General features: G+C 42.5%; 7 protein-coding genes, 1 long non-coding RNA gene and 2 pseudogenes across 11 annotated transcripts; 6 read left to right on the top strand and 4 right to left on the bottom strand.

Annotated features, from left to right (window-relative positions):
• The first annotated feature begins 4,047 nt into the window (after positions 1-4,047).
• On the top strand, positions 4,048-5,684 carry LOC139412655 (ammonium transporter Rh type B-like; annotated as a pseudogene).
• A 25,828-nt stretch (positions 5,685-31,512) lies between these two features.
• LOC139413634 (translocon-associated protein subunit alpha) lies at positions 31,513-35,675 on the top strand. Its single transcript, XM_071161244.1, has 9 exons — positions 31,513-31,690; positions 32,776-32,900; positions 33,013-33,106; positions 33,259-33,386; positions 33,721-33,855; positions 34,026-34,102; positions 34,241-34,319; positions 34,450-34,543; positions 34,762-35,675. The coding sequence occupies exons 1-9, from the start codon at positions 31,621-31,623 to the stop codon at positions 34,830-34,832; spliced, it is 873 nt and encodes a 290-aa protein (XP_071017345.1). The 5' UTR covers positions 31,513-31,620; the 3' UTR covers positions 34,833-35,675.
• A 659-nt stretch (positions 35,676-36,334) lies between these two features.
• Positions 36,335-41,244, top strand: LOC139413635 (neuritin-like). 2 transcript variants are annotated; one of them, XM_071161247.1, is made up of 4 exons: positions 36,335-36,402; positions 36,482-36,570; positions 39,941-40,091; positions 41,019-41,244. In XM_071161247.1, the coding sequence occupies exons 2-4, from the start codon at positions 36,513-36,515 to the stop codon at positions 41,242-41,244; spliced, it is 435 nt and encodes a 144-aa protein (XP_071017348.1). In that variant the 5' UTR covers positions 36,335-36,402; positions 36,482-36,512. The 2 variants fall into 2 exon arrangements, with proteins under 2 accessions (XP_071017348.1, XP_071017347.1); XM_071161246.1 differs by having other exon boundaries at positions 36,358-36,570.
• Positions 41,245-49,116: 7,872 nt separating this feature from the next.
• On the bottom strand, positions 49,117-51,106 carry LOC139413636 (protein SYS1 homolog). 2 transcript variants are annotated; one of them, XM_071161249.1, is made up of 4 exons: positions 50,772-51,106; positions 50,308-50,508; positions 50,148-50,215; positions 49,117-49,868 (listed from the first exon to the last, which is right to left on the bottom strand). In XM_071161249.1, exons 2-4 carry the CDS (start codon positions 50,467-50,469, stop codon positions 49,628-49,630), a joined length of 471 nt encoding a protein of 156 aa, XP_071017350.1. In that variant the 5' UTR covers positions 50,470-50,508; positions 50,772-51,106; the 3' UTR covers positions 49,117-49,627. The 2 variants fall into 2 exon arrangements, with proteins under 2 accessions (XP_071017350.1, XP_071017349.1); XM_071161248.1 differs by having other exon boundaries at positions 50,946-51,106.
• On the top strand, positions 50,433-51,923 carry LOC139413637 (uncharacterized). The gene is made up of 3 exons (XR_011634818.1): positions 50,433-50,515; positions 51,328-51,417; positions 51,831-51,923. It is a non-coding gene; the product is annotated as an uncharacterized lncRNA (long non-coding RNA).
• Positions 51,924-57,480: 5,557 nt separating this feature from the next.
• Positions 57,481-64,918, top strand: LOC139413632 (inositol polyphosphate 1-phosphatase-like; annotated as a pseudogene).
• Positions 64,919-65,941: 1,023 nt separating this feature from the next.
• LOC139413631 (dnaJ homolog subfamily C member 14-like) lies at positions 65,942-80,274 on the bottom strand. Its single transcript, XM_071161243.1, has 7 exons — positions 79,988-80,274; positions 77,824-79,378; positions 74,504-74,610; positions 74,004-74,123; positions 73,605-73,765; positions 73,056-73,161; positions 65,942-69,655 (listed from the first exon to the last, which is right to left on the bottom strand). The coding sequence occupies exons 2-7, from the start codon at positions 79,108-79,110 to the stop codon at positions 69,334-69,336; spliced, it is 2,103 nt and encodes a 700-aa protein (XP_071017344.1). The 5' UTR covers positions 79,111-79,378; positions 79,988-80,274; the 3' UTR covers positions 65,942-69,333.
• A 4,421-nt stretch (positions 80,275-84,695) lies between these two features.
• LOC139413629 (NGFI-A-binding protein 2-like) lies at positions 84,696-92,262 on the top strand. Its single transcript, XM_071161240.1, has 8 exons — positions 84,696-84,824; positions 84,989-85,122; positions 85,900-86,817; positions 86,959-87,092; positions 87,801-87,852; positions 88,518-88,632; positions 89,452-89,637; positions 91,239-92,262. The coding sequence occupies exons 1-8, from the start codon at positions 84,755-84,757 to the stop codon at positions 91,334-91,336; spliced, it is 1,707 nt and encodes a 568-aa protein (XP_071017341.1). The 5' UTR covers positions 84,696-84,754; the 3' UTR covers positions 91,337-92,262.
• Positions 92,263-92,358: 96 nt separating this feature from the next.
• LOC139413630 (uncharacterized) lies at positions 92,359-95,756 on the bottom strand. 2 transcript variants are annotated; one of them, XM_071161241.1, is made up of 4 exons: positions 95,187-95,756; positions 94,207-94,335; positions 93,627-94,009; positions 92,359-93,537 (listed from the first exon to the last, which is right to left on the bottom strand). In XM_071161241.1, the coding sequence occupies exons 2-4, from the start codon at positions 94,316-94,318 to the stop codon at positions 93,358-93,360; spliced, it is 675 nt and encodes a 224-aa protein (XP_071017342.1). In that variant the 5' UTR covers positions 94,319-94,335; positions 95,187-95,756; the 3' UTR covers positions 92,359-93,357. The 2 variants fall into 2 exon arrangements, with proteins under 2 accessions (XP_071017342.1, XP_071017343.1); XM_071161242.1 differs by having other exon boundaries at positions 94,207-94,361; positions 95,187-95,535.
• A 6,556-nt stretch (positions 95,757-102,312) lies between these two features.
• On the bottom strand, positions 102,313-112,736 carry LOC139413628 (LETM1 domain-containing protein 1-like). Its single transcript, XM_071161239.1, has 9 exons — positions 112,527-112,736; positions 111,116-111,249; positions 110,650-110,765; positions 110,288-110,370; positions 109,899-110,085; positions 109,337-109,438; positions 108,794-108,946; positions 108,267-108,363; positions 102,313-103,068 (listed from the first exon to the last, which is right to left on the bottom strand). Exons 1-9 carry the CDS (start codon positions 112,646-112,648, stop codon positions 103,004-103,006), a joined length of 1,059 nt encoding a protein of 352 aa, XP_071017340.1. The 5' UTR covers positions 112,649-112,736; the 3' UTR covers positions 102,313-103,003.
• Positions 112,737-127,581: the final 14,845 nt, after the last annotated feature.

The following is a 127,581-nucleotide window of genomic DNA, read 5'->3' as shown; positions in this document are numbered from 1 at the left end:
TTGCAGGGCACTCCAGGTACTCGGGGTCATGATCCCCACCACAATTGCAACACCGTTGTCCTACCTACACACCTTTCTTCATTATACTCTGTCCATCTGCACACACTTGAAACATGATCAAATCCTTTACAATTCTTACACTGCAGTGGTTTGGGGACAAAAGCTCTTACAGTGTATCTTACAGTGTATCTTATAACCAAGCTTCATATGCGTAGGTATTTGCTCTTTATCAAAAAACAACAGGACCGACAGACTTTCTTCTTTTTCTCCATTCACCCAGTGGGTCAGACGCAGGGCACCAACCACACCAGGAATTGTCTTCAGGTATTCAATATGAACATCCATCATCACCCATGAGATGACTCCTTTGACGGGTGCTCTACTCCGAAGTTCAAATCACAAACTTCTGTTGTTCTGATTATTTTGAGGCCCACTGCAATCTCCTGCTGCTCTTCAGAAATACAATTAATCAAAATAAGACCACTCCTGGTCACTCTGACAGGCTCCACTTTTCCCAGCGCATACTTCCCCATTTTCAACACCTCAAACGGGTTTCCAAAATATGCATCCTGACTCAACAAACGCATCCCAACAAGAAGCGATTCATTATCATTCATACATGTATCCAAATTTAGACATTTTGTTCCAGTTTTCACTACTACTGTTGTCCATTCAGAACATTTGTTTTCACCAACTTTGCTCGACGCGCTGCTTGATTCGAATTCAGCATCCAATTCCTCCATCTTTTTCCTGAACCGGAACCGTGGTCCTCAAACATCACAATTTGTTGATGATCAGTGCTATCAAGCATCCTTTGGAAGTGCCTTCCCTACACCCGTAGCCTAACCTTTAAAAACACATTTTATTTTATCAGGGAGTCATACTGAGACGAAGGTCTGTTTTACAGATGAGCCCTGAATTACAGAAGTTACAGAAAATACACACATCAAAATAAAATACAAAATGCAAGCAGAAAGAAGAAAAAGGTAATAAAAAACAAACACATTCATCAGAAATAAGGTCCTCAATCATCTTTCTGAATTGCTCTAGAGGCACCAAAACACCAGATTAAAGAACATTTTGAAGTTTGTTCCACATATAAGGTGCAACAAAACTAAAAGCTGATATACATACAGTGAGGGAAAAAAGTATTTGATCCCTTGCAGATTTTGTATATTTGTCCACTGACAAAGAAATGATCCGTCTATAATTTTAATGGTAGGTTTATTTGAACAGTGAGAGACAGAATAACAACAAAAAAATCCAGAAAAACGCATGTTAAAAATGTTATGAATTGATTTGCATTTTAATGAGGGAAATAAGTATTTGACCCCTCTGCAAAACATGACTTAGTACTTGGTGGCAAAACCCTTGTTGGCAATCACAGAGGTCAGACGTTTCTTGTAGTTGGCCATCAGGTTTGCACACATCTCAGGAGGGATTTTGTCCCACTCCTCTTTGCAGATATTCTCCAAGTCATTAAGGTTTCGAGGCTGACGTTTGGCAACTCAAACCTTCAGCTCCCTCCACAGATTTTCTATGGGATTAAGGTCTGGAGACTGGCTAGGCCACTCCATATTCATTTCATTACAGTAGTCTATATTTCATCCCAGATGAAATAGCTAAACCTAATAATTTTTTGAAGTCTAGATCAGGGAATTTGACTATTTTCCTGTCCTACTAAGCATTCAAAATGTAACATGTACTTTTGTGTGTCAAGGAAAATGTATGGAGTAAAAAGTACAATAATTACTTAAGGAATGTAATGAAGTAAAAGTAGTCAAAAAATATAAATAGTAAAGTACAGATACCCCAAAAACTATTAAAGTAGTACTTGAAAATAATTTTTACTTAGGTACTTTAAACCACTGGGTTAGGGGTTAGGATTAAGGTTAAGGTTAAGTTTAGGAGTTAGGTTAAAGGCTTAAGGTTAGGGTTAGGTTAAAGGGGAAGGGTTAGCTACAAGGGTTAAAGTTAGGAGAAGGGTTAGCTAAAAGGGTTAAGGTTAGGGGAAGGGTTAGCTAAAATGGTTAAGGTTAAGGTTATGGTAAGGTTTAGCTAACATGATAAGTAGTTCCAAAGTAGCTAAAAAGTAGTAAGTAGTTGAAAAGTTGATAATTAGCTCAAATTGTCCATGATGGGATTCAAACTCGCAACCTTTGTGTTGCTAGACGTTCACATTGAACACTCACCCATCCACACCGACCAAACACCATAATTTGTTTCTTGCTTTATGGATCCATCTGTCTTAAGTAACCATTCCAAACGTAACATATCATACTAATTTGAGTATTACAGATTTACATTTACTATATTACGTCTAGTCTAGTCTACCAGTGTGATTCTCCCCCTCTCCTCCCAGCCAGCATAGATAGATTGAGGGAGTGAGGGACACAATGGAGAACGGCAATTGGTGAGCTTAGAGCAGGTTCCTGCCGATAAATATGTTTAAAGTTATAGGCTGCTACCTATATGCCTAATATATGTGAAACTAAAACGTAGGCTAGGGTAGGCTAGTCTAGAAAGCGGTTGGTGATAAATTGAGATAGGCTAGATAATGTGATCCTAGGCTACATGTTAAATATCCTATAGAAAGCATTACAAATGCAAAAATATGCCAAATCTACAAATCTTATTGTATGACATGCACAATTCAAGAAAACAGTTTTGGGGTTTTCTAAAACCCCACTCAGAGATGTCATAGATGAGAATGAGTAGGCCTACTCATAAACTGAGTGGGAAATTGGCACAGCAAAATAGTGCATGTCATCCCTGAAAATAAATCATAGCTTACAAATTGTGAGAATACAAAAAAGAATTACTATCAGGTGGGGTCGATGTTGGAGGACCACTGTTGTAGAGAGTTCCTGTAATGTCTATGTATTCCCACTAGATGTCAACATATTCTCACAATGAAACACAATTTGAAACAGAGCTTGCCTGCAGTGCGTCAACGTTTACAAAATCACTTACCAACCCAACACCTGTTCACTGATAGAGGCTAAAGCAAAGGTATTTACTCCAATGCAGAGGTGTAGTCAGAAATTCGTTGGTGGGTGGGACTGCAGAAATATGTTGTGGAATATATTGTGCTGTATTCTAATGAAGTAGAATTACTAGTAATTGCAATGAATACATAAAATCCAAGTAAATTGTTTGGGCATTTTTTTGTTTAGTAAAAGTGTTGAATACTATAATACCTTGAAGGCATTAGCTCATTAGCTCAGTGCTTTTTACAGTATTAAGACTGTATCACAACCGGCTGTGATTGGGAGTCCCATAGGGCGGCACACAATTGGCCCAGCGTCATCCGGGTTTGGCCGACGTAGGCCGTCATTGTAAATAAGAATTTGTTCTTAACTGACTTGCCTAGTAAAATAAAGGTTAAATAAAAAAAATGGAAAATAAAAAATGAATCCCTCTCACAATAGAAATTCTAATTTGAGGCTTACAGTAACAAATAGTTGGGAAGTAAAAAAAAAAAAACACCAAGCCAGCTGTGCCACCAGAGACTCTGAGTTAGCGCCCAGGCTCTGTCGTAACCGACCGCGACCGGGAGGTCCGTGGGGCTACGCACAATTGGCATAGCGTCGTCGGGGTTAGGGAGGGTTTGGCCTGTAGGGATGTCCTTGTCTCATCGCGCACCAGCGACTCCTGTGGCGGGTCGGGAGCAGTGCACGCTAACCAAGGTTGCCAGGTGCACAGTGTTTCCTCCGACACATTGGTGCGGCTGGGTCCGGGTTGGATGCGCGCTGTGTTAAGAAGCAGTGCGGCTTGGTTGGGTTGTGTATCGGAGGACGCATGACTTTCAACCTTCGTCTCTCCCGAGCCCATACGGGAGTTGTAGCGATGAGACAAGATAGTAGCTACTAACAATTGGATACCACAAAATTGGGGAGAAAAAAAATGTTAACACAAAAAACCCACCAAAAAAACATTTACTTTCTTAATCAAAATAGACCCTGCATGGCTACAACCCTACCAATTTATTTTATCTGAATCTATAACAATTCCATCAGTACACATTGTGTTGTGAAACTGTAGGACATGCGGGTTAATTTGAGGGACCAAAGTACAACTCTGTCCTGAGTGGGAGAGATGTGGAGTCCTTGTGTAACTGTGTGGTGTGTGTGCGAAGGAGAGAGTGCTGCTGCTAGAGTAATTGGTCTCTTTGAGCTGTCCATTGCACCATTAATAAGTCCACTAGCCTGAGGGTGCCCTTGCCAGTGCTGGAACTGGTGATGGAAGTGGTATTCCTTGGTCTCTGTGCCAGCTTTGTCACCTATGACGACAATGCCAACGGCAAGTTTCAGGAACAATGTGCCCACCCTATGGACAACTCCCTGTATCGAGACTGTCCCTTCTTCCCTGACATGCAGATGATGATCTTTGGCTGCCTGCTGGCCTTCCTGCGGCTGCCTGCTGGCCTTCATGTGGCTGCCTGCTGGCCTTCATGTGGCTGCCTGCTGGCCTTCATGTGGCTGCCTGCTGGCCTTCATGTGGCTTTACGGCTTTAGCGGGATGGTCTTCAACTTCCTGACAGCCAACTTCGCCATCTAGTGGGAAGGGCTACTTGGTCCAGGGCTACTAAAGAACAGCCCGCTAGAGGACCTGCTAGAGGTCCATATCTTTGCTGTGACAGAGTGGGCTGTGCTGAAATACCTAAAGAACAATGACGCAGGTGGCTCCATCCTCATCTGTTTGTCTGTTACTCTGGGTTGGGGGTCACGTTTGTGCTGTACCAGCCAAGCCTGAACGATGGCCACGTCAAAGGGATGACTAGTTACCAGTCAGACATCCTGTCAGTGATGGGCACCCTGGTTCTCTGGGTGTTCTGACCCTCTTTCAACTTTGACCAGTACAGGCTTGTCCTGCAGACCTTCATAGGCCTCAGCTCCTTGTCGATGACAGCCTTTGCCTTATCTGCCCTATTCAACAAGAGAGGCTAGATCACCATGGCCGACATTCAGAATGTGACTCTGGTGGGTGGTGTGACTGTTGGTGCCTCCATGGACATGATGATCTCCCCTGCAGCCGCCTACGCCCTGGGGGTCATGGTCTGCACAGCCTGCTTCACGGGATACAGGTACCTCACCCCTTTCCTGACCTACTGCTTCTGTCACGTCTACTCCCGCTCCCCCTCTACGGCGCTCAACTTTGCCAGTTTATTCATTATTACGCACACCTGCCATCATCATTACGCGCACCTTCGCCTCATGAGACTCACCTGGACTCCATCTCCTTCTTGATTACCTCCTCTATATCCGTCACTACTTTGGTTCTGTCCCCAGGCGTTATTGACTGTTTCTGTGTTTCACGTCTGTACGCTACTCGTGTTTCTTGTTTTGTTCTGTTCCGTTTTTTATTAAACTCACTCCCTATACTTGCTTCCCAATTCTTAGCATACACGTTACAGCTTCAGGATCCAAGACCAGTCTGGCATCCATAATCTCCAAGGCCTCACCGGTCTCATATCCTGCATGACCGGCATTTATGCCATCCTCATGTCCAACAAAGAAACCTATGGCCCCAGTATATACCAGATATTCGTGCACCCATGGGAGGAGACCCAAAGCTGCTGGAGCTGCAGCAGCTGATCCCCAGGGCTGAAGTCCGGCCTGGGCCGCACCGCCAATGAGCAGGCCCTCTACCAGGTGGCAGCTACACTACATGACCAAAAGTAGGTGAGCACCTGCTCATCGAACATCTCATTCCTTAAATCATGGGCATTAATATGGAGTTGGTTCCCCCTTTGCTGCTATAACAGCCTCCACTCTTCCAGGATGTCTTTTTACTAGATTTTGGAACATTGCTGCGGGGACATGCTTCCGTTCAGCCACAAGCACATTAGTGAGGTCTGGCACTAATGTTGGGCAATTAGGCCTGGTTCGCAGTCTGCATTCCAATTCATCCCAAAGGTGTTAGATGAGGTTTGCAAGTTTGATTGCACACAACACAGAGGGGATATCATTGGGAGTACATATTAGGCATCAACGAGGTCACAAGATGTATTGATACAGTGCCTTCAGAAAGTATTCACACCCCTTGACTTTTTCCCCCCAAAATTCACAGCCTGTGTTTAACATTGATTAAATTAAGATTGTTTTTGTCATTGGCCTACACACAATACCCCATAATGTCAAAGTGGCATTACTTTTTTCAAATTAATAAAACGTTTAAAGATGAAATGTTAAGACAATAAGTTTAACCCCTTTGTTATGGAAAGCCTAAATAAGTTCACATAACAAGTCACATAATAAGTTGTATGGACTCACTGTGTGCAATAACAGTGTTTAACATGATTTTTGACTCTCTCAACTCTGTACCCCACACATACAGATAATTGTAAGGTCCCTCAGTTAAGCAGTGAATTTCAAACGCAGATTCAACCACAAAGACCAGGGAGGTTTTCCAATGCTTATTTGTAGATGGGTAAAATAAAAAAGCAGACATTGAATATCCCTTTGAGCATAGTGAAGTTAATACATACACCATATAAAGTGTATCAATACAGTCAGTCACTGCAAATATACAGGTGTCCTTACTAACTCAGTTGCCGGAGAGGAAGGAAACCACTCAGGGATTTCACTATGAGGCCAATGGAGACTTTACAGTTACAGACAGTGGTGGAAAAAGTACCCAATTGTCCTACTTGAGTAAAAGTAAAGATCCCTTAATAGATAATGACTCAAGTAAAAGTTACCCAGTACAATACTACTAAGTCTGAAAGTATTTGGTTTTGACATATCCTTAAGTATCAAAAGTAAATGCACATAAGTAAAATAAAAAAGTATAAATCATTTAAAATTCTTCATATTAAGCAAACCAGACTGCACCATTTTCTTGTTTTTATTTATTTACAGATAACCAGGGGCACCCTCCAACACTCAGACACAATTTACAAACTAATAATATGTGTTTAGTGAGTCCACCAGTTCAGAGGTAGTAGATGACCAGGGATGTTCTCTTCATAAGTGTGATAAGGTGCATCTAGGTGATAGGTGTAGGAGTCAGGCGTAGGAGAGCAGGGATGTCTGAGAAGAGTGTTTAAGTAAGACAGTCCACCAACACAGGAATGGCACAGTCGAAAAGAACTATGCCCTTGTAACAGAGAACCCGTGCAAACAAACGGAGGAACAAACACAGTTCCGACACTATATACACTTGCGTAACCGTGAAAACAAACAACGGTAAATACAACCGAGCACATCAAGACTAATCACGCACAAACTTAGGCAGGCAACAGGTTACCCTTATACATAGAAATTAACGCAAATAAAACCAGGTGTGAAAAAGGAACCAAAGACAAAACAAACAGAAAAGGAAAACGGGATCGGTGGTGGCTAGTAGACCGGCAACTCCGCTGCCCGAATAGGGAGAGGAGTTACCTTCGGTAGAAGTAGAGACAGTACCCCCCCTAACGCGCGGCTCCCGCAGCGCGCCGACACCGGCCTCGAGGACGACCCGGATGACGAGGCGCAGGGCGATCCAGATGGAGGCGGTGAAACTCCCTCAGCATAGGTGGGTCCAATAAGTCCTCCACCGGCACCCAGCATCTCTCCTCCGGACCTTACCCCTCCCAATCCACAAGGTACTGAAGTTCCCCCACCCGACGCCTCGAGACCAGTATGGACCGAACTGCATACGCCGGCACCCCCTCGATGTCCAGGGACTTCCCACACCTCAGCTTCTTGAAGCGGACCAGCCACCACCGGCCTGAGGAGAGACACATGAAACGAGGGGTTAATACGGTAATAAGGGGTAGCTGTAACCTATAACCCACTTCGTTTATTCTCCTCAGGACTTTAAACGGCCCCACAAACCGCAAACCCAGCTTCCGACAGGGCAGGCGGAGGGGCAGGTTTCGGGTCGAGAGCCAGACCCGGTCCTCCGGTGCGAACACCGGGGCCTCGCTGCGGTGGCGGTCAGCACATGCCTTCCGCCGCCGTTTGGCCCGTTTAAGGTACCCGTTGGCGGCCTCCCAGGTCTCTCTTGAGCGTCTCACCCAATCGTCCACCACAGGAGCCTGGGTCTGGCTCTGATGCCATGGTACCAGAATCGGCTGATTGTCCAACACACATTGGCAGGGCGACAGGTTCGTAGAGGAGTGGCGGAGTGAGTTCTGGGCCATCTCTGCCCAGGGGATATACTTCGCCCACTCCCCTGGCCGGTCCTGGCAATACGACCGCAGAAACCTACCCACATCCTGGTTCACTCTCTCCACCTGCCCATTACTCTCAGAGTGAAAACCCGAGAATGACCGAGACCCCCAAACGTTCCATGAACGCCTTCCACACCCTGGACGTGAACTGGGGACCCCGATCAGAAACAATGTCCTCAGGCACCCCGTAGTGCTGGAAGACGTGAGTAAACAGGGCCTCCACAGTCTGTAGGGCCGTAGGGAGACTGGGCAAAGGGAGGAGACGACAGGACTTCAAAAACCGATCCACAACGACCAGGATCGTGGTGTTGCCCTGTGACGGTGGAAGATCGGTCAAGAAGTCAACCGACAGGTGTGACCAAGGCCGCTGTGGAACGGGAAGGGGTTGTAACTTCCCTCTGGGCAGGTGCCTAGGAGCCTTGTACTGAGCGCACACCGAGCAGGAGGACACATAAACCCTCACGTCCTTGGCTAAAGTGGACCACCAGTACTTCCAACTAAGACATCGCACCGTTCTACCGATCCCCGGATGACCAGAGGGGGACGTGTGAGCCCACCAAATCAGCCTGTCTCTAACCTCCAGCGGAACGTACACCTGTCCAGCTGGACACTGTGGTGGAGTAGGCTCAACACGCAATGCTTGCTCGGTCTGCGTCCACCTCCCACCTCAACTGTGCCACCAGACAAGAGGCCGGGAGGATGGGTGTAGGCCCGCTCCTCCGTATCATATAGTCGGGACAGTGCGTCTGGCTTAGTGTTCTAGGAGCCTGGCTTATAGGAGATGGTGAACCTAAATCTGGTGAAAAACATGGCCCACCTTGCCTGACGAGGGTTCAGTCTCCTCGCTGCCCGAATGTACTCTAGATTACGATGGTCAGTCCAGATGATAAAAGGGTGTTGAGCCCCCTCAAGCCAATGTCTCCACACCCTGACGACAGCCAGCATCTCCCGATCCCCCACGTCATAGTTTTGCTCCACCGGGCTGAGCTTCTGCGAAAAGAAAGCACAGGGGCGGAGCTTCGGTGGCGTATTTGAGCGCTGTGAGAGCACGGCTCCAATCCCAGCCTCGGACACGTCCACCTCCTCTATGAATGCCAAAGAGGGATTTGGATGCGCCAGCACGGGAGCCGAGGTGAAAAGAGTCTTCAGGCGACCAAAAGCCCTGTCCGCCTCAGCCGACCACCCCAGACGCACCGGCCCCCCTTCAGAAGTGACGTAATGGGAGCAGCCACCTGACCAAAACCCAGGATAAACCTCCGGTAATAACTGGCGAACCCTAAGAACCGCTGCACCTCCTTTACCGTGGTTGGAGTCTGCCAATTACGCACGGCTGCAATGCGGTCACACTCCATCACCAACCCTGATGGAAATGCGATACCCAAGGAAGGAGACGGCCTGTTTGAAGAACATGCATTTCTCAGCCTTGACGTACAGGTCATGCTCCAACAGTCGCCCAAGTACCTTGCGCACCAGAGACACATGTGCGGATTATGTAGCGGAATAGACCAGAATATCATCGATATAAACCACCACATCCTGCACGTGCAGGGCCCTGAGAATCTCGTCTACAAAAGATTGGAAGACTGCTGGAGCATTCTTCAACCCGTACGGCATGACGAGGTACTCATAATGGCGGGATGTGGTACTAAACGCTGTCTTCCACTCATCTCCCTCCCGGATACGCACCAAGTTATATGCGCTCCTGAGATCCAGTTTTGTGAAAAAGCGTGCTCCGTGAGTGGCAATGAGAGGTAGCGGGTAACTGTACCCCACCAAAGAAACTCGAGGAGGCAGGTGATATGGAGGGCCGAATGTACCCTTGCCCCAGGGATTCAGATATGTATGTGTTACTGTAATTTCAAAATTCCAATATGTTTTCATTAATTGAATTCACTTAGTCTATTTTATGAGAATTTGTAAGATTCTTATTTGCATAAAATAGACAGAGACCAGTCTTATCAAAATTAGATAATAGTATTTATTCTCGGAGCGCGCTGCCATGAAACCACAAACAACAGTTTATATACAAAATATGTTATGGTGAGTGAATGAGGACCCCAAAAGCGAACTAACTTAAACAGAGCTTCTTTAATAACCAAACATAGGTAGGCTCAGATCATCCGACAGGACAGGACAAGGTTACAGCAAACATGACGATAGTCTGGCTCAGGCATGAAACACAACAAACAAGAATCCGACAAGGACAGGAACAGAAACAGAGAGAGATATAGGGACCTAATCAGAGGGAAAAAGGGAACAGGTGGGAAACGGGGTGAATGGGTAGTTAGAGGAGACGAACAGCAGGTTGAAGGGAAAGGACAGAGACAAGACACAACATGACAGTACATGACAGTACCCCCCCACTCACCGAGCGCCTCCTGCGCACATGAAATCCTCGATCAGCGCACGGTCCAGCACACCCACACCGTACCCCTCCCAATCTAAACTGGTGACCACGGCCCCGAGGACGCATGTATTCTAACCCTGTAGATGGGTGCGCCCTCGACAAGATGGGGGGGGGGGGGAAGACGAGCGGGGGCGCGAAGGACGGGCTTGATGCAGGAGACATGGAAGACCGGGTCGAAGGTATCGCGGAAGAAGAAGTCGAACTGCGACAGGATTAATGACCCGAGAAATACAGACACCGCGGGGTCAACCAGAATAAGGGGAAGGTTCTGAGTGGAGAGAAACCGCGACACTCTTAGTTCTACGCTTATTAGCAGCCCTCACAGTCTGCGTCCTATAACGGCAAAGTGCCTGAAAAGGAGATAGCCCGGTTGCCCAGGGGAGCTGTTCTGACCAAGACGCAGGGTTACGAAAAGAAAGACTGCGTAAGATGCGACCAATAGTCTGACTGACGGAAGCCCCAATCAAACGGCAAAACTCCCTCCAAAATTGAGACGTGAATTGCGGACCTCTGTCCGAAACGACGTCTGACGGAAGGCCATGAATTCTGAAAACATTCTCGATGATGATTTGTGCCGTCTCTTTAGCAGAAGGAAGCTTAGCAAGGGGAATGAAATGAGCCGCCTTAGAGAACCTATCGACAACCGTAAGAATAACAGTCTTCCCCGCTGACGAAGGCAGTCCGGTGACAAAATCTAAGGCGATGTGAGACCACGGTAGGAAGCGGCCTGAGACGGCCGGCAGGAGGAGAGTTACCGGACTTAGTCTGCGCGCAGACCGAACAAGCAGCCACGAAACGACGCGTGTCATGCTCCCGGGTGGGCCACCAAAAACGCTGGCGAATGGAAGCAAGCGTACCCCGAACGCCAGGGTGGCCGGCTAACTTGGCAGAGTGAGCCCACTGAAGAACGGCCAGACGAGTAGGAACGGGAACGAAAAGAAGGTTCCTAGCCTCTCAATTCCCCAGACAGTCAACCCGACAACACGCCCCTCAGGGAGAATCCCCTCGGGGTCAGTGGAGGCTACTGAAGAACTGAAGAGACGAGACAAAGCATCAGGCTTGGTGTTCTTAGAGCCCGGACGATAAGAAATCACGAACTCGAAACGAGCGAAAAACAGCGCCCAACGCGCCTGACGCGCATTAAGTCGTTTGGCAGAACGGATGTACTCAAGGTTCCTATGGTCAGTCCAAACGACAAAAGGAACGGTCGCCCCCTCCAACCACTGTCGCCATTCGCCTAGGGCTAACCGGATGGCGAGCAGTTCGCGGTTACCCACATCATAGTTACGTTCCGACGGCGACAGGCGATGAGAAAAATACGCGCATGGGTGGACCTTGTCGTCAGAGAGGGACTGAGAAAGGATGGCTCCCACGCCCACCTCTGACGCGTCAACCTCGACAACGAACTGTCTAGAGACGTCAGGTGTAACAAGGATAGGAGCGGATGTAAAACGATTCTTGAGGAGATCAAAAGCTTGGGCGGAAACGGACCACTTAAAGCACGTCCAGAAGTAAGGGCTGTGAGAGGAGCTGCCACCTGACCGAAATTACGGATGAAACGACGATAGAAGTTCGCGAAGCCGAGAAAGCGCTGCAGCTCGACGCGTGACTTAGGGACGGGCCAATCAATGACAGCTTGGACCTTAGCGGGATCCATCTTAATGCCTTCAGCGGAAATAACAGAACCGAGAAATGTGACGGAGGAGGCATGAAAAGTGCACTTCTCAGCCTTCACAAAAAGACAATTCTCTAAAAGGCGCTGGAGGACACGTCGAACGTGCTGAACATGAATCTGGAGTGACGGTGAAAAAATCAGGATATCGTCAAGGTAAACGAAAACAAAGATGTTCAGCATGTCTCTCAGGACATCATTGACTAATGCCTGAAAGACAGCTGGAGCGTTAGCGAGGCCGAAAGGAAGAACCCGGTATTCAAAGTGCCCTAACGGAGTGTTAAACGCCGTCTTCCACTCGTCCCCCTCCCTGATGCGCACGAGATGGTAAGCGTTACGAAGGTTAAGAGGAAGCGGATAACGATTCTTCACTGTTATGTCATTCAGCCCTCGATAATCTATGCAGGGGCGCAGAGACCCGTCCTTCTTCTTGACAAAAAAAAACCCCGCTCCGGCGGGAGAGGAGGAGGGGACTATGGTACCGGCGTCAAGAGCTACAGACAAATAATCTTCGAGAGCCTTACGTTCGGGAGCCGACAGAGAGTATAGTCTACCCCGGGGGGGGGTGGTTCCCGGAAGGAGATCAATACTACAATCATACGACCGGTGTGGAGGAAGAGAGGTGGCCCTGGACCGACTGAACACCGTGCGCAGATCGTGATATTCCTCCGGCACCCCTGTCAAATCACCATAGGTAGCGTCTCACGCTGAATCCTGGGGAGAGGACTACCATCCAGGGCGAACAAGGCCGTGGGCTCCTTTATTACTGACGAGCTCTGGCCTTTTACTGGACATGAAGTGACAAAATGACCAGCGGAACCGCAATAGAGACAGAGGCGGTTGGTGATTCTCCGTTCCCTCTCCTTAGTCGAGATGCGGATACCTCCCAGCTGCATGGGCTCAGCACCCGAGCCGGCAGAGGAAGATGGTAGTGATGCGGAGAGGGACAAAATATGACGTCATAGGTTATCAAGGAATCCATGGAAGGAACCTCCTTCATCCTTTACCTCTATCGAAGACGAGCGAGCAACGACAGACAGCAAGAGTTCAAAAGTTTATTCCCACCCCCTGGCATGCTCACTCCAGACACACAGTTAAATCAAGATTAAACTTCTGGAGAGAAAACACAATATCACACTGGGTCTTCATCTATCACTATTCAGCAGACAGCTCCAGATAATGGAGGTTGGAAACACTCACTGCCTTATCTAAACATCGAACCTTAAACAGAGCTTCTTTAATAACCAAACATAAGTTCAGTCGGTTCAACCATAGGTTAACGATCCTTTCTGCTGGGGGAAAGCGGGGGAGAAAAGGTAACCTTGAAGGGAAAGGACAGAGACAAGACACAACATGACAGTACACAAAATATCCAGCCCTCTCCAACCTGGCTCCAGACACACAGGAATGGTATTTCACTATTTATTGGAAAACACTCACTGCCTTATTACCCGCTGTTCAACCATAGGTTAACGATGCTTACTTAAAACCCACAATTCCAGCCCTCTCAACCTGGCTGGAATGGTATTTATTTTATTTAATTAATTAATATTATTAATCAGATATAATAAAACAGAGTATAAGTTTCATTAGTTATAGTTCTATTTAAAATGTAGATATTGTTTAGTCATTATTCATAAAATTCCTAACAGCATGTCTCCATTAGAGGTCGACCGATTATGATTTTTCAACGCCGATACCGTTACCGATTATTGGCGGACCAAAAAAGTTGATACCGATTAATCAGCCGATTTTTTAAAAACATTTTTTTATTTGTAATAATGACAATTACAACAATACTGAATGAACACTTATTTTAACTTAATATAAAACAACAATAAAATCAATTTAGCCTCAAGTAAATAATGAAACATGTTCAATTTGATTTAAATAATGCAAAAACAAAGTGTTGGAGAAGAAAGTAAATAAAGGTATTACAAATAAAAACATTTTTAAATAAATTGTAAAAATGTTTTAAAAAATAATAAAAAAACAATAAATGTAAAAAAAATATTAACTGTGACTCTTGGGAAGTGCAGCGCCTACCAGGAGATTTATCACACAATCCCCTCGTCGATGAGGTGGTAATTGGGTCGCCCTCCTTTTACAGAAGGCGATAGCCAAATCGGCATATTCTGAGGGAATGCACACGGTGGAGACTTGGTCTGGACTCTCCACCGTCGTAGCACCGATGGAAACTCCTACACACCTGCCTGAGCACTCTACTGACCACCCCTTTAGATCCCTCTGTTGCCACGAAATCCTGGGGTTGTGACGGGCCAACCAGGGTATCCACAGCACCACCGGAAATGCAGGAGAATCAATGAGGATGAGACTAATTCTCTCCTCATGACCCTCCTGCGTAACCATGCCCAGTGGAGCCGTGGCCTCCCTGACTAGCCCTGACCCTAATGGTTGACTATCTAAGGCGTGCACTGGGAAGGGTTTGTTAAGCTGAACAAGGGGGATCCCTAACCTATGCACTAAACCGCGGTCAATAAAATTCCCCGCTGCGCCTGAATCTACTAGTGCCTTATGCCGGAAAAGAGGGGCATATTCAGGAAAAACAATCAATACATACATGTGACCGACAGGGGGCTCTGGGTGAGCCTGGTGCCGACTCACTTGAGGTGTACGAGCAGTGCTCGGCCTGGCGTCTCGACTCCCTGGAGGACCCCACCAGCACCGGTCAACAGTGTGCCCTCTGCGACCACAACTAGTACAGGAAAGGTCCCCTCCTCCGGTCGCCCTCGCTGCAGCACCTCCTAGCTCCATGGGCGTTGGAGTGGAGGAGCTGGGGGATGAAACTGACAGAACCCGATCTGGATGTCCGCGGGTCGCCAGCAAGTTGTCCCATCGAATGGACATGTCAATCAGCTGGTCCAAGGAGAGGGTGGTGTCTACAGGCTAGCTCCCTACGGACGTCCTCGCGCAAACTGCACCTATAGTAATCGATCAGGGCCCTGTCGTTCCATCCCGAGCCAGCGGCCAAGGTCCGGAACTCTAGGGCAAAGTCCTGAGCACTCCTCTTCTCCTGCCTCAGATGGAACAGCCGTTCGCCCGCCACCCGGCCCTCAGATGGGTGATCGAACACAGCCCGAAAGCGGCGGGTGAACTCTGGGTAGTGGTCCCTCGACGAGTCAGGATCGTTTCATACTGCGTTGGCCCACTCCAGGGCTTTACCTGAGAGGCAGGAGACAAGGGCATTCATGCTCTAACCTCCCGTAGGAGCCGGTTGCCAGGTATAAGTCCATCTGGAGTAAGAACCCCTGGCACCCGGCCGCCGTCCCATTGTACTCCCTCTGGAGTGCGAGTCGAATCCCACTGTACCCAGGCAATGAAGGAGAGGGTGGAGGTACTGGTTGGGGTGTGGCTGATGGAGGTGTGGGAAGGCCCCCTCTCTCCCATCTTTCCATCTTCGCCATCACCTGATCCATTGTGGTCCCCAGCCGGTGTAACATGTGGTGTTGAACGCGCTCCTCCATAGACACGGGAAGCGTGTCCGCTCCTGCTGACTCCATTGATGCTGGTGCGGGATTCTGTGATAAGGTGCGGTTAGGTGATAGGTGTAGGAGTCAGGCGCAGGAGAGCAGGGATGTCTGAGAAGAGTGTTTTAATAAGACAGTCCACCAACACAGGGATGGCACAGTCGAAAAGAACTACGCCCTCGTAATAGAGAACCAGGCAACAGGTTACCCTAATACTCTCAGAAATTAACGCAAATGAAACCAGGTGTGAAATAGGAACCAAAGACAAAACAAACAGAAAAGGAAAAAGGGATCGGTGGTGGCTAGTAGACCCCCGAGTGCTGCCAGAACAGGGAGAGGAGTTACCTTCCGGTAATAAGTGGGTGAATTAGACCCCTTTCTTGTCCTGCTAAGCAATCGAAATGTAACAAGTACTTTGGGTGTCAGGGAAAATGTATGGAGTAAAATATACATTATTTTCTTTAGGAATGTAGTGGACGAAAAGTAAATAGCAAATTAAAGAACAGATATCCCCCCCCCCCCCCCCCCCCCCCCAAAATGACTTAAGTAGTACTTCAAAGTATTTTTACTTAGTTAATTTACACCTCTGGTTACAGAGTTTAATGGCTGTGATAAGACACAACTGAGGATGGATCAACAACATTGTAGTTACTCCACAATACTAACCTAAATGAGTGAAAAGAAGGAAGCTTATACAAAATATGCATCCTGTTTGTAATAAGGCACTAGGCGGTTTATTAGGATAAAAATAAATGGAATAGAGCTAAGCACAGGCAAAATCCTAGAGGAAAACCTTGTTCAGTCTGCATTCCAACAGACACTGGGAGACAAATTCACTTTTCAGCATATCCAGGTGTTAGAATGGCCAAGTCAAAGTCCAGACCTGAATCCAATCGAGAATCTGTGGAAAGAACTGAAAACTGCTGTTCACAAATGCTCTCCATCCAACCTCACTGAGCTCGAGCTGTTTTGCAAGGAGGAATGGGAAAAATGTTCAGTCTCTCGATGTGCAAAACTGATAGAGACATACCCCAAGCGACTTACAGCTGTAATCACAGCAAAAGGTGGCGCTACAAAGTATTAACTTAAGGGGGCTGAATAATTTTGCACGCCCAATTTTTCAGTTTTTGATTTGTTAAAAAAGTTTGAAATATCCAATAAATGTCGTTCCACTTCATGATTGTGTCCTACTTGTTGATGATTCTTCACAAAAAAATACAGTTTTATATCTTTATGTTTGAAGCCTGAAATGTGGCAAAAGGTCGCAAAGTTCAAGGGGGCCGAATAATTTCGCAAGGCACTGTACAAGTAAGCAGTGTTGTGAAAATTCTTACACAAGGATACTCGAGTCAATCTTAATATGAATCATTGTTTATTGTCAGCGTGCTGGAGAGATTCCAACCAACTCAATGCACCATAATACACATGTCAATCAGGAGCTCTGCTTGGGCAGTCCCAGCAGTTATGGTTATACACAGACAAGTTATATTTGCATGATTTAGCATAATTAATTCATCATTACCGTTTTGTTTCATTCATGTGGCTGACCAATACTGGTGCTTCTACACCTGCATTGCTTGCTGTTTGGGGTTTTAGGCTGGGTTTCTGTACAGCACTTTGAGATATCAGCTGATGTACGAAGGGCTATATAAATAAATTTGATTTGATTTAGATTTGATGTGATAGACCAATACCTCACAAGGCTTCTTCTCTCTAAGCTGAGACCTTGAAACTGAGATATCTTTCGTTCTCAAAACAAGGTCTGGGCGTACTGCCAAATTGCAGCTACTGATAGTGATGATTCGTTCAGTCAGCCACTTGCATGATCACAAAAATTGGTTTATAGAACAGCATATGAATAGAACACAGAAATTAGTTATAAGAAAAGCACATGTATAAGCAGATAACAGCAGATAAAAGGTCTAGGGTTGATTTCAAGTGTGGCATTTGCATTTTGAATCTGTTGCTGTTAACACTCAATATGAAGTCCAAAGAGCTGTCACTGACAGTGAAGCAAGCCATGATTAAACTGATCAATCTAAACAAACCCATCAGAGAGATAGCAACAACATTAGGTGTGGCCAAATCAACTATTTGGTACATTCTTAAAAAGAACGAACTCGCTGGTGAGCTCAGGAACACCAAAAGGATTGGAAGATCACGGAAAACAACTATGGTGGATGACAGAATAATTTCCCTGGAGAAGAAAGACCCCTTCACAACAGTTGGCCAGATCAAGAACACCCTCCAGGAGGCAGGCGTATCTGTGTCAAAGTCAACAATCAAGAGAAGACTTCACCAGAGAAAAAAACAGGGTTTACCACAAGATGTAAATCATTGGTAAGCCTCAAAAATAGGAAGACCAGATTAGAGTTAGCCAAAAAACATCTAAAAAAAAGCCTGTACAGTTTTGGAACAACATCCTATGAACCGATGAGACAAAGATCAACTTGTACCAGAATGATAGGAAGAGAAGAGTATGGAGAAGGGAAGGAACTGCTCGTGATCTGAAGCATACCACCTCATCTGTGAAGCATGGTGGAGGTAGTGTTATGGGTACTGTATGTATGGCTGCCAATGGAACTTGTTCCCTTGTATTTATTGTTGATGTGACTGCTGAGAAAAGCAGCAGGATGAAATCTGAAGTGTTTAGGGCTATATTATCTGCTCATATTCAGCCAAATGCTTCAAAACTCATTGGATGGTGCTTCACGGTGCAGATGGACAATGACCCGAAGCATACTGCGAAAGATATCCAATAATTTTCAAGGCAAAGAAGTGGAATGTTCTGCAATGGCCAAGTTAATCACCTGACCTGAATCCATTTGAGCATGCATTTCACTTGCTGAAGACAAAACTGAAGGCAAAACGACCCAAGAACAAGCAGGAACTGAAGCCAGCTGCAGTAAAGGCCAGGCAGAGCATCACCAGGGAAGAAACCCAGCATCTGGTGATGTCTATGGGTTCCAGACTTCAGGCAGCCATTGACTGCAAAGGATTTGCAACCAAGTATTGAAATTTAATTTATGATTATGTTAGTTTGTCCAATTACTTTTGAGCCCCTAAAATTGGGGGGCTATGCATAAAAATAGTTGTAATTCCTACACGGTTCATACAATAATTTTGACAAAACCCTTAAATTGAAGATGAAAAGCTACACTTAAAGCACATCTTGATTGTTTAATCCATTGTGGTGGCGTACAGAGCCAAAATGATGCAAAGTGTGTCACTGTCCAAATACGTATAGGCCTGACTGTAATACTCAACTTATTTTACAGTCTTAATCTCCTGTTTGCAGTTTTTATCTATAGTTTACTATCTTATCGGCACCTCAATAATCATACCACTCTATATCAGCACCAGCGGCTAATGTTAAAAATGCAACAGTGCCAGGAGTATTGGTTGAAGGACCAAGGAAAGTCTACCCTGATTATAACATTGATGATTAACAGCTATTTATGAGAGATATTCATCTCTTTGGGTACAGTGTCTCTTTTCATTGTGATACCCACATATGTAGGATCTTAATTTGAGCCAGTTTGCTACAGCAGGAAAATAATCCTGCAGCAACAGGAAATGTGAATTATTATCAAAGATTTTTATAATTTAACCAAGATAGACCACAGCCCGTCATTTCAAATGGGAACAAATTAGTCATAGAGGGCAGAACAAGAAAGTAGGTGGGCAGAGTTCGAGCACGATCTAGCAAGATCCTATTGGCGCATTCTAGCCACATTTGTATATTTCCGTTAGGCAACTTTGTTGAAGGGGTGTTCCACTCAAAATACAACTTAACACGATTTGTCCACGCACTGTATCTGGACTGCATTAGAACGTGTCTGCATTGAAATGTTTGTCCTATATTGTTTAGAATGAATGCATCTTCGAATTGTGCTGTTTTTATGATAAATTCTAAAGTGGATTTAGCTACAATAACCACAGGTGTCTGCTTAAGGAATGTGTCAAGTCCATCTGAATTCAATAGGTGAATTGAATTGAACCAAATAATATTAAATTGTTGATTTGGAAATCCAATTAAACTCCTGAACTGATTTAATTTAAATTAACCCTTAGCCTACAATGGTCGCGCTCCTGTAGAAATCAAATTAACATTAAAAAAATCCACATCAAAATATATCTGTGTAACTGTGTTTTTTTGCATGCGCTACATCTCAATCCACCGCATCTGCTGATATCGCCCCTCCGCATCTGCTGATATCGCCCCTCCGCATCTGCTGATATCGCCCCTCCGCATCTGCTGATATCGCCCCTCCGCATCTGCTGATATCGCCCCTCCGCATCTGCTGATATCGCCCCTCCGCATCTGCTGATATCGCCCCTCCGCATCTGCTGATATCGCCCTCCGCATCTGCTGATATCGCCCCACCGCATCTGCTGATATCGCCCTCCGCATCTGCTGATATCGCCCCTCCGCATCTGCTGATATCACCCCTCCGCATCTGCTGATATCGCCCCTCCGCATCTGCTGATATCACCCCTCCGCATCTGCTGATATCGCCCATCCGCATCTGCTGTGAAAGGTGGCAGAGCTAGAGAGATGTTTGTTAGACCATGAGACATCCCGAAAATCGGTATTGTCACAAAATCATATGTAGCGTCTGAACGGTTTTGCTCTATGACACCCACAAGCCTCATCTGAGGTCAATACAGCCTCTTCTGACATGTTCTGTCTGTATCATCCAAATGGTTTGGGCTACACACTCATTATTTTACTCACAACCTTTATTTATCTAGGCAAGTCAGTTAAGAACAAATTCTTATTTAAAAGTATAGCCTAGGAACAGTGGGTTAACTGCCTTGTTCAGGGGCAGAACAACAGATCTTTATCGTGTCAGCTCGGGGATTCCATCTAGCAACTTTCCAGTTACTAGTCCAACACCCTAACCACTAGGCTACCTGCCGCATTTCTACTGATACTCTGCGCTTTGCTCTAGGACGCCCACAAGCCTCACTAGACTTGTCTGAAGATCCCGGTAGCAGTTTCAAAAATGAATGGAAGTATATATGGAGATAGTTAAGGCCTAAAATAAGGGGATAAAAACATTGAGTCTTTTTTTTTTTTTTTTTAAGTTTCCTGATCTTTCATATTTCATAGCTATAGGACAGACACTTCATAAGAAACTTCCTTTAGATATGTTGGTGGGACTATCTGTTGTTCCATGTAGTGGATCTGTTATTCAATGTGTTTCTATTGGCTAATAGAAATAATGCCAAATTCAATGTTTCCTCCAATCATTTTTGAAAGATATTTTTTTGATACCTTAAGGGGTCTTACAACCCCTCCCCTGGCTTCGACGGGGCTTAGACTCTAGTCTAGAAGGTTAATAACAAAGTATACTATATGTTCACAAAATATTCACCCAATATATATTAGATATTGTGTATTATTTGTATGGACAACTGTTCATAGATATAAATGTACTATAATGTTCTGTTATCTTGTAGACTTTGTGTTGTCCGGCATCTTATCTCAATCAAGATGACAGAGGAGTAATAATCCACAAGCGATAATTGTTAATGAGAAAATACTTTATGGTCAAAATAGTAAATTAACGATGATCGATAAATAACGATAATCCCATAATAAAGATTTACTACCTTAGTAAAACTATTTTTGCAGATTATGTGTAGCACAGTCCACAGAAATGAAAGTGGACAGAAAGTGATGCTGCTCTATACTCTCTACCAGAGATAATGTGTAACGTGGATGGTGCTGTTTTATAAGCCTTACTAAACTCTGGGTGAAATCAATAATGTGGACATAATACAATGTTTTGATCACTTTGAACCTGTGTATCCGGAAACCCAGTATCCTTCATGGCTCTGTTCCCAGAGCTTCCGTGAGAGGAGACGAGTGGCAAAGGGCATAACACACAAGACTGCTTTATCAAGTGCAAAAGCAACAACACTGACCTGCTAATAAAAATAGTTGTATTCCTAATGTCTGGGGCCAGGGTTTTGTCCTGACCATGTGACCTGACCAGGAACAACTCTGGGCCTTGACCTTGAAGTGGCAATTAAAAGATCCAACAAAGATATGAAGTACACGTGCTCCCACCACTCAGCAACAGTAATGAGTATCAGTGGTGGCTGGTGCCACTTTAAATCGAAGGATGGGCTTATTGTAATGGTTGGAATGGAACCGTATCAAACACATGGTTTCATGGTACTTGTTGCCTATTCCAATAGAACACCTTGAGCCGGTCAACAATAAAGATGCAGGATCTTAATGTGATCACCCTGTTACAGGATAAATGTAAAACTTGTACTGTATTTGAGGTGTAAACAGGCTTTTGAAGTTTGTAATTTCCACTTTTAAATTTCAGACTTGATATTCACTTACGAAAAATGTATCAACCCCTACAAAAATGTCCATAATCCACATAATAACGCAGATAGAACAATGAGACAGATATTTCACCTGATATATAGTTGTGAAGCATCGGCTTGTGTTTCCACTCACTACCAAATATGGTAGTGTGAGGAAGCACAATGGGAGAAGATGGAACAAGATGGAATTTGGCCAACATTCTGAAAATGTTCTCATCAATGAAACATCTCAATACAGTTTTCTGTCCCCAAAACTATAATCTATTACGAACAGAGTGGACTAGGTTTTGCAGACTTTACCCATTGCCAAAGTTTTTTTTAAATTGTGTTGTTTAGAAGGAACTCAACAGCAAATTGAACTATTGCACACACACACTTAAACAAGGATCTCACCTTTAAGGCAAAGAAATTAAAAGCTTGAGAGTGGTATATGTAGTACAGTAATGAATGCTAGATTTCAAATGAATTTCAGACAAACTGCTCAAGTTTTAATATAGTGATTATAACTTGCAAAGCCTCATGCCTGTATCTCAACGTGGCAGCTAGCCTAGTAGTTAGAGTGTTGGACTAGTAACTGAAAGGTTGCAAGATCAAATCCTTGAGCTGACAAGGTAAAAATCTGTCATTTTGCCCCTGAACAAGGCAGTTAACCCACTGTTCCTAGGCTGTCCTTAAAAATAAGAATTTGTTCTTAACTGACTTGCCTAGTTAAATAAAGGTAAACTTAAGTTTTAAAAAGGCCTAGTCACTCACAATCACTAATGGAGCATTCTATGGGTTTAAACATTAACATATCAAAAGGTCTATGATGCATTATTACCCTTACAGTAGAATCTGACTGTCAAATGAACTGACAAAATAAATATACACCGAACTTAAATAAATTACCAGTTTTTTGTTTATTTTGAAAGGAGGTATTAGCAATTTAGACATAAACAATATGGGTGATAATCTCAACAATATAGAAATGGATTGCTTTTCACAATTTTCTCTTCATACATTTCATGTTCAGTTCAACCTTACTGTTAGGCAGGATCTGGAGATTATAAAACGGTAGACACTCTACCCTAACAGGCATCTGAAAATGTGTCATTGAAAAAAAAATTGGAAATAATCAACCCCCAAATATTTTGCATCACATAAGGCTGCTGAGGGGAGAACGGCTCATAAAAATGTCCGGAATGCAACAAATGGAATGGCATCAAATACCTGGAAACTATGTGTTTGATGTATTTGATACCATTCCACAAATGCCGTTCCAGTCATTCCCACGAGCCCGTTTTCTCCAATTAAGGTGCCACCATCCTCCTGTGCTTTGCATGTAGCCTCTTACCTCCTACTGGCTTCTTGTTTGAGCCAAAAGTTCAGACAAAGGGTCAGGGGAATTAGATAAGTAAGAACGGGCCTCAACAAGTTGTAATAAAGTCTGGCTGCATGTACTGATTACTGAAGTTAAACCACACAGTTGTCACACACACACCGCTCTGCAGACTTTGATATTAAGAAGAGCAAGGGGATATATTTTTCAATAACTCACAAATAGCGACACTCAGTGGTTAAGAAGTGAAACTGCGGCTAGACAACCAACATCGTCTCCAAATCTTGCCAAATAAAAACAAAAATTCAATAACAGATTGGAAAGCATATCACCAACGTTTTGTCTCTCAGACATGGTTGGCATAGCCATCATTGCCATCCTCTGTGTCCAGAGTTTTGGTGCGGTCCGTTTGCACTGAGGCATAGAGGTCAGAAAGCACAGAGACCGTGTCAGCGTTGTTGTTGGTCACAGTCACCTTCTCCACTTCCTGTGGCCCCTGTAGTGTCACCACGTCAGAGTACTCAATCTGGGGCTGTGGGGAGCTGCGGCCAGACACCATCTTTGGGGCCTTCAGAGTCAGGTTGGCATAACAGTCCTGCCTTTTAGAGGGCGCCTGACAGAAAGAAGAAACATGGTAAATATATGTTTAATAAAGGTCCAATGCAGCCCTTTTTATCTGAATATCAAATTATTTCTGAGTAACAGCTACCTTACTACAGCTACAGTACCTTACTGTGATTGTTTAAATTAAAATAGTAAAAAATAAACAAAAATAGCTTCTTAGCAAAGAGCAATTTCTCAAGAAAGAATTTAGCTAGGACTGTCTGGGATTGGTCTGAATGGGTAGGAGAAAACGGAAAATTAGCTGTTATTGGCAGAGAGGTTTGGAACTATTTTTCCTATTGGTCTGCTAACTAATTTACCGCTTGGTGATTTCACCAGGCAGGCCAAAACGTCATCCTTCCAATACAGGCTGAAATTTCAGGTAGTCTTTTCAAACAGTTCTCACACAAAAAGGGTATTATCAGAATGTTCTCAATTTCGCAGTATAATTCCAACCACAAAGGGAAATCCCATTTTTGACTGCACTGGACCGTTTATATATAATCTTGTCGACCAGCCAGCACTCTCTAGCAATTGAGCCTGGGGACAAGGTTAGGTTTAATATACTGTAGGACCTTTTGGTATGGGCCTATACATGACACAAAGAGATAGGTAAGACAAATAATGAACAATAACAGGAGACATCTGTGCTTCACAAGGAGAAGGTGTAGAAAAAGTAGCACCTGAGAACCACTTTTGATCGGACGATCTCTGATGGATGAGGAACTGAGTGGAAGTTCTACTCCTGTCAACAAAGAGAAACCAGTTGTGAAAAATAGAATAATTCAACCCGGTGTCACTCATCACATCGCAGTGCACATATTCCATGCAGTAAGATGGAACTGTATTTTCTTGGTGTTATTACATGTAAGTACATAGTAACTATACTACAAAACAAATTTGAAAAACTAAATGACCTGTTTCATTACATTACGATTCACAATGCTTTGCTTTCGGGTGCTTGCATTGTGAATCGTAATGTAATGAAACAGGTCATTTAGTTTTTCAAATTTGTTTTGTAGTATAGTTACTATGTACTTACATGTAATAACACCAAGAAAATACAGTTCCATCTTACTGCATGGAATATGTGCACTACTCTGACAACAGTGAAACATTGACATTCAAAATGAAATTCAACTGAAATTCTGCAAGCAAGCATCTTCTGGGAACTTCTTCTCACTTGTCTGGGTGTAGCTGATGTTCCCATAGATAGGGTTGTCCTCCATGTCCCTCAGTCTCAGACTAAGACTGGTTGATTCACATCAAGGATGAGGAGAGAGCAAACAGTGAGGTCATTAGCGAAACAGATGTTAGCATGTAATAATAGTCCAAAGCCATCATGATCAAATCAGATAAACAAATCTAAAGATGAATAAAGACAAAAATCTGTGATCCAGAGCCATGTAGATACTGTAACTATATCTGTCTATATACTGTATATATGGCTCTGCATCATTCATTGCAGCCCCATCAGACAGACAATTAATCTGTCATTAAACCTTTTTGTCCCTTTGTCCCTCTGTCTAATCATTACAGTTTTTCTCAATTGCCTACAAGCATTTTTTTTGGAACAAAACAGTAAATACATTTTCCAGATGTAGTTGCCTTCTCAAAACATAAATACATAAATCAAAACTATATTATACAGTCAGAATTGCAAATTCATGAATCAAAAGAACACGAATGCCTGCAAAAAGAATAACACAACCATATTTACCTTGAGTCCATGCAGACAAAACAAAGTTAGTCTGTCTTTTAAATATCCCAGTAGATAAATACATTGTTTTTGCAGTCACTAAATCATGAAGATCAAATTTGGAAGAGCAACTATCCAAAGGTGCAGAACTATGGGCAATTACTCTCCGTTTTTGCATATTTCAGCAAACAATTTCATACACAATTTCATACACCAAATTATTCAAATAAAAATAATGTAAAAAATGCATTGTTTGCAGGATTCAGATTCAGAGTGTTTAATAGTCACATGTACAGGGTTGCAGGTGTTATTGCAGGGTACAGGGAAAATCTTAGGCTCCAAGCTCCAGCATGCAGGACTTAAAATGATGCAGTGAAATAAAATAATGAAAATGGTAATAAAAACCAAAAACAATAGAAATAGCCCTATATACACATCCTAACTGTAGTAGTGATGAATAAATACATGTCCATTGGTGTGGAGGCAGAGTAAATAATGTTTAGGGGGTGTCGGGGTGTGGGGGGAATGACCATAGGGTGAGAAGCATGACCATTGAGGGAGTGTGAAATAAAAACAATCAAAATTATATATAATATACAGTGGGGCAAAAAAGTATTTAGTCAGCCACCAATTGCGCAAGTTCTCCCACTTAAAAAGATGAGAGAGGCCTGTAATTTTCATCATAGGTACACTTCAACTATGACAGACAAAATGAGAAAAAAAATCCAGAAAATCACATTGTAGGATTTGTAATGAATTTATTTGCAAATTATGGTGGAAAATAAGTATTTGGTCAATAACAAAAGTTTATCTCAATACTTTGTTATATACCCTTTGTTGGCAATGACAGAGGTCAAACGTTTTCTGTAAGTCTTCACAAGGTTTTCACACACTGTTGCTGTATTTTGGCCCATTCCTCCATGCAGATCTCCTCTAGAGCAGTGATGTTTTGGGGCTGTTGCTGGGCAACACGCAATTTCAACTCCCTCCAAAGATGATCTATGGGGTTGAGATCTGGAGACTGGCTAGGCCACTCCAGGACCTTGAAATGCTTCTTACGAAGCCACTCCTTCGTTGCCCGGGCGGTGTGTTTGGGATCATTGTCATGCTGAAAGACCCAGCCACGTTTCATCTTCAACGCCCTTGCTGATGGAAGGAGGTTTTCACTCAAAATCTCACGATACATGGCCCCATTCATTCTTTCCTTTACACGGATCAGTCGTCCTGGTCCCTTTGCAGAAAAACAGCCCCAAAGCATGATGTTTCCACCCCCATGCTTCACAGTAGGTATGGCGTTCTTTGGATGCAACTCAGCATTCTTTGTCCTCCAAACACAATGAGTTGAGTTTTTACCAAAAATTTATATTTTGGTTTCATCTGACCATATGACATTCTCCCAATCTTCTTCTGGATCATCCAAATGCTCTCTAGCAAACTTCAGACGGGCCTGGACATGTACTGGCTTAAGCAGGGGGACACATCTGGCACTGCAGGATTTGAGTCCCTGGCGGCGTAGTGTGTTACTGATGGTAGGCTTTGTTACTTTGGTCCCAGCTCTCTGCAGGTCATTCACTAGGTCCCCCGGTGTGGTTCTGGGATTTTTGCTCACCGTTCTTGTGATCATTTTGACCCCACGGGGTGAGATCTTGCGTGGAGCCCCAGATCGAGGGAGATTATCAGTGGTCTTGCATGTCTTCCATTTCCTAATATTTGCTCCCACAGTTGATTTATTCAAACCAAGCTGCTTACCTATTGCAGATTCAGTCTTCCCAGCCTGGTGCAGGTCTACAATTTTGTTTCTGGTGTCCTTCGACAGCTCTTTGGTCTTGGCCATAGTGGGGTTTGGAGTGTGACTGTTTGAGGTTCTGGACAGGTGTCTTTTATACTGAAAACCAGTTAATACAGGTAACGAGTGGAGGACAGAGGAGCCTCTTAAAGAAGAAGTTACAGGTCTGTGAGTGCCAGAAATCTTGCTTGTTTGTAGGTGACCAAATACTTATTTTCCACCATAATTTGCAAATAAATTCATAAAAAATCCTACAATGGGATTTTCTGGATTTTTTTTCTTATTTTGTCTGTCATAGTTGAAGTGTACCTATGATGAAAATTACAGGCCTCTCTCATCTTTTTAAGTGGGAGAACTTGCACAATTGGTGGCTGACTAAATACTTTTTTGCCCCCCTGTATTTATTAATAACTGAAAAAGTGATGAATGTCGTCGGTGTGGGGGCAGAGTAAAAGTCCCTTGCGGGGTGTCCATAGTGGGAGTAGCAGGGGAGAGGGGGGAGCAGGTAGCTGACTAGTGGTGGCTATTCAGCAGCCTGATGGTCTGAGGGTAGAAACTATTGGCCAGTCTTCCAGTTTTTACCATGATGCTCCTGTACTCTCTGCGTCTGAGTGATAGAAGCGGGGAGAACAGGCCATGGCTTGGGTGGCTGGCGTCCCTGAGAATCGGCCATCCTGCAACACCTGGCGTTGTAGGTGTCCTGTAGGGCAGGCAGTGTGTACCCAATGGTGCGTTCGGCTGCACGTATCACCATCTGAAGAGTCTTGCGGTCCACAGAGGTGGAGTTACCGTACCAGGCTATGAGGCAGCCCGACATTATGCTCTCAATGGTTCTCCTGTAGAACACTGTGAGGGTTCTCGGGGACAGGCAAAATTTCTTCAGCTTCCTGAGGATGAAGAGTCGCTGTCGTGCCTTCTTCACCACGTGTCCATGTGGTTAGACCATTTCAGCTTCTCTGAGATGTGTATGCCGAGGAAATATAAGTTATTGATCGTCTCCATGGCGGCCCTGTTGATGAGGATGGGGGCGTGCCCCAGCCTGGTTCCTCCTGAAGACCACAATCAGCTCCTTTGTTTAGCTAACGCTGGGGGAGAGGTTGCTTACCTGGCACCACACCGTCAGAGTGCCTACCTCCTCCCTGTAGGTTGTCTCGTCGTTGTTGGTAATCAGGCCTACTACTGTTGTCGTCATGGAACTTGATGATAGAGTTGGAACTGTGTGATGCCACACACTCGTGGGTATACAGGGGAATACAGGAGGGAACTGAGAACGCACCCTTGTGGGGCACCCGTGTTGAGAATCACTGTTGAGGAGGTAATGTTGCTTACCTTCACCTTCACTGGGGGTGCCCGGTCAGGAAGTCAAGGACCAGTTGCATAGGGAGGAGTTCAGACTGATTGCTGTGAGCTTTCTAATGAGCTTATAGGGCACTATGGTATTGAAGGCCGAGATGTAGTTGATGAACAGCATCTTATGCATTTCTTTTGTCCAGGTAGGTGAGGGCAGTGTGCAGTGCATTGACGATTGCATCGTCCATGAAGCTGTCAGGGAGGTAGTCGAATTGGAGAGGGTCGAGTGTGTTGGGGAGCGCTACTGGTCGGTAGTTGTTTTGTAGCAGAGTTTTGACTGTTAGATGCACATCAGCTGTAGTGATGCATAAAACAGTGGAAAGAGGCATGCTGCTAGCCAACATTGTACCGGAGAACAAGCGCCCACACATGGATTATTTGGCCTCCCCATCTTTCCAGACCAGATTTATACCCCCCAGAAAGGCTGGATGTTTTGCCCCTGCCTGCTATGAGAGTGAGCTAGTGAGTGAGTAAGTGAGCCAGCCAGCCAACATTTTAGCCAGATTCATTCATCGGTATCATCACAATCTAATCCCATGTAGTCAATGCATAGGCTGATTTGTTCGTAGTTTTGGAGACTTTCCTTTGGCGCACAGAAACAAAATACACAGTAGAAATAAGGAAAGGCGAATACAATGGAGGAACACAATTGATATGAATGTATAGCCCTCAATATATACCAAAGTAATTATCTATAATGGAATGTAAAATTGTTGAAGATTATGATTTAAGATTAACCAAAAGTTACTGAAAGTAACATCTCTGAATGTCTGCAATTTTGTAAGAAGTATAAAAATGATATTGTCCGTATTGCCTGGGTCTTTCCCTTTATTGTACATGGCCATGACACTGATGGGGTGATTAATAGTTTACTGATTGCCGGAAACAGAACACAATTGCACACATTTCTCTTCTGACAAAAACGTTGTGTTAATATTCTGTGAACAAAGCACATAACAGTGAATTTCGTATTCACTGATGACATATGTATTTAAAGTTTTGCAAAAGGTGGTCTAAGATATGCAAGTCAGGTACAAAACCAAGAATATGATCAGAAGATCTGTAAATGGATTTGAGCACAGATCAAAAAATTGCTTGTAGGCAATTGAGAAAAACTGCAATTAGATACACACCTCCTTCTGAAGCGGGGCAGAAATGTATTTCCTTTATCTGTAACAACAAAAGAGTGTTCTCTGTCAGTATTTTCTTTTCAATCAGAGGTTGTGTTAACCATTGACTTCAGTCTTACCTGTACAATGTGTTTCGATACAGCAAAGAATATTCCAGCACACTGAAAAGACCAACATTGTGCTGACAACTGACAGTAGGATCCACAGCTCAAAAGACCCGCAGAAAATACCAAAAACTACAGGGAGAACAACAACAAGAAACAGAACAGGTGTATAACCGTTAGTATACGTTGTTTTCTTTGCATTCGGCTGACAAGACTTTCGAGTCTAGATTTTGCACAATAAAACGGCAGGTGCATGGAATAGTGTGTGGGTATTCATCTTTCTTTCAAGATTTGATGGCTTGTCATGTGTAATATGTCTATAGCTCCAGAAGACACTGAATTGAATAAATAGTTCAAAGTAAACTAAATTAACCAACACACTGTTGTATATCCTCCCACATGTCTTTTGGGAGCCTACAACAGTGTGTGGGTTCATTTGGATTACACTGTGTAATACTTATTTTTTTTAAATTACGCTGACACCAATCTTTGAACCTGAAGAGTTTTGAGCTGCATTTTTGTTTTATGGCATGTAAATTTGACCTTTTTGACCTCTTCATGAGAATAAAATATTGTCTAACTTCAAACAAGCTTTTAAAAAGGGCACCACAATATCCACTGTTTCTAGGCCGTCATTGAAAATAAGAATTTGTTCTTAACTGTCTTGCCTAGTTAAATAAAGGTTAAACAAATCTAAATAATATTGTGAGTTAAAATAGATCAGACTTACCTGTTGTTTGAGTGCTGCTGTTACAGCTATCTGCCATGATTGCGAGTTTATAAACCTGATAAATTCAGACTAGCTTGAGAAAAATAAAAAATAAATAATTTAATCCCTCCCTGTGACTCTCTAAAAGATTGATCCAAGATGTAATTATATTGAAGCGTAATTTTGTACTAAACTATTACATTTGTATTTTAAGGTGTTGGTTTTAGTGATGCAGGTTCATCTAGGGTTCTTTCTGGGAGTTTGCTGCAGGATGTTAGCTTGTCATTTCTTTTGTGCATCAGCAGGGCAATCTGCAGAAAACCACAATCCTTCCTATGAAAACAACTCATGCTGAGCCACATTTTGGTAATGCGCAAAAGAGAGAGAATATTTTGTGTGAGTTTTATACCAAGGGATGCAGCACCGCTTTATTTTTGACTGAAATATTAGGACTCATTTTTGGTTTGTACGTTTTGGGTAATGTACTAATGTGTTTGCTATTATGCTAAAAAAAGAGAAAATTATAGTGTCTGCAAAGATACAAAAAAAAACATTATAAATATTTAGACAGCGTAGGCCTAAAATGATCTACAATGGTTACCTATACTGAGAGACCCCCCATCCCCAACATAAGTTAATTTAATTATCGATGATGGATGGAATAATGACATGTGTTTTTGTGGTTGTTGAGTCAATTAATTTATCCTAAACAGTTTGACAATACCTATACGTGCATAGTATGGGCGTGTCTTAAAACTCTTATCCCACGTCTTCTCTAACTTTTCTTCCTTTTCCTGAGTGCTGGTGTGTATGTAACAAGCTACGAACTTGACCGCAGCAAAATGTTCAATTTCGGATCAAAAATACTTGTACTTTTTCTCGTGGCTTTCCCATGTGGCCTGATATCCTTCGGTAAGTCATTTTATCCTTTTGAATTTGTATTCGTCACTCCAACGGTCCAGAGTTCATTGCAATAATGAAACGTTAACAAAGTTAACATTGACGTGGCATAACGCAGTTTTTCATTCAGTGATATTTAACGTTTGAAGACTGCATTGTTTTAAAGCTTCGTGCTCAATATCCATATTTGATTAATTAAACAAATGCATTTAACATAAAATTATAGCAGGAACATAACACTTTGGGAAGCTTTCTCAATATAGGCTTGTTGAGACATCGCATGCTTATGCAAATGAAACATTTCCATAGATGTAGTTTTGAGGTTGAAACAAAAATGACATTTTTCAAGACAAAATGTGTCTGGTAGGCAATATTTGTTTCTATTCACAACTAGTATTCTGCACTAGAGCGCTAAAAAATGATATTCACAAAGTTTAGCATATCTTTGCAGGGGGGCTCTTATTTTGAAAAATACAAGTAAAATATCTGCGGAATATCTGCGTTCATGCTGCCAGCATAATATACTGCTGCTAGGAGAACGGTAATCTCTACACTGAGTTCCCCTTTTCTCTATGGTGACGTGTCCCAGGATCATCGTTGCGTTAGTACTGTGTTGATGCATTGTAACATCCGTGTGAGGCGCTTACTTTTACGTTGTATCTTGCCTGTTACATAGTGTTCAAATTGATACAATAGGGCAGGCCTACTACTAAATGATTGGCTTTGCAATTTGTTATACAAAGTTTATACAGCATTTTCGATTAATTAGGCCTACCAATCATGAAGCATAACAGGACCTAGTTTTAGCCTTTAGGCTACACATTCTTTGTGAACGAGCACAATTAACTAATTAATCTCTTTTCATTATCACTTGTATCTATTTAGTAGTGTCACTAGTTTACATTTATTTGATCCATTGTATCCTATGTGTATTTTTTGTGAAGATGGACAAACTAGGGGTAACGTTAGGTTAAGAGACCTGGCCTTTTTAACAGGTGGTGAGTTGAAGTCACACTTATCAGTTATTATAGCAATTTATGCAATGTGTATGTGTTAAAATGCACACATTGCTAATGGCTTCTTCTCTGTTTGGACAGGCCGAGTATCTGCAGACTCTGAGTCTGCGGAGGACATTTTCCCGGATTCAACAGTCGATGAGGATGAGGAGGAGGAGGAGGAAGAGGATGAGGTGCTGGTGGAAGAAGATCAGGTCCCAGGCTCAGTATGTGTCGTTGGTCGAACTGGGATGAAAGCGGCTTCTATTGTCCCTGCCAAATGAACCAGACAGTCATTTGACATATTGCTATTTGATTTGATATTTTTAAATCTCTCAGGAAACAGAAGATGACATAGATGAAGATGCTGCAGTTGGAGATGTAACCTCTCACCCTGATGCTGACACCACCATTGTCTTTGTGACTGGGGAAGGTTGGCCTTCTCTTCCTTGATGAAGACTTTCATATCATTTTACACTCAGTCATTCATTGTAAATTTAAAGGTTAATATGCAAGACAGCGTTGAATTTAATTATTCATTCACATCAATGGTTTAATTTGTATATCTTTGTGCCATCTATCCAGAGTTCCCAGCCAATGAGATTGTGAAGTTCCTGGTGGGTTTCACCAACAAGGGAAGCCAGGATTTCACTGTCCATTCCCTGGAGGCCTCCTTCCGTTACCCTCAGGACTTCCAGTTCTACATCCAGAACGTGAGTCTGGTCTCTCGGATGCATGACGCCTGCATGCCTCATCTGAGGAATAGAAAGTCCCCATGAAACACACATGATTCTGTAACACTTCATACATTATAATGGGGTTTGTAATCTGTTTACTTCCAATTTATTAACTAATAATTACTATAATATTAACTTATTATAAAGCCTTTACAAACCTGATAACATGTATTACCTATGATAGATGACAGTTAGTTCATAAACAGTGTTGTATTTACCAAATATACATGGAATGCCCTGTAAAATGTAGTATTGGGAACTTTCTGCCATTGTTGATCAGAAAAGTAGACAAGATTTTTTTGGTATCTAGTTCACAGCCTTGCCCCTAAGCACTGTGGTCCAGCCCCAGAAGCAGGCCTCCTTTGAGTACTCCTTCATCCCTGCTCAGCCAATGGCTGGTCGTCCCTTCGGCCTGGTTATCCTACTCAACTACCAGGACAGTGAGGTGAGACTAGATTTATTGATTGTTTTTATTATTGTAATGTTTTGCATCTTCAGTATGCCCAGCTCATATGGGTTGTTGACCAGGTGTTCAGACATCACCATGACCAGGTTCAGAAGTTCATTGGAATGTATGTCCTGAGGCGCTGATCTTGTGTTTTGACTGTCCTGCAGGGCAACGGTTTCCAGACGGCTATTTACAACCAGACCGTCACTATCGTTGAGCTGGAGGAGGGACTGGATGGAGAGACGTAAGCATTTCTTTGCATACATCAATTCTATTTTTTATGCCAGTATTTGGTTATTTTAATTTATGTTTTAGGTACATTTGTTTAAATATTTTAACTCCTTTTTATAGTATGACATGTTTTCCTTTGTTTCTCCTCCAGAATATTCATGTATATCTTCCTGACTGGATTGGTTGTCTTGGCGGTCTTTGGCATGTACCAGGTGCTGGAGTCTAGGACGGTACGAGTTTCATGAATCTAAATTGTCATAGTCTAAAATATCTCCACATCTTTACATAAGGTGTTGAATGTTACATTAAAAATGAGCACCAGGGTGAATGAAGTGATGACCTTTCATCTATGTTGTGCAGAGGAAGAGGTTCCCTGTGAAGGTGGAGACGGGCACTGGTGGGATGAACGGTGTGGACATAAGCTGGATTCCCCAAGAGACCCTCAACATCATGAGTAAGTTGAGCTTTGTCATGGGCTTTAATACTCTGTCATAGCTTTTCTTCCTCAGTGCAGGAAGACAAATTCAAACTCTGCTTATAACAACCACTTTTTTGGAAGTGTACTTGAAAAGGCCTCCTCTGTTTTTATCTTGTCTGTACAAAGATGAATATCAACGCAAATGGCTGTATTGACCATCCCTCTTTCTCTCTTTGTCTCGCTCTCTCTAACAGGCAAGGCATCGGCATCCCCTAAAGCCTCCCCAAGGAAACGCACCAAGAGAGCGGTGGGAGTAGATCAGTAAACCATTCCATGATGTGGCCGTCTTCATATCAATGTCCACCAGGCCCATGTTCAAGGCCCATGACATCACAACCGTCAACACCATCAACCTCTGGGTGGACCTAGTTAGTTATCCAAGAGCTTTTTGCCGCTGATACATAGGCATACACCAAATGTCTCAATGTCAAGGGTTCTTGGACTGAAGACACTGGTGTCACGAATGTGTCCCATTTAGACACCACTCTAGTTGGACATGGTCATAATTGTGCATATTTGGCCCACATTTAGTTTAATAAAGGAACTTGTTTTTTATCACTGTGTGGTTGAAACACTAACGGACTGATATGAGACTAAAGACTGAGTAATTGAATCACCATGCCAGCTCCATGAAAGACATGGGGAAGACTTGGAGTTTTAGACCTGCCAAAGAAAGCTATAATGCTACACCAAGTATTTCAATCAAACTTTTTTCTTTTTTTTACTTTTACAAATGTATTTAAATACTTAAATTCCTGAAGTATTATGATATTGAGCTTTTAGTTCTATTTTATTCTGTGCCTTAGTGGCTGACTCCCTGTCTGCACGGTCAGGAATTGAGATAGTGACCAAAAGGGTCTCCCAAGTTCCTCCAAGAGAAAGTTTTCCTTCATGTGGACCAGGTTTTTCAGTGTCATACTTTGGAATATCATAAAGATGCTTTGAAAGGCTCAGTGAAGAGAATTTCAAAAGAAAAGGCCATCAGCTACCAGGTTACATTGTTAAATGTGAATGATACAAATGCATTTGAAAAGGTACTTGCTTTTAGAGTCAGGTTTAATTTTTTCCCAAACCATACTACAATAAATGTAACTGGTTGAATTATGAATTATAATTTTTTTTCACACATACTGCGCTGACACTCCAACACACACAAACTACATATGCTCACAAACACACATATTTACGCCACACACTCTTTCACACACTGCAGCTACTCTGTTTATTATCTATCCTGATTGCCTAGTCACTTTTACCTACATGTACATGGTACCTCAGTCACCTCAACTACCTTGTACCCCAGCACATTGACTCAGTACCGGTACTCCTTGTACTGTATATATCCTTGTTATTTTATTGTGTTTCTATTTCCTTTTTATTTTGAATAATTGTCATTTTCAATCTGCATTGTTGGGAAAGGGCTCTTAAGTAAGCATTTCATGGTAAAGTCTACACCTGTTGTATTTGGAGCATGTGACAAATACATTTGTTTTGATTTCATGCCTCAATTTATGACGCTCTGAAATAAGCACTTTATTTGGTCTTTTGATTTTGCTCAATATTATTCTCAGAGAAACCAAATATGACTGATGTCAGATTGACAAGGGATCCGACTGAGAGGAGACTGTCCATATGTACCAATGGGCTATTTGTTTGTCAGCAAATGAGAGACATGGGATGGCACTAAACGTATCTCTAGAAGCGCTCTGAGACGAAGCACGCACGCGAGGGGCAGGTTAAGTAACGTCACCGTTATCATGTTTTGGATCGAGAATAAACTGCAACTGATACTGCAAATGTCAATCGCCTCCTGGTAACCAGATAGGACGTCATAGGTAATTTATCTTGATCGATTCATCTTACTTCGCTTTGATTTTTTTCTCAATTTATGACCGACTTTGTTGGATCCCACAGATGGCGAGAGGCACCCTCCGCTGGGTTTGATATGGGAATGGGATTTACGTCAGCGAAGATTCTAATATTTTGTGCATGTATTACATTAGGTAAGACGGGTTCAATAATCGTTCTAGATACATATTTATTTGTAGAATAATACTTTGTCATATTCAAGTAATTTATTTTTCGACACCACTGTATTGGCTCTGTTTTTATAATATATTGGATGAAACGTAATATTTTATTAATTAAGGGTGTAGGCTAAATGTAGATGTTGCATGCAGAGTGAGAATAGAGTTGTAGCCTACTATTTGATAGTGCCAAGCCTTTTTCATATTTTAAGTGCTTATCAATAATGCATTGTCACTCAGGTGTGTGCAGATAGATTTTGGAGTGCTTGAATGATATTTGACAAGAAATAGACTTGCAATGTTGTGCTGGTTTGGGGTCACAAAGTACTGAGTATGGCTGGAGGGTGGTCTGGAGGGGGACTAGGCCCCATCCTGAAGTTGGAGAATTGTGCATTTTTCAAACACCTGAAACATTTTTAATCATTATGCTTAATTCTATGTACAAAAAATATATATCTAAATGTCTCTGCATATTTAAGTTTACCTCTTGAGCTGTATCCTGGTGGTTCTTTTTTTTTAAAGAAACTAAATATGCTTCTCTGGTAAAAACTGGGTAAATGATTGAAAGGAATGTGAGTTGTATTCAGTAATTGCTTGCTTTTCTGAAGTCTACCAACCTTGCCAGCAGGTATGGCAGCTATTTAATTTTGTCCTTATTTTACCAGGTAAGTTTTATCATCTACAGGAACAACCCTCAGAATAGTTACAGGGGAGCAGAATGATCCAATTGGAAGCTGGGGATGATTAGTTGGCCATGATGGTATGAGGGCCATATTGGGAATTTAGCCAGGACACCAGGGTTAAAACCCCTACTCTTACAATAAATGCCATTGGATATTTTAGTTTCCACGGAGAGTCAGGACACCTGTTTAATGTCCCATCCAGAAGACAGCACCCTACACAGGGCAATGTCCCCAATCACTGCCCTGGGGCATTGGGATCTTTAAAAATATATATATATCAGAGGAAATAGTGCCCTCTACTGGCCCTCTAACACCACTTCCAGCAGCATCTGGTTTCCCATCCAAGACCAATCCTGCTTAGCTTCAGTGGCAAGCCAGCAGTGGGTTGCAGCGTGGTGGTATGCTGCTTATGAGGTTGGGAGATTGGGACCCTATCTAGGCTAGCTAAAGCCAACGTCATAAAATTGCTAGGTTGCCAGTAGTATTACAGCTAATATATATATTTAAATATCATTATTATTATATAGTGCCTTTGCCAAAGTATTCATCCCCCTTGGCATTATTCCTATTTTTTTGGATTACAACCTGTAATGTAAATAGATTTTTATATTGATTTCATTTAATGGACATACACAAAATAGTCCAAATTGGTTACGTGAAATGTAAAAAATTAATAGAAAAACAAAAAAGAGGTGTGTGCATATGTATTCACCCACTTTGCGATGAAGCCCCTAAATAAGATCTGGTGCAACCAATTACATTCAGAAGTCACATAATTAGTTAAATAAAGTTCACCTGTGTGCTATCTAAATGTTACATGATCTTTCACATGATCTCATTATATATACACCTGTTCTGAAAGGCCCCAGAGTCTGCAACACCACTAAGCAAGCTGCACCACCAAGCAAGCATCACCATGAAGACCAAGGAGCTCTCCAAAGTTGTGGAGAAGTACAGATCAAGTTTGGATTATAAAAAAACATCTGAAACTTTGAACATCCCACGGAGCACCGTTAAATCCATTATTAAAAAATGGAAAGAAAATGGCACCACAAAAAACCTGCCAAGAGGGGACAGCCCACCAAAACTGATGGACCAAGCAATGAGGGCATTAATAGAGAGAGGCAGAGAGGACAACAAAGAGACCAAAGATAAAGCAACACTTGAGTGGTTTAAGGGTAAACATTTAAATGTCTTGGAATGGCCTAGTCAAAGCCCAGACCTCAATCCAATTGAGAATCTGTGGTATGACTTAAAGATTGCTGTTCACCAGCGGAACCCATCCAACTTGAAGGAGCTGGAGCAGTTTTGCCTTGAAGAATGGGCAAAAATCCCAGTGGCTAGACATGCCAAGCTTATAAAGACACCCCAAGAGACTTGCAGCTGTAATTGCTGCAAAAGGTGTCTCTACAAAGTATTGACTTTTTTGGGGGGGTGGGGGGGTGAATAATTATGCATGCTCAAGTTCAGTTATGTCTTATTTCTTGTTTGATTCACAATAAAAAAAATATTTTGCATGTTGTGTAAATCACATGATACAAACCCCCCCAAAATCTATTTTATTTCCAGTTTGTAAAGCAACAAAATAGGAAAAATGCCAAGGGGGGTGAATACTTTTGCAAGCCACTGTATTTGGGGAGGGGGCATTGGATTGAATGTGCAGTGGGACACTGCAAATGATCCAGGCAAGCAACCAAATCTGGGGGCAGTTGCTCTATTCTCAGAATCACAATATAACCCATGCCCTGATATACTTCAATGTTTTCTATGCTTTAAAATCAATCATTCAAGCTTATATAACAGACAGTGGCTATTACAGTGGCCTTGGACAACTTATCCCTGACACCTGACCCTAAATTATCAATAAGGGGGTGGGAGGGAGGAGGTAGACGGGAGAGAATTGTGACATGAACCATTCTCACAGGTAGCCTATGCTGATTATATCTATTGGCGACGGACATATCTGCTGATGGCATCATCCACCCTTTGAAGCATCTCTAAATCACAGGAGGACAAATATCTCTAATGCAATCTCATCATTAAAACTACATTGAAAGGCCATTTTGAAAGACTGGAAGAAAAACATTAGCCAAACTTCCTGGGAGGGATGCTGAGAGCTGTTATGTCTCGGTTTCCTCCATTTTAACTCCAAGAACAACAAAGAAGGAGGGTGACCTACTTCTGGCATCCTCCCATTTGTTTCAGAAGACACTTATCTTCAAACAGGGAGATGGATAAAGGTCTGGATCAGTGGAGGCTGGTGGGAGGAGCTATAAGAGAACGGGCTCAATGTAATGGCTGGAATGGAATTAATGGAACGGTATCAAACACATCAAACATATGGAAACCACATGTTTGACTCCATTCCATTCACTGCATTCCTGCCATTACAATGAGCCCGTCATCCTACAGCTCCTCTCACCAGCGTCCACTGATCTAGATAAAGATGAGAGCCCATTGCTATTCTATCATGACATAAAACAATTATATTTGGCCTCTGTAAGAGCAATTCCTGAATTGTACAATAAAACCTATGGTAAAAATGAACAAGCAGGATATGTACCATATGGATACAGTATTATTTTTTTCACAACAGGCAATATAATGGCCTTTATTTCCTTAATGCATTTGGATATATTTTTCTCTCTGTGTGTGTTTTGCAGTGTCCCTGGCTGTGGCAAGAGTCTCAGCGGCAGATGTGAAGTGTGAGAATATTTACAGGGACTTCTCTGACTGTGTTCTGGAGCTGGGGGAGAGCATGGATAACTACCAGGAGAATGTGACCAGCGAGATGGGAGTGGAAGCTGTGTGTAGGTGAGAGGGGTGTGTCTGTGTGCGTGTGCGTGTGTGCAACGCACAGCATCCTCTACGTAGCTGCATCTGTGTTTGCAGTGCACCGGGATCTCATGGGACCTGATTACTCTTACGACTGTAGGCAGAACGTATAAAACAGTGTCTGTGTTTTTTTAAGCAGTCTCCTTCTGCTTGTGCATATAAGACCTAATATCGAAATCCAGTAAGGTGTGTACCTTTGCGTAAGAACAGTGGGGAGAAGAGAGAGATGCTCGCTCCACTGTTCTTACGCAAGGTACACACCTTACTGGATTTCGATATTAGATCTTATATGCACCTCTGAGGAAGATCGCATAAGTGAATGGTGCTGAAACACTGAGCCACTGTACTGAAGAATGTACGACTTTGCTGCAGCAGTAATGAAACTCAGAGGCCATCTTCTATTTTTTTTTATTGTTACTGAGTGCATTCCTATACATAGTAAAAAATATTGTCTAAAGCTTACGCAGGCCTTGCCTTCCCCGGGTGAAAGAAGTTCCCTGTGCAGCATCAGCTCTTTTTTCGAATCTCATTTCTGTGACTACAAAATAAAGGTGGGTTGATCTTGCAAAACGCTAGAATAAAAACTGTTACAGTTTCACTGGACAGTAGTATAAAAAACAATAATAAACCAAAAATACTCCTGTAAAACACACCTTTGGCCATATGTGTTACAGGTGAGCTTTGAAGCATGGCATGTGAGGCGATTAAAGTGCCAGATAAATCAAATCAATGACAATCTTCAATCCAATAGATTGAAAACCAATGGCATGTTTTCATGTCAAATATGAAACAGGTAGTGGATTTGTGGAAAACCCTCTTGTAAAAGCACTTTGAGACAACTGCTGATGTAAAAAGGGCTTTATAAAATATATTTGACTGATTCATTGATTGATCTTTCATCCCTAGCCACTGGGAGGCGTTCCACACGTGTGCCCTGACGGCACTGTCCGGGTGTCAAGAGGAGGTGGGCTCCATCTGGGAGACGCTAAGAGAAGACTCCAGGAAGATCCGCTTCCAGGGCAGCCTCTTCGACCTGTGCAGCCCTAGCTCGGCCCCAAGCCTGCGCTCGCCTCTACCCCTGCTGTTCCTGGGCTTGTTGATCCTGGGAGGGCCCATCTGGCCCCCCACATAGGTGAGGGATGCCTCTCTCCTCCTCCTCGCTTCCACCACCATGCGCTCTCACATTCCCCTAGGTGGGGTGAGTAGCGAGACAATCAGTGAGTAGAGAGGGGATATGGATTGAAGATTAGGTTAGCACACAGAGCCATGTCTCCATGGAGACACCATTGATATCTATAGTATCATCATTATATATATATATATATATATATATATAACATATATAACACATATAATCAGAAGGCTATGATGTCACAGAGCCATTTATGTCTATGGAGAGATTAATGGATACTTATGGCTCTGGGTTACCATAGATGTCACCATAGATGTCTTTGGCACTAAGTAATTATAGGGTTATGTTATCAGGGCCTTAGATGTTAATGTCATCGATATCTAGGAGTCTGGATAAACATACATACCCAAGACCCAAGCAATTGTAATGAAATTACCTACTACAGTATACGCCTATGAAAAAAAGCAATTGGTCGGTTTTGTTGACAATCAGGTGAATTCTTTATAAACAATGACCTTTTGACCCATACACACCAACCCCAAATGGTTGGAGTTGCATGGCTGCTATAATGACACCAAAAAGGTATTTTCTATATTTTTGCTCTGTTAAACCGTTTCTTTGGTCATCCTGTTAGACAGTAGGTGCTGTTAAAGTCAGGTAATGCTCTTAACTGAAAATATTGTAAAAAATTATTGTTAGTAATTGTGGATGAAGGACAACAGTCTAGTTAGTTTCTCTCTTGCCAACTAGTTATTGTACCTGAAAATTATCCCTGGTTATGTGAGAATGTTCAGCGTTGTTTTATGAACCTGTGTCTTGTATGGAAGTCCACGTTTTTGGCTGTTAATTCATTTTATATCATTGACTCCACAACTATATACAATTGTACACAGTTCACTTCCAAGCACATTCACCCTTATAGAAAACACACAGCATACTGAGTAGAAATAAAGATGAGGTAATGCCACAAATATTCACTTTATTATGGAAGCTAAAATATATAGGACTTAAGTCATAGGATTATCCACCCTGCATTGTTAGGGCTAATGTCTCAATGCATTACAATATTTGATTTTGTCAACAGTTGTAATATTACATCAAACTGAGTAAATATAAATATAAAATCTATGTAATTTGTAGTTTTATAGCAACATGTGGTGTTATTGTATAGCTTCTCCGTTACTACTCTGACTGAATTGGCAATGAGGGGTGAATCCTGACTTAGGAATTTATTCCTATCCTACACACAGTCGCGTAATGCGCTCTGCAGGTGTGGCTACCTTGCACACTCTGAATAAATGTAAAACCCTCCCACTTGCTGGCCACCATATTTTCTAGATGAGTTTTCATTCAATGGTATTTTCAGTACATTTATCTTAAGCCATCCCTTTAAATACAGTGTAACTTAATTTTTTAATTTCACCTTTAATTTAACCATAGGCCAGTTGAGAACAAGTTCTCATTTACAACTGCAACCTGGCCAAGATAAAGCTACACATGGGATAAACAAACGTACAGTCAATAACACAATAGAAAAATCTGTATACAGTGTGTGCAAATTAAGTAAGGAGGCAAGGAAATAAATAGGCCAATAGTGGCAAAGTAATTACAATTTAGCATTTTACACTGGAGTGATAGATGTCCAGATGAGGATGTGCAAGTAGAAATAATGGTGTGCAAAAGAGCAGAAAAACAAAAACAAATATGGGGATGAGGTAGGTAGTTGGTTGGATGGGCTATTTAAGGTGGGCTATGTACAGCTGCAGCGATTGGTAAGCTGCTCTAACAGCTGAAGCTTAAAGTTAGTGAGGGAGATATAAGTCTCCAACTTCAGTGATTTTTTCAATTTGTTCCAGTCATTGGCAGCAGAGAACTGTAAGGAAAGGCAGCCAAAGGAGGTGTTGGCTTTGGGGATGACCAGTGGAATATACCTGCTGGAGCGTGTGCTACAGGTGGGTGGTGCTATTGTGACCAGTGAGCTGAGATAAGGCGGAGCTTTACCTAGCAAAGACTTGTAGATGACCTAGAGCCAGTGGGTTTGGCAACAAATATGTAGCGAGGACCAGCCAACGAGAGCATACAGGTCGCTGTGGTGGGTAGTATATGGGGCTTTGGTGACAAAAAGGATGGCACTGTGATAGACTGCATCCAATTTGCTGAGTAGAGTGTTGGAGGCTATTTTGTAAATGACATCGCCGAAGTCAAGGATCGGTAGGATAGTCAGTTTTACTAGAGTATGTTTGGCAGCTTGAGTGAAGGAGGCTTTGTTGCGAAATAGGAAGCCGATTCTAGATTTAACTTTGGATTGGAGATGCTTAATGTGAGTCTGGAAGGAGACTTTACAGTCTAGCCAGACACCTAGGTATGTATAGTTGTCCACATATTCTAAGTCAGAACCGTACAGAGTAGTGATGCTATTCGGGCAGGCCGGTACGGGCAGCGATCGGTTGAAGAGCATGCATTTCGTTTTACTAGTATTTAAGAGCAGTTGGAGGCCACGGAAGGAGTGTTGTATGGCATTGAAGCTCGTTTGGAGGTTTTTAACAGTGTCCAAAGACAAATATAGTTAGAATATAGTCGACAGACTTAATAGAATACATAGAGAGAACAGGGTCAGAATATAGGGATTAATGAAAGAAAGCCATCTATGCATATGTGTCTCTGTTTCAGCACCAACTGGTAGATTTAAAAATACTCTGATCTTGTAGATTATTTAGGCACATATTTTGGGGTAGGAAAGTATATATGAATTAAAACAAATTACGGTTTGGAGAAGCTTTACACACAAAATATACTGATTAATAAAAAATACAGTGGTTCGAGTCAAACTGAAAGCTGTCATATTCAAGTTCAATCCATAAAATATTGGAAGGTGGAAAAAAAGAGTACAATAGAGGTTGAACAATAATCCTATAAATCTACTCTAATTCCCACTAATCATGGAACAGTATGACAACAGTCCAGTCGTGTGTTCTTAGTTCCATAATGATTCAAATAGGCTACATGTCCCAACTTATTGCACAACGTTAGCCGGATATGATCCACTAATGCTAGCAACCCTCAGGAACAATTTACAAGGACATGACAGAGGAAAGAAAGGTAAACGGAATGGAATGAAATTATGAAAAAATACATGTATGTGGGTATTACTGACGGTGGCTCGAGATAGTGGCTAATATTAAACGTGATACAAATTGTAAAATAAAACGGAGAAAAGCCTGGGCATATAATCAAAACATTCTAAAGAGCATACATCAACTTGGCAGGTTCAGCCCTACAGAAGCCTACAAATTACATCAATGCAAATTATGAGGGCACACAATTACAATTCTGAATAATGACACAGCAATTTTGGTTTTCTATTTCACTGTGTTAAAGGGGCGGCAATACATGTCATGTTGATATGATTTTCAGTTTGCTTCTATATGCCTGGTGTCACATTTGTCTCCAGGGATCATAAGAAAATATTATCTAAAACAACTGCCATGTTTATTTACAATTCTCCAAATGGAATACTCATTTACCTAGCTCTTATTAATAGCTCTTATCAATATATCAATTACAGTGCATGGAGAATGCTGTTATTTAAATTAGAAAAAAAGAAAGCACATGCTTTTTCCACTTGGAACTGTCAGGCTAGCTTGACCTTATTCATGGTTTCCCTGCAAGTTTAAAATGGCGGAATTAAATCAAGGTCAAAATATGATGTGTCCGTAGACACAACTCCACCACACCTTCATTTATTCCACCTCAAACGAATAGCAGGTGAATATCATGCTATTCTCAAGCTTAAATTCAAGGTCATAATATGTATAGAGAGAAAAGCGCATAAAAATGTAATTACCTTCCATTTACGCACGCTTAACTTGGGTTGGAATCGGGGCCTTAGTACTAAGATTTTTGTGCAAATCTCTCATTGATAAGAATGCATGATTTACGCCTAAACTAAAGCTACATCCACATCCATGTATCTCAAATTAGGATTTGACCCAGAGAGAGCATGTCAAATATTCACACTGCTTCAGCCAACATAGGACAGTCTTCTTGTTTTCTTTTGTACCCTCCCAACAGTACCTATAGTATGAATGGATCTCTCTCTGCATGGTTGTGTCTAGATATTAGGTTAGATATTCAGTTGAAAATACATTCCCAAGAGACATCCTATATCCTCTATCAGCATGTTTGTACTGGTTGTCCTCCACACCTAGTCTGTGCTCCTGATTGTGGTAGCATTCTGTCACCCAATCTGTGTGCCTGGTGGCAAGAGTCCACATTTTTTTTTTTTTTTTTTTTAACAGAGTTGTGCTATTCACAAAGCATGAGCAATATGTATGGGAAACACTTGAGGGACCAACTACTTTCCTTTTCTGTGAGATCGGCAGCTAACGAAAGCATGAGCAATATCACATTTTTAAAGGGAGATATCAAAAACACTAAGCATATCATTATGTATGACTGATTATTGAAAGAATTACTGCATGGAAAAATAGGCCTACATCAGGAAACACTAGGAATTCAAAATGTATGTGGTTTTTCAGCGATACAAACTACAGAGTACATTAAGTATTGTATTAAGTATTGTATTGCAAAGTAATGCGTTTGAAATAATAAAGTATCAAGTTTGAAAATATGACATATTATTCTGTTTATACCTGCATGACCACAGAGGGATCTGCTAGATCAAGATTATACTTGCTCCTACTCAGTATATGCTCTATCACAGTTATAGGATAGATTCTAGGCACGAGACACTTATTGTTGATATGATGTCCCTCCCCTGCACCATGGTTTCTTTTTTAGTCGTCCTCGTGGCAAGGTGCTAATAATCAGGACTGGACCCAGTATGGAACAGCCCAGCTGGCAGTCAGCCGCTTTTTAGTGGGCTACCATCTGTTCTCCCCAACCTGGCCACAGAGAATGCAGAGAGGGAGTGGGGGAGTGGCAGAGGGTGCAGCAGGGCTCAGGGCCCCCAGGACTCCCCATGGAAGGCTAACATCCATGTGTGGTGGTGGTGTAAGCCTCTCATTATGTTGCCTCCTCCGTCGCTGACATTTCTACAGTCCAGTTTCACCCACAATATCCCACATTACAATGCACACGATCACTTCGTCTGTGCCAATGATAATGCACTTAATAAGAAAGTAGGTCTGTATTGCATGTTTCAGTAACTAATTTCTTCCTGCACTGTTTAGTAATGCTCTGGTGGATAGAAATCTGATGACAAGTAATGAATGACTGAATATTCAGATCTATCTTATTTGATGGAAGACAAATAATCTTAACATGGATCCAGTGATGCAATAAGTGGAAACTACAGCATTGCACTTCCTTACAGAGAAACCTTACAAAGTCCAAGAAAATTAGCTGATCCATGACTTTCCTGAGTGCTTATCTAGTCTAGTCGAATAGATTATTCCCACACCGAGAGCTAATTTTCAACAAATGCATCTACTATACTGCAGGCAATTATGATTTCATTCAACCGCAAGTACTGAAAAAACAGGACTTGTGGTTTAAAATCAGAGAAAAACCATCCCAGATAATCTCAGAGTATATGTTAAGGTCACATACAGTGGGGCAAAAAAGTATTTAGTCAGCCACCAATTGTGCAAGTTCTCCCACTTAAAAAGATGAGAGGCCTGTAATTTTCATCATAGGTACACTTCAACTATGACAGACAAAATGAGAAAAAAAATCCAGAAAATCACATTGTAGGATTTTTAATGAATTTATTTGCAAATTATGGTGGAAAATAAGTATTTGGTCAATAACAAAAGTTTATCTCAATACTTTGTTATATACCCTTTGTTGGCAATGACAGAGGTCAAACGTTTTCTGTAAGTCTTCACAAGGTTTTCACACACTGTTGCTGGTATTTTGGCCCATTCCTCCATGCAGATCTCCTCTAGAGCAGTGATGTTTTGGGGCTGTTGCTGGGCAACACGGACTTTCAACTCCCTCCAAAGATTTTCTATGGGGTTGAGATCTGGAGACTGGCTAGGCCACTCCAGGACCTTGAAATGCTTCTTACGAAGCCACTCCTTTGTTGCCCGGGCGGTGTGTTTGGGATAATTGTCATGCTGAAAGACCCAGCCACGTTTCATCTTCAATGCCCTTGCTGATGGAAGGAGGTTTTCACTAAAAATTTCACGATACATGGCCCCATTCATTCTTTCCTTTACACAGATTAGTCGTCCTGGTCCCTTTGCAGAAAAACAGCCCCAAAGCATGATGTTTCCACCCCCATGCTTCACAGTAGGTATGGTGTTATTTGGATGTGACTCAGCATTCTTTGTCCTCCAAACACGACAAGTTGAGTTTTTACCAAAAAGTTATATTTTGGTTTCATCTGACCATATGACATTCTCCCAATCTTCTTCTGGATCATCCAAATGTTCTCTAGCAAACTTCAGACGGGCCTGGACATGTACTGGCTTAAGCAGGGGGACACGTCTGGCACTGCAGGATTTGAGTCCCTGGCGGCGTAGTGTGTTACTGATGGTAAGCTTTGTTACTTTGGTCCCAGCTCTCTGCAGGTCATTCACTAGGTCCCCCCGTGTGGTTCTGGGATTTTTACTCACCGTTCTTGTGATCATTTTGACCCCACGGGGTGAGATCTTGCGTGGAGCCCCAGATCGAGGGAGATTATCAGTGGTCTTGTATGTCTTCCATTTCCTAATAATTGCTCCCACAGTTGATTTCTTCAAACCAAGCTGCTTACCTATTGCAGATTCAGCCTTCCCAGCCTGGTGCAGGTCTACAATTTTGTTTGTGGTGTCCTTTGACAGCTCTTTGGTCTTGGCCATAGTGGAGTTTGGAGTGTGACTGTTTGAGGTTGTGGACAGGTGTCTTTTATACTGATAACAAGTTTAAACAGGTGCCATTAACACAGGTAACGAGTGGAGGACAGAGGAGCCTCTTAAAGAAGTTCTTACAGGTCTGTGAGAGCCAGAAATCTTGCTTGTTTGTAGGTGACCAAATACTTATTTTCCACCATAATTTGCAAATAAATTCATTAAAAATCCTACAATGTGATTTTCTGGATTATATTTCTCATTTTGTCTGTCATAGTTGAAGTGTACCTATGATGAAAATTACAGGCTTCTCATCTTTATAGGTGGGAGAACTTGCACAATTGGTGGCTGACTAAATACTTTTTTTGCCCCACTGTATGAGTCAAATATGTAATGTGAAGAGAAGCACTCTTTGTGGTAAAATAAAAATATTTGGTCTTAAGACACCAAATGATCCCACTTATTATCAAGAGTTCAATACCGTAGTTATAGAAAAACCACAGCAGCAATGCCAGCGGAAAAAACATTAACAGGTGAGGTGTAGAAAGATCTCACTGCATAGTCCAGATTTCTACCGCAATTCAAGTAAAACCTCTGTGATCTTACACAAAGTTCAGAATGATATAAAAGTGTAAGGTCCAGACATAGTCTGAAAATCATTTTGACAAATAATAGGATATGAGAAGGAAAGAGAAAGTGCATTGAAAATCAGCAGAGAACCAGGAGTACTAAGCATGCTTACTAAAATAGGTTTACGTATAATTTGACCATAGATGGCAGTCACTGCACCATCGAGCACACAGTCAGGCACACACACAGTGACAGCATCTTGTCAGAACACAGCTGGTGGCTGACAGACCATCCCCAGAGGAGCCATCTGCTCTCCACAGCATCACATCTTGTACACACACAACACTATGATCATGCTAAGCGATGATTATCAGATACTTGCTGCTCTTATAGCGTTGTCACGTTAACTTCATAATGTTGACGTATGAATGAGCATTGCTGATTACTTTCACCCCTCAAGCTCACAAACTATAATTAGGATTAAAATATAATTCCATACCTGGTGATCTGTTGTTTACATGTATGACTAGTTTGTTGTCGTTTTTATTTTTCTCAACTGGAAAGGACATAACCGAAAGCATGTGCATGACAATCATTTTGCCACAATCATGTGATATCATCATTATTTAATCAAATCATGAAACCATTAAGCTCTTTGTAGGACAAACTAAACTCTGCTTCGAACTGTCTCAAAGCAAGTGATATCTTAGTGGGTCGAGGAAAAAGTTAGCATTCACTGTTAGACAGGTAGTACATGTTTACAAATAAATACAGCAACCAGCACCATTTAAGTTAATTTCCAAGTCCTTGAATCTATTGAGAGGTGTGCAATGTTCCAACTTGGAGCATCTCTGTCTCTAGATCCAACTACTGCGTTATAGCAGCTGACATCCCAGTCCCACCAAGTCTTTGGGCACAAATGTCATACCCTACATCATACTGGTCAGAATACTGTCAGTGAACAGTTCACAGGGAATGAGCCAGAGTCACAGAGTGGGGTCAGGTCAGGTGGTCAGCAGTCAAAGGTTAGACTTAGGTCCACTGTTTACTGGGATGGCCCTGAGCTCAGTCCGCATGCATAGGTACTCTCCAATCACGGCCATCAGAGCCATGCAGGCCACGTTGACCAGCCACCAGGACAGGGCCGCCGGGAGGTGGGCATTGTAGAGCCAACAGCCTATCATGTGGAAGAAGTGCACGGTGATAGTGAAGTCCAGACACTGCTTCCCTCGGCGGATAAAGAACAACAGGCCCAGGGCACTGACGAAACAGCAAGACAGATGTACGATGAAAGACAACATGCCAAAAAACAGGTTGGTCATTCAACTGACGTGTGTGTGTAAATGTTATGATAGTTTTTGATTCATAGCTCGTAGTTTGGCTAAGTTTACCAAACGTTAAGATTGTCATCTACTATAAAGCATCAAAGATTATTGACCTCATAACAAACCAGCCTTTTATCAATGGTATATGACTAGACTTCTTCATACCAAAGTGTTGAGGGAACATGCAGCACTCGAAGTCGGCCCATTAACTTACCAGGTAAGTGAGTTCAAGATGAACGCCATCATTGAGAGTCTGCCCTGCATTGTTGCAAATCCAAGAACCTGCAAGCATAGCGCCATGTTGTGAATCAGTCTACTGTCAACTCAACAGACAAAAATTAGGAAAATGTAGGAAACATTTCACAAAGACTCACCTCATAACTGAAGATCTGGTCCAGTGATCTGTTGGTTTGTACAAGACTGTCCACAACAGCCAGCCACAAACCCAGGAAGCTGTAGTAGATGCATTGCATCAACACAATCTGAGACAAAATGAGGACCGGGTCCCAGATGTAACTGCGGAAATGACTGCCCATTCCAAAGCTTTAGGAGGGAACACAGGGACCGCCGAACAGCTGAAAAGTAGGGAGTGTCAGTGAATCAAAACCTGAAATGAAATTGTAGACATTTCAAAGGTCCATTATAGTTGAGTTAGTTAAAACCTAACGTTAGCTATAAGCTGTTCTGTTACACGCATTATTCAAGATAGTTAGCTGGCTAGATATCTAACAACGTTGCTAGGCCTACTTGTTACAGTAGTTATCTAGCTATGTGACATAGCTAATTTAATTTAGCAAATTAAAGTTTTACATGTCCTCTTTTGAAAAAATCTAGCTACCTTAAATGTTTGATAGCTGGCCGACATTAGCTGATTGGCTAATTGGATTAACTTGGTAGCTAGTGAGCTATGTCAACAACTGCTTGGTGACATAGCTACCTAGCTGGTAACGTTAGCTAGCTATTAACTTGTTAGCAGCAGTGATTGTTATTGAGTTTACAAACTTTAGCCTACTTTTGCTGATAATCAATATCGAATCGGGGTGTTTGGTAGTGAGATATCCAAAAGTACAACACATGAAATGCCACGATAAATCTACCAGATAACGTAAAGCTGATGACGAATAACAGAAATATGAAAACAACAACGCCACCAAATTTGACCCGGAAGTGATTAACCTCTAATACATTCATTTCAAAATAAAATGATGTATCTGGAATGGGAAGGAATATCCGGCTTTTTGAAAAATGAATGAACATCTTTAATAAAAATGTTATTTCACTGATTTTGGGTGCCGAAATTAATACGTCTGGTGTTACGATTTTGTTTTAAGGCCTTTACAAGTTGCATTATTGTAGTTCATTCTTCTGAATTTTTTTTTTTTTTTTTTTTGCAGGGCCCATTCTTCACTGGCCAGGTGGACGCCCAAGAAAAATGTGCAAGCAGTCAAGACTTTGCCACCAGCCGTGCATATGAAAAATAGGAGGTAGGTATAAAATACAATGCCATATAAATGTTCTTAAACAATTACCAGTCCCTAAATGCTTTGCTCACTTCTCTCTCAGGCAAGTGGGCAATCCCATGGTAAAGACTTTACGCTGTGATTCAGATGTTTCATTTTAAAATGTATACCATACAAAAACCATTGATGTCAAAGTTTAACAAACCATAACTCTGTGCATAAGGACCACTTTTAACAATTTCCACTGAAAATTGTACAAAAACACATTTCCAGGAAGAACTGTGCAGATAAAATGTTTATCAAACTTTGCATCTGCAGTTTTTCCAGTAAATGTTTTTGTTTATTTACTGTGTAAATTGTTCAAAGTAGTCACTGTGCATAGAGTTGTATGGTTTGTTAAACTTTGAAATCAATGTTTTTGTACATAAATTTTAAAGGGACAGTGGACCAAACGGGTCTCTGGAGACTCTGATCCTGTGTACAGAAAGTGAAACCACGCTCCTACTTGGTCGACGTGAATGGATCACTGTATCGTCGTAACAGGGTTAACCTTCGGATTGCTGAGCCAGCACCTACTCAGAACCCTGATGGTCAATGGGGTCGCATGACAAAAGACGGAACCCCAGCAAGTCACATAGGGCCTGAGGCACTGGGCGAAGAGCCAGGGGATCACAGGTCGGCCGCTCCCTCACCCATTAATACTCCCCTTAGACAGTCAGGTGACATGCCTGTGTGGGAACCTGCAGTCCTCGCAGACAAGCCCCCTGTCTTTTCACGCTGCGGGCGTCTGTCCCAGCCACCAAAAATACTTAATCTGTAGGTTATCCATTAGGGATTGTTGACAGACAGAGATAAAAGTGAAGAGAGTATCAAAATGTGTTACGGTTACCTGGAAAAAAATATAAAATAATAAATAAATAAAATAACTAAACTGTTCATGTTGGAAATTATTACTAGGTCTGTTTTGTTAGTGAATTGACAGCTCCTGTCCTATTTTATATTAGTAGTAGAATTATTAGCAATAATATTTATATGATCACTGCAGGAGCTAGGAATCTCAGATGACAGATTGTTTTGTCTGAACAGCTATTATTATTTAGTCTAAGACTATCTCACTCTCTCCCATCACTCCATTTATGCTCTCTCTCTCTCTCCCTCCCCTAACCCTCTTCTCACAGTGACCACAGATGTGTCTGTAGGGAGTTCCTATGTGGGCTGTGAGCCCATGGGATTGTTTTGGAGCCTGCACCTGGAGAGAGAGAGGGTCTGAGGTTGGAACAGGGAATAAAACTAACAAAGCATGCAAAGCATTGAAAATGATTCAGAGACAAATGCTATTGTTCAACGAAGTCAATATAAAGATTTTTAAAAGGGATAGTATAACAAAATGATAAAACTATGTATATATTGGGTGATTCCTCACAAAGCTAGAACAAAGAAATACCATGATTTGGGGGATTTCATTGAAATGTAATCCATAGAATGGTCATTTTGAAGATGGAATGTTGACACATACAGTTGAAGTCGGAAGTTTACATACACTTAAGTTGGAGTCATTAAAACTCGTTTTTCAACCACTCCACAAATTTCTTGTAACAAACTATAGTTTTGCCAAGTCGGTTAGGGCATCTACTTTGTGCATGACAAAAGTAATTTTTCCAACAATTGTTTACAGACAGATTATTTCACTTACAATTCACTGTATCACAATTCCAGTGGGTCAGAAGTTTACATAAACTAATTTGACTGTGCCTTTCAACAGTTTAAACATTTCCTGAATATTATGTCATGGGTTTAGAAACTTCTGATAGGCTAATTGACATCATTTGAGTCAATTGGAGGTGTACCTGTGGATATATTTCAAGGTCTACCTTCAAACCCAGTGCCTCTTTGCTTGACATCATGGGGAAATCCAAGGAATTTCCACATGCCTGAATGTACCACGTTTGTCTGTACAAACAATAGTACGTAAGTATAAACACCATGGGACCAAGCAGCCGTCATACCGCTCAGGAAGGAGACGCGTTCTGTCTCCTAGAGATGAACGTACTTTGGTGCGCAAAAGTGCAACTCAATCCCAGAGCAACAGCAAACGACCTTGTGAAGATGCTGGAGTAAACAGGTACAAAAGTATCTGTATCCACAGTAAAGCGAGTCCTATATAGACATAACCTGAAAGGCCGCTCAGCAAGGAAGAGGCCACTGCTCCAAAACCGCCATAAAAAAGCCAGACTACAATTTGCAACTGCACATGGGGACAAAGATTGTACTTTTTGGAGAAATGGTCTCTGGTCTAATGAAACAAAAATAGAGAACTATTTAGCCGTAGAACAGAATAGAAGTGTTTGGCCATAATGACCATCGTTATGTTTGGAGTAAAAAGGTAGATGCTTGCAAGCCGAAGAACACCATCCCAACCGTGAAGCACGGGGGTGGCAGCATCATGTTGTGGGGTTGCTTTGCTGCAGGAGGGACTGGTGCACTTCACAAAATAGATGGCTTCATGAGGATGGAAAATTGCGTGGATATATTGACGCAACATCTCAAGAGAGTCAGAAAGTTAAAGCTTGGTCGCAAATGGGTCTTCCAAATGGACAATGACCCCAATCATACATCCAACGTTGTGGCAAAATGGCTTAAGGATGACAGAGTCAAGGTATTGGAGTGGCCATCACAAAGCCCTGACCTCAATCCTATAGAAAAAGCGTGTGTGAGCAAGGAGGCCTACAAACCTGACTCCGTTACACCTGCTCTGTCAGGAAAATTCACCCAATTTATTGTGGGAAGCTTGTGGAAGGCTACCCGAAACGTTTGACCAAGTTGCTGCATAGGTCACCTTTACCTTGGATTAAGCATTAACCTAGGATTGAGCATTTAGAATTGATGCAATGATTATTCTTCTCCCAGACTTCTAAATGTTGTGTTGCATAGCTTTTGTCCAGTCCTTTTACCTTTCTATGTAGATAAAAATATTGGGGATGTAGAATAATTCATTATATGTTGTAGGAAATAAACAGGAGTGGACGCCGTAGACGGGTCCAGAAGTGTTGATGTTAAAATTGTTACATTGTAGCAGTGCTTACTTTTACGCATGCTAAATTAGGTTACATTGTAGCAGCACAGAACTCTCCACTGGTAGGCTACAGTAAGCACTACATTCTAAACTCCGCCCTCGTCTGCGCAGGAAAAGCCTTCACGAGCTGTGGAAAATCACCTCGTCCGCCCTTCCCAAACGCAACATCTGCACCGACGTAATCAAACAAGAAAAGGCAACCCCTTCCCTGAAGTAAGGAATTCAGATCATCTACATTGGAGTTTTGCCCATAGTGCATTTGTTTTTGTAGCCGATTGTAGACTAGCCTACACTGCTTCACGCCCATTCTGGAAATCCCCACCCTGTGTGCATTGACACAGAAAACATCTGCAGTGATCGTGACAGGCCAACTTCGAAGGGCGAGAAAAGACCAAAGTACGAATCAGCCGGAACCTTTCCCGGTAAGAGTAGAATAAACTACAATGATTTTATATTTCACTTAGGGTAGCATCCACTGTTGATAGTATTTTTATATAAAGGCGTGTTAATTACTAGATCAGATAATCTACTCAAGTGCGGAGTGGCTGGGTTGATCGTTTTTTTCTGTTACTACGGTAAAGAACTACAGCTGCGTGAAATATGCGCACGTACAGTAAGTAGCCAACAGTATATTCGGAAAGTATTCAGACCCCTTGACCTTTTCCACATTTTGTTACAGCTGTATACTCAAATTGATTACATTCAATGTTTTCCCCATGATCTAAACACAATAGCATATAATGACTAAATGAAAACATGTTTGCAAATGTATTAAAAACAAAAAAAAAACATATTTACATAAGTATTCAGAGCTTTTGCATGAGACTCAAAATTGAGCTCAGGTGCATCCTGTTTCCATTGATCATCCTTGAGATTTCTACAAATTGATTGGAGTCTACCTGTGGTAAAATCAATTGATTGGACATGATTTGGAAAGGCACATGCCTGTCTATATAAGGTCCCACAGTTGACAGTGCATGTCAGAGCAAAAAAACAAGCCATGAGGTCGAAGGAATTGGCCATAGATCTCCAAGACAAGATTGTGTCGAGGCACAGATCTGGGGAAGAGTATCAAAACATTTATGCATCATTGAAGGTCCCCAAGAACACAGTGGCATTCGTTATTCTTAAATGGAAGAAGATTGGAACCACCAAGACACTTCATAGAGCTAGCTGGCTGCCTGGCCAAACTGAGCAATCGTGGGAGAAGGGTCTTGGTCAGGGAGGTGACCAAGAATCCAATGGTCACTCTGACAGAGCTCCAGAGTTCCTCTGTGGAGATGGGAGAAGCTTCCAGAAGGACAACAATCTCTGCAGCACTCCACCAATTAGGCCTTTATGTTAGAGTGACCAGACGGAAGCCACTCCTCGGTAAAAGGCACATGACAGCCTGCATGGAGTTTGCCAAAAGGTACCTAGACTCAGACCATGAAAAACAAGGTTCTCTGGTCTAATGAAACCAAGATTGAACTCTTTGGCCTGAATGCCAAGCTTCACGTCTGGAGGAAACCTGGCACCTACGGTGAAGCATGGAGGTGGCAGCATCATGCTGTGGGGATGTTTTTCAGAGGCAGAGACTAGGAGACTAGTCAGGATCGAGGGAAAGTGAACGGAGCAAAGTACAGAGAGATCCTTGATGAAAACCTGCTCGGGACCTTAGACTGGGGCAAACGTATACCTTCTAACAGGACAATGCCCCGAAGTACACAGCCAAGACAATGTAGGAGTGGCTTTGGGACAAGTCTCTGAATGTCCTTGAGTGGCCCAACCAGAGCCCGGACTTGAACCCGATCTAACATCGCTGGGGAGACCTGAAAATAGCTGTGCAGCGATGCTCCCACATCCAACCTGACAGAGCTTGAGAGGATATGCAGAGAAGAATGGGAGAAACTCACCAAATATGGGTGTGCCAAGCTTGTAGCGTCATACCTAAGAAGACTCAAGGCTGAAATCGCTGCCAAAGGTGCTTCAAGAAAGTACTGAGTAAAGGGTCTGAATATTTATGTAAATGTGTTATTTCAGTTTCTTATTTTTAATAAATAGAAAACAGTTTTTGCTTTGTCATTTATGGGGTATTGTGTGTAGATTGATGAGGGGGGAAAAACTATTTAGCCCATTTTAGAATAAGGCTGTAATGTAACAAAATGTGAAAAAAGTAAAGGGGTCTGAATACTTTCTGAATGCACTGTGGATGGAGGGAAGACATTACTGAGTGACTGGCGACACAATTACAATTGAAATTATTTAGCATTTACAGTGAGTGTATTAAACAGTAAGAACCCCAGAATAGCCTCAATTCGTCAGGACATGGACTACAAGGTGTTGAAAGCATTCCACAGGGATGGTGGCCCATGTTGACTCCAATGCTTCCTTCAGTTGTGTCAAGTTGGCTGGATGTCCATTGGGTGGTGGACCATTCTTGATACTCACTGGAAACTTTTGCAGTTCTTTGTGTTAGTAAACTGGTGTTCTCTGTGTTAGTAGCCTATTCTTGACTGTGCACTCTAGAAGATTGTAATCAGTTTAACTCTTGAATTGTTTGTCTCCAAACAATTTGTTAGCAGGGCCATAACCAGAGAAACACTGGCTGTACAAAAATACCCAATGGGGCAACCACACAGCTGCCTCAACGTGCCCAAATGCCATAGATTGTTTTGACTTAAAGCAGTGAGGAGGAACCAGAAAGATCAGTTTTAAGCTACTGGACTTCTTTGAAGTTTTTGTATGTGGATAGAGTGCTTGGCTTCATTAAACAGGTTAGGTTATTTCTTATTAAATGGGCTCATTCTTTTCCTTTGCAGCCACGTAGAGATGTCCTGGTTTCATCATTTGAGAGGCTATAATTAGGCGTGAACCCAGAGTAGACAACCTCAGGTAATTCAGTCAATTGCTTCATTATAACCCCTACAGAGTTAATCTTTGACATCTTCAAGATCCTTTCCCCATTGAGAGGAGCTATGGCCCACTACTATGCTGTGGCAAAAAAAACCTATATTTTTTTGTAACCCCTCAGTTCAGCCACGCTGTGGCACATGTTTTTTGGAAAACACCCTCTTCCAGAAACTCTGACCCCATATCTAAGGCCCCTCTAGCCTACACATAGGTATTTAATGTGTTAACCCTCTCAGGTCAGGTGTCAGTTAGGTATGGCTGATCTGCTGAAGCTGCTGCTGCATGTGGCAGAGAAGGCGGCCAATGTGGCCCGCGTGTGCAGGCAGGAGGCCCCTCTCTTCCAGCTGCTGGTCCAGGAGAAGACTGGGGTGGACAAGAACAAGAAGTTTGTCCAGGACTTCAAGACGCTAGCCGATGTGGTAATCCCAAGAGATGATCCGCCATGATGTTGGAGCTCAGGTACAGGAACCAAAACACTTCTCATGTTATCATGATGAGGATTGTTTCATGTCTGAAATCCAGGCAACCCTCTGAAGGATTTGTGGCATATCCCTCTCTAGTATGATAAAATGTTTATGGCAACCCTAACCCCTCCCCTGGTTTTATCCTGTTTTACCTTAGTTTCCTGAAATTATTGATCATATACAAGGAGAGGAGTCTAACAAGTTTGAAAATGGACTAGGTTAGTAGAAACAGCATCCACAATTACTATTATTACTATGAAACATATACAGCTACTTGGGTAATAAGTGTTACTTACTACACAGATAGATAAGAGCAACAATTCCACTCTACCATCACATTTTTTAATAACACTGGACTTGTCGACTACCTGTTGGCTCTGTGTGTTTGTTCATGCGTGCGTCCCAGGTGAGAGTGTTATAGTCACAGTGTGTGGGACAGAGAAGGAGACGGCCGCATTGCTGGCCACGGTGCTGGATGGGGACCAGATGGCGGCGACTCTCCTGGCGTGTGCCATCCACCAAGACGCTTCGCTCACACTCACAGACACGGGCACAGACGACCTCCACATACCCCTCAGCCCCTCTGACCTGGGCATCTGGATTGACCCCATTGGTAATACCTGACCAGGAGTCACTATTTTAAAAACCCGATTTGTTGTCTTCGTAGATATACTTGGAATGATATTATGGATAATGTTAGAAGGGATGTGTGAGCACTGAGCAGATCCACTTAGTGTGGTGTAAATACTACACAAATTCCAGGGAAGAGATTTGTCCTTGTGTTAGGAGTGTGTATTGGAGGCGAAGTCAGGTGCAGGAGAGCAGAGTGTAGTGAACAGGCACACTTTTTATTCCGGTCCAAAATGACAGCACAAAGTAACATAAAACGTGCCCAACACTTTGTTATTGCATTATTTAAACTAAATTGAACATGTTTCATTATTTATTTGAGGCTAAATTGATTTTGATCTATTATATTAAGTTAAAATAAGTGTTCATTCAGTATTGTTGTAATTGTCATTATTACAAAAAATAATAATAATAAATAAAATAATAATCGGTATCGGCGTTGAAAAATCATAATCGGTCGACCTCTCGTGGACACCTGCTTGTCGAACATCTCATTCCAAATTCATGGGCATTAATATGTGGGGCGGCAGGGTAGTCTAGTGGTTAGAGCGAGTAACCGGAAGGTTGCAAGTTCAAATCCCCGAGCTGACTAGGTACAAATCTGTCGTTCTGCCCCTGAACAGGCAGTTAACCCACTGTTCGTTCCTAGGCCGTCATTGAAAATAAGAATTTGTTCTTAACTGACTTGCCTAGTTAAAAAAAGGTAAGAAAAAAAAGAAAAATGTAGTTGGCCCTCTTTGCTGCTATAACAGCCTCCGCTCTTCTGGGATGGCTTGGAACTTGGTCGACCGATTATGATTTTTCAACGCCGATACCGATTATTGGAGGACCATAAAAGCAGATACCGATTAATTGGCTGATTTTTAAAAATTGATTTATTTGTAATAATGACAATTACAAAAATATTGAATGAACAATTATTTTAGCTTAATATAATACATCAATAAAATCAATTTAGCCTCAAGTAAATAATGAAACATGTTCAACTTGGTTTAAATAATGCAAAAACAAAGTGTTGAAGAAAGTAAAAGTGCAATATGCTCCATGTAAAATATGTGCCATGTAAGAAAGCTAACGTTTCAGTTCCTTGCTCAGAACATGAGAACATATGGTGGTTTCTTTTAACATGAGTCTTCAATATTCCCAGGTAAGAAGTTTTAGGTTGTAGTTATTATAGGAAATATAGGACTATTTCTCTCTATGCCATTTGTATTTCATTAACCTTTGACTATTGAATGTTCTTATAGGCACTTTAGTATTGCCAGTGTAACAGTATAGCTTCCGTCCCTCTACTCGCTCCTCCCTGGGCCCGAACCAGCAACACAACGATTAGCGCGCGCTAACTCGCTAGCCATTTCACTTCGGTTACACGAGCCTCATCTTGGGAGTTGATAGGCTTGAAGTCATAAACAGCGCAATGCTTGACGCACAACGCCTGCTTCTGCCTACCACCGCTCAGTCAGATACTTGTATGCTCAGGCAGATTATATGCAACGCAGGACACGCTAGATAATATCTAGTAATATCATCAACCATGTGTAGTTAACTAGTGATTATGATTGATTGTTTTTTATAAGATAAGTTTAATGCTAGCTAGCAACTTACCTTGGCTTACTGCATTCGCATAACAGGCAGCCTCCTTGTGGAGTGCAACGAGAAACAGGCAGGTCGTTATTGCGTTGGACTAGTTAAGGTTGCAAGATTGGATCCCCCGAGCTGACAAGGTGAAAATCTGTCGTTCTGCCCCTGAACAAGGCAGTTAACCCACTGTTCCTAGGCCGTCATTGAAAATAAGAATGTGTCCTTAACTGACTTGCCTAGTTAAATAAAGATTAAGGTGTAAAAAAAAAAAAATTATATAAAAAAAATCGGCCATTCCGATTAATCGGTCGACCTCTAGTTGGAACATTGCTTCGGGGACTTGCTTCCATTCATCCACAAGAGCATTACTGAGGTCGGGCACTGATTTTGTGCGATTAAGCCTGACGGACAGTCGGCATTCCAACTAATCTCAATGGAGTTGAGGTCAGGGCTCTGTGTATGCCAGTCAAGTTCTTCCACACCGATCTCGACAAACCAGATGGCCAGATGGTGAAGTGTGATTCATCACTCCAGAGAACGCGTTTCCATTGTTCCAGTGTCCATTGGCGGCAAGCTTTACACCCCTCCAGCCAATGCTTGGCATTGTGCATGGTGATCTTAGGCTTGTGTGCGGCTGCACGGCCATGGAAATCCATTTCATGAAGCTCCCGACGAACAGTTATTGTGCTGACGTTGCTTCCAGAGGCAGTTTGGAACTGTGTAGTGAGTGTTGCAACCGAGGACAGATGATTTGTACGCGCTTCAGCACGCGGCTGTCCCGTTCTGTGAACTTGTGTGGTCTACCACTTCGCAGCTGAGCCGTTGTTGCTCCTAGACGTATCCACTTCACAATAACAGCACTTACAGTTGACCGGGGAAGCTCTAGCAGGGCAGAAATTTAATGAACTTGTTGGAAAGGTGGCATCCTAGGTGCATGGGATGCAAACTGCTGAGGGCCCAAAAAGGTGACAAATTGTTTTTTTGCACTGAAACATGCAAAACAATCCCTGCTAGGGGGAACTGCAGGTTAACTAATTAAACAACAAATAATATGATCTACATGATCAGTCTCTGTGTGTAAAATAAAGTGGTTAATGTGAACCTAACTCACAGCAAAAAAATGTAAAGAAAGCAATCCAATGTTATTTGTTGCCTAGCAAATGGACTTGACTGCAAATTACACTCATCTTGAGAAAAAAACAATACACTAATATTGCAGTTAGTCATGATAGCCTTTATAATAGAACGCTTGTGACCACACACATTAATATTGTACTTGGGAGAAAAAAAACATCTATAAGTAGAAATTAAATTAAACAAACGGGCATTCTATTTTTTTCTCTATTATCACCACTATAGACATTGATTAAGTGCACAAGAGGCTACATGTGTGCAAAAATAACATTCACTGAGAAAAAAAGTATCATTTCCCTCGTTCACACAGGTATTACTGTCAAGTTCAACACAACAAAAGCAATATATTTGGGCTACACTGCACATTATTACATTGTACACTTTCTGCCTGTGGACATCTGTTCTACAATGTGCCAGCAAAAGTGAGAAAGAGGGAAAGTGTGTGGTGTTCCTTTCACCTCTATAGTGGCATCCAGTTTAAGCCAGGCCCAGCTCCAGCTACACTTGATCCCTGAATCCACTTGTTTAACAAGCAACGCCTCATTTTCACCTAATTCTGAAAATTAACCACATACTGTAGAGTGAACACATTAGTTAACAGATAGTGAGTGGTTAGTTAGTTAACATTTCACAAAGGATCTAGTAAGCAACTAACCCGTTATAGCTTGAGGAATGGCAAGGAGTCTATACCAGTTAATTAAACCTCTTGGAACTCTAGGGGCAGTATTGTCATTTTTGGAAAAAAAACGTTCCTGTTTTAAACAGGATATTTTGTCAGGAAAAGATGCTAGAATATGCATATAATTGACAGCTTTCGATAGAAAACACTCTAACGTTTCCAAAACTGTAAAGATATTGTCTGTGAGTATAACAGAACTGCCCCAGGTTTTGAAAGCGCTGTGTTCCAATGACTTCCTATATGGCTGTGAATGTACCATCAACGAGTTTACGCTTTCTACGTATTCCCCAAGGTGTCTACAGCATTGTGACGTAGTTTTACGCATTTCTGTTGAAGAATAGCCGTATGGGGGCACATTGCGTAAGTGGTCACATGGTGGCTCCGAGAGAGATTCTCACGTAAAGTACAGAGGTAGCCATTACTCCAATCGGTCCTAGAGAAAAAGGAATTGTCCCGACAGATATATTATCGAATAGATATTAGAAAAACACCTTGAGGAAGGATTCTAAACAACGTTTGCCATGTTTCTATCGGATAATATGGAGATCATTTTGAAAAAAATTAGGCGTTGTGGTGACCGCAATTTCCGGGCGATTTCTCAGCCAAACGTGAAGAACAAACGGAGCTGTTTCGCAGACAAAAATAATATTTGGGGAAAAAATGAACTTTGGCTATCTACCTGGGAGTCTCGTGAGTGAAAACATCCGAAGTTCATCCAAGGTAAATTATTTAATTTGATTGCTTTTCTGATTTCCGTGACAAGGTTGCCTGCTGCTAGCAAGGCATAATGCTATGCTAGGCTATTATAAACTTACACAAATGCTTGTCTAGCGTTGGCTGTAAAGCATATTTTGAAAATCTGAGATGACAGGGTGATTAACAAAAGGCTAAGCTGTGTCTCAATATATTTCATTTGTGATTTTCATGAATAGGAATATTTTCTAGGGACATTTATGTCCGCTGCGTTATGCTAATTAGTTTCAGGCGATGATTACGCTCCCGCATGCGGGTTTGGGAGTCGCTAGAGGTTTTAATACTATAGCGAATTGGTTATATATATATATATTTTTTTAAATTGAACTAGGCAAGTCAGTTATTTACAATGAGCCTAGGACCAGTGGGTTAACTGCCTTGTTCAGGGGTAGAACGACATATTTCTACCTTGTCAGCTCAGGGATTCAATCTAGCATCCTTTAGGTTACTGGCCCAACGCTCTAACCACTAGGCTACCCGCTGCCCCAAGGTTACTAATGTTAGCTCATCTGATGTTGTAATGTTAGCTGTCTGACTTTATTAGCAAGTTCATTTTCACACCATAAACTCAAATTATTTTATCAGATAAGTTGGCTAATGTTGCTCAACATTTCTCTGGCTAGCTAACAGAGAATTTGATCCAGCTAGCAAGATACTTAACAATGCTAATGCTTGTTCCACCACTTTCTCCCGTACCTCAAACTTTCCAACTGTTAGTAGTTCTTCGGTTACAGCTCATGAAGTATGCTTAATCACCTTCTCACCCCTGTCTCCGTGGTCAGGCTTCTCACCTAAAGTTACCTCTTTCTTACGGTTCAGGGGACTTGCTGCTCTGACTGGCAAGCTGCCTTTCCAGAGTGCGCGCTGATGCTGTAACTAGCACATTGTCTCTTCTTCCTTCAGTTGCGTGCTGCTCTGCATTCTGTTTGCTATGTGGACGATTGTCTGAGCCTTAGATACAGCCAGAATTGCTCCAAACGCGCATCACTCGTTCGTTTACAGCCAGTGGGGATCCAACCCCCACTCCTCTTAGTTTGCAACCCCGTACACCTATCACCGAATCCACTCATTTGAATGGATGTCCACATACTTTTGTATATATAGTGTATGTTGTTTCTATGTGTTTGGTTTTCGTTCAGATGCCACTAGCCAGTACATTGAGGGTCGTGAGGAGGGCTGTCTCTGTCCTTCAGGTCTGCAGTGTGCCCTGGTCCTGATTGGGGTATACCTCTGCGCCACTGGGGAACCCATCATAGGGGTCATAAACCAGCCCTTCAACCACAAAGACCCAACAGGGTGAGACTCTTACTTTTCTTTTATTTATCTATTTTCTTTCTCTCTGAATTGTTGGGAAGGGCTTGTATTTAAGCATTTCACTGTTAGTCTACACCTGTTGTTTACAAAGCATGTGACAAAAACAATTGGATTTGACTCTAGAACCAGAACAGCAATCATTTTGACACCAGGGTTAGGGTCAATGCTTTAATTTAAGTTGTTGATTAAATTACCAATTTCTTTCAAGTTAAGTATTGGAAAAGGTATTTTCATTTGCAATTACTATTTTCAATCCACTTACTGAATTTAAATAGCGTTAACACAGAAATAACATACTTAGTAATGCTCAGACCTCACCATCTAAGCTTCCTTTAATGACATATGGTTGATGTGATGTGCATATTTGTTGCAGCTGGAAGGGGAAGCATTTCTGGGGTGTGTCATGTGGGAGTGTCAAAGCCTGCTCGGTGCTCCGACCTAAAGAAAGACCTGCGGAGTGTCCAGGACTATCGGTGGTGCTGAGCTCCAGTGAGAAGCAGGCGGTGAAGGAGGCCTTGGCCCCTCTGTGTGGGCCTGACAGGCTGATGTATGCCTCGGGGGCAGGATACAAGATCCTGTGTGTGATCCTGGGCCTAGCTGACATCTACGTCCTCTCAGAGGGCAGCACCTTCAAGTGGGACTCCTGCGGCCCCCATGCCCTGCTCCTTGCACTGGGTGGGGGGGATGCTGGACCTTAAAGAGTGCCTCCGCTTCGGCCACTGTGAGGGGGGGCACCATGACCATGGGGAACTGACCTACCACCTATCCCACTCAGAGAGCCCTGGGGCAGACCGCTGGGCCAACCAGGGTGGCCTGGTGGCCTACCTAGACTGTCAAATGCTTCATAGGGTTATTGGGGAACTGAAAGGCAAGTTTTAAAGGAAGAGGCATTGATTATGGTGAAGGGCACAAGTAGCAGTATCATTGCTTATAGGGACATTCTGCTTAATATGTCGATTTTTGGAGGAGTTGTGTTTAAAAAAAATCTATGCTGTCAGTTATTTTGTAAAAGCTAGATGTAAATATATAGTAAGGAATGTAAAATGGTTAAACTATCTACAGTAGCTGGTATGTTAAAGGTGTTTCGTAAAGGATTAAGCTGCCTCTAACTTCTACAGTTACTGGTTTTCTCATTGACAGGAAGTGTGTTGGTGGCAAACAAATCTAACTTCAGGAAAGACCTGGGTGCTGTTTAAGTAAAACTTATTCCAAAGCAAGATAATCAGAATCGAGAGACTGGTATGAATGGGAACAAGCATGGTTCAGGGAACAGTAGCACACACTGCGTAGCTGAAACATGCTTTTTGTCTCAGTGGCACATGGCTATAACCCTGCTTTTGATTGGTTAAGGATCTCTGTTGGACTTACCTGAATATTACTTGATGGCCTAGTTGAAGTTGTCTCCCTGTCCCACTATACCACATAGTAAATATCCCAAGTGTCCCCCCTTGACAGAAGCACTAATGGTGTGTGAGAGGCGAGAGCGGAGAGGACTCAAACTGGCTTCTGGGAATCTGCAGCGGCCCAGAAAAGGCCTTTTATGGAAAAGAGGTGCATTTTACACTGTTTCCATAGCTCTAGCTGTATGACTTAGGATAAATCAGAGCAGAGGAGGATTTTTTCAACATAAATCCACCTGTCCTGTACCAAGGGGGTGGTGTGGAGATTAATTTTTTATTATTTTCCACAACTATCACTTGCACCACTTCATTGGCACACCCAAGAATCTATTGGGATGCGGTCCAAAGTGGTTGTCATTACTAAATATGGCTGTCTATGGTCTTCCACCAGAAAAGCATGACAACCACTCAGGTCTGTGTTGTGGACCACTTGTGTATAAAGACTGGTTTGATCTACTGTATGTTTAAAATTTGTGTATTGTAAAACGCCATTTCATGAGTGTTCTCCAGAAGTGCCATTAGCAGGTCCCCTGGTTTCTGCGCCATTGGAATTATCCAGCATTCTCCTGTCTTGTGAGTCAGAATTTGAAGACGGAATTCAATCTACAAAACAATGAAAGTCCATTCATCCATCTGAAATCAACTTTACTATGAAATCCAGACAAAAAGAAAATCAACACTGATGTTTCACAATTGTAATAAACTCTTGCCAGCAAACTCACTTTCCTACCCAAAAAACTGAAAAAAATGCAAGTGCCCCGCACATTTAACCCTGATTGTCAGATTTTTTTGCAATATTTGTTTTTGCATATACTGTTTAAAAAATATCTCAAGAACAAATTATAATCTGCTATATTGGCTCGTCTTCCACATTGGGAACCCTTTGTTGACTTGCTGCTTTAGACTGCTACTTAAGCCATACATTCTCAAGTCAACTAGGGTATCTAACAATCTGACAGTATTGACAATTCAGACTAAAACAGGTTAAATTAAACCTCTAATACCTCCATAAAAAATAAAAAGCAAGTGGACAATTGCACTGAAAACATTTCACTTCAAGGAGAACAAATAAACATGCGCAACAAGGGACCTAGGCCCTTTAAATCAAAGCTACAACCCATCTCCCAACATCCACAGAATAACACAAATCAAAAAGGTAAAATGGAACCGATACCTGGGCAGGGCACATATTCATAAAGCGACTTAGAGTAGGAGTACTAATCTAGGATAAATTTAGCCTTTTTGATCCTAATGAATAAGATTACATGGAAAGGCCTGAACCTAGATCAGCGCTGCAACTCCGGGGTTATCGATAAATATGGAATCAGACCTATTAACGTTTGAATGTTTTATCTCCTTCACTGGAACCTAGCTAGACCTGTGGCTTATAAAAGGAATTAGATGATCAACTTTTACCACATTTATTTCCAATACTGCATCTCCACAGGAAAAACACAATGATTTGCCATAATGAGTACAGGCAGATTGTTAGAGATCTGAATACTATCCCTCTTCAATCTGGAGCATACTGACTAATGAGATCTGAATACTATCCCTCTTCAATCTGGAGCATACTGACTAATGAGAAAGGGGCAAAAGAGGGCAGTGGTAGCTTTAAAAAAAAATAAAAAGTGGTGGTAGGACTGTTAGTCTTGATATTCAGCTCCCCCGTCATTCAACCAACCTTTAAACTGTTGGTAAGTATCTGCCAAAGACTAATCTCTGATAATAATGTGCACTGCTAGTCATTGTGTTCTCAATGGAAGTTCAGTCACCTCCAATCTTAAAGGGTGTCAAGATGCAATTCGGGGCGGATTGCATCTTGACATTCTCTTGAGCCACAGGAACAACACGATGCCTTCTAGACAGGTCCCCTGGTTTCTGCTCCATTGGAATTATCCAGCATTCACCTGTCTTGTGAGAGTCGGAACTTGAAGATGGAATTTAATCCACATAACTCACAAAACAAACATTGTCCATTCATCCATCTGAAATCCATTCATCCATCCATCTGAAATCAACTTTACTACAAAATCAACTGAACACTGATGTTTCACACCAATACTTAGGGACTGCAAGCAGTAAATAGCCTAGGTCCTTGACTCACAATATAACCGTCTGGATTTTAATATGAACCTGCTAACCTCTGATGCCTCAAAGTGATTCTAAGTGGGCTTCAATGTGTTGAGAGACAGATTAAACATACAGTATTCACTGTAGCTAGACGGAGTTGATACACTACATGGCCAAGAGTATGTGGATGCCTTTTCAAATTAATGGATTCAGCAATTTCAGCCACACCCGTTGCTGAGGGGTGTATAAAATCAAGTACATAGCCATTGGCAGTGGAATGGCTCATACTACAGAGCTAAGTGACTTTCAACAAGGCACCATCATAGGATGCCACCTTTCCAACAAGTCAGTTTGTCAAATTACTACCCTGCTAGAGCTGCCCCGGTCAACTGTAAATGCTGTGATTGAGAAGTGGAAACATCTAGCAGCAACAACAGTTCAGCCGCAAAGTGGTAGGCCACACAAGCTCACAGAATGGGACTGCTGAGTGTTGAAGCGCGTAGCATCATGGTTGCAACACTCACTACCAAGATCCAAACTACCTCCGGAAGCAACGCCAATCACGCTTCATCATCTGCCAGGAGAACGCTACCTACCCGAATGCATAGTGCCAACTGTAAAGGTGGAGAAGGAATAATGGTTCGAGGCTCTTTTTCATGTTTCAGGCTAGGCCCCTCAGTTCCAGTAAAGGGAAATCTAACGCTTCAGCATACAAGGCCATTCTAGACGATTCTATGCTTCCAACTTTGTGGCAAAAGTTTATGGAAGGCCCTTTTCTTTTTCAGCATGACAATACCCCCGTGCACAAAACAAGGCCCATACAGAAATGGTTTGTCGAGATCGGTGTGGAAGAACTTGACTGGCCTGCACAGAGCCCCGACCTCAACTCCATACAACATCTTGGGATGAATAGGAACGCCGACTGCGAACCAGGCCTAATCGCCCAACATCAGTGCCCGACCTAACTAATGCTCGTGGCTGAATGGAAGCAAGTCCCCGCAGCAATGTTCCAACATCTAGTGAAAGAGTGGAGGCTGTTATAACAGCAAAGGGGGACCAACTCCATATTAGTGCCAATGATTTTTGAATAAGATGTTCAACGAGCAGTGTATCTATGTTTGGCAGGGAGAATACTTGCACTCTAATTCAGGTGCAAAAGCATTCCCCACAAACCTACTTCCCCAAATAAATTAGTGACAAACTTTCGCTCTAACTTCATTCAAAGCAATAAAAATGGCAGAAAAGCAGTTGCTCAAATGATAACCTAACAATTGATCAAAGAAGGCAACAGGTGGAAGGAAGGATGTGTACAAGCAGTAACAGGCAGAGGAGCCCTCTCTCTGGACAGTCTTCTCACAGGATTCAGCTTGAGCAGTTAAATTCAGAAATGAATCAATTCTGATTGGCTTCTTCTAGCCATGTCCCTCTCAAACACAAATGCACAGAGACCTGAAGCAATATTACATTACCATATCCCAAAAAATGTACCACAAAAGTCTCAAGGACTAAAAGAGTCCAATGGCATGTAATTGTGTATGCAGAATTGTGCAGGAAAGTAAGACCTAAGGAAATGTGTTTGCATTATAAGCAATAGGCTTGTGATTTCAGTGGCATGGCTACAGCTGTTTCATCAAAGAAGAAAACAAATGAGAGTGGGAGAAGCAGAAATACTGCCACCTCCTTACCCCAAATATACTTAAACGGAGTTAGTTTCTTCTTCTTGTACATGGTCCAGTCTCATCTCTGGCTTGGGACCTATGTGTTGTCAGTCATTGATTCGGGTGGTAGCCCCGACCAGTGTGAATCTTCCTGAGCTCGAGTGATCCTTCGACTCATGTACAGTAAGGGGAGGTCCGGGCTCGCTGACAGACAAGCAAGAAGACAGATATGGCCATGTGTAGAGTGTCCCTGTGTTGCTATGATGACGTATCACAACAATGGCCGCTCTCACCTCTGGAAGGGCTTGCGGACCTTCTTCTTCCTGCGGGGTGGAGGTTTGCCTCCGCTCTCAGCCCACGTATCGCTGGGCTCTGGCCGGGGCCCCCCAGGAGGCATGAAGAAGCCAGTCTGAGGTGGAGGAGGGGAAAAAGGTCCACTAGGTCCCAGTCCAGCACCAGAGGGGTGATGGGGGGGCGGTCCTGAGGGAAAGAAACCCCCGTTGGCAGCCATATCAGGGGGAGGTCCCCCCTGGAAGATGCGGTTGAAAAAGTCCTGCAGGTCAGCAGGGTTGGTCGGGCCTGGAGGAGGGTGCTCTGGGCCTGGAGGTGTCCTGGAGATCATGAAAGGAGAGTTACATTAATTAAAAAAAACAAAAAAACATTCAACAGGTGACTCCAGGAAAATCAAGAAAAAGGAGCATCAGAGCCTTGGATAGCCTTTCATTCATTTATTTTTGATACTGTCGCAAAGCTAACTAAAAAGCAGCATTCCCCAAGAGAGGATGGCTTTCACTTCAGCAGTAATATATTCATGAACTTCTTTGAGGAAAAGATCATGTTCATTAGAAAGCAAATTACGGACTCCTCTTTAAATCTGCGTATTCCTCCAAAGCTCAGTTGTCCTGAGTCTGCACAACTCTGCCAAGACCTAGGATCAAGAGAGACACTTAAGTGTTTTAGTACTATATCTCTTGACACAATGATGAAAATAATCATGGACTCTAAACCTTCAAGCTGCATACCGGACCCTATTCCAACTACTGAAAGAGCTGCTTCCTGTGCTTGGCCCTCCTATGTTGAACATAATAAACGGCTCTCTATCCACCGGATGTGTACCAAACTCACTAAAAGTGGCAGTAATAAAGCCTCTCTTGAAAAAGCCAAACTTTGACCCAGAAAATATAAAAAAACGAATCGGCCTATATCGAATCTTCCATTCCTCTCAATTTTTTTTGAAAAAGCTGTTGCGCAGCAACTCACTGCCTTCCTGAAGACAAACAATGTATACGAAATGCTTCAGTCTAGTTTTAGACCCCATCGTAGCACTGAGGCTGCACTTGTGAAGGTGGTAAATGACCTTTTAATGGCGTCAGACCGAGGCTCTGCATCCGTCCTCGTGCTGCTTTTGATACCATTGATCACCACATTCTTTTGGAGAGATTGGAAACCCAAATTGGTCTACACGGACAAGTTCTGGCCTGGTTTAGATCTTATCTGTCGGAAAGATATCAGTTTGTCTCTGTGAATGGTTTGTCCTCTGACAAATCAACTGTAAATTTCAGTGTTCCTCAAGGTTCCGTATTAGGACCACTATTGTTTTCACTGTATATTTTACCTCTTGGGGATGTCATTCGAAAACATAATGTTAACTTTCACTGCTATGCGGATGACACACAGCTGTACATTTCAATGAAACATGGTGAAGCCCCAAAATTGCCCTCGCTAGAAGCCTGTGTTTCAGACATAAGGAAGTGGATGGCTGCAAACGTTCTACTTTTAAACTCGGACAAAACAGACATGCTTGTTCTAGGTCCCAAAAACAGAGATCTTCTGTTGAATCTGACAATTCATCTTGATGGTTGTACAGTCATCTCAAATAAAACTGTGAAGGACCTCGGCATTACTCTGGACCCTGATCTCTCTTTTGACGAACATATCAAGACTGTTTCAAGGACAGCTTTTTTCCCCCATCTACGTAACATTGCAAAAATCAGAACCTTTCTGTCCAAAGATGATGCAGAAAAATAAATTAATCCATGCTTTTGTTACTTCTAGGTTAGACTACCGCAATGCTCTACTTTCCGGATACCCAGATAAAGCGCCAAATAAACTTCAGTTAGTGCTAAATACGGCTGCTAGAATCCTGACTAGAAACAAAAAATGTGATCATATTACTCCAGTGCTAGCCTCCCTACACTGGCTTCCTGTTAAGGCAAGGGCTGATGTCAAGGTTTTACTGCTAACATACTAAGCATTACATGGGCTTGCTCCTACCTATCTTTCCAATTTGGTCCTGCCGTACATACCTACACGTACGCTACGGTCACAAGAAGCAGGCCTCCTAATTGTCCCTAGAATTTCTAAGCAAACAGCTGGAGGCAGGGCTTTCTCCTATAGAGCTCAATTTTTATGGAATGGTCTGCCTACCCATGTGAGAGACGCAGACTCGATCTCAACCTTTAAGTCTTTACTGAAGACTCATCTCTTCCATGCCGGTGCTCTTCCATGCCGTCCCTAGGAGGGGTGCGTCACTTGAGTGGGTTGAGTCACTGACGTGATCTTCCTGTCTGGGTTGGCACCCTCCTTGGGTTGTTCCGTGGCGGAAATCTTTGTGGGCTATACTCGGCCTTGTCTCAGGATGGTAAGTTGGTGGTTGAAGATATCCCTCTAGTGGTGTGGGGGCTGTGCTTTGGCAAAGTGGGTGGGGTTATATCCTTCCTGTTTGGCCCTGTCCGGGGGTATCATTGGATGGGGCCACAGTGTCTCCTGACCCCTCCTGTCTCAGCCTCCAGTATTTATGCTGCAGTAGTTTGTGTCGGGGGGCTAGGGTCAGTTTGTTATATCTGGAGTACTTCTCCTGTCTTATCCGGTGTCCTGTGTGAATTTATGTATGCTCTCTCTAATTCTCTCTCGGAGGAGGAGGACCTGAGCCCTAGGACCATGCCTCAGGACTACCTGGCATGATGACTCCTTGCTGTCCCCAGTCCACCTGGCCGTGCTGCTGCTCCAGTTTCAACTGTTCTGCCTGCGGCTATGGAACCCTGACCTGTTCACCGGACGTGCTACCTGTCCCAGACCTGCTGTTTTCAACTCTCTAGAGACAGCAGGAGCGGTAGAGATACTCCTAATGATCGGCTATGAAAAGCCAACTGACATTTACTCCTGAAGTGCTGACTTGCTGCACCCTCAACAACTACTGTGATTATTATTATTTGACCATGCTGGTAATTTATGAACATTTTAACATCTTGGCCATGTTGTGTTATAATCTCCACCCGGCACAGCCAGAAGAGGACTGGCCACCCCTCATAGCCTGGTTCCTCTCTAGGTATATATCAATACATTTGATTGGTTACATTCATTCTATTTCCATCTAGCCCACCAGGGTTGGGCAACCGGGGGCACGTGGGCCGAATGGCCTTGGATCAATCCCACCCCCCCAAAAAATTTACTCAGTCGGGGTCTCATGTGGGTACGCAGACCCGTGAGCAACTGCGGCCTCTCATAATGAGTTCAGATTTGTTGTGGCCCCACCCCCATCCCTGATCTAGCCTATAGTTAACCCTGATGCAAGTCACATTGAGATTGTTGCCTCTTTTGCCTTGGCCAAGAGGAGGCATCATTCACAAGCATCAGAGATGCTTAATAATCTGGAGCTCCAAAACTAATCTCTGTCCATAAATATGTAACTCTTTCACATGCAGGAAAACCTGCACTGACCAGAGCGTAATTGTATTTCAGAGAACAATCTAATTTAGGCCTCTGTGGTCTTTTAGACGGTTGGTCACATAACCCCTAGGTTGTGTCCCAATAATCTCTCCTTTCTCACGAAATATGCACTTGTTCCCTTCCCTTCATGAATTTGAAAGGATATGACTGGTATATGGAAACTCCCTCTAGTCCATGCAGACACCAATACAATCATTTTAAATTAGTGTGGAGTAGTTTACGATTGCAAACTTCAGGAGGAAAATTAGATTGGAACGCAACCCTCAGTGCCCTGGGACCTACCTGTGGCGCTGCGTGGAGTTGCTGTTGTTCTTGGATCCGAAGGAGATGTGGTAGGGAACGCGGTGTGTGTCTGGGGAGATTCCTATCCTCTGGCAGCCGGCCCACTCTGAAAGGTGGGAGCGGAAAAGGTGACAAATTAATCAATGTGACAATACTGAAGCAAGCGGCAAGGAGAAATAGTCAGTCTGACTTTAGGTATCTTAACATTATTTAGCAGCTTAGAATTCAATTTAGTTGTAGAGCTCTTGAGCCTGTCAGTTGGCTTGTTAAGAGTGCTTTTAGTTTACAGATGAAACAGAAACATCTTTAAGTCAATACAGAGTATTGCATTAGCACAGATGAGAGCCTAACTATCCATGTGGGTGTCATTACACAGCTTGTCAAAGCAATGGGCTTGTTCGACAGTGGCGATTGCAGACTGACTGATCTACAAATCACAGCGCAGCATAAATAACTTCTCAATATAATTTTTAGATCAGTCAGTCAAAATGTACCCACAATGCATTACAGTTTTGATGCTCTCAAAAACTGTCATTGTCAAGCCAGTACCTGTGATGTCGTAGACCTTGCCATCCATGCAGGCAAAGTATGTGATGCGTAGGCCCAGCATGCTGGACTCGGCCCACAGGTCTCCCTCCTCGGCGCTGTGGCGTCTGTTACACTCTGCACAGAACCGAGCCTCCGCAGGCTCCCGGTCCATCTCAAACCTCCTGCACACACAGGGAGGAGTCAGGGCCTGAGCTTTTTGTATGTAACTAATTATTTTGTAAGCAGCAAAATGTACAAATACAATTTTAGTGATTGGGAGTAGTCAGGATAGGTAAATTATATTACTATTCCAATCCCTCACTTTCACAATAGTCTGGTTATAAAAGTATGATACAGATATTATTAATAGATTATTAATAGATTCAAATATTACAGATATTAATTCTGTCAGTGATGTACCTGTGCTTGCCCTCACACTTGGTGCACATCATAGTGTTCATAGCTTCCTTCAGGTCATCCTGCAGTTTGGTGAGGAACTCATTCATCGACTTGGAGAGTTCCGTCTTCGCCATGCGCTTCCTGAGGGAGGAGCAGGGAAACAAAAGTCAAAGCCATATCAACTACACCAAACATCCCACCGGCCTTCAGTGCAGTCATTTGATCACGGTTTATTGCATTTTAATTAAGTAATAGTCCAGTTTGTGTGCCTTCTACTCATATCACGTATTCTCTCCATGTGTCTGGGTTACTGAGGAACTAAACTAAACATCCCACAGGCCTTTAAATTGACTATAACATGCTAAGGACCACAGTTAAGGAATGCTTCTCCATCTGTAATCCTATTGTGAGAGGCCCGAGTTCTAACTTCAGATGTTTTTGTTAAAGGTGAAGTCATGTGATCTTAGTTTCTTGCATTTCATATAAGTACTGGTCCAGTAGCTTGTGCGTCTTCAACTCACAGCTCGTATTCCCTCCGTGTTTCTGGGTTACTGACGATGTCCCAGGCAGCCCTCAGCACCTTAAAGGCCTCCCCAGCACGTGGGTGCTTGTTCTTGTCTGGATGGACCTGAAAAGGAAAAATGAAATACAAACAGAAGGGTACAGCAGAAAACATAATGGAAGAGAGAGAAAAACTAAGGAAGAGACTACTTCTAGTCATTTTCTGATTACATTTTATATTGTGGATTAGAGGTCGACCGATTATGATTTTTTAACGCCGATACCAATTATTGGAGGACCAAAAAAGCCAATCATTTTTTAAATTTATTTATTTGTAATAATGACAATTACAACAATACTGAATGAACACTTATTTTAACTTAATATAATACATCAAAATCAATTTAGCCTCAAATAAATAATGAAACATGTTCAATTGGTTTAAATAATGCAAAAACAAAGTGTTGGAGAAGAAAGTAAAAGTGCAATATGTGCCATGTAAGAAAGCTAACGTTTAAGTTCCTTGCTCAGAACATGAGAAGATATGAAAGCTGGTGATTCCTTTTAACATGAGTCTTCAATATTCCCAGGTAATAAGTTTTAGGTTGTAGTTATTATAGGAATTATCGGACTATTTCTCTCTATATCATTTGTATTTCATTAACCTTTGACTATTGGATGTTCTTATAGGCACTTTAGTACTGCCAGCGTAACAGTATAGCTTCCGTCCCTCTCCTCGCCCCTACCTGGGCTCAAACCAGGAACACATCGACAACAGCCACCCTCGAAGCATCGTTACCCATCGCTCCACAAAAGCCGCAGCCCTCGCAGAGCAAGGTTAACAACTATTTCAAGGTCTCAGAGCGAGTTACATCACCGATTGAAATGCTATTAGTGCGCACAATAACTAGCTAGCCATTTCACATCGGTTACACCAGCCTAATCTCGGGAGTTGATAGGCTTGAAGTCATAAACAGCTCAATGCTTGAAGCACAGGGAAGAGCTGCTGGCAAACGCACGAAAGTGCTGTTTGAATGAATGCTTACGAGCCTGCTGCTGCCTACCACCGCTCAGTCAGACTGCTCTATCAAATCATAAATTTAATTATAACATAACAACACAGAAATATGAGCCTTATGTCATTAACATGGTCAAATCCAGAAACTATCATTTCGAAAACAAAACGTTTATTCTTTCAGTGAAATACGGAACCGTTCCATATTTTATCTAAAGGGTGGCATCCATAAAACTAAATATTCCTGTTACATTGAAGGTTGTGCAATGTTATGTCATAATTACGTAAAATTCTGGCAAATTAGTTCGCAACGAGCCAGGCGGCCCAAACTGCTGCATATAGCCTGACTCTGTTGCACAGAATGCAAGAGAAGTGACACAATTTCCCTAGTTAAAAGAAATTCATGTTAGCAGGGAATATTAACTAAATATGCAGGTTGAAAAATCTATACTTGTGTATTGATTTTAAGAAAGGCGTTGATGTTTATGGTTAGGTACACATTGATGCAACGACAGTGCTTTTTTCGAGAATGTCCTTGTTAAATAACCGTTTGGTGAAGTAGGCTATGATTCAATGATAAATCAACAGGCACCACATCGATTATATGCAACGCAGGACAAGCTAGATAAACTAGTAATATCATCAACCATGTGTAGTTAACTAGTGATTATGTTAAGATTGATTGTTTTTTATAAGATAAGTTTAACACTAGCTAGCACCTTACCTTGGCTCCTTGCTGCACTTGCATAACAGGTATAATCAGCAGGTATAATCCCTGTTCACCCACGACTGTGTGGCCACGCACGCTTCCAACTCAATCATCAAGTTTGCGGACGACACAACAGTGGTAGGCTTGATTACCAACAACGACGAGACGGCCTACAGGGAGGAGGTGAGGGCCCTCGGAGTGTGGTGTCAGGAAAATAACCTCACACTCAACGTCAACAAAACAAAGGAGATGATTGTGGACTTCAGGAAACAGCAGAGGGAACACCCCCCTATCCACATCGATGGAACAGTAGTGGAGAGGGTAGTAAGTTTTAAGTTCCTCGGCGTACACATCACAGACAAACTGAATTGGTCCACCCACACAGCCAGCATCGTGAAGAAGGCGCAGCAGCGCCTCTTCAACCTCAGGAGGCTGAAGAAATTCGGCTTGTCACCAAAAGCACTCACAAACTTCTACAGATGCACAATCGAGAGCATCCTGTCGGGCTGTATCACCGCCTGGTACGGCAACTGCTCCACCCACAACCGTAAGGCTCTCCAGAGGGTAGTGAGGTCTGCACAACGCATCACCGGGGGCAAACCACCTGCCCTCCAGGACACCTACACCACCCGATGTCACAGGAAGGCCATAAAGATCATCAAGGACAACAACCACCCGAGCCACTGCCTGTTCACTCCGCTATCATCCAGAAGGCGAGGTCAGTACTGGTGCATCAAAGCTGGGACCGAGAGACTGAAAAACAGCTTCTATCTCAAGGCCATCAGACTGTTAAACAGCCACCACTAACATTGAGTGGCTGCTGCCAACACACTGACTCAACTCCAGCCACTTTAATAATGGGAATTGATGTAAAATATATCACTAGCCACTTTAAACTTTAAACAATGCTACCTAATATAATGTTTACATACCCTACATTATTCATCTCATATGTATACACTGTACTCTATATCATCTACTGCATCTTTATGTAATACATGTATCACTAGCCACTTTAACTATGCCACTTTGTTTACATACTCATCTCATATGTATATACTGTACTCAATACCATCTACTGTATCTTGCCTATGCCGCTCTGTACCATCACTCATTCATATATCTTTATGTACATATTCTTTATCCCCTTACACTTGTGTCTTTAAGGTAGTAGTTTTGGAATTGTTAGCTAGATTACTTGTTGGTTATTACTGCATTGTCGGAACTAGAAGCACAAGCATTTCGCTACACTCGCATTAACATCTGCTAACCATGTGTATGTGACAAATAAAATTTGATTTGATTTAATCAGCCTGCCACGCAGTCTCCTCGTGGAGTGCAATGTAATCGGCCATGATCGGTGTCCAGAAATACCGATTACCGATTGTTATTAAACTTGAAACCGACACTAATTAATCGGCCATTCCAATTAATCGGTCAACCTCTATTGTGGATATAAAAAAAAGATGCATGCAGCCATGCACAGCCAAGTGCAAAACTGCTTTGGCTTGTGTTTGACTATAACCGCTACACTCTTCCTTTAATGAATTCCACACATTTTTATACACATGTATTCAAAAGATGTAATGCACATCTCATTGCACCCGTAAACTCACCTGGACAGCCAGCTGTCTGTAGGCCCTCTTTAGGTCAGCTTCAGTGGCGTGGGCCTCCACCCCCAGCACTGTAAAAGGGTCCAGCTCCTCCTCAGGGACTTGAGCCAGCGCCAGCAGTCTCTCCAGCTCCTTCCCAGGTTGGTATCTGCCTGCTCCACCAGGAGAATCTGGGGTCAAGGGGGGCACCTGGGTGGCTCTCCTCCTGAACCAGCTGCTGACCCTCTCCACCAGCGAAGCCACCCTCCTCCATACCTTGGAGTCCTGCATGGCTGTCCACCACCACTGGGCCCTCTCCCCGCCCAGCCGGACCAGCGTGAACCGGGCCCACTGGAACCCCAGCAGTACCACGGCACAGAGGAGGCCGAAGCAAGTTAGGGAGGCCTTCCGGACCCATTTCACCAACCGAACACTCTTATCCACCAGGACCGCCCCGGTGCACCTCGCCCTCTCCAGCACGCGTTGGGCATCTGCCTTCATCCCCGGTACGTCAGTGACCCTGTTGAGCATCTGTGAGCCCAGGTCGTAGAGGGCCACCCCTCCGACCTCCACGACCACTCCGCATCGGTGGGTCATGGTGACAATGACCTCCACCACCATGTGGATGCAGGAGATGCACCAGGGGCTGAGCGACTTCGACAGCAGCTCCCTGAAGGCCAAGGCCAGCTGGGTGCCCGTCCGCCGCCGGCCACGGCCCTGTTGATGGTGGTGGTTGCGCCTCCGGGTCTGCTTGTGCCTACCGCCACCCGACGACAGGGAACCTTTAGGGAGGTAGGAGGACGAGGATGACGATGTAGTGTTTTGCTCCGAGGCTGCCCCCCCCCCTCCGCTGTTCCGGGACCGGCCTCTCCTCCCTCCGGCCCCTGAGTTCCTCCAGCCTGACTCCCCGTTTATGCTTGGCTCCTTCCCTCCGCTCTCCTCTTCATCTCCACCCTCTGTCTCCTCATTTCCTTCTCTCTCCACATGCACCACCCCCTCCTGTCTTAGAGAGACCTCATTGTCCTCTGCAATCCCACAATCCTCTGCTTCTACATCTTCCGAGTCCTCCTGGTTGACTGGGGATTGGATATCCTGAGGGGTAACTTTGATATAGTCAGTCATCTCCTTATTGGGAACTTGTTGTTGAGTTTCCTCCTCATCTCCTCTGACTTCCCACTGGTCGGGCATGGCGGTTGAAGATGGGAGGTGAGGAACACCTGAGAGCAGCTCTTCAGGACTCTCCTCAGTTGCCTCTACAGTCCATGTCTCTCCCTTCATCTCCACCTCCCTCTCAGCCACCTCTTTCTCCATCTTCCTCCCAGTCTCTTGATTAAAGTTCCAAAAAAGTATCCAATGTCATGTCAGGTGGGGGCCTTGATCCATTCTCACTGACCGCACCTTCTCCGACACCACACCTCAGCAAGGCCAAAGAGTCAGACAAGGACAGCTGAATAATGCTGCAATGGCAGGCATCATTGTCCTAGGTACCCTACCCAATGCAGACATTGAATCAAGGATCAATCGTTACAATCCTTGGACCCGACTGGCCTCATCTTGTATCTGGTTCTTTGGTTCTTGCCTGTGGAGAGACCGCAAGTTTAAACATTAGCCTACACGTTCACTTTCCCAAGCACCAGAACTAGGGGTCTAATCTAAAGTATACCGAAAAGTGAAATCAAACGGGATGTGGAGATTCTGCATTAACCGTTGTTGTTGTCAAAGTTCTAACATGTTATTGGCAATAATGTCATATTTGATGACCACAATATCCACTAAACGAGTTGATCCGCAGCGCCGACATTTTGAAAAGATAAACCAAACTCTTTAGCTAGCCATCTGGTTATCAGCAGTTGCACTAGCTAGCTATCTAGAAATGCAATTAATTTATTCTACAAGAAATGACTGGGAAGGGATATCAGAGGATAGTTGGGGCAATGTTAGGTTCGAGCTAATAAGTCACGTCGTCACCGTCGCGAACAAAATGACCAACTGTCTCGAGACGAATAGCTAGCTGTCTCGTAGCTAAAACGCTAACTAGCTTACAACATTCGTTTGCTCGTATATAGTTATCTAGCTAATGTAATTTTAATAATATTAACGGTGGATTGTTGACAATGTTATTTTAGCTATTTGACTGCTAACACTGACTGGAATAACATTGGGAAAGATGACCACCAACGCAACTCACCTTTCTCTTCCGTAAAAGGGGAAGGCAAGATTAGATGATACAATGTAGGCTAGCTTGAGCCCTGTAACGTTAGCGTCGCTCCTATAAAATGATCAAATGTGGCAAACTGATCAATTCTTCTCGTATAAAGAACATTTAGTTATTGAATTGTGAATACAAACTATTATTATCCTGTATTAGTAGAGTGTGTTCTTTCTCCTAATTCAAATATTCGTTTTTTCTTATTATGTTCTTGGCTAACGCTGTCCTTGTTGTTTGTCTTACTATTTTGCACTTCCGAGGGAAACAAACCACAACCTCATTTCCGCTGTATTAACCCTATTATTGCCAGAAAAAAATTGCGCACAAATGTTCGAATGAACTTTTATTGGCCACTGAATGTAAAGAGAAGAAGATGAATGTAACGTTAATCACCAGGTTTCTCTTTATATCAAAGCAATTACATGGGTCTACAATTGTATTATCTTCAAGAAGCCTAGGCCTAATAACGAAATAATAATTTAAAAACTAGAATTGTAAAAGGCAAACTATTGTCTGGCTTACTCCCTATTTAAACAAAACAAGTAATTGTTTATTCAACAATATAAACATGGATATCATGCAGTCACTTTTTCATACTCTCAAACACCATCCATTCTCTCATGTCTGCCTTCTCCACCCACCTACACACTCCCCGGATGCATTGCATTCTCTAGCCTATTTCTGCCCATTCCGGATGCTGTGTGTTCCTCAAGGAGTGTGTGTGTTTGTGTGTGCAAGTAGTCTGTGTGGGCCAAGTGTCTAGTTAGTTAGGCTGGAGATGGATACAGAGGGCACGTGCCCCCTCGGATTTGTCCTGTGGGTTTCCAATCTATCAACCTCATTACTATCGCTGAAGTTGGAGACTTTTATTTCCCTCACCAACTTTAAACATCAACTATCTGAGCAACTAACCGATCGCTGCAGCTGTACATAGTCCATCTGTAAATAGCCCACCCAATCTACCTACCTCATCCCCATACTGTTTTTATTTTATTTACTTTTCTGCTCTTTTCCACACCATTATCTCTACTTGCACATCATCATCTGCTCATGTATCACTCCAGTGTAAATCCGCTAAATTGTAATTATTCACTCCTATGGCCTATTTATTGCCTACCTCCTCATGCCTTTTGCACACACTGCAAATATACTTTCTTTTTTTCTACTGTGTCATTGACTTGTTTATTGTGTTATTGGCTTGTTTATTGTTTACTCCATGTGTAACTCTGTGTTGTTGTCTGTGTCACACTGCTTTGCTTTATCTTGGCCAGGTCGCAGTTGCAAATGAGAACTTGTTCTCAACTAGCCTACCTGGTTAAATAAAGGTGAAATAAAAATTAAAACATTAAATAATAAAAAAAAATAGCTACCAAGAAGCCATTTTAGGCTATCAATCAGTTAGAGTATCTAGCTTGTCTAACTATCTTAGCTGGCATTCCTGCTGGCAAGGTTGGTAGACTTTAGAAATAACTAGATGTACTTTACAATAATCACATTCCTTTCATATTTTACCCAGATTTGTGCAGCGATACATAGAAGCATATTTAGTTTCTTTAAAAAAAGAACCACCAGTCAGGAGGATACAGACAGCTCAAGAGGTATACTTAGATATACAGAGAAATATAACATTTTCTGTTACATAGAATTAAACATAATGATTCTGGCTCTAGATTGCAGAAAAAAAAGCTGATTCGGGTGAAATATGCTAAATTATCCAATTTATAGATGGGGGATCTAGCACCCTCCGGACCACCCCCCGCCATCCTCATGTAACTTTTGCCCCCTCAGATTTTTGGGGTGCATGACATCCTTGGATGGATATAAAGGAAGTGGGATGGACTGAACACAGTATGGATGTCCTCTGCCTCAGAAGACCTCTCAGAATCACCTTTATTTGACCTACAGTCAATCTGATATTTTAAGAGGGCAATCATTATTTCTTATTCATAAGAAAATCAGAATTCTCTGTTCCAATTAGGCCTACTATTATAATATTATATTTTTCCTCATCAATCTACACACAATACCCAATAATGAAAAAGCAAAAACTGTTTTTTTTACATTTTTACAAATGTATTACAAATTTTAAAAAACGTAAATAAACCATTTATATATGTATTCAGACCCGTTACTCAGTACTTTGTTGAAGCACCTTTGGCAGCGATTACAGCCTTGAGTCCTCTTGGGTATGATGCTACAAGCAATGGGAGTTTCTCCCATTATTCTCTGCAGATCCTCTCAAGCTCTGTCAGGTTGGATGGGGAGCATCGCTGCACAGCTATTTTCAGGTCTCTCCAGAGATGTTTGATCTGGTTCAAGTTCGGTCTCTGGCTGGGCCACTCAAGGACATTGCAAGAGGCATCACTACAATCCTTGGGTCGAATCCAGGCTATATCACATGTGGCCGTGATTGAGAGCCCCATAGGGTGGCGCACAATTGGCCCAGCATCATCTGGTTTTGGCCGTGGTAGGCCCTCATTGTAAATAAGAATAAGTTCTTAACTGACTTGCCTAGTTAAATAACGGTTAAATAAATAAATAAAAAATAATTCTGAGACTTGTCGTGAAGCCACTCGTGCGTTGTCTTAGCTGTGTGGTTAGGGTCATTGTCCTGTTGGAAGGTGAACCTTTGCCCCAGTCTGAGGTCTTGAGCGCTCTGGAGCAAGTTTTCATCAAGGATATCTTTGTACTTTGCTCAGTTCATCTTTCCCTCAATCCTGACTAGTCTCCCAGTCCCTGCCGCTGAAAAATATCCCCACAGCATGATGCTGCCACCTCCATGCTTCACCGTAGGGATGGTGCCAGGTTTCTTCCAGACGTGACGCTTGGCATTACCGCCAAAGAGTTCAATCTTGGTTTCATCAGACCAGAGAATCTTGTTTCTCATGGTCTGACTCCTTTAGGTGCCTTTTGGCAAACTCCAAGCTGGCTGTCATGTCCCTTTTACTGAGGAGTGGCTTCTGTCTGGCCACTCTACCATAAAGGCCTGCTTGGTGGAGTGCTGCAGAGATGGTTGTCCTTCTGGGAAGTTTTCCCATCTCCACAGAGGAACTCTAGAGCTCTGTCAGAGTGACCATCGGGTTCTTTGTCACCTCCCTGACCAAGGCCCTTCTCCCCCGATTGCTCAGTTTGGCCAAGCGGACAGCTCTAGGAAGAGATGGCCACTGTGTTCTTGGGGACCTTCAATGTTGCAGATTTGTTTTGGTTCCCTTCCCGAGATCTGGGCCTCGATACAATCCTGTCTCAGAGCTCTACAGACAATTCCTTCAATATCATGGCTTGGTTTTTCTATGGCATGAACTGTCAACTGTGTGACCTTATATAGACAGGTGTGTGCCTTTCCAAATCATGTCCAATCAATTGAATTTACCACAGGTGGACTCCAATCAAGTTGTAGAAACATTTTAAGGATGATCAATGGAAACAGGATGCACCTGAGCTCAATTTCAAGTCTTATAGCAAAGGGTCTGAATACTTATGTAAATAAGGTATTTGTTTTTACATTTTTATAAATGAGCAAAAATATCTAAAAACCTGTTTTCGCTTTGTCATTATGGAGTATTTTGTGTAGATTGATGAGAGGTGGAAAAATGTAATCCATTTTAGAATAAGGATGTAAGGTAACAAAATGTGGAAAAGGGGAAGGGGTCTGAATACTTTCCGAATGGACTGTAGGCCTAATAGAAATTATTCAGCCTAGTATAAATAGTGAAGCCTATGGTTTCGTTTTCATTAATAATCTAGACTTTCTTTTCACACACACAGCTTTTGATAAATTAAAAAAAGATTGCTTATTTGGTTGAGAGGGCGCAGATAGAACGTGTGTCAGCATGCTTCAACGCCTACGTGGTGACCCGAAGGACACATAGACAATGGTGCTTTGTGCAAAATCACACAGCTGTGGTGAACATATAGGCCTACTCAACATAAACCATTTAACCAATTCGTCCCAAGTTAAACCAATCAAAACAACCATGGCCAGACATGTTGGAGCCTAAATGCCATTAATTTACGCAAAATCAACTTCGGATTTTGTTCAATTAATTTAAGATAGCCTATTTATCACAACAAACGCTGTAGGACTACTGTACATCAAATTCACAGTGATGCCTGTTGCATCATTGGGGAATCCCCTATCTTATGCGTCATGCAGAGAATCTACCCAACCGATCGGAAACAGTCCTTCACCACTTGCCACCCACTTGATGATTCTGCCGCACAAGGCTATTACTGTATGTCCATTTTGTTTACACGACTGCGCTGTATATCATCAATACGATGTATCTGTGAAACAGCACCCAATATAAATAACTGATCTAGTGCAATAAAGGTTAGATGAATTAAATCGAAGGTTATGCTATTATCAGCATAGGGTATCATACAGCCCACCTCACACATTTATGTGACTGACCAGAATGGTAGCCTATGTGGTCCTCAGTTTGTATTGAATAGGCTTAGACAGGTGCATCTTATTGCGAAGTGGGCAGACAAAATCAGAAAATGAAAGGGTTAATAAGCAAACCTCAGCTTTTCAAGCCCCCGCCTCCCACATCTCCAATTTGAAAGCCGCCTCTCTACCGGGAGAGGAAAGCTCTTTTTCGGTCAGATGGCGTGCTGCAGTCCGCCCCCAGGTTTATCGCACCCACACAACCAGCAAAAAGGCAGCCAGCAACCAATACGGTTCGTCAGGGGAGGATATCTGCTAACGAATCCAGACGAGTTACGATATGCTCAGGGATTTAGCTGATGGCAACACCACTCCGAAGTGAGAAAGAAAACGATTGTACAGGGAAAGAGAGCGATTATACAAATCAATGTAAGGTATTTACAATAGGCTGTGTACAATAGCTCTGTTGATCACCGTTTCTTATTTTTTTTTGTCTCAGCCCTTTCATTGATAACAATTTAACGGGATTGGATGGGACTTTCGACAAGGTTAAAAGTGAGATAACCATAAGGCTTTTGCTCATTTACCTTTAGCATTCAAGAATCGAGCCTATTACGAGGCGGCACATATTGCGCGAAAACTGGATTCTGTTGCTGGAGACACCACTCGGTCACTCAGTGAGCGCGGGTCCCCTCTACCAATCCAGCCGTCGGACGACGTGGACAAGGTAAGCGATTACATTAGAGTAATTTAAATGTTTTATGCTGAAATATTACATTTTACATGCGTGTGTAATTCCATAGATATATGCATTGTCTGGTACTGGGCTTGGACGGATGTGCGCGTAATACTATTGTCATAGTTTTTTCAATTATTGTTTTCGTAACCATCGCTTTGTGCGTTATATGAACTATCAAATTCGGGTCTCATAAGAGTAGACAAACTATTTTTAATTATCACAACTTGAATAAGAGATAAAAAAAATGTGCATTTCTAAACTGTAGGCCTACATTTCCCCAATAATACCATGCATACACATCCTGCATATTTGAGGTATAAAGGGTTGGGCACCCACATGTGAAATGTTGCCAAAGATTACCACCAATAATAATATACTATCAGGAAAAGTAGGCTAATGGAGTAAAAGTCTCTAATTTAGTAATTTTGGTTTAAAAAAATGTAAAGATATTGACATTGTCTTCTTATATAAGACATCTGATGGATATGGACTTTAGGTGTTCTTATATGAGACATCTGTTCCCAGATATAGCATCACAGCAGTAGTTACCGCACCACAAAAAGATTGGTAGAAAATTGCTAACATTCCAAAGAAAACATAACCCAAAATAACAATACATATAGATTATACCATATAGCAAACAAATGAATAAAGCATTCTGTACACACAACACAATACTCCTTCCATTGATTGATAAGCCATTTATTAAAACTTAAGACTCTTGAGTAACTCTCCTCCGGTCTGTTCCTTCTTTCCCACCTCCAGTCCTGCGCCATGTCTCTGCCACGCACGCTGGGCGAGCTGCAACTGTACCGGGTGCTGCAGAGGGCCAACCTGCTGGCCTACTACGACACCTTCATCCAGCAGGGTGGCGACGACGTGCAGCAGCTCTGTGAGGCTGCAGAGGATGAGTTCTTGGAAATCATGGCGCTGGTCGGCATGGCAACCAAGCCACTGCACGTGCGCCGTCTGCAGAAGGCCCTCCGCGACTGGGCGGCCAACCCAGCCCTCTTCAACCAACCCCTGGCCAACGTACCCCTAGGGGGAATCCCTCTGTTCAAGGTTGATGGGACGGGTGGTAGCGGGACCGCTGCCGGAGTACTCAGGAAGTCCCTGAGCAACGGGCAGCCGGGGTCACCGTGTGACAGAGAGGACAGGGCATGCCTCACCCCTATGCACAGTGGGAGCCCCAGAAGCCCCTGCTCCCAGGCCTCACCGCAGCCCCAGGACACCCACTACAGGGACAAGCTGTCCCCAATGGACCCCCACTGGCTCAGCCCTGAACAGGACGGGAACAGCGCCTCAGCCTCAGGGGTGGACGAGGAGCAGCCCAGCCCACCTCTGCTCCCCCCTCGTCCCCCAGGTCCCTCCACGCCCCCGGCCTCCTCCTCATCTCTCTCCCCGGCAGCCCTCTCGGCCTGGCCCGGGGGCCAGCTGGATGGGGAGACGGCGCAAGCAGTAGGGGAGAGCGTGGACAGGCTCCTGAGGACCCTACCCAGGTCAGACCCCAGAGAGGTGAAGACACTGCTGAGGATGAACAAGAAGATGGCCAAGACTGTGGGCCACATCTTCAAGATGGCACCCCAGGATGTGGCCAAGGAGGAGGAGATCCGTAAGTACAGCCTCATCTACGGCCGCTTCGACTCCAAGAGGAGGGAGGGCAAGCAGCTCACACATCACGAGGTAAGGGCATCAGTGTTTCTACTATTAGAGGTCTCTGTGTACCGGTATGTGTGAGGCTTGAGCCTGGTCTTCTTTTTATCATGCTGATCATATCATTCTAACATTCTCTTTCACCTTATTTTATGTCCTCCTTATGTTCAGCTGATCATCAATGAAGCGGCTGCACAGTTCTGTATGCGTGACAACGCTCTGCTTCTTCGACGGGTAGAGCTCTTCTCATTGGCTAGACAGGTGGCGAGAGAATGTGCCTACACCTCCACACTCAAGCATGCCAGGTAAGGGCACAAGCCTGCGCAGTTTAAGGTCTTCCCTACCCCAATCTGATGACCATCCCACCCTCTGTCTCTTCCTCTATAACTAAGTTTTATCCCTTATGGGCCCTGGTCAAAAGTAGTGCACTACATAGGGAATAGGGTGCCATTTGGGATGCAAAGAAACCCAAATAGAGTTACGATATTAGAAATTCAAATGTTATGCTCTGCTTTGCCTTGAGCATATATGATTCCTTTTCTCAACAAGATATGATCGTAGAGAAACTACTATGTGGTTGCAGGCAGCATAGGGGCGAAGAGAGGTGGGCGTATAGAACAGAGGGAAAGCTGGGAACTCCCACAGCACACATAGCTAAGCCTAGCCAAGGTCATGCTATTAGTCAGACAGCACTGCAGTCAGTGCATCAGCTTAAAAACAAAGTCATACTGTGTAACCAACAAAATGAAAGCACATTCAAATCCTCAAGCTTCTCATATAATCAATAACAAAAACATATATTTCAAACTCAATGAATAATGTATGTGTTTACTTTTAGTCACAAATAGCCTCGAGGTTTGGTTACTCGACATCAGTTTTTATATTGTAATTGGATATAGTGAGCTACTACTTGCTAATGAACAAAGCAGGACCAACTGAATCCTGGAGTTTGCACAAGAGGTTTGCTCTTCTTTTACTGCCTTCTTACTTTATTATACCTTCTCTTATTACAGATCAAGTGCAGATGACTGCAGCTTACCATCCCAAAAGAGAATAAAAAATGAGGTGAGTGGGCTTAAGTCTCTGAACCCCTAACAGAAAAGAGTAAAACTATACCCAACTCTCTCACTCTTGTTTAAATGTGTTATTGTGGGTGTACACAAGCTGTTTTGTCAACATAATATTGGTAATGTATTGGATACGGCATTGGTAGACAATGAATGAGCTGTAATGGCAATAAATTGCAATAATTTATTTGCTGTAATTTATACCATGGCTACAATTCAATTAGTCCTTTACAATATTTAAGCAATAAGGCCCGAGGAGGTGTGGTATATGGCCAATATACCATGGCTAAGGGCTGTTCTTAGGCATGACGCAAAGCGAAGTGCCTGGACACAGCCCTTAGCCGTGGTTTAATGGCCATATATCACAAACCCCAGAGATGCTTTATTGCTATTATAAACTGGTTACCAACATAATTAGAGCAGTAAAAATAAATGTTTCATCATACCCATGGTATATGGTCTGATATACCACGGCTGTCAGCCAATCAGCATTCAGGGCTTGAACCACCCAGTTCATAAATCAATTTATACCATAGGTACTTTTCAGTAGTAATTGCATTGTAAGACACACAATATTACGTTTTGGTGTGTTTCGGGTGATAGTGTGGAAGTGTGTGTTTGAGATGTTTTGTGTATTTAAATGGTTAAGTGTGTGTGTTTCAGATGATAGTGTCAGAGTGTGTGTCCTCCCTCCATGGTGTTGAGGGGTCAGAGGGCGTGTCCCAGAGGGCTGACGAGGACAGCCTATCAGGAGAGAGTCTGGACAGCCTAACACAAGGTATGTACGGTGTCCAGATCCAAATATTATTTCTTAGTAACACTAGCTTGTATATCGGCTTAAGTCAAGTAAGTCTAGCATGTACACTATATACAGTAATTGTTGAACACATGTAGCACTGATCTTGTACAGTGTCACTTAATCACATTCCATTCCCAGACATTCTTTATGTGTTTCTGTAAATGTCACAGAGCCCCACTGACTTTAAAGCACCATTTATAATCAAGCCCAAATAGTTCATGTTTTCTGTAGTGTCAGGCTGTGTCCCAAATGGCAACCTATTCCCTATATAGTGCACTACTTTTGACCGTAGCCCAATGGATAGGTTGGCTGACATCGTCACAAAAAATGTGAGCATCGATGAGGCAGAAGGCCATGTGGTGTTATGATTCTGAACAGTCAAATAACTAGCAACAATGACAAGAAGCTGCCATATGGGGAATTGTAAGTGGCTCGTTTCAGCTCTTTGTATCTTGTTATTGATACCATGTATTCTTTTGAGGCGTTTTGACTCATGTCTATGCTAATATGGCTAAAATTCGCTAGCTAGAGAATCAACAACTGTAACTATGTATTTGAGAGACAAGTGCTCATTGTGCAAATGTATTTGTTTTTAATAAACATTTGGAGACTAAAATGTATTTACATTTTGTCAACAATCTATGCCAACCCCATCTTTTTTGCCCCATAGTTGCGCACGTGTCGGTTTTGGTCTATGGGGAATTGGGTGCCATTTGGGACGCAAAGTCAGCCTTGTCAAGAAGCAGCTATATTTGATTGGTTCAAAATGGCATTCACACCTAACCTTGTCTGTCTTAGACGTAGGCTCACAGTGCAACCAATCTCCATCACCCCGCCCCCCCACCGACACCTCCATACCTGCCAACTGGAATCGCCAACTCATGCAACAAACGCTCATGGATGAGGGGCTGCGATTGGCTAGGATGGTGTCACATGACCGTGCTGGCAAGGTCAGCCTTAGGTCAGAGGGGACACATACCACAGGTGACTTTCTGAATAATGGCTTACAAACATTATCATCCAAGAGTTATCATACTAACACTCTTAAAGTGATAGGCCTGAAATTCAGACTAAAAGGTTTTTGTGATGTTGAGATGACTCGGTCTCACAATTTTTTTTGTGTAGATTTGGCTACGTCTCAATCTCAAATTAATAGGATATATGCACCGTCTCATTTCATTGTTTTTAAACGGTGCCTATCTTAACCATTAATTTGAGATTGAGACATACAGCCAAATCTCACTAGAGCTACGCAACAGATGGCGTGGGACATTGACTCATCCTGATATTAAACCACTTTCGAGGCCGGAATCTTTTTAACAAACTTAAATTTTGAAGTGAACTATCACTTTAACATACTGTCCCTGTAGCCAGTATCGTTTACATTGATAACAAGTAGAAACTGAGGTAGGGCTAAAAGGCCAGAGAGTTTTGCTACCGTCATTTAAAGACTGTTTCAAGGATCTTCGGTTTGAACCCAAGTGAGTCAGAATCTCTTGTGATTCCTCCCACTAGCCAGGTCTGAGTTCTAACTAGCTGGGACTGAAGAGAGAAAGAAGGAAAATTAGTTGGGGGATAGGCTACCTCCTCCCCACTATCAGCTAAAAACCATACTGAAAATTGACATGGATGTCAATAGTCAAATTGCCATGAGGTCGAGTAGCGTATGTAAATAACTGATTATGACACTTCAAATGATTGTACTTATCCCTTTCCTGTCACACCTTATCACGCATCATTAAAATGTTAAAGGTACAGCCATTCAGATGTTAATAAAACTACTGTGCCGTAGCACTAGGCTGTCACAGTAGGCAGGGTGGAGAAGATACAGGGAGATCGAGTGGGAGGAAGAGAGAATGATAGCAGGAGGGGCAGAGGAAGTGCGGTGGGGTGGTAAACAGACACCCCCCCCCCCTCGGCTGACGTCAGTGTGTTAGGCATGTGGGCTGAAGGGCGGGATGGATGGAGAGAGGGGGCGAAGGAGTGGGCTGTAATTGGAGGGGCGTTGCATTGACTCACCGAGCGACAGAGAACAAAAATAAAAACCTGTGGGCAGGGAAATGGCACAGGCTTTTTTTCTCCCTCTCCCTCTACTTAAGAAGTAAGCAGAGGGGGAAAAACAACCATTTCATCTCTCTATGACGTCGGTCTCCCTCTCACTTCCCCGCCGTCGTCCTTTGTTCTTATCACTCACCTTGGTTTCCTTCTCCTTTTCTGTTTCACTCACTCAACACGACCTGTCTCCTCTGACCAAACTTTAACTGCACCTACGCCCTCTACAGTGTTATCCTATTAGCCTGTAGGTGGGCTCGCATTCTGTCAGACAAAACATTTGACATTTAATATTCCATTTCAAATATTAAAGTTTGCTACCATAGTTGAATGGTGTTGTTGTATTTCCAGTTTTATTACTTTGAGTAAGTGAAGTACTCGTAAAAGTTACGACCCTAACCAATCTAATATGCATTAATTGGTGTACAGTTGACCATAGCAAGCACTCAAAGGTTCAGGGGGAGTAATAATGTATTGTCATTATATTGTCTGTCAGGCATATAGGTTAACAGCCCTCATCTTTCCTCTTCCAGACTTTGAGGCTAAGGCGGAGAGGAGGAGCTCAGTAGCAGTGTGCAGGAGCAGCAGCCCTGGCAGCACCAAAGATGACTCGGACCAAGGGGGAAAGTAGTGAAACTAACCACTCATCATCCTGAGAACCTATCAACTACCCTGCTTCTCATCACCTTAAATCCTGGAGGGCCAAACTCAGCAGGCTTTCCATCTGTACTTAAACCACTAACAGTAGTAGTAGTAGTACAGGGATGGGGGAGGGGCCGTGGAATAAATCATTCCAATCTATATCAAATCTACATCCTAAATGGCACCCTACATAATGCCCTACTTTTGATCAGAACCCTGGTCAAAAGCTGTGCATGATATAGGGAATAGGGTGCCATTTGGGACAGAACCCACGATTGGCTGAATCGGGTGGTTCAGGCAGAGGCAACACATCCTAAACCTGCAAATACTACGGCCCTCCAGTACTGAAATTGAGAAACCGGTGCTCTACAACTTTACCTCTGTATATAATGTGCCCAAACCCTCCAAACAGCATTAGCCACATCTCCACAGGACTACTGTAACACTTACACAACTGTGGGAGGTTTGTCACATAATGTGACAATGTCTCAGTTTGTCCCCTATGAACATAATCCCAATAATCCCCTCCTCCCCCGGGACAATGGATGCAAAATGTTGATATCATGACTAACTTTTGGTGCTATTTTTGTTCTGTTGATACAAGGTTGTAACTGAGAAAGGACTTGTGATGAGGATAAGTATCTGTAATGACACTGCCGTTAAAGCTTGGTTTGCAAAGTGCCACTCGTTCGAGTGTTGACCGTTTGATAGCTAGATGATAAACAGAAATAAGTGTACAGAGACGATAATCAGGTTCAGAGGCATTTTCCTCCCAATAATGCAGCAAGTGTCACTTACACCCACTGAGACTGTTCTTTTGGAGAGGTGGGTTTGGATGTTAATATGTTAATATTATTGAGCCCTTAGATTAGATTTATTGGTGAACTCAACATTCTTTGATTTAACTTGAGGCTTAAACAAGCAACAATAATTTACAAGCAACAACCATTTGCATAACTCTTACTTGAGGCAATTACTTAGATAACAATGACGAATGATCATCTCCCAATGTTTTATTTTTTTTATACAGTATGTTTGTCATATTAAACACTAAATTCTTTGACAATGGAGTTTGGGATAATTTAACTGTTTTTTTTTTTTACTAAGAAAACATCAGATGTTACTGGGTATGAATGTTAAAAAGGTGTTTGGATGATTAGGAAATCAGGATGAATCAAGGACATTTAATTTTCTGTATCCCAAAAGGCCTTCAATATCCTATATAATGAACTACTTTTGACCAGGGTCCATATGGCTCTGGTTAAAGGTGGTGCTCTATAGAGGAAATATAATGCAATTTGGGATGCACACATTATTACCATGAGGTACCTAAACTGTAACCTCCTGCCTCACAAGCATTAAACAACCTCAGTTTGTTATGTTGAACAGAAGATTATTTATTTTGTTAAATCTCAATAAATGTTATTTTATTGTTTTAATCTTGTGGCCCCATTTGTTGCACTCCTTTTGACGGAGCATGAGAGTCAAATGTACGATAAGGCTGAATAAGCCTTCGTCATTCGAATGCTGCCAGCAATTAGGGAACTAATAGAAAAGCACTAAGTCCAAACAGACATTCCCACTCTCCCCCCAATATCACCACCACCATCAAGTTGTTTGTTCCTTCCAGTTCTGTGCTGAGTGCTAATCCTGTACAAACGATGCTTCATGACTCACCTGTATCTGTGATGTCACCCTCTTTTCACTCCATGTGAGTGCGCACCCCCTACCACCATGATGAGAGCAGACTAAATATAGCGGCTCGTTGAGGAGTTCTGCTGTGTGCTTTTGCGTCGCTGCTTTGATTGAGAAAGACCAAGGCTGCATCCCAAATAGCACCCTATGATATAGTGTACTACTTTTGACCAGGACCCATGGCGCAAATTACTGATCACTGTGGCAACAAAATAACCCTCTGGGGAAAAAACTTGTTGAATCAACATTGTTTCCATGTCATTTCAACCCCCAAAAATCTATGCGATGATGTTGAATCAACATGGAACCAAAGTTTTAGCTGATGTGTGTGTGGAGGTGGCGCAGGAAGTCCCCCCTGGTGGTGGTGTAGCCAGGGAACACAGCATTGCAGAAGTCACACACCTGAGACTGCATTGCCACCTCTGACATCAGCATCATTCCCCCGGTCTGGCTCAGGAACTCACTGTCCAAGAAGGAGCCACACGCCGAGGGCATCTAAGGGGGGAGGAGGGGGGGGGGGGTGACTAGTCAAATGATTAAGTCTAATAAAACATTTAAATATGAATTCAAGGGGAGAAACCTACCCGGAACATTTGTCGGGTCGTATCATCAACCCAAAATCGACCTGCTTGCTTCGAGTCCCCAGAGACACTGGAGGGTGCCACCTCTCCATTATTACCCCCAGGTAGATCCAGAGGCCTGAGGGGAGCGGCTTTGAGGACCGCATTCCTTTCTGTCTCTGGATGAGCAAAGTCCAGCCGTAGTCTACCCAAATCCCCCTCCAGGAGATCAGAGAGTGAGCCAAAGGCCCCAGATAGGACTATACCGCCACGGTGTGCAGCAGGGTTGTGTGTTGGTACCATTGGGGTTTCTGGCCGTGCAGGGAGAGACCCCAGGCCACCCTGGGTGCACTGGACTGGGATTGGTGCCATTACGCTGGGTTGTCCATCAGGAACAGGGGCTTCTCCTAAGGAAGGAACCAGATCTTATAAGTATGTCAAACATATTGACTGTATTGTAGCCTACTAGATTAATTTATATTGTATATACAGTACGCACTGAATTCCCAGATTTTGGCATTCATCGTAACACAAAGAACCTGCAGAACAGGCATGTATGAGAAGCATATAATTTCTTATCCTATAAAAAGGAGATGGGAGTGACCTCGCTGTCTCCTCAGTGTCTCTGTGAGTTGCTGGAGTAGAGCAGCCTGCTTCAGACATAGCGAACGCAGTCGGAGGAACTCCCTGTACAGCTCTGTGTACGCCTCCTCCATCTCAGCAGCATAGGGATCTTTACAAAGCCAGTGAAAAAGAGACCTGTACATTACAATGTACATGAAAAATGATCACCTTCGAGTCCAAAAAATAAATGTTGAGGTGAGACTTTTGCTCCTGTGAGTGTAACATACTATATAGCATGTTATGCTATCGTCAGTTGTGTGCAAGGTCTAGTTTCCCTCCCTCAACTTGAGTCTAAAGAAGGAAGTGATAAGGAAAAAGGGAACCAAGTTGAGGAGAGAGAATGGGGCCCTATCATACAAAACATCTGTGGGGTCTATGTCCAAACACATAAATCACTGAACACGTTTTACAGTATAACTAAAAATACCTGGCTCTAAATGTACTAAATACAACCGATACCTATCCAACGCCTTTATTTTCAGGCATAATAAAAATCACGTGTCTTTTTCAAGAGGCATATTCTATTTGTGAAGAGAATTGTAAACTGTACAGGAACTCATACACTTCATAAAACAGAAAGCATTCATAACATAACAGGAAAATACGGGCAATTCCATTACATGTCTTGTAGGCTTTCTAATAAGGGAATGTAAAAGTTTCATTCGTGTTTGATACAGCCAGCCTACAAATCGCCACTTCATTCACATGTTGAAGTGCATATGATTTTTGTGAAAACTTAAGAGCTGTATTTGAAAACCTGCATATACTATTGACTGTCCATTAAATGTTAAATAACATACTGCAATTGTTGAAAACAAAGCATGTTGTTCCCCTAGCTTCATACTTTGTTTTCATTGATTGAATTTCTTATGAGATAAGGTCAACTCGGATCATTTTGGTACAGGCATTTAAGACGTGGACGCACTTAAACTGACAAAGGTGAAGATTAATATAACTTACGTTCATACGAGTGGTCTTTCTCAATGACACAACGGGAAATCACGTTGAACACGCTTTCATATCTTGAGAAGAGGCAGAGGACTTGTCCTAATGTTGATTGTAGCCTACCAGTGAAACAAAATCAACCCCGAAACAGGAACAGGAAAAGTTGTTCTTCGTAAACAGTTATGAATACCATTAACCGGATCATTGTTGAACTTTCAATGAGAGGCGCACAACAGAGAAGTTGAGTTGTTGCAGGAAAAAGGCAGAGTATATGAGATAAGGACACGCAACTTCGATATAGTTACTTTTTATAGCAGGTTAGGAATCGAATTATCCTAACCTGCTGCGTAAATTCCCCAAACCTGCTACGAAAAAAGCCACTTCCGGTCGTAGCTGTATCGAAGAGGTGTGTTTTTAGGGAATCTCGATAAGGATACGCATGTAAAACGACTAACCAACATCTAAAACTGACTCTTACCGTAACCTAATTTTAACCAATTATGAAATAAAATGTTGGTTTGCAGGCCAGGAGTGTCCTGGGTAAACTTCCTGAAGGCAGTGCGTCGCGGCACTCCAACTGACTCCGTCAGTTGAATTTAAGGTGAGAAAGTCAGTTTGAGGCCTACCAGAGTTACTCATATAATCTAACAATATTATGCTTATCTTTATAAAAAAATATTCTGATCGAAACGAATTAGCCTCCTGTACGTCTATATCTGTATAGTAGCCGCAACAGCCATCTGAAATAAAGAAATGCATCTATCTCTCAGGTGTCAGGACTAAGCTTCTCTTCCTTTATATAGATTGATATACAGTACCAGTCAAAAGTTTAGACACACCTAATCATTCAAAGGGTTTCCTTTATTTTTACTATATTCTGCATTGTAGAATAATAGTGAAGACATCAAAACAATGAAATAACACATATGGAATCATGTAGTAAACCAAGACAAGAGTAGCGACTGGACATGAAACACAACCAATACTACCTGGAGAATGGAACTAAGGGAGTGAAACATATAAGGGAGGTAATCAGAGAAGTGATGGAGTCCAGGTGTGTCACGATGGTGCCAGGTGTGCGTAATGATGGTAGTCAGACCCAGTGATTAGTAAACTGGCAGGAGTAGACAACATTATTTTTGACTCTTCAAAGTAGCCACCCTTTGCATTCTCTCAACCAGCTTCACCTGGAATGCTTTTCCAACAGTCTTGAAGGAGTTGTTGGCTGCTTTTCCTTCACTCTGTGGTCCAAATCATCTCAAACCATCTCAATTGGGTTGAGGTCGGGTGATTGTGGAGGCCGGGTCATCTGATGCAGCACTCCATCACTCTCCTTCTTGGTCAAATAGCCCTTATACAGCCTGGAGGTGTGTTGGGTAATTGTCCTGTTGAAAAACAAATGATAGTCCCACAAAGTGCAAACCAGATGGGATGGCTTATAGCTGCAGAATGCTGTGGTAGCCATGCTGGTTAAGTGTGCCTTGAATTCTAAATAAAATCACTGACGGTGTCAACAGCAAAGCACCCCCACACCTCCTCCTCCATGCTTCATAGTGGGAACTACACATGCAGAGATGATCCATTCACCTAGACATGGCGATTGGAACCAAAAATCTCAAACTTTGACTCATCAGACCAAAGGACAGATTTCCACTGGTCTAATGTCAATTGCTTGTGTTTCTTGGCAGCAATTTGACCATGAAGGCCTGATTCATGCATTGTCCTCTAAAAAGTTGATGTTGAGATTAGAGGTCGACCGATTATGATTTTTCAACGCCGATACCGATTAATCAGACTATTTTTTTATTTGTAATAATGACAATTACAACAATACTGAATGAACACTTATTTTAACTTAATATAATACATCAATACAATCAATTAAGCCTCAAATAAATAATGAAACATGTTCAATTTGGTTTAAATAATGCAAAAACAAAGTGTTGGAGAAGAAAGTAAAAGTGCAATATGTGCCATGTAAGAAAGCTAACGTTTAAGTTCCTTGCTCAGAACATGAGAACATATGAAAGCTGGTGGTTCCTTTTAACATGAGTTTTCAATATTCCCAGGTAAGAAGTTTTAGGTTGTAGTTATTATAGGACTATTTCTCTCTATACCATTTGTATTTCATTAACCTTTGACTATTGGATGTCCTTATAGGCACTTTAGTATTGCCAGTGTAACAGTATAGCTTCCGTCTCTGTCCTCGCTCCTACCTGGGCTCGAACCAGGAACACAATGACAACAGCCACCCTCGAAGCAGTGTTACCCATGCAGAGCAAGGGGAACAACCACTCCAAGTCTCAGAGCGAGTGACGTTTGAAACGCTATTAGTGCGCACCCCGCTAACTACCTAGCCATTTCACATCGGTTACACGAGCCTAATCTCGGGCGTTGATAGGCTTGAAGTCATAAACAGCGCAATGCTTGACTCACAACAAAGAGCTGCTGGCAAAATTCACGAAAGTGCTGTTTGAATGAATGCTTACGACCACCGCTCAGTCAGACTGCTCTATCAAATCATAGACTTAATTATAACATAATAACACACAGAAATACAAGCCTTAGGTCATTAATATGGTCAAATCCGGAAACTATCATCTCGAAAACAAAACGTTTATACTTTCAGTGAAATATGGAACCGTTCCGTATTTTATCTAAGGGGTGGCATCCATTAGTCTAAATATTCCTGTTACATTGCACAACCTTCAATGTTATGTCATAATTACCTAAAATTCTGGCAAATTAGGCAGCCCAAACTATTGCATATACACTGACTCTGCGTGCAATGAATGCCAAAGAAGTGACAATTTCACCTGGTTAATATTGCCTGCTAACCTGGATTTCTTTTAGCTAAATATGCAGGTTTATTGATTTTAAGAAAGGCATTGATGTTTATGGGTAGGTACATATTGGAGCAACGATACGCATCGATTATATGCAACGCAGGACAAGCTAGATAAACTAGTAGTATCATCAACCATGTGTAGTTAACTAGTGAATATGATTGTTTTTTTATAAGATAAGTTTTATGCTAGCTAGCAACTTACCTTGGCTTACTGCATTGACGTAACAGGCAGTCTCCTCGGAGTGCAATGAGAGGCAGGTGGTTAGAGCGTTGGACTAGTTAACTGTAAGGTTGCAAGATTGAATCCCCCGAGCTGACAAGTTGAAAATCTGTCGTTCTGCCCCTGAACGAGGCAGTTAACACCCTGTTCCTAGGCCGTCATTGAAAATAAGAATGTGTTCATAACTGACTTATTTAAATAAAGATTAAATAAAAGGTGTAAAAATATATATATTTTTTAATCGGCCAAATCGGTTTCCAAAAATACCGATTTCCAATTGTTATGAAAACTTGAAATCGGCCCTAATTAATCGGCCACTCCGATTAATCGGTCAACCTCCAGTTAAAATGTGTCTGTTACTTGAACTCTGTAAAGCATTTATTTGGTCTGCAATTTCTGAGGCTGGCAACTAAGGCCAGCATTCCGGAGTCGCCTCTTCACTGTTCACGTTGAGACTGGCGTTTTGCGGGTACTATTTAATGAAGCTGCCAGCTGAGGGCTTGTGAGGCGTCTGTTTCTCAAACTAGATCTCGAATGTACTTGTCCTCTTGCTCAGTTGTGCACCGGAGCTTCCCACTCTTTTCTATTCTGTTTAGAGCCAGTTTGCGCTGTTCTTTGAAGCGAGTAATACACAACGTTGTACAAGATCTTCAGTTTCTTGTCAATTTCTCTCGTTTTATAGCCTTCATTTCTCAGAACAATAATAGACTGATGAGTTTCAGAAGAAAGTTCTTTGTTTCTGGCCATTTTGAGCCTGTAATCGAACCCACAAATACTGATGCTCCAGTCTAAAGGCGGACAGTTTTATTGCTTCTTTAATCAGAACAACAGTTGTCAGCTGTGCTAACATAATTGCAAAATGGTTTTCTAATGCTCAATTATCCTTTTAAAATGATACATTTGGATTAGCTAACACAACGTGCCACTGGAACACAGGAGTGATGGTTGCTGATAATGTGCCTCTGTACGCCTATATAGATATTCAATTAATAAATCTGCTGTTTCCAGCTATAATAGTAATTTACAACATTAACAATGTCTACACTGTATTTCTGATCAATTCGATGTTATTTTAATGGACAAAAAAAAAAATGATTTTCTTTCAAAAACAAGGACATTTCTAAGTGACCTCAAACTTTTGAATGGTAGTATGTATATAATTAAAATATGAATATTATAAAGTGGACACCTAAGCCTAAAGGCCTATGCATGCAATGCTCTGATGCAATTTAATATTAAAATCTCTGAAAGCTGACCTGTGAGGTGGACAATTGTTGTTTTCGGAAAGTTGCCGAAAAACAAATTTAAAAAAATAGGCTATGAAGTTTAGCATACACTCACTACACATCGAAACACAAGTGTTTTTGTAATTTGTTATAGCTGTTAAGGACACGTAAATGTGGCTTATTTGACCAACATCACTCTGTTATTGATGGCGCTGGTTGCGCCAGGTCAGATCTGAATGCATATGCATGTCTGGTAAATTAAAATCTTGCCTGTCATGTTGTTCGACGCCAAATTTTTATAAAGGAAACTCAAATGGTATATTGTTTTTATGAAGATTTTAGAATATTGGTATGAAAATCTGTCGCCAATTGGATGGAAACCTAGCTATAGACACCCTAAAGACTAGTCCAATGTCACTTCTTTATGCCTGCACATCAGGATTTACCAGCAGCCCCAAACATCTAAAGAATAAGCTACCAGCAAAACAAGCTTGTAAGAATTATAATTAAAATCCCCCCTCATACTCCTCTGGAGGCTGAGAATATGTTTGTCTATCTATCTATGTAAATGTTTTGTATTTACAGTGCATTCCGAGAGTAAAATCAGACCCCTTGACCTTTTCCACATTGTTACATTACAGCCTTATTCTAAAATTGATAAAATATTTTTTCCCCCTCATCAATCTACACACAATAACCCATAATGACAATGCAAAAACAGTTTTGGGATTTTTTGCAAATGTATTAAAAATACTAAGTATTCATACCCTTTACTCAGTACTTTGTCTAAGCACCTTTGGCAGTGATTACAGCCTGGAGTCTTCTTGGGTACTCTACAAGCTTGGTACAACTGTATTTGGGGTTTCTCCCATTCTTCTCTGCAGATCCTCTCAATCTCTTTCAGGTTGGATGGGGAGCTTCGCTGCACAGCTATTTTCAGGCCTATCCAGAGATGTTCAGGCTCTGGCTGGACCACTCAAGAACATTCAGAGACTTGTCTTGAAGCCACTCCTGCGTTGTCTTGGCTATGTGCTTAGGGTCATTGTCCTGTTGGAAGGTGAACGTTTGCCCCAGTCTGAAGTCCTGAGCGCTCTGGAACAGTCCCTGCCGCTGAAAAAAATCCCCACAGCATGATGCTGCTACCCCCATGCTTCACCGTAGGGATTGTGCCAGGTTTCCTCCAGACGTGACGCTTGGCATTCAGACCAAAGAGTTCAATCTTGGTTTCATCAGACCAGAGAATCTTGTTTCTTATGGTCACAGTCCTTTAGGTGCCTATTGGCAAACACCAAGTGGGCAGTCATGTGCCTTTTACTGAGGTGTGGCTTCTGTCTGGCCACTCTTCCATAAAGGTCTGATTGGTGGGGTGCTGCAGAGATGGTTGTCCTTCTGGAAGGTTCTTGGTCACCTCCCTGACCAAGGCCCTTCTCCCCCGATTGCTCAGTTTGGCCAGGCAGCCACTGTGCTCTTGGACCTTCAATGCTGCAGTTTTTTTTTGCCTCGACACAATCCTGTCTAGGAGCTCTATGGACCATTCCTTCGACCTCACGGCTTGGTTTTTGCAATGATATGCACTTATTTTTCTATGGTATATTGGCGATCACACAATTTAATGTGCATCCCGCCACCTACTATGAGGGATGGAAACAGGATTCCTCCAAAAAACTAACAAAATAATTTACTAAATAAATAACTTAACACAGATCTGATCCCTACACAGGCTCAATGAGAACCTGGGAGGGCAGGTCTTCCTGTACCAGTACCACTTGCAAGTCTTCCTGGAGTCCAAAAACCTTTCTGCTGCAGCCACAATAATGTCTAGTTTCTTCAATTTCTTTGAGACTTGCACTGTACAGTTTATAACTGTGGCAATGAACGCAACAAAACCCACCTTTTTAACACAGATAGTGAATACTATCTGAGATTCATGAGTGATCTTTTGTCTGGCAGCAAACATTTACTACCGGCTGCATCACTTGTTTTCGCAATTATTTTAAAACGCCTCACATAGATTTGATTGACCGCTCTAACTTTTGCCACAATTTCCTTCACCCTTACAGGGCACTCCAGGAACTCAGGATCATGAAACCCACCACAATTGCAACACTGTCATCTTTCTACACACCTTTCTTCAGTATACTCTGTTCGTATGCACATACTTGAAACATGGTCAAATCCTTTACAATTCTTACACTGCAGTGGTTTGGGGACAAAAGCTCTTACATAACCAAGCTTCACATGCGTAGGTATTTGCTTTGTCAAAAAACAACAGGACTGACTTTTCTTTTTCTCCATTCACCCAGCGGGTCAGGCGCTGGGAACCAACCACACCATGAATTCTCTTCAGGTATTCAACTTGAACATCCGTCGTCACCCCTGAGATGACTCCTACTCTAAAGTTCAAAACACAAAACTTCTATTGTCTGGATTCTTTTGAGGCCCACTGCAATCTCCAACTGTTCTTAAGAAATACAATTTATACAAATATTTTGTCAGTCATGCCTTCTTTTGGGTAGTCGAAGATATTCAAACCAGTCCCCCCCATTACTGTTGCTCTCTATAGCAGCCTTTTCCCAAGAAACGCTGCTGAGCTTTGGAGCAGAACTTGATACATTGTTGTTCTCTGGTTCTTGAATCAAGGGTTTGAAGTAGACAGATTGACGAGCATAGATACAGGCAAAAGGTTTATAGATCTTGTAGTGTCATACACATGAACACTGTGCTTATTTTTTAATTAGATTTACCTTATATTAGGTGAAACTAAATATGCACCCACAACTTTTGGTTGCAATATGGTTTCCAGTGGTATGCTTGTTATAAATAAATTCAGATAAATTTAAACAAATGTCTCCTTATGTCTCAAATTTATTACGGTAGGCCTATATAAGTATGCGCCTTACAGACTGGTGTTCTGACCTGACAGACTATCATTTTACAATGCACCATACTTACCAAGTCAAGAAGTTACCTAAAAGGAACACTTACATTAACACCACACATAAAAATGTCCCATACTATCTCCTTGAAAGTATCAATATACAGCCCCACAACAGGACATTTATACATTTTGGAAGAGCAAGGTACAGCTGGGCTGCATTGGCATATTTGGGAACCCACTTCTATGCTGAACACCAGTTGGTAGACTGAAATGTTTGCATGCCAAATAAAAGTTTGTGTGTGCGAGCTCCTTCTTTTGAGTCACATTATCCAGTGCATCTCTTTCCAATTCATTCCACAAGACATATGCGTGACGTCTATTGTGTGTGTGTGTGTACGTACACGTGTGATTGCAACCAAATGTGACATCAATTGACTGGAATGAATTAAGACATACAGCACAGTAAAAGTCAATGTCATTCATGCACTGAATCATTGATTCTCCACATGGTAACAATTAACCAGTTTGGATCATTCTTTCCCTTTCTATCCCAAGAAAACGAGATAACAATTGTCGCTGTTCCATTAGACTTTCTCGCCTGAGAGCAAATTAATAAATATAATGAAGTCTGGTTGCCGCTGCATGCTTTTGTTCCTCTGGTCAGGAGCTGGGATAGTTTACTGAGAGCAGGACCATGTTGTGCAGCAGAAGAGATGTCTCTGATTCTAGAAAGCACAGAAGGAGACCCATAAGACAAGGATAGTGAATACTATCTGAGATTCATGAGTCACAATTGGAAAATAAAGAATTAACATTCATGCCCCATCTGTGGAAGTATACACTTCTAAATATTAATGAAGCAGAAGTTATTACTACATTAAAACATTTATTTTAAAAATTACTTTCAGGTGTTTGTGTGATAAAGAAATTAAATGGCTACTTTCTGGTATAGGCTACTTCAAAGCATTCAACACCATTGTAGCTATGAAATTATATAACAAGGTATAATGACGGTCTTTTCACGAATCCCCAAGAACTGTGGAGTGTAATATCTGCAATTACTATATAATAAACATATTTACCATGTCATTTCTTTTGTAAATACCAGGGCCCAGTTTCCCAAAAGTATCTTAGACTTAAGTTCATCATTAGAATTTGAAGGAGCATCGTTAAATCCAGACTGTTTCCCCAAAACCATCATTGCTCAAGTTACACTTAAACCCTTGTTATTTACAGACTGCCTTATACCACTTGTAGAACAGCTAAGTGCGATGTTAAATGCTTTTTATGCCATTCCCCACCACTTCATAAACTGAAGGATTCCACTAAACATAGAATAAAGCTGTTTGTCTCTCTGTGACCGCCGATAACTTTGGAGCGAAGTTGCCTACCATACATAGTTGCAATGTCTTTGAAATTATTACAAACAAGTAACAATTGTGAAAATGGCGCCGACAGATCATGCAGCCGTGCTTCCAGTTCCTAGGCAACTTTGCAGTACTGTTTTTCTGTGTTATTGCTTACATTATTATCCCCAATTTGTGTGTTATTACATACAGCCGGGAATAACTTTTGGATATCAGAGAGGTGATAACTCACCAGCACTACAACCAGGAATACAACTTTCCCGAATCGGATACTTTGTTCGACCCGCCCCAGGGCAATTGAACTGATTCCAGAGGCTGATCCAAAACACCACCGGCAGAGAAGAGGTATTTGGACAACACACCGCTTCCCGAGTACATTACTTGCTAATGTTCAGTCTCTGGATAATAAAGTTGCGAGCATTTCCTTCCAGAGAGACAGATTGTAACACTCTGTTTCACAGAAACATGGCTCTCTCAGGATATACTGTCTAAGCCTGTACAATCAGTTGGGTTCTCAGTTCATCATGTATCTCTCCAGGAAGAAGGGCAGGGGTGTATGTTTCATGATTAACCACTCATGGTGTGATTGTGATAACATACAGGAACTTAAGTCCTTTTGTTCACCCGACCTAGAACACCTCAAATGCCAAAGGTATTACCACGTCGCCGACACCGACGTCTTGCTTCCGGACAAGCTAAATACCTTCTTTGCCCGCTTTGAGGATAACACAGTGCCACCGACACAGCCCTCTACCAAGGACTGTGGCCTCTTCTCCGTGGCTGACGTGAGTAAGACATTTAAGCATGTTAACCCTCGCAAGGCTGCTGGCCATTGTGTTTATGGACCTATTCAATCTATCCCTATCCCAGTCTGCTGTCCCCACATGCTTCAAGATGTCCAACATTGATTTATTGGGTACAGGAACAAAGCTAACTGAACTAAATCACCCCGTAGCACTCACTTCTGTCATCATGAAGTGCTTTGAGACTAGTCAAGGATCACCTCTGACACCCCAGACCCACTTCAATTTGCTTACCGCCCCAATAGATCCACAGACGATGCAATCGCCATCACACTGTACCCTGCCCAACCCATCTGGACATGTGGTATACCCATGAGCTATAAATCAACACTATTGTACCCTCCAAGCTCATCATTAAGCTTGGGGCCCTGGGTCTGAACCCTGCCCTGTGCAACTGGGTCCTGGACTTCCTGACGGGCCATCCCCAGGTGGTGAAAGTAGGAAACAACACCTCCACTTCACTGATCCTCAACACAGGTGCCCCACAAGGGTGTGTGCTCAGCCCCCTCTTGTACTCAGTGTTCACCCATGACTGCGTGGCCACGCACGCCTCCAACAATCATCAAGTTTGCAGATGACAACAGTAGGCCTGATTACCAACAATGACGACACAGCCTACGGGGAGGTGGTGACGGCCCTGGGATTGTAGTGCCAGGAAAATAACCTCTCACTCAATGTCAACAAAACCAATGAGCTGATCATGGACTTCAGGAAACGGCAGAGGGAGCACCCCCCATCCACATCGACGGGACCGCAGTGGAGAAGGTGGAAAGCTTCAGGTTCCTCGGCGTATACATCACTGACAAACTGAAATTATCCACCCACACAGACAGTGTGGTGAAGGCACAACAGCATCTCTTCAACCTCAGGAGGCTGAAGAAATTTGGCTTGGCACTTAAAGATAAACTTCTTCTTAATACAACCGCTGTGTCAGATTTCAAAAAAGCTTTACCATGCGATAATCTGAGTACAGCGCTCAGCCACCAAAACAAGCCATACAGATACCCGACCAAGTTGTGGAGTCAAAAGTCAGAAATAGCGTTATAAATATTCACTTACCTTTGATGATCATCGGAATGCACTCCCTGGAATCCCAGTTCCACAATAAATGTTTGTTTTGTTCGATAAAGTCCATCTATATGTCCAAATACCTCCTTTTTGTTTGCGCATTTAGTTCACTAATCCAAATGCACAAAGCACGGGCACTAAGTCCAGAAGAAAAGTGAAAAAAGTTCCATTAAAGTTCATAGAAACATGTCAAACAATGTATATAATCAAGCTTAAGGATGTTTTTATCATAAATCTTCAATAATATTCCAACCGGACAATTCAGTTGTCATTAGAAAAGGAATGACCGTCGTACTCACGGCCACGCGCGAGACTAAACGAAAGGCTTTCAGCCTGACCACTTGTTGAAACAGCTCTTATTCGCTCCCCTTTCACAATAGAAGCCTGAAACAACATTCTAAAGACTGTTGACATCTATTGGAAGCCTTAGGAAGTGCAATCTGACCCCATTTACACTGGATAGGCAACCACTTGAAAAACTACAAACCTCAGATTTCCCACTTCCTAGTTGGATTTTTCTCAGGTTTTTGCCTGCCATATGAGTTCTGTTATACTCACAGACATTATTTTAACAGTTTTGGAAACTTTTGAGTGTTCTCTATACAAATCTACTAATTATATGCATATTCTAACTTCTGGGCCTGAGTAACAGGTAGTTTACTCTGGGCACCTTATTCATCCAAGCTACTCAATACTGCCCCCCATTCCCAAAGAAGTTAACCTCTCTGGGGTAGGGGGCAGTATTTTGATATCCAGATGAAAAGCGTGCCCAAAGTAAACTGCCTGTTACTCAGGCCCAGAAGCTAGGATATGCATATAATTGGTAGATTTAGATAGTGTTTTCTAAAGTTTCTAAAATTGTTAAAATGTCTGTGAGTATAACAGAACTGATATGGCAGGCAAAACCCAGAGGACAAACCATCCCCCCAAAAAACAAGAACAAATTCAGCTTACCACTATTTTCAAATGGTTAGTGCTATAATTATAAGCCCAAGTCCTCCAAAATTGTAGTTCCTGGGGTTTCCACGAGATGTCAGTCTTTAGAAAGAGTTGTGACCCAGAAATGGTAGTTTTTCTAGGTGGCTCCCATTTTGGCTGTAGTATTTCCAAGCGCGTGGAGGAAAGCGCGTTCTTTCTTATTTATCTCTGGTAATGAACATACTGTCTTAAATTTGATCGTTTATTTGCATATTAGGATCCCTAAGATTTGATTATAAACATTGTTTGACTTGTTTGGAAAAGTTTTAATAATGTTTGGGATTCATTTTGTATGCATTTTGATGGAGGGAAACAGTAGATTATTGACTGAAGCGCGCCAGCTAAACTGAGCTATTATAGATATAAAGAAGGACTTTATCGAACAAAAGGACCATTTGTGATGTAACTGGGACCTTTGAGTGCCAACAGAAGAATATCAAAGGCATTTTTTTATATCGCCATTTCTGACATTTGTCGCACCTGCCTAGTTGAAATATGATTTTCATGTGTTTGTATGCGAGGTGCTGTCCTCAGATAATCACATGGTTTGCCTTCACCGTAAAGCCCTTTTGAAATCTGACACGGCGGCTGGATTAACAAGAAGTTAAGCTTTATTTTGATGTATAACACATTTTCAAGAATGTTAAATATTTGAATTTAGTATTTTTGAATTTCGCGCTCTGCAATTTCACTGGATGTTGGCCAGGTGGGACGCTACCATCTCACATACCCTAGAGAGGTTAAAACCCTTAAACTTCTACAGATGCACAATTGAGAGCATCCTGTCGAGCTGTATTGCCGCCTGGTACTGCACCGCCTGCAACCGCAGGGCTCTCCAGAGAGTGGTGCGTTCTTCCCAACACATCACCGGGGGGCAAACTACCTGCCCTCCAGGACACCTACAGTACCCGATGCCACAGGAAGGCCAAAAAAAAATCAAGGACAACAACCACCCAAGCCACTGCCTGTTCACCCTGCTATCATCCAGAAGGCGAGGTTATCAAGGCCATCAGACTGTTAAACAGTCATCAGTAGCACCTTAGAGGCTGCTGCCCTATATTCAGATTTGAATTCACTGGCCACTTTAATAATGTTTGCATAATTTGCATTAATCCATCTCAATGCCATCTTTATTGTGGAATAATTGCCATGTTAAGGTTAGATTTTAATGGAAAAAGCTGGTCTGAGAGAAGCACTGTCATTCGATCCTATCAGTATCGACACATGCTCCAACCAACGTTCTTTCTGCGCAGTGTTTTGGGAAACGCATGTTACATCTTCAGCTGTTGTAGGAACGATGCTTCGTTAAAACCCTCGTAGGCCTAGGTTCCATCGCTATAGGGAAACCGGGCCCAGGTCAATAGCATAATGCTGTTTGGCAGGTGCACTGTGAAAGCCAGGATGTGCCATGATAAAAATAGAGTGTATAGAGCAAACTGGCATTGTGAACCAAGCTGTCATAAATATGACAGCAAGCAATCCCCGGTGTGTAAAACAGATCTGGGTTCAAATACTTTTTGAAGTCTTTCAAATATATTTGAGTGATTGCTTTAGCCCGCCTTGAGTGCCACGGGAGGGGTTTGCACTTTAGCGACAATTCTATTGGTTCCACCGCGGCAGGCAAGCTCAATTGAAAACCCAAAATATATGAAATTATTTAAAATAGTATTTGAATCCAAGTCTGCCTGTAAGTAAAATGTGTCAGACCTGTGAGCTGGGTAGACAGCTGAAGCCACTGGAGGAGCCACTCTCGACACTGGCTAGTGGTGAGGCTACTGGGATTGAGACCCCGCAGATAGCAGGCCTGGGGAAGTGGAGTGAGGAAGAGAAGTAGTGCATCACGCTTAAGATAAAACATTTCCCTTGTCAATTTGTAATTCTGACTTACCAAAGATGATAATGTATGTTTATTTTTATGCCATAAACCATACACTGGAGCATCAGCTAGCAGTTCCAACTGCTCTCTTTTTTAGAATATAGTGCTACACCCGAGTTGTAGGTTTGCTTACTGCATCGGACACATCTACTGAATACAAATTCTGCTTTGTGTAAAGGCATTTGCTAATTGATTTCTATCTAAAAATGACAGTGTTGAGACCCCTGACTTCTCCGATTATCACTTGCTATTCCATTTCAACCCATTTGTATAGAGGGAGTGCCGTATTGACTTTATTTAGATCTATAAATGGCAGTCTTGAGATGGGATTATATGGAGGGGTTGTGGGGAACCTGACCTCTCTAATCTCTGTGTCAGTGAGTTGGCCCTGTCCCAGTGTGTCTAGAGCCTGATCCAAGTAAAGCAGGTCCAGGGCTTTGGCCCTCAGCCGTCGCCGGAGCAGGAACCCAGGGAGCCAGGGGTTCAGCAAGAGGTGGGAGCACAGCAGCCTCTGAGAGAGGGAACAATGGAATTAGAAGAGGATAAGAATATAGGAAGGGGGAAAGAAATGGAAGCATGGGGAAAAATAAAGACCAGGAAAGAAAGGGAAGTGTAGAGAGGAATAAATGGGGAGAAAGAGTGAGAAAGACACCTGTCAGATGAATCATCCATGTGAATTGAATCCCCAAACAAATCAAAAAGAGTTAAAATAACCTGAAGCATATTGTGAAACCTAAGACCAAACACAGATGAAACTAAACTATTTTTATACAGGGATGACCCTCACCCTCCTAATCTGCTCTCTCCAAGTTTCTTATAAAACACAATTGCATAACAATATGAAACGCGATGCTCTTTACAAGCAGAGGCCCACTCTGAAATAAACACCAAAAATCCTTACCATGTGACCAGAGTCCATGCCTGTTAATCCCAGTGGTTGTCCGGAAAACACGCCTCTCACTGCACTGATGTCTTTCACACTGGGGTGAGCCCCACTCTGCACCTGCATAACAAACATTTCAAATCACCCCTCCCATTCTGCAGATACACACCAACTGGACCAAGCAGGACAGGTTCAACTGCACTCTCCACACAAAAAACACCCACTTACAGTCTTGTACTCTCATAACACAAAAGGCCTCAACCAATTGCTGGTGTGGGAAGTTATCACACTGTATTATTAGCATGATATGGGTGTGGACCTTTCCCTTTAGCCATTAACACAATTTCTCACTGATCATCTATGTAATGATAATTAGTAAACACAGAATTGTATAGCTGGGATAACCCTTAGATGATCTGTAATATTTACATACACTGACAGTCTGGTTATGCATTTCAAAATTGTGATGAATCATTACCTACAGTATAGGCCTAGAATAAAATAAATGCATGGCAACTGTTTGAAATGTCCGTGTTCAATTAACAAACATGCTCAGAGTTTAAAGAGCTAAATGATTAACCTTGCTGATAAGAGTAAGCAGATGGCTGCGGAGGGTCCACTCTTTGATGTGAGGTATTGACCAGGCCACACCCTTCAGGATGTTCTCACGGTGTCGGCATCTCTGCTCGTGGTACAACCTCTGGAAGTCCTGCTGCTGCTGCGGAGTCCACAGGTGGCGAATCAGGAGCTGCCTAGGGAACAGGCACCTACCAAGGAGGGGACACATATCAGATTAGAGGTTGGAAGTAACCCATCATTCACCATTCATTTAATACCCCCCCAAAAAAGGCATTTTGGAAGCATGCACAACTCCCCTAAAATTGACTTAATTGGCACTCTTTTCAATCACTCTTAAAACTGTTAGCAAATGATAGTCAATATCAGGTTGGTTGATTCACAACAACTCACATAAGAGTGAAAACCAAAATGATGGCAAAAGGCGGGATAGATATTATCACCAGGGGAATGGCTTTTATCATGTCTTTGCGAAACTGCAAGAAAAAGAGAGGTACAGACAGAAAGAGAGCATTACATTTGAATATTTTATCAAGTTCTCTGCTGTAGAGTTTATGACAGTCATAAACTGCCTCTATGATATGTGCATCCCAAATGGCACTGTATTTCCTATAGTGAACTACTTTTGACTAGAGGCCCTAGTCAAAAGTAGTGCACTCTGAAGGGGATACAGTGCCATTTGGGACACAGTCAATGTGTCTACTGCACAAAATGTATGACTGCCAGGGTGGAACTGCAAAGTGTGACTCACTGACCAGAATGATGGTCTCCATCTCACGGTAGGGCAGCTCTTTGAGTGAAACATCTTGAGTGAGCATTTTCATCCTTATCCTCTTCGTTTCCCTCACATCGTGTACCATGAGCCGAAATCCTGAACACATAAACACATTGCAAAAATGCTTCATGGTATTGCCTCAAAGAAAAACACATACACTTTGGGCAGCACAATCTAGCGGGAAAGGGGCTATCCAATTCCAAATGGAAAATGTTACAGCTGTAGACCGTCTATGGAGAAGTTGCACTGAGGTAGCTAAGAAGTAGCTTGGTTGTTGCGTAGGGTTGCTTGCAACCTATGCATGCAAGTAATAATACATTATTTCTTGGGGGTGCTAAGCCTGTTTTTGAAGGGGCTTCACCACCATCAAACCCCTCCCTGGAGCTGCCCATGAAAAGTTGTCAGTTAGGCATTAGAGGGTGTCATTTTGGTTAAGGGGTACTTACCTTTCACAAAGGTGGTATAAAGGATGTAGAGGTGGGGGAATCGATGTTCAAGGAATTTCTCATACCTCTCACTGGCTCTCTGAAATATGCCTAGTCTGCCCTGAGATAACGAGTAGTGCCTGCAGGATAATACACTGTACAAGAGAGAGGGATATCAGATTTAGAGACAAATTACATAAAAAATACCTTGTGACATTGTGTTTTTGTTAGTCTCTCCCCCCATCATCCCAGTGTTCATAAAATAATTTGGTTCTGGGTTTCAAGATTATGTTTTTGTATGTATCCCATGTGATGTTTTGTATGAGGACAGGGAAGAGTTTAGTTTGGGACACCTAAGCCTATAAAGGTTTCAGTGGGAATGTAATAGATTTCTGTTGACAATAGTCTGCTTAACCTCTGGATGCAGCATAATGTGCTAGCCTGCAGGAGGATTGCAGGCTTACTTTCAATCCCTAGACACTGATTTAACCCACAAATGTCACCTAAAAATCAGGGAAAGGATTAACACTTTGGAAATTTGATGACTTTGCTGACTGACAGTGGTCTTTGCTCTTTCACGTGCACCTGCCGCCGGGAGAAAAAAAAATCACAAAATTTATCAGGAAGGCAAATGTATTTGGTTACATTGTCACCGTTTAAACAGTGCTGTTCTGAGGCATAAGCGGCATAACTGTCCGTTCTGCTTGTTAGTCACTCAATTAGCCATGTCAGCTGACATTTTATAGATAGCTGGCTAGACTAACTTACCTAGCAATCGATTGTGTTAGTCACTTTAAAATCACATATCATAATAACATGGCATAAGTCATGGAAAACCGTGTAGAAAGCAGGAAATTAGCTTTACATTTTTTCTCATCCCATGGCAAAATGTGTAAAATTACAGGAAATTTGCTTTAAAACCGCAAAATGTTCACTCTGCCCCATGGAAAAATGAATAGAATTGCAGAAAATGTTCTCTCTACCTCCATGGCGAGGCGCCTTGCCCCCCCGCTTACCAAAATGGTTTCCACTAACGTTAGCTTATATAGGCAGTCAGATTTCATACACAAAAACTAAATGAGCACATCAAAAATAATTTATTTTTTTGTCTCAATACGGTTAGGCTTAGCCATAAAGTTAGTGTGGTTAAGGTTAGGTTTAACATCTAATTTAATTAGATATAAAATACCAGAGTTTATGCCTTTGAGGCTATAGAAGCTAACGTTAGTACCGACCACCAGAAACTGACGAGAAGGCTGCATGCCAACGCTGTTAGCGACATTGTTTATTTCGCGTGCTTGCAACATTAGAATGATCACCGTTAGCTCTAGCTGGAAGGACCAGAGAGAATAACCAACGACAATTACCGACCAACCATTTCGAGTAGGCTAGCTACTCTCCATCTTCCAGTGACATTCGCGTTATTCAGTACCTTAATCTTGAGTAGGCTAATATTGGAGTATATGTCGACACGGTTGAGATCCCTTGAAATGGATAACTGCATCGTATTATCGTTGTAACACAGCATTGGACCCCTCTCTTGCACAGCGCCATGGTTGTTTTTACACTGCAGAGTGCGTCAATAAGGCGTGAGTGCGTCAATAGGCGTGTTTTGCATCGGCCTCCCGGTCAACTCAAAAGTACAGTATTTACGCGCGTGTTGTAATTAGTAGGATTCAGTGTTTCGCCATTCAAAAGTGATTGTCTTCATTGGGAAGGCTTTAATTCATTTCAAGGCGCTTTATTGGCATGGGAAACATGTTAACATTGCCAAAGCAAGTGAAGTAGATAATATACAAAAGTGAAACAACCAATAAAAATGAACAGTAAACATTACACACTCAGAAGTTCCAAACGAATACAGACATTTCAAATGTCATATTATGTTTAAATACAGTGTTGTAATGATGTGCAAATGGTTAAAGTACAAAAGGGAAAATAAATAAACATAAATATGGGTTGTATTTACAATGGTGTTTGTTCTTCACTGGTTGCCCTTTTCTTGTAGCAACAGGTCACACATCCTGCTGCTGTGATGGCATACTGGTATTTCACCCAGTAGATATGGGAGTTTACCAAAATCTTTTTGGTTTTCAAATTCTTTGTGGATCTGTGTAATCTGAGGGAAATACAGTGGGGTAAAAAAGTATTTAGTCAGCCACCAATTGTGCAAGTTCTCCCACTTAAAAAGATGAGAGAGGCCTGTAATTTTCATCATAGGTACACTTCAACTATGACAGACAAAATGAGAAGAAAAAAAATCCAGAAAATCACATTGTAGGATTTTTAATGAATTTATTTGAAAATTATGATGGAAAATAAGTATTTGGTCAATAACAAAAGTTTATCTCAATACTTTGTTATATGTCCTTTGTTGGCAATGACAGAGGTCAAACGTTTTCTGTAGTCTTCACAAGGTTTTCACACACTGTTGCTGGGATTTTGGCCCATTCCTCCATGCAGATCTCCTCTAGAGCAGTGATGTTTGGGGGCTGTTGCTGGGCAACACGGACTTTCAACTCCGTCCAAAGATTTTCTTTGGGGTTGAGATCTGGAGACTGGCTAGACCACTCCAGGACCTTGAAATGCTTCTTACGAAGCCACTCCTTTGTTGCCCGGGCGGTGTGTTTGGGATAATTGTCATGCTGAAAGACCCAGCCACGTTTAATCTTCAAAGCCCTTGCTGATGGAAGGAGGTTTTCACTCAAAATCTCACGATACATGGCCCCATTCATTCTTTCCTTTACACGGATCAGTCGTCCTGGTCCCTTTGCAGAAAAACAGCCCCAAAGCATGATGTTTCCACCCCCATGCTTCACAGTAGGTATGGTGTTCTTTGGATGCAACTCAGCATTCTTTGTCCTCCAAACACGACGAGTTGAGTTTTTACCAAAAAGTTATATTTTGGTTTCATCTGACCATATGACATTCTCCCAATCTTCTTCTGGATCATCCAAATGCTTTCTAGCAAACTTCAGACGGGCCTGGACATGTACTGGCTTAAGCAGGGGGACACGTCTGGCACTGCAGGATTTGAGTCCCTGGCGGCGTAGTGTGTTACTGATGGTAAGCTTTGTTACTTTGGTCCCAGCTCTCTGCAGGTCATTCACTAGGTCCCCCCGTGTGGTTCTGGGATTTTTGCTCACCATTCTTGTGATCATTTTGACCCCACGGGGTGAGATCTTGCATGGAGCCCCAGATCGAGGGAGATTATCAGTGGTCTTGTATGTCTTTCATTTCCTAATAATTGCTCCCACAGTTGATTCCTTCAAACCAAGCTGCTTACCTATTGCAGATTCAGTCTTCCCAGCCTGGTGCAGGTCTACAATTTTGTTTCTGGTGTCCTTTGACAGCTCTTTGGTCTTGGCCATAGTGGAGTTTGGAGTGTGACTGTTTGAGGTTGTGGACAGGTGTATTTTATACTGATAACAAGTTCAAACAGGTGCCATTAATACAGGTAACGAGTGGAGGACAGAGGAGCCTCTTAACGAAGAAGTTACAGGTCTGTGAGAGCCAGAAATCTTGCTTGTTTGTAGGTGACCAAATACTTATTTTCCACCATAATTTGCAAATAAATTCATTAAAAATCCTACAATGTGATTTTCTGGATTTTTTCCCCTCATTTTGTCTGTCATAGTTGAAGTGTACCTATGATGACAATTACAAGCCTCTCTCATCTTTTTAAGTGGGAGAACTTGCACAATTGGTGGCTGACTAAATACTTTTTTTGCCCCACTGTATGCTTCTCTAATATGGCCATACACTGGGCAGGAGTTTAGGAAGTGCAGCTCAGTTTCCACCTCATGTTGTGGGCAGTGTGCACATAGCCTGTCTTCTAATGAGTCTGCCTACGGCGGCCTTTCTCAATAGCAAGGCTATGCTCACTGATTCTGTACATAGTCAAATCTTTCTGTAACAGTACTCTTCTTGCGTTGTGTACAATCAATCATCGACAGGAGCTCCAACTTGTAGCACCAGTCATGGAGCTTTATTCTGATAGCAACAGCACAAAATTGCACGTCATGCAATGCACAGCTCACCATCCAACTCTGCACGTGACGCACTGTACAAAATATATGAACCCCCCCACCAGACACAGTAAGTTGCTAGCTAGTATTAGCTAGAATTCTCTACAACAAAATGAAGAACAAATATGCACCAAAAAATGCTGCATCTTATGTGTGATGTTTGAATAACATTTACAAACAAATTGATATAAATTGTACATTTAAATCATCACTTGGGAGTATAAAAATCACTTTTGACTTGCAGTGCTTTGCAACCAACAACTTCCCGCTGGTTTGGTGCTTGTTCACTGGGATGATTCTAATGAAACATCCTCCCTCGTAAGCAAGCTACGCAAACCAGCCAATAAGATGTCATGTTGAGTAGGTGAAGGCAAGACAAAACTAAAACCAAAAAACCCATTGGCTTAACAATAAAGTGGCAAGGGGAATCACCAATATAACCCTGTTGCATTTCCTTAAGTTTGGTTCAGTCACAGTGGTCAGGTATTCTGCCACTGTGTACTCTCTGTTTAGGGCCAAATAGCATTCTAGTTTGCTCACTTTTTTGTTAATTCTTTCCAATGTGTCAAGTAATTATCTTGTTGTTTTCTCATGATTTTTGGGGTTTAATTGTGTTGCTGTCCTGGGGCTCTGCGGGGTCTGTTTGTGTTTGTGAACAGAGCTCCAGGACCAACTAGGGCTCTTCTCCAGATTCATCTCTCTGTAGGTGATGACTTTGTTATGGAAAGTTTGGGAATCACTTTCTTTTAGGTGGTTGTAGAATTTAGCATCTCTTTTCTGGATTTTGATCATTAGCGGGTATCATTAGCCTAATTCTGCTCTGCATGCATTATTTGGTGTTTTACGTTGTACACAAATGATATTTTTGCTGAATTCTGCATGCAGAGTCTCAATTTGATGTTTGTACCATTTTGTAAATTCTTGGTTGGTGAGCGGACCCCAGACCTCAACCATAAAGGGCAATGGGTTTCTATAACTGATTCAAGTATTTTTAGCCAGATCCTAATTGGTATGTCAAATATTATGTTCCTTTTGATGGCATAGAAGGCCCTTCTTGTCTCTCAGATCGTTCACAGCTTTGTGGAAGTTACCTGTGGCGCTGATATTTAGGCCAAGGTATGTATAGTTTTTGTGTGCTCTAGGGCAACGGTGTCTAGATGGATTTTGTATTTGTGGTCCTGGCGACTGGACCTCTTTTTGGAACACCGTTATTTTGGTCTTACTGAGATTTACTGTCAGGGCCCAGGTCTGGCAGAATCTGTGCAGAAAATCTAGGTGCTGCTGTAGGCCCTCCTTGGTTGGTGACAGAAGCACCAGATCATCAGCAAACAGTAGACATTTGACTTCAGATTTTAGTAGGGTGAGGCTGGGTGCTGCAGACTGTTCTAGTGCCCTCTCCAATTTGTTGATATATATGTTGAAGAGGGCGGGACTTAAGCTGCATCCCTGTCTCGCCCTGTGGGAAGAAGTGTGTTTTTTCCCCCATTTTAACCGCACACTTGTTGTTTGTGTACAGTACATGGATTTTATAATGTCATATGTTTTTCCCCCAACACCACTTTCCATCAATTTGTATAGCAGACCCTCATGCCAAATTGAGTCAAAGTTTTTTTGTTAAATCAACAAAGCATGAGAAGACTTTGCCTTTGTTTTGGTTGGTTTGTTTGTCAATTAGGGTGTGTATGGTGATAATATGGTAAAAAGCCAATTTGACATTTGCTCAGTACATTGTTTTCACTGAGGAAATGTACGAGTCTGCTGTTAATGATACTGCAGAGGATTTTCCCAAAGTTGCTGTTGACGCATATCCCACGGTTATTGTTGGTGTCAAATTTGGCTCTACTTTTGTGGATTGGGGTGATCAGTCCTTGGTTCCAAATATTGGGGAAGATGCCAAATATTGGGGAAGATGCCGGTGCTTCTACACCTGCATTGCTTGCTGTTTGGGGTTTTAGGCTGGATTTCTGTACAGTACTTTGAGATATCAGCTGATGTACGAAGGGCTATATAAATACATTTGATTTGATTTGAGCTAACGATGATGTTAAAAAGTTTAAGTATAGCCTATTGGAATTTGTTGTCTGTATATTTGATCATTTCATTGAGGATACCATCAACACCACAGGCCTTTTGGGTTGGAGGGTTTTTATTTTGTCCTGTAGTTCATTCCAGGTAATTGGATAATCCAGTGGGTTTTGGTAGTATTTAATAGTTGATTATAAGATTTGTATTTGATCATGTATATGTTTTTGCTGTTTGTTCTTTGTTATAGAGCCAAAAAGATTGGAGAAGTGGTTAACCCATACATCTCCATTTTGGATAGATAATTATTTGTGTTGTTTGTTTAGTGTATTCCCATTTTCCCAGAAGTGGTTAGCTATGGATTCGTCAATTACATTGAGCTGATTTCTGACATGCTGTTCCTTATTTTTCCGTAGTGTATTTCTGTATCGTTTTAGTGATTCACCATTGTGAAGGCATAGACTGGGTCTCTATGTTTTTGGTTGGACAGGTTTCTCAATTTCTTTCTTAGGTTTTTGCATTCTTCATCAAACCATTTGTCATTGTTGTTCATTTTCTTCGGTTTTCTGTTTGACATTTTTAGATTTTTAGATTTGATAGGGAAGCTTTATCTGCCTTCCCAATAAAAACAAGTTAGACAATTCTAAAATGTATTGAATGGAAAACTATATGTTGTTTGTTTCTGGATGATGCGTCATGCAGCCTTGTTGACTAAATGACCGAGTACTGTTCCCCGCTTTCGCCCGATGACGCGATAGACATATGCCCGGTGCCCCGCGGCTCAGCATAATCGAATCAGCACATTGAAACCGCCGTCGCCACTCGCCCGTCGCGGTGCGTGAAAGTACAAGCGACCCATAGAGATGTATGGCAACGGTGATCTGTCCCATAATGGCTTCTGTGACCGGAAGGGCAACGCCATTGAGGCCATATACATTTTTAAGTAGTCCATTTCTTCTACTACTACTATTATGATGTAATATCAAGTTATCTCAGCATGTAGGCCACATTTGTCTAAATATTAAACTGAATTAAATTGCAGGGACACTATATAGCCAGCAGATGGCAATCTTGTACATCACATCAGGCTGAGTTGCTGCCACTAGTTACCACAGCCACAAATAATTATGGCTAAACCCCGACCATTTCTAAAAATGTATCTTTTTAAAAGCTGATTTGAACCCTAACCTTATCCATAACCGTAAACACACTGCTAACCTTAAGCCTAACTTAAATAACATTTTTGTTGTCATACGTCTTTACGACACAGCCAATTTTGACTTTGTGGCTCTGGTAACTAATGACAACCACTGAGTAGGGCAGTCTGTCAAATGAGTTGACCTAGATGTTGCCCACTGATACGCTCTAGACAAGTTACTATAGGTGAAGACCTTAGGGTCAGAATAAGTAATTGTAAATACAAGTTCAGAGTGAAGTATTAATGTAACTTATAATGTAGGATATTCAGTTGGTACCTGACACTGCTTTAATACAATTATATACAGGAGAATTTGAACCATAAGATGAGGGTGAGGTGAGACACTAGCTATAAGTGAGATACTTGCCTATTGCTGATGCAACGGTACAATGCTGGCTTTAGCATGCAATTGATCTAAACTAGACACTGGTGTAGGACCTGGTTCAGAGACCGTGTCACTTGAATGAGCCGCAGTGCGTCCAGGGGACAGCCTGTCCCTCGAGTTTATCGGCCATGCGATATCTCTATCTTGGATCTATATTGGTCACGGACTGAGCATCGCAGGGCAAGATTTGTAGTGGCTAGTTCCGAGAAAGTCCTAGGACCTAGTGGGTATCTCATGATGTGGTTGGAAAAGTTACAATATGTACACACTAAGCTCTCCCAGGCAACATCTGCTATATTTTAATATTGTAGAGAAAACAAGGCAGTGTGTATTTTGAGGATATTACCTGGTTTTTGATCATCTATCACCATTATGTTTTTTTCTTCAGTCTATGTTTTTTGACTGTCATTGATGTGTAAATGGTAAATGCAAATGCTATGAATAAAGTATCAAGTGATTTTTGGAAATGGATGTATGTTTGCAAAGATATTTGCAAATGAATAAAATTGAAAATGACCTAACCTTGAAAGTTCTAGCATCAAGCATCAATTATGCCAGTCAAATAGAAGATGATCATTGAATGAAGATACAGATCTTAATTTCTCCTGCAACAGGGTGATGAAATTAAGATCTTACATCTGCAAAGGCCCAACAACATTATTTGTATAGGCTTTGTGCACTGGAGTTCCCCACAGGCCTTTTTGACGACTGACCGCTAGTGGTGTTGCCATCCAAATGTGGTAGTGATTACCAAGCACAGAAAGCGCTAATCCATGGAGGGTCCTTGCCGCCAACACACACTCTGTCACTTCTAAGTGGCATTATTGATTCCATGTGATGAAGCTCTATTTTTAAAGTCAGGACAAGGCTAATATTGGAAACATTCTTATGATACCCACCCATCCCCGATCCTTTTACCCCTTTGCCACTCCTCCTTCCTCCCCATCGTCTGCGAAGATAAAATGTGAGTTACATTACCGTTACATTACTGACTACAATTTTGGACACAAGGAAATGCAGCCGAGCTCTAGTTTGTATCCAAGGTACATGTGCCACCTGCTGATTGTTATTTTCAAGCTGAACTGTCAAAGTTAGTTGAGAAAATATTCAGCAACTCTTGGTAGGCCAGGGTAGGATTTTTTTTTAAAGGAATATTCCATTGTCATGAATTAATACATTCACCAAATATAGATTTTTCAAGCAATCTTCACATCATCAGTTTGGTCCACTTTGCATTGTTTGCTTAATTTTGGATTTTGACCTAATTTTATGGTCGTGGTCAAGGTCAAGTTCCTGGGGCACGTGACAACAAGGATATGCTGCCTAGTCCTAGTTTGCATAGGAATGTTAAGTCCGCTGTAAAATAAATAAAAGTTAACATTGGTGTTCCCTTATGTGTTCCGAATGCACTAGATGACCAGTTCTTATAGCCTTTAGCCGTACCCTTATCCTGCTCCTCCTCTGTTCCTCTGGTGATGTAGAGGTTAATCCAGGCCCTGCAACCCCCAGCACCACTCCCATTCCCCAGGCGCTCTCATTTGTTGACTTCTGTAACCGTAAAAGCCTTGGTTCATGCATGTTAACATTAGAAGCCTCCTCCCTAAGTTTGTTTTATTCACTGCTTTAGCACACTCCGCCAACCCTGATGTCCTAGCCGTGTCTGAATCCTGGCTTAGGAAGGCCACCAAAAATCCCAACTATAACATTTTTCGACAAGATAGAACTGCCAAAGGGGGCTGGAGTTGCAATCTACTGCAGAGATAGCCTGCAGAGTTCTGTCATACTATCCAGGTCTGTACCCAAACAATTCGAGCTTCTACTTTTAAAAATCCACCTTTCCAGAAACAAGTCTCTCACCGTTGCCGCTTGGACACCATATGTGAATTGATTGCCCCCCATCTATCTTCAGAGTTCGTACTGTTAGGTGACCTAAACTGGGATATGCTTAACACCCCGGCAGTCCTACAATCTAAGCTAGATGCCCTCAATCTCACACAAATGATCAAGGAACCTACCAGGTACAAGCCTAAATCCGTAACCATCGGCACCCCCTTAGATATTTAAAAAAAACATGTATTTTTACCTTTATTTAACTAGACAAGTCAGTTAAGAACAAATTCTTCTTTTCAATGACAGCCTACAAACAGTGGGTTAACTTCCTTGTTCAGGAGCAGAACGACAGATTTTTACCTTGTCAGCTTGGGGATTTGATCTTGCAACCTTTCAATTACTAGTCCAACACTCTAACCATGCTTTCCACCTAGATACCCCTACCCCGGCCAACAGCTTTGCACCCCCTGCAGCAACTTGCACAAGCCTCCTGATGCTGATGTTCTGCAAAATCTGGATCCCGACAAATCATACAGCACTCCTTCCGTGGCCTCCAACTGCTTTTAAATACTAGTAAAACTAAATGCATGCTCTTCAACCGATTGCTGCCTGCACTCACCCGTCCGACTAGCATCACTAGTCTGGACGGTTCTGACTTAGAATATGTGGACAACTACAAATACCTAGGTGTCTGGTTAGATTGTAAACTCTCCTTTCAGACTCACATTAAGCATCTCCAATCCACAATTACATCTAGAATCGGTTTCCTATTTCGCAACAAAGCCTCCTTCACTCATGCTGCCAAACACACCCTCGTAAAACTGACTACCCTACCAATCCTTGACTTCAGCGATGTAATCTACAAAATAGCCTCCAACACTCAACTCAGCACTGGATGTAGTCTATCACAGTGCCATCAATTTTGTCACCAAAGCCCCATATACTACACACCACTGTATGCTCTCGTTGTCTGGCCCTCGCTACATATTCGTCGCCAAACCCACTGGCTCCAAGTCATCTATAAGTCTATGCTAGGTAAAGCCCCGCGTTATCTCAGCTCACTGGTCACCATAGCAACACCCACCCATAGCACGTGCTCCTGCAGATATATTTCACTTGTCATCCCCAAAGCCAACACTTCCTTTGGCATCCTTTTCTTCCAGTTCTATGCTGCCAATGACTGGAACAAATTGCAAAAATCACTGAAGCTGGAGTCTTATATCTCCCTCTCTAACTATAAGCATCAGCAGTCAGAGCAGCTTGCCAATAACTGTACCTGTACACAGCCAATCTGTAAATAGCACACCCAACTACCTCATCCCCATATTGTTATTTATCTTCTTGCTCTTTTGAACCCCAGTATCTCTACTTGCACATCATCATCTGCACATATATCACTCCAGTGTAAATGCTAAATTGTAATTATTTCGCCTCTATGGCCTATTTATTATCTTACCTCCCAACTCTTCTACATTTGCACACACTGTACATAGATATTTCTATCGTATTGTTGACTGTACGTTTGTTTATGTGTACCTCTGTGTTGTTGTTCTTGGTGCACTGCTTTGCTTTATCCTGGCCAGGTCGTAGTTGTAAATGAGAACTTGTTCTCAACTGGCCTACCTGGTAAAAACAACAAATGTGTGGTCCCTCAGCTAAGCTGAAACTAAGAATAAAGTGACAGATAATAAACAGTAGCAGCGTACTGTATGTGATGAGTCAGAAAAATGTGTGCAAAAAAGGTCAATGCAGATAGTCCGGGTAGTTATTTGGGTAGCTATGTTACTAACTATTTAGCAGTCTTATGGCTTGGGGTAGAAGCAGTTCAGGGTCCTGTTGGATCCAGTCTTGGTGCATCAGTACCGCTTGCCGTGTGGTAGCAGAGAGAAAGTCTATGATCTTGGTGGCTGTTTTTTTTTAGGGCCTTCCTCTGACACTGCCTGATATAGAGGTCATGGATTGCAGGGAGCTCGGCCCCAATGATGTACTAGGCCGTTCGCACTAACCTTCTGTAGCGCCTTGCAGTCGGATGCTAAGCAGTTGCCATACCAAGCGGTGATGCAGCCAGTCAAGACGCTCTCAATGGTGCAGCTGTATAACGTTTTGAGGATCTGAAGGCCCATGACAACATCTTTTCAGCCTTTTTAAGGGGTAAAAAGACGTTATCTATATGATTTATTGTCACAGGCTGCTATGTGTACGGTATACATTCTGCTGGGCTTTCATAAAGTTATTCTTGGACATATACTGTGTGTTCTGTCTGTGCATGCGTGACTCAATAAATCTATGTAGATACATCATACAGTACAAGTGTGCCTGTCTTATTCAGACTGTGACCGCTGACTGGGCATTCTCTACTACTAGACCGTAAGAAGTTTCCCCTTTCACAGTTTTAAGTGTCAATACAGGTTACTGCCTTGAAGTTATAATTGAAAACCCACATGCTCTGCACATTTATGAGACAGTGGGTCAGCTTAGGAGTTGTTTTAGTTACTGAGTGTGGACAAGCCTGAATGACTGTCATTTTAAAGATGTGAGACTAAAACTAAGAGTGTGACAAAAAACATACATGGACCAAACATTTTTGGAAGCCAGGAGCCACCACTACAAATTAAAAGGGTGGAAAATATGTTTATGTGTTGTCAACAAACTAATTTCTGTCCTCTTCCCATCACAAAGTAGGTCTTATCTCTTTTCTTCATGTGTGTGGGTCTTTTCCATTTCTCTCTTTCACAAAGCCAGTCCTCCAGATGAACTCAGCCTGAGGTAATTATTGAAACACGTCATAAAAACATGAGTGGGAGTGAGAGTCAAAGACAAAGTGAATGGGAGGGACCTCTTTAAATCATTTTATTCATGTCTTCCCTCCACAACCGTCATCTGCTGCAATGGTTCCTCTGTCGAACAACGGGCCTTGTTCTCTACTCGTTCAGTGGGAAACAGTTCCCACAAAAAAATGGTCAAACACATCCATTCAGTGGAGATGAAATCTCTGGTAATGTGTGATGCAGGATTTCCAATGCCCACACATTCAAATATGTCTCCATTGCAGGGGAGGGGGGGTATGAACAAAAAAGTGACAAAAAAAAGAAAAGAAGGAAAATTCTTTTGTTGGGGGTTTTCGTCAGGTTTTGTCAAGGGTAGGATTGTGTACAGGGGTTGGCGTTGTTATGAACATGCTGGCTTGGTGATTCACACTATTGGCTCCTCTGTATAGTGTACATCATTGAATCCCTCAATAAGACTGTTTGTTATCCTGCTACACTGTAGTTACCCTCCACTTTATCAAGCACAGCTAGAAGGAGATAGTCACATCGTTAGGGGCTTGTACATACTGTACTATACTATTCTAATGCTATTTACCACTGTACTACTCTCCACATACTGCAGTTATATACTACTCTTTATGACACAAAAATATATTACTCGGGGCCTGTTCTCCCAATAGCTCCACACCATCCCTGGTAGATGGGAAGTACAAAGACCTGTCATATAATATGAACAAATCAGACTGCACTGACGGTGCTGAATATAGACATGCTAATAAGTCTAACACAGAGAAGAAAACAGTCAATTGGTACTTGGGCACTAAACACTTGACATGGAGCTATATTGATATATTGGCACCGCTGTCCACCGCGTCATAGACAGGGATCTTCTGTGACAGGATGCTATGAGACCCTTGCTAATGCTTTATTCCCCAAACATGACCGTTGACTGCAGAGTTGAGCTGGAGCCATTGTCTGCAGTCTGCCAGGCTATATTTTGCAGACACAGCAGTGCTCTCCAATCAGAACCCAGGCTAGGGTTTTGTAGTGGGGGATGGGTCGGAGGGGGGTGACGGTGGGGTGGGTGGGGGGACGAGTTGGGATGTGGGAAGACGAGTCATGGGGCTGTGGCTGACATTGGTTCAGAAATAGCTCTGTACTTCCTGTCCCAAGACAGCGAACGGTACATTGGAGGTGGCATCCCCCCAATGGAGTGGGATAGATTTTGTCCTCTACGGCGAGCAGCAACCATACCTAAAAGGGCGCATAGCAGACTCCCTCTCCTTGTCCTTCGGCAGTATTACGTAACACTGCGTTCCAAAAAGGACTTTATTATATGTAGTGCACTACTTTTGACCAGAGCCCTATGGGTAGTAGTGAACTACATTGAGAATAGAGTGCAATTTTAAACACATTGTTTGAAATGTATCAGACTCAGTGAAGGACAGCCTTCATCCCCCTGACACTTCACAGTGGTTAGAGGCCTATGTTTTTGTTATGCTACTCCCCTTTCTTCACATTGTGCTAGAGCTAGCATGTTAATGCCTGTTTAAGACCTGGGGCCCATGCAAGTGTTCTCAGGTTGCAAGAAGCTCATATGGAAGATGTGTGGTACTTACTTGCTTAGTTATTGTTCTAGTACATGTAATGTAAGTGTCCACACATGAATGAGAGCTTTTTCACCCTAATGCCTTGGCATAAGTCTGGGAACAATTGACCCTTTGATAAGCCTCGCCCCAAATTTTGGCCAACTAATCGCAGCACTCCATCGCTGGATAGCAACTGTCAGACAAGCTCATGTTTAAATCGCATGAAAGCCAGTGAGGTCTATGGCAAAAACTGATAGTTTTCTTTAAAAACTGTATGTTTAAATAGCTTAATAATTGTACAGTGCACCAAGAGTACTTGCTACTGTGATTCCTGAAGTGCAGAGATTATTGAAAAAATTATACAAAATTATACTTTTGTTACATTGTTTGCTAGCTCAGCTGGTTAGCTAGCTAGCTCTCACTCTCTTTGACAACCAAGCATTGCTAACGCTAGCTAGCAATGAAACATGGTGAAGCCCCAAAATTGCCCTCGCTAGAAGCATGTGTTTCAGACATAAGGAAGTGGATGGCTGCAAACGTTCTACTTTTAAACTCGGACAAAACAGAGATGCTTGTTCTAGGTCCCAAGAAACAAAGAGATATTCTGTTGAATCTGACAATTAATCTTAATGGTTGTACAGTCGTCTCAAATAGAACTGTGAAGGACCTCGGCATTACTCTGGACCCTGATCTCTCTTTTGAAGAACATATCAAGACCATTTCAAAGACAGCTTTTTCCATCTACGTAACATTGCAAAAATCAGAAACTTTCTGTCCAAAAATGATGCAGAAAAATTAATCCATGCTTTTGTCACTTCTAGGTTAGACTACTGCAATGCTCTACTTTCCGGCTACCCGGATAAAGCACAAAATAAACTTCAGTTAGTGCTAAATACGGCTGCTAGAATCCTGACTAGAACCCCAAAATTTGATCATATTACTCCAGTGCTAGCCTCCCTACACTGGCTTCCTGACAAGGCAAGGGCTGATTTCAAGGTTTTACTGCTAACCTACAAAGCATTACATGGGCTTGCTCCTACCTATCTCTCTGATTTGGTCCTGCCGTACATACCTACACGTACGCTACGGTCACAAGACGCAGGCCTCCTAATTGTCCCTAGAATTTCTAAGCAAACAGCTGGAGGCAGGGCTTTCTCCTATAGAGCTCCATTTTTATGGAATGGTCTGCCTACCCATGTAAGAGACGCAAACTTGGTCTCAACCTTTAAGTCTTTACTGAAGACTCATCTCTTCAGTGGGTCATATGATTGAGTGTAGTCTGGCCCAGGAGTGTGAAGGTGAACGGAAAGGCACTGGAGCAACGAACCGCCCTTGCTGTCTCTGCCTGGTCGGTTCCCCTCTTTCCACTGGGATTCTCTGCCTCTAACCCTATTACAGGGGCTGAGTCACTGGCTTACTGGGGCTCTTTCATACCGTCCCTAGGAGGGGTGCGTCACTTGAGTGGGTTGAGTCACTGATGTGATCTTCCTGTCTGGGTTGGGGTTATATCCTTCCTGTTTGGCCCTGTCCGGGGGTGTCCTCGGATGGGGCCACAGTTTCTCCTGACCCCTCCTGTCTCAGCCTCCAGTATTTATGCTACAGTAGTTTATGTGTCGAGGGGCTAGGGTCAGTTTGTTATATCTGGAGTACTTCTCCTGTCCTATTCGTTGTCCTGTGTGAATTTAAGTGTGCTCTCTCTAATTCTCTCTTTCTCTCTTTCTTTCTCTCTCTTGGAGGACCTGAGCCCTAGGACCATGCCTCAAGACTACCTGACATGATGACTCCTTGCTGTCCCCAGTCCACCTGGCCGTGCTGCTGCTCCAGTTTCAACTGTTCTGCCTTATTATTTGACCATGCTGGTCATTTATGAACATTTGAACATCTTGGCCATGTTCTGTTATAATCTCCACCCGGCACAGCCAGAAGAGGACTGGCCACCCACATAGCCTGGTTCCTCTCTAGGTTTCTTCCTAGGTTTTGGCCTTTCTAGGGAGTTTTTCCTAGCCACCGTGCTTCTACACCTGCATTGCTTGCTGTTTGGGGTTTTAGGCTGGGTTTCTGTACAGCACTTTGAGATATCAGCTGATGTACGAAGGGCTATATAAATACATTTGATTTGATTTTGATTTTGATTTAGCTACTGTAGCTGGCCACTTAATACAACTTGTTTTCTTAAAATGTATGTTAGCTAACTAAGTTAGCAATGTTATGAATACAACTCCCATCTGCTGTCGACATCAGGATTCAATTTGAGAGCACTAGTTTGCACCAAAAGTGGTCATAAAAAAAAAGTGGTGGGGGGGGGGGGGGGGGGGCATGGCTTAAGGAAGGGCCAATTGTGGATTTATGTAGACAAGGAATCTAAAACAACCCCTGAAACTAAATTGTGAATTCAATTTTTATGGTAGTGTGCTAAATATTTAAAACAGTGTTGAATGCTTAGCAAGTACAATACCAACTTGAATTATCGGAATAAAGGGTCATAGTTATAGACTATAGCTAGGGCTTGGAACTCCAATCAATACTAGCCTATATATGTAATCTACCAGTCAGGTTCAGGCATAATGCCTAAATGGTTTGCGGTTCTGTGTTAGAGGTTGGAGGTTGGAGGGGAATCAAAGCATTACCTGATTGTTTCTCACCTGGACTAGTGTGTCTGACAGCATG

The sequence above is a fragment of the Oncorhynchus clarkii genome, chromosome 7 (assembly GCF_045791955.1).
Source record: "Oncorhynchus clarkii lewisi isolate Uvic-CL-2024 chromosome 7, UVic_Ocla_1.0, whole genome shotgun sequence".
NCBI lineage: Eukaryota > Metazoa > Chordata > Actinopteri > Salmoniformes > Salmonidae > Oncorhynchus > Oncorhynchus clarkii.
The sequence above is the reverse complement of the archived record's forward strand: the minus strand, read 5'-3'. Positions and strand labels throughout refer to the sequence as shown.

Excerpts from the sequence above, each read along its gene's own strand:
- LOC139413634 (XM_071161244.1), top strand. The coding sequence starts at position 31,621 with ATGTTCAATTTCGGATCAAAAATACTTGTACTTTTTCTCGTGGCTTTC. Across the intron at positions 33,107-33,258 it reads TGTCTTTGTGACTGGGGAAG|AGTTCCCAGCCAATGAGATT; the intron begins GTTGGCCTTCTC and ends CCATCTATCCAG. Across the intron at positions 33,387-33,720 it reads TCCAGTTCTACATCCAGAAC|TTCACAGCCTTGCCCCTAAG; the intron begins GTGAGTCTGGTC and ends TTTGGTATCTAG.
- LOC139413635 (XM_071161246.1), top strand. The coding sequence starts at position 36,456 with ATGACCGACTTTGTTGGATCCCACAGATGGCGAGAGGCACCCTCCGCT. Across the intron at positions 36,571-39,940 it reads TTGTGCATGTATTACATTAG|TGTCCCTGGCTGTGGCAAGA; the intron begins GTAAGACGGGTT and ends TGTGTTTTGCAG. Across the intron at positions 40,092-41,018 it reads GGAGTGGAAGCTGTGTGTAG|CCACTGGGAGGCGTTCCACA; the intron begins GTGAGAGGGGTG and ends TTTCATCCCTAG.
- LOC139413636 (XM_071161249.1), bottom strand. The coding sequence starts at position 50,469 with ATGGGCAGTCATTTCCGCAGTTACATCTGGGACCCGGTCCTCATTTTG. Across the intron at positions 50,216-50,307 it reads ACCAGATCTTCAGTTATGAG|GTTCTTGGATTTGCAACAAT; the intron begins GTGAGTCTTTGT and ends CTATGCTTGCAG. Across the intron at positions 49,869-50,147 it reads ATCTTGAACTCACTTACCTG|TGCCCTGGGCCTGTTGTTCT; the intron begins GTAAGTTAATGG and ends CTGTTTCGTCAG.
- LOC139413631 (XM_071161243.1), bottom strand. The coding sequence starts at position 79,110 with ATGGAGAAAGAGGTGGCTGAGAGGGAGGTGGAGATGAAGGGAGAGACA. Across the intron at positions 74,611-77,823 it reads ACAGACAGCTGGCTGTCCAG|GTCCATCCAGACAAGAACAA; the intron begins GTGAGTTTACGG and ends TTTCCTTTTCAG. Across the intron at positions 73,162-73,604 it reads CAAGGTCTACGACATCACAG|AGTGGGCCGGCTGCCAGAGG; the intron begins GTACTGGCTTGA and ends CCCACCTTTCAG.
- LOC139413629 (XM_071161240.1), top strand. The coding sequence starts at position 84,755 with ATGGCAACACCACTCCGAAGTGAGAAAGAAAACGATTGTACAGGGAAA. Across the intron at positions 84,825-84,988 it reads GAGCGATTATACAAATCAAT|CATTCAAGAATCGAGCCTAT; the intron begins GTAAGGTATTTA and ends ATTTACCTTTAG. Across the intron at positions 88,633-89,451 it reads TCTGGACAGCCTAACACAAG|ACGTAGGCTCACAGTGCAAC; the intron begins GTATGTACGGTG and ends TGTCTGTCTTAG.
- LOC139413630 (XM_071161241.1), bottom strand. The coding sequence starts at position 94,318 with ATGGAGGAGGCGTACACAGAGCTGTACAGGGAGTTCCTCCGACTGCGT. Across the intron at positions 94,010-94,206 it reads GACACTGAGGAGACAGCGAG|GAGAAGCCCCTGTTCCTGAT; the intron begins GTCACTCCCATC and ends TTCCTTCCTTAG. Across the intron at positions 93,538-93,626 it reads CGACCCGACAAATGTTCCGG|ATGCCCTCGGCGTGTGGCTC; the intron begins GTAGGTTTCTCC and ends CTCCCCCCTTAG.
- LOC139413628 (XM_071161239.1), bottom strand. The coding sequence starts at position 112,648 with ATGGCGCTGTGCAAGAGAGGGGTCCAATGCTGTGTTACAACGATAATA. Across the intron at positions 110,086-110,287 it reads ATTTTGGTTTTCACTCTTAT|GTGCCTGTTCCCTAGGCAGC; the intron begins GTGAGTTGTTGT and ends CCTCCTTGGTAG. Across the intron at positions 109,439-109,898 it reads TGCTTACTCTTATCAGCAAG|GTGCAGAGTGGGGCTCACCC; the intron begins GTTAATCATTTA and ends TTTGTTATGCAG.